General features: G+C 39.1%; 4 protein-coding genes across 9 annotated transcripts; 2 read left to right on the top strand and 2 right to left on the bottom strand.

The window, feature by feature from the left end:
• The first annotated feature begins 52,227 nt into the window (after positions 1 to 52,227).
• Positions 52,228 to 61,159, top strand: tor1 (torsin family 1). Of its 3 annotated transcripts, XM_034192765.1 has the most exons (6): positions 52,228 to 52,387; positions 52,424 to 52,499; positions 56,762 to 57,027; positions 57,103 to 57,278; positions 59,122 to 59,249; positions 60,283 to 60,527. In XM_034192765.1, exons 1-6 carry the CDS (start codon positions 52,301 to 52,303, stop codon positions 60,525 to 60,527), a joined length of 978 nt encoding a protein of 325 aa, XP_034048656.1. In that variant the 5' UTR covers positions 52,228 to 52,300. The 3 variants fall into 3 exon arrangements, with proteins under 3 accessions (XP_034048656.1, XP_034048654.1, XP_034048655.1); XM_034192763.1 differs by having other exon boundaries at positions 52,301 to 52,499; positions 60,283 to 61,159; XM_034192764.1 differs by lacking the exons at positions 52,228 to 52,387; positions 52,424 to 52,499 and adding an exon at positions 52,658 to 52,941.
• A 2,326-nt stretch (positions 61,160 to 63,485) lies between these two features.
• nsa2 (NSA2 ribosome biogenesis homolog (S. cerevisiae)) lies at positions 63,486 to 69,644 on the bottom strand. The gene is made up of 6 exons (XM_034192769.1): positions 69,485 to 69,644; positions 66,588 to 66,775; positions 66,359 to 66,509; positions 66,037 to 66,216; positions 65,744 to 65,936; positions 63,486 to 63,593 (listed from the first exon to the last, which is right to left on the bottom strand). Exons 1-6 carry the CDS (start codon positions 69,485 to 69,487, stop codon positions 63,526 to 63,528), a joined length of 783 nt encoding a protein of 260 aa, XP_034048660.1. The 5' UTR covers positions 69,488 to 69,644; the 3' UTR covers positions 63,486 to 63,525.
• Positions 69,645 to 71,155: 1,511 nt separating this feature from the next.
• gfm2 (GTP dependent ribosome recycling factor mitochondrial 2) lies at positions 71,156 to 97,615 on the top strand. 3 transcript variants are annotated; one of them, XM_034192699.1, is made up of 20 exons: positions 71,156 to 71,297; positions 71,531 to 71,615; positions 73,602 to 73,647; positions 74,638 to 74,735; positions 74,837 to 74,962; positions 75,033 to 75,121; positions 75,203 to 75,291; positions 75,360 to 75,420; positions 76,760 to 76,945; positions 77,022 to 77,102; positions 77,193 to 77,341; positions 89,643 to 89,783; positions 89,923 to 90,022; positions 90,099 to 90,285; positions 92,539 to 92,615; positions 92,700 to 92,838; positions 92,930 to 93,103; positions 93,204 to 93,319; positions 96,743 to 96,925; positions 97,250 to 97,615. In XM_034192699.1, the coding sequence occupies exons 1-20, from the start codon at positions 71,289 to 71,291 to the stop codon at positions 97,376 to 97,378; spliced, it is 2,265 nt and encodes a 754-aa protein (XP_034048590.1). In that variant the 5' UTR covers positions 71,156 to 71,288; the 3' UTR covers positions 97,379 to 97,615. The 3 variants fall into 3 exon arrangements, with proteins under 3 accessions (XP_034048590.1, XP_034048592.1, XP_034048591.1); XM_034192700.1 differs by lacking the exon at positions 73,602 to 73,647 and having other exon boundaries at positions 71,257 to 71,297; positions 97,250 to 97,614; XM_034192701.1 differs by lacking the exons at positions 92,930 to 93,103; positions 93,204 to 93,319; positions 96,743 to 96,925; positions 97,250 to 97,615 and having other exon boundaries at positions 90,099 to 90,281.
• Positions 97,616 to 101,967: 4,352 nt separating this feature from the next.
• On the bottom strand, positions 101,968 to 115,003 carry hexb (hexosaminidase B (beta polypeptide)). 2 transcript variants are annotated; one of them, XM_034192112.1, is made up of 14 exons: positions 114,710 to 115,003; positions 114,485 to 114,633; positions 110,375 to 110,440; positions 108,676 to 108,722; positions 108,401 to 108,511; positions 107,760 to 107,861; positions 107,543 to 107,675; positions 107,231 to 107,411; positions 107,066 to 107,152; positions 106,871 to 106,943; positions 106,609 to 106,783; positions 103,474 to 103,564; positions 103,298 to 103,402; positions 101,968 to 102,278 (listed from the first exon to the last, which is right to left on the bottom strand). In XM_034192112.1, exons 1-14 carry the CDS (start codon positions 114,961 to 114,963, stop codon positions 102,215 to 102,217), a joined length of 1,638 nt encoding a protein of 545 aa, XP_034048003.1. In that variant the 5' UTR covers positions 114,964 to 115,003; the 3' UTR covers positions 101,968 to 102,214. The 2 variants fall into 2 exon arrangements, with proteins under 2 accessions (XP_034048003.1, XP_034048002.1); XM_034192111.1 differs by lacking the exon at positions 106,609 to 106,783 and adding an exon at positions 103,946 to 104,126.
• Positions 115,004 to 122,032: the final 7,029 nt, after the last annotated feature.

The following is a 122,032-nucleotide window of genomic DNA, read 5'->3' as shown; positions in this document are numbered from 1 at the left end:
TTTCTGACTAAATTAATCTCTCTCATCTCATCCAGAGGTTAAAATTGTTTTAATAACTCATTTTAAGATTAAAGTATAACTAAATATCCCATCCCATAATTTAAAAAAATACTTTACCAAATAGCTAGCAGTGTAGCTAGCTACTTGGTAATAAATTCACTTTTTTCATGCTTTTCTGAAAAAATTAATCTCTCTTCTCATCCAGAGGTTAAAATAGTTTTAATAACTCATTTTAAGATTAAAGTATAACTAAATATCCCATCCCATGTTTTAAAAAGTACTTTACCAAGTAGATAGCAGTGTAGCTTCCTACTTGGTAATAAATTTACTTTTTTCATGCTTTTATGACCAAAATCAATCTCTCTTCTCATCCAGAGGTTAAAAATGTTTTAATAACACATTTATGGTTAAAATATAACTAAATAACCCATCCCATGATTTAAAAAGTACTTTACCAAATATCTAGCTACTTGGTAATAAATTTACTTTTTTCATGCTTTTCTGACCAAAATCAATCTCTCTTCTCATCCAGAGGTTAAAAATGTTTTAATAACACATTTATGGTTAAAGTATAACTAAATAACCCATCCCATGATTTTAAAAAATACATTGCCAAATAGCTAGCAGTGTAGCTAGCTACTTGGTAATAAATTTACTTTATTCATGCTTTTCTGACAAAATTAATCTTGCTTCTCATCCAGAGGTTAAAAATGTTTTAATAACTCATTTTAAGATTAAAGTATAACTAAATAACCCATCCCATGATTAAAAAAAAATACTTTACCAAATAGCTAGCAGTGTAGCTAGCTACTTGGTAATAAATTTACTTTTTTATTTTTTTTCTGACAAAATTCATCTCTCTTCTCATCCAGAGGTTAAAATTGTTTTAATAACTCATAACTCATCTTAAGATTAAAGTATAATGAGATAACCCATCCCATGATTTTAAAAAAGGACTTTACCAAATAACTAGCAGTGTAGCTAGCTGGTGAAAGAGGCTGTATTTTAATTTGATTTATTTATTTGGCCCGGTTGTCCACCAGATTTTGCCGTTATATTGTTTCGAGCATTTAGACACAGCAAACCATTTCCCAAACAAGTATTTTAGTAGATCAAGAGTTTCAAATCAGTGAACACGTTTTTCAAGTGATTGCTAGCTTTAGTGCACTGTTTCAAAATGGAAATTAGTTCTTCATGCATTTGAAAAGTGACAATTTCAGCAAGCAATTGGCTGATTTTGCATTTTGCACAGGCCCATTGTCTGAAGGATTTATTTGTTATTAATTATTGCTTCTTTATTATCTTGTGGGGAAAGTTGTTTTCTTGGAACCAATTGTTATCTTGTGGAAACAAGGTAATTTTCTTATGTGCACAAAGTTATCTTGTTTATGTGAGTTATTATCTTGTGTGTGGAAGTTATTATCTTGTGTAAACCATATAATTATCTTGTGCTGCAAGTTATCTTGTACAGCTATAAATCATATAATTATCTTGCACACACAGGTTATCTTGTACATGCAAGTTATTATCTTGTGTAAACCACATATTTATCTTGTGTGCACAATATATCTAGTTCATGAAAGTTATTATCTTGTGTAATCCATATAATTATCTTGTGCACACAGGTTATCTTGTGCATGCAAGTTATTGTCTTGTATAACTATAAATCATATATTTATCTTGTGCACACAGGTTATCTTGTGCATGCAAGTTATTATCTTGTACAACTATAAATCATGTATTTATCTTGTCCACACAGGTTATCTTGTGCATTCAAGTTATTATCTTGTGTACACCACATACATATCTTGTGTGCACAATATATCTTGTTTATGAAAGTTATTATCTTGTGTAATCCATATAATTATCTTGTGCTGCAAGTTATCTTGTACAGCTATGAATCATATAATTATCTTGCACACACAGGTTATCTTGTACATGCAAGTTATTATCTTGTGTAAACCACATATTTATCTTGTGTGCACATTATATCTAGTTCATGAAAGTTATTATCTTGTATAACTATAAATCATATATTTATCTTGTGCACACAGGTTATCTTGTGCATGCAAGTTATTATCTTGTACAACTATAAATCATATATTTATCTTGTCCACACAGGTTATCTTGTGCATTCAAGTTATTATCTTGTGTACACCACATACATATCTTGTGTGCACAATATATCTTGTTTATGAAAGTTATTATCTTGTGTAATCCATATAATTATCTTGTGCACTCAGGTTATCTTGTGCATGAAAGGTATTATCTTACACACGCAAGTTATTATCTTGTGGGAAAAATGTAATATTTTGTGTGCACAAGTTATTATCTTTTGCACACAAATTATTATTTTGCATGCTTAAGATAAATATATTGTTGGAACAGAATATCTTTTGAGCTCACGGTGACTTGGGGGAATTAGATAATTATCTTGTAGGAACAAATTATGATCTTGTGCACTCAAGTTATATTTTTCCTAAAAGTTATTATATTGTGTGAAAAAAAATTCTTTTTGCATGTCAGATGACAAAATTATTTCCATCTCCAAAATGTTGTTGCTGCAGTCTAGTGAGTGAATTTGTCACCAGAGGTCTGGTCCAGCAGCGTTACTGAGGGACGTGTGGTGATGCTGATGTCCACATGCACATCCAGGCTGTTGTCACTAAAGGATTCCTGACGGTTTCTGCACAGATATTTGAGAAGGAATGAACTGACTGTGGAAAGCTATTGAGCAAATGTCTGGAGCCTTTTACTGCCTATACATTCCATCCTCATGGAAAAATCTATCTTAATAGAAGACATTCCTCGTGTGCATAATTGACATTTCCCTCTACAGGGGCCGAATTCACATACAACATCAGCGGCTGTGTTATGGGAAGAGGACAAAGCTGGTGATGCATCCATCTGTCATTTTGCTTTTTAGCATCAGGTTGTAGACAGTTTTATATTTAGAATTTTGTATGTCATACACAAACCGCTCTTCAAACCTGCGCTCCATCCTGATCAAAGCGCCACAGAAGCGGCCACATGCAGTTTATCTGTGCACGCAAAGCCAGAAGACTTTCTCCAAACGCAGCCATCACAATGCTGACAGTGCTGAATTATAAATCAAGCTAAAGTATAAAATACTTTCAAATAGTGAAACAATAAAATGTGAGTTCCTAGATATAAGAAGTAAAAAAATATATATATAGGTTTTTCTCTTTATGTTTGCAAGAGCTGTATAATTGCGAATTAATAATAATTAAAAAACTAAACTTAAAAAAAGTGGTGCATGATCGACCCGGCTTGTAAGTTTACATTTAAATGTGCAATGAATAAACAAACAAACAAATAAACCAAAATTACACTCAGCACATATCTCACCAATGTCCAACAGTCCTCTGTTTGCTGCTCTGTTGACATTTTCCTTTTTATATCACGCTTTTTATTGTGAGAGGGTTATTTCTTTAATCTCTTCTCCAAATTTTTTAGATCTGATTGCTCACCTTTGATCCTATTCTTTGTTGCTGATCAATCAACCTGTGCTTGTTTGTCTTTGATCTTGAACTTTGATCCTGATTGCAGGATTTCAACCAGGATCACCAACCATTGCTTCTGGTTGCTGTTCTTTGACCCTGTTCATTATGATCGATCATCTTTAATTGCTGTCCTTTGATCATAGTTGCTGATCTTTGATCCAAATCCCTTATATTTGGCTAATCTTCAATCCTGGGCTTTGATCTTAAGGTTGTTAGCAGGTTATGTTTTTACCATCTGTCTGTCTGCTTTCATTGCTCTGTAATCAAGGAAATCACTGGAAATAGCAAGAGGAAAGATGGGAATAAAATGAATTTGGATCAAGGATCAAAGGCATAATCTGTCTCTTGATTCGGGTCAGAGGAGTCAGGATAGAAGATCAAATGTAGAATCAGGAGCAGAGTAAAACTAACCTCACCGCTAAATCTCACTGAAATCCATTTGTCACTCTGCATGCCAGCGAAGTGGCAAAGCTGGGTGTTGTTTTCACTGGTGTGTGTCTGTGTGTGTGGCTGGACGTATTTCCTTCAAACCTGGCAGGAATATTATATGGGTAGTTATATAGAGGTGATTAGATTTTGCAGTAGTTTGGTCAAAGGTTAAGCTGAAGAAACATGGTCTGAAAACACGTTTTTGTGTATATCTCAGCAACCAAGAAACCTCAATGAAAGAGCTGAAGTATATATTCCCTCGGCTCCCAAATGGGGGGGCTGGATCCTATCCCAGCAATTATAGGCTGTGAAGCAGAGTTCACCCTGGACAGGATGCCAGTCTATCCCAGAGCTAAAGTATATACTGATCAGCACAGTACTTGTGATTGATTGGTATGAATGACTTCAAATTGAAGCAATAATCCCATAATTTCCGGACTCTAATCCACTACTTTTTTCACACGCTTTGAACACTGTGGCTTAAACAATGATGCGGCTAATTTATAGATTTTTACAGGCTTTCTCCTCATGCAGCGTAAATTCACACGTCCTGAAGAAAACGACGTCTGAAAATACTTTAATTCCTTGTCGTGACTGCAGAAAAGTCCCTCTGGCACTTTGCGCTGCAATTGCTCTGTCAGATCAGTCAGCGGAGCCTTCTCTCCCCTTTCATGACGTCTGAAAATACTTTAATGCACTGGATGATGTGCTCGTCAGAAAAAGCATTTACGGTACGTAATTAATTCAAAGTTAAAAAATCTTTCTGTGTAAATATGTCATGTTACGTGGAAACCTGCAGCTTCTAGACAAGTGCGGTCTATTTATGTACATGTATTTTTATGTCTATTTATGTACTTCTTTTTTCTTTTTATAATTGGTGGGCGCGGCTTATATTCAGGTGCACTCTATAGTCTGGAAATTACGGTAGTCCAAAATTCTACTCCAGGCATATGTATACTTACTTGTACATTTATATTGTGATATATAGAGCATGCAGGCTGGACCTGATGCCTTTCATTTGATTTTTATCTGAGGCCAAAATATGGCCATTGGGTATTGCGAAGACTTTACGCCCATTTGTCTGTCCATCTGTCCATCTGTGCTCAACATAACTCCAGTCCTATTACTACCAGAGTATTCAAATTCACAGGGACCATTCTTGGAACACAGACCTTGGACAAGTTCAAAGATGGCTAAACCTGAACTATTTTAAGTGGTCAAAAAGTCACATTCTGTTAACTATTTTTAATGCTCATATGGCCGAGGGTATTTCAGCATTGTGTTATATTTTAGATATGTTGTTGATCATCTCCCTAAATAACAGACAAAGAAAAAGCCGTGAAAACAACTTCTTTGATGCACTGTAATTACTTCTTGTACTTGTTATGTACAGTGGAACGTTGGCTAACATCACCTGTATGTTGCATAAATGTAAATATAGTCACTAAAATGACAGATAAGGGAGTGACGGCAAGTGAACAAGAAAATAAATGTCTGTATTGATTCACATCTTTTCACAATGGTTCAGATTTTACCAAACAACAATAGCATGTACATTCTTTTTGTGTCAGTCTTTATAGGAATTTGCAGGGACTGCAGGGTTTGGCGTGTCTCTGGACCCCGGTCTGACACACAGACAACATGCACACACACACACACACCCGCACAAGAACAAGCCTGGCACAGGATGTGAGGAGGGTGTGGTGCTTGAGCGTTCTCATTCTCCCACAGCAACAAACAACACATGTTTAGAAACAGGTCAGTCATCATGGATTTCCCTCTTCAATTACAGAAAATCTAATTCCGTGGGGATTGTGTGAAATCCGTGTTTTCTACCAAGGATGCTTCTCCGGTGATTTGTCCATTCACAAACAAAAATAAATAAATAAATAAACTAGAGCACACCACGATCGTAGAACGCAAACCTCCGCCAACACTAGTTTCCAACTCCACTAATTTTTACCTTGGAAAAAGTTTTTATATCAAAGTCCTAGAAGTGGCTTTTCATACGCTGAATTAGTTGTGATCAAATGTCAGGAGTATGTATTTAGTTCATGCAGCACCGTCTGTCATAGCTAACAACATAGCCGTTTCTGTTTAAGTTAACGTTAATTAGACACTTGTTTACGTTTGTTGTTATATATATTGGTTGTTACAATCGTTATTGTTGGGTGTAGCAATACTATTGTGCTTTATAATCTAGTTATTTATTTAGCTGTTTTGGTTAGCAAGGTGTGCTGGGCTAGTTATAGGCTAAATTATGGCAGCTCATCTGGCTATAGTTAGCCAACTTTGGGAATTTATACTCTTTTGCATGATGTAGCTTTTTAATGGTTCTTCAGTTTAATGGGTTCTTTAGTAGATATCAGTAGATCGTATCTAAGTTTGGGGTTTCCATTAGAAAGCATGTAGAGTACAGAATTTGTCTTTCTATAGTAACTATCCATAACTTAGCTAGCAGGGTGAACTTTAGATAGGAATATAATACATATTATTTATCATATACCTATAAATGATACGCCAATATGACTGGATAAAACACTAAAGAATAAATAGCAATACACCCTTTTCACGGACGGGTAATATTTTTCATACCACCCGAGTAATCAGCCAATCTGGACAGCGGAGCGGCGCCACAACGAAGAGGTGCCATCAGAGGAACTGTGAAATACTGGTGAGTCACTTTTAATAATTTCTTATGTGTCCAACCTTGTAGGTTGATCGTTAAAATTAAATTTGTTAGTTCTATTTTTTTCTACTAAGGTTTGAACTTTGAGTGTTTACACAGGAGAGAAAAGTGAGAAAATGTTAATGCCTGTTTGAGAAAAGTGTATAAAGTGTGTAGTGAGGGGCTTTACAGCCTTAAAACATCTATAATAATTGTAAAAAATAATGCTGACTACTTCGCAGATTTCGCCTATCGCGGGTTATTCTTAGAATGTAACTCCCGCGAAAAAAAACGAGGGACCACTGTATATGATAAAATTATCAAGTTGTTCACCAATGAATATGGCTTTTTACACCCTTCAGAAAACCATACAACATTTATCATTTATAGGTATATGATAAAATCGTTATCAAGTTGTTTTACCAATGAATATGGCTTTATACATCCTGAAGAAAACCATACACCCTTATGGTTTTCTTCAGGGTGTATAAAGCCATATTCATTGGTGAACAACTTGATAACTGATAATATCATAGTTTTTGTTTCTATAATAACATAATCAGATTTATATCTTAGCCTACCAGCCATAACTTTGTTTTACAACATGTCTACAGACTAGGTAGATGTTTATTTCAATCTTTTTCTGTAGGAACATTTAGGTTTTCAGGTACTAACTTCTATAATATTATGTAGTTATGATATTTTTTGTAGATGTTGTTTACTGCCATGTTTGTGTAAATGACACTTATATACATGCTGTCCATATTCTTGAGCTGCTTGGGTGGGTAGGGAGAGTTTCCATGGGATAAAAAAGCTTTTAAACCTACCATCCCTGGTTCTCAAGACCAGACACCTAGGTGGCTCTGTCCCTTCTTCTTTCTTTCCTCTTTTTTAATATTTGAGAGTACCTTAATATACACAAGTAGAGTTCCACCTTAGATTTGGAATGTATAATCGAACATATGCACTTGAATCAATTTTTTTGTTGTTTGTTTTTTTTTTTTTTTTTTTGTGGTGTTGTCAGGGGTTCCCCCCCCCCCCCCCAATTTTTCAGTTTCTGAATTCTTTTTCAGATCATTTTCACAGAACACTAGTTATCTCTGCTGTGCACAATTTATCGTTGCTTTTTGGCACTCGGTTTCTGAGAGATAACTGGAACACAGACAAACAGGCATAAAACTGGATCTGAACTGAAGGGCCCGGACGGACTGTGAGGTGGAAGACCTGAGGCGGGTGATGCATGGTGCAGTCTTCAAGTGAAAGGCCCACTGATGTCGCGTGGATGATCCCTGCCTGTGGTGCTGACGCCTGTGCGGCTACATCCATGAGTGCAAACAAAGGTCAACTACGGCAGTTGCAAAACGGACTCTGCTCGAAGACTGGATTTGAAGACCCAATCCCCACCCACCTCCCCAACCAACTGGTGCTGTCCTGGACGTCTGCGTGGACTTAATAACTCTCAAAAAATTGATGTTCCTCTGTATTGTTAAAAATGTTTTTTATTAGCATAGCCCAAGCAGAGGGTCACCCCTTTAAGTCTGGTCTGCTTGAGGTTTCTTCCTCAAATCATCAGAGAGAGTTTTTCGTTACCACTGTTGCCTGTGTGTTTGCTCTGGGGATTGGTAAGGTTAAACCTTACTTGTGTGAAGCACCTTGGGCCAACTTGGTACTTTATAAATGAAATAAAATGAAATAAAATTGGACAGATGTGACATTTAGATCATCTGTTATGTGTCCACATGAACTGATGGTCCGTTTCAGCCTGTCAATGTGCGCGCTCTCCAGCCCGTCACAAGAGCGATATATGGTGCGTGTCCGTCAAAACACGGTACGTGTTCTGCAGCTGTGACGTCCAGCACCAGAGTTGTCAACGGCTCCTGCTGTTGAAATTGAGCAGCTGAAGCATGTGTAACCATATCGCGCAGCGCCTGCTATGCACGCAAAACATGCACACGTGTTGTGGGCGGGGAGCTGACACTCTGTCACACCACACGTGTACTCGGCAACTCCACAGTCGTGGGGGCATGACAAATTTCACTGCCAGCTCGAAAGCGATTGTCTGCTGACTATTTTCAGACTAACAGTGCGAATGGCCACACATTGGCCAAGCGAGCATGAGTCAGATGTTCAACTGTGTCACCTGGAATTTGACCGACACCTGCTCGAGAGCAATCAAATGGGCTCTCACAGCGCACACTCTGTCTTTCAGCTGCTGGTGTGTGCAAATAGTTGTAGCAACAAGTGTACAAGGGGTTAGAGACGGCTCCGATTTTACATGATTCCTGCTTCTATACTACCTACCCTACTCCTACCCCCGACCCTAACCTTAACCATAATCTAATCTTACTCCTTCCCCCCACCCTAACCAGAACCACCCCCTCCCCTCCACTTCACTTTTAATTTTGTACAGCCATCACGAAATTAATTAGAATGAATTTGTGCTGCTGTGACGAAAATGAGGCGCTTTTTGTCACAATATCACGAACCAATAGATTAATGCATATTTTGTGCTGCTGAATCACAACTTGCCGTGAGACCAGGTTGGATCTGCATCTGACCCCTATTGCGGATTTCGCGGCTATTTGGTTCTTTTTAACATTGAAAAACCGTTTTGATTTACATTTTGTTTTGTATTTTATTTTAGCTTATAAAAAGCCACTTCTAACAGGACTTTGACCTTGAAATTTTTTTTCAAAGTAAAAATTGGAAACTAGTGTTGGCGGAGGTTTGCGGTCTACGAGCGCGGTGCTCTAGTTTGTCTGTCTGTCTGTTTGTGAACAGCCTGGAACCCACAATTTTCATTCTGGCATTTTTACTAAAGATTCATATCCTGATAGGCAAGAACTGATTCAGTTTTCAAGGTCATAGGTCAAAGGATAAAGTCAGGAAAAATCTTTGGAAAATCAGAAAGAAAATTGGAAAAATCCCTATTTAAGAGCACCTACACACATAGTACAAATGTGGTCGAATTACGCGTGAAGCAGGAATCGGCGGGGGTAAAAATACGTGGACACGCCCAGTCTGTTCCCACCTCATCGCTGCCCTGCTCCGAGGTTAATGAACTTGTTTTGAATTCCTTCACCTCTTGACAGGAACTACATTCCGATCCATGAAAAAATAGCGGCTGAAACAAAGAGAGGAAGTGATGTGAGAGAACTTCCTCGCGACTCCCCTCTGAATTTATCTCAATCCTGCAGACCGACTCACCCGCGCCTCCTGCTCTGCCCCACCCTGACACCCGTTGAAGAACCTTAACGTTAGTTTTTCCCTTCTCATCCTCTGCGCGCTCACTCCACCAAACCAGCCTGGTTGCAATTACACGGCCAAACGTCAAATTCTCCTGCATTTCTTGATGTGAACGTAGATGTATTGGTGTTAAGAAGTGGAGGATACGTCTGTAACATGTGTCACGACATATTTTTTGTTTGATACAATGCAAACCTGCTGTGACCTATGACCTCTGACTCAAATGGCATTCCTGTGCAGAGGAGCTGCGGTTGGCGACGGCAGCAGGTTCGCCGTGCAGAAAAGCCCTTTAGAGAGTTTATTTTGTCATGTTTCATTTAAGCTGGAGACATTTTCATTATGCAAACAAGTTTTTTTTTTTTTTTTTTTTGGCCTGCAAACTTGAACTGCAAATATTAGTGTTCCGGCTGCAGGCACTTTGTGCACTTATGCGATCGGTAGATTTTCAGCGTAGGTTTTTTGCACGCAGCTCAAATGCATAGAAAGAAATTGCAGACACTATAGTCTCAGACTTTTAATGCTGATGTAATGGTTCTGAAGTCAACATGAGGAGACGAATCACGGGTGGGAGACAGGAAGCGTCATTTAGTTACTGGCTCAATCTCCAGAAGCAGATCTTCCGGTCGACGGGTGCTTCCCTGCGTTAGCGCTGCAATAATATATGACTCACAGCGTAGGATGATAGATGAGAAGATCAACAGGCGAGAAAGACAGCACATGACATGAATAAACCAAAAACCGTGCTGTGCTGCAGAAACGCAGTTAGGAATCTATGCATAATGTGGTAAAGAGGACGGTCATATTGCCTGGTGGTCTGTAACAGTGAGGAGGTGTATAATAGATACCTTCTGTTGGGTTTTCTGCAGGAGGCTTGCGTGTAGGAGTTGGTCACAGCACTTAAACTAGAAACGGAGATGATCGGAGCAACATCAGACAAACGACGCAAACACGCCAGTCTGCATTATTTTTTGAAAGTAACCCAAGAGAAATCAATTCAGTCTTTCGTCAACCACACTGAGTCGGACTGAGTTGTGTGTGAAGACACAAAACGAGCATAATGACTGGGTTTCCTGCTCCACTGAGACGTCCACATTTCTGTCCATTGGCAGCATCTGTATGAAATGTACTGTGAAAGAACAAAGTGGAAAAAGGTAATAAAACGCTGATAGCCCACATAAGACATGACCATGAATTCAGGTTTCCCCCTCAGAAACTACACAAATGCATGTAGTGGTTTTTGATGGGGGTTAAAGGCTGATAATGTGGAGGGTGATGACCCCCAGACACTCCGGCCAGATTGTTCGGGATTTTTTTTTATTTTTTTTTAAGTGAGTCTCTGCAGGCCATCTGTCTTTCTAGAAAGCCCATCAGTCTGTGCTAAACGATTTATCGGGCTGAAAAATGAACTGGGTTTCACATAAAAGCAGCGTGTGAGGCTGCCGTGCACAAAGAGGAGAAAGATTTTGCATGTCATTGACTTAGAACTCCATGTCTCCACTGAGTTACAGCAAAAGCCTTGTCTACACTTGTGCATAATAATAATAATAACAACAATAATAATAAAGGCACTAAAAAAAGCTAAACTTTTGTGTGTATTTGTGTGTTTCTGCTTGGTAGCCACACTAAACCACACTATAAATCAAAGAAATGAAGACAACACAAGTAATGCATTTTTTTTTTTTTTATGATAACCTTTTGTCAACAGATCACATTTAGAGAGGACGGCAATGAAGTTGCATCGAACTAGGGTCTGTAATTTCTTGCTAGCTCAAATTGTGGCTCAAAGTGTCACTCCTACTATGACGTAGCATTTCTCCAGCTACGTGAAACATAATTTGATGCTAGCTCAAACGATACTTTACGTAATGTCACTCCATGATGCTAGCTCAAGTTATACTTCATGCAGTGTCACTCCAGTTATCTGAAACATAATTTGATGCTAGCTCCAATGACACTTTACATAGCGTCACTCCTGCTTACATGAAACATAATTTGATGCTAGCTCAAACAATACTTTACATAGTGTCACTCCTGCTATCTGAAACATAATTTGATGCTAGCTCGAATTATACTTTACGTAGTGTCACTCCTGCTTCCTGAAACATAATTTGATGCTAGCTCAAATGACACTTTACATAGTGTCACTCCTGCTTACGTGAAACATAATTTGATTCTAGCTCAAACGATACTTCACGTAATGTCACTCCATGATGCTAGCTCATGTTATACTTCATGCAGTGTCACTCCAGTTATCTGAAACATAATTTGATGCTAGCTCAAATGACACTTTACATAGTGTCACTCCTGCTTACATGAAACATAATTTGATTCTAGCTCAAACGATACTTCACGTAGTGTCACTCCTGCTTCCTGAAACATAATTTGATGCTAGCTCAAATGACACTTTACATAGTGTCACTCCTGCTTCCTGAAACATAATTTGATGCTAGCTCAAATTATACTTTACATAGTGTCATTCCTGCTTCCTGAAACATAATTTGATGCTAGTTCAAATTATACTTTACGTAGTGTCACTCCTGCTTCCTGAAACATAATTTGATGCTAGCTCAAATGACACTTTACATAGTGTCATTCCTGCTTCCTGAAACATAATTTGATGCTAGCTCAAATTATACTTTACATAGTGTCATTCCTGCTTCCTGAAACATAATTTGATGCTAGTTCAAATTATACTTTACGTAGTGTCACTCCTCCTACCTAAAACATAATTTGATGCTAGTTCAAATTATACTTTATGTAGTGTCACTCCTGCTTCCTGAAACATAATTTGATGCTAGCTCAAATTATACTTTACATAGTGTCACTCCTCCTACCTGAAACATAATTTGATGCTAGTTCAAATTATACTTTATGTAGTGTCACTCCTGCCACATGTAGCATAATTTGATGCTAGCTTGAATTATACTTTACATAGTGTCACTCCTGCTACGTGAAACATAATTTGATGCTAGGTCAAATTATATTTTATGTAGTGTCACTCCTGCTATCTGAAACATGTGATGCTAACTTAAATAATACTTTACGTAGTGTCACTCCTGCTGTCTGAAACATAATTTGATGCTAGCTCAAATTATACTTTACGTAGTGTCACTCCTGCTAACTGAAACATAATTTCATGCTCAAATTATGCTGGTGCTCCTGGTACAGTGTAGTGTCACTTGTGCTACTTGTGCAATTTCATGCTAGCTCAAATTATGTTTAACATTGTGTCACTCCTACTATGGTGTAGCATCTCTAACGGTGCGTACTGGACATATTAGAGACCCAAGATGGACTCTACTTTAGTTTCAATTAAGAACTCTGTTTTTGTTGCTCTTCTGTTTGTAAAGAAATTCTTGTACAATCTGTAAAAATGTTGTAACTCTTAGAATGGCCTTAGCAGTGGGCCACCCCACTGAGTCTGGTTTGCTTGAGGTTTCTTCCTCATTATCACCAGAGGGAGTTTTTCTTTATCACTGTCACCTGTGTGCTTGTTCAGGGGGATTGGTAAGGTTAGATCATACTCATGTGAAGCACACTGGGGCAGCTTTGTTGTGATTTGGCGCTATACAAATAAAATAAATGGAATTGAATGGGATAAAACAACCACATTAATGATAATACACATTGACAAAACAAATACAATACAAATTGCTGAAATGAGGATGAAATGAGGCGTAAAAGTTAGTATGAAGACTTTTATTTCTTATCATGCCAAAAACGTGTTTCATTTTCTGTTTGTGACGGTTTTACACTAAGTTTTCACAAACGCAATCAAACTCATTTTGTGGATTGCTCACAAAATAAGTCTTAGTTAAACCCCAAGGCTCATTACTTCTGAGTCTTAACCCAGGTTCCACAGCATGAAGTGCATGAGAGTCTATGACTCCCACTGGACAGGATGCCGGTTCCATGCATGATTCTTCCCCAGCAAATGTCACTACCCATTTCGAGCTGAGTGGACTGGGACGATGTCTATGGACACAGACAGGTTGTGTGACCGGCAATTAGATCCATGAATACATAGGTAGCCCAGCCTTATCCCACTGAGCTATCTGCTTACAGACCTCAAGTTGAAAGTTTAACCTCTAAAGTTTTCTGAGCATGTTCTAGCAAATTGTTCATTTTTATTGGCAAACAGCATCAACACTAGTTTCCTAACCTCCTGAAATCAGCATTGGCAGACTTCAACATTGTGTTTCCAAACTTCAGCTGTGTTCCATTATTTTCCTCTGGATTTCTCACCTTTTACAGAGCAGTGATGACGTCTGAAATGAGCAGAAAATATGCCCCAGACACTAATCTGTACTGTCCATGAATATCTTTGTGACAAATAGTTAAATATTCACAAGACCTTAGAAGATTTACAAGGTACATCCAAGGTTAAAAAGTGCTTTGGCCTACAATGGTGACAGGACAAAATTCAAACAAAATCCCAACGGACATAATCCCAGCAGACATAATCCCAGTGGACAGAATCCCAACTCTTTATTATAAAAGTTGACAAAATCCCAGTCTCATGAATAAATATAAATATAAAATTTAATAGGATTAGGGTTAAGGTTAGGATTAGGGTTAGGGTACTACATTAATGTAGCTGACACCTCTTAACAACTATGGTGTCATCTCAACACAGTGCTCAGGCTTTGGCTCCTGATAATCTGAAAAATCTACTTTGAAAAATCTGAAACTCTTAACGAGTAAGATGGGACTTTGGAATTTTTGTAATTGACGGTTTTAGAGATCCCAGAATCCTTTGCGTGCTGGGGAGGGAGACTGGATAATAGCTCAGCTTAATGCTAACTTTAACATTGAAAATGCCATAGACATACTAATGCTTTAGCATCAGTCCCGTTTTGAAATTATAAAATACATCTATCAACTGTTTCAGAAGACCATAACAGGTCGGTTTAACATAAAAAAGGTAAATATTGCTCACAGACATATGCTCTTTAGGGTTTTAGCGGGGAAAAATTAAAATAAAGGGAAATAAAACAAAGAACCAACAAAGCAGCAGATCGAAGATTGAAGCACTGCTTCATTGGTTCAAGGTTCAAAGTAAAGCCACGCTGCAGAAACGGTTGATTATACAGACCCGCTGCAGGGTCTGTAATCAATGTAGAGAAATGATAATTTTCCTGACAAACACCCCCAAAAACAACGGCCACTCTGAAGGACCGATAAGGAAATCGTTAAGCAAAAAGGCGATTGATGTTGATGGATCAACTCATTTCTTAAGGATACCCGAAAAGAACTGGTTCCCGACACACAACCCTAACAGCAACATGTTTTTTGTTTTTTTGTTTTATAAAACTCACATTAAAGACTCACGATTATCTTAGTTAAACACCTAAATACATATTTTGGTTGAACTCACCTCCATAACGACGCAATATTGCAAACAAGTTGCCGTAAACACTTGTTTACACTGACAACGAAATCTCGGCCTCCCTAGTGAGAACATGATTACGCGCAAGATTTGACACCGTAAAAGCGTCTATAAGGAATTGGGATTCTGTCCCCTGGGATATTGTCCGTTCGTTGGGATTTTGTCCATTGAGATTTTGTCATGGAACTGCCTACAACAACCCCCAAAAATCCTGACATTGAGCAGTATCACAAAACTACGAAAGAACTATAATTGTCGCGTTTAACATCAAACCACATTTGGCTCTTCTATGAGTCAACTCATGGCTTGCCAGCTGCCCTTAAACTAAAAGAAGAGGACAAATACGACATTTGAAGGCAAACACAAATCAGACTACTTTGATAACCCCCATTTGTGTATGTACCCAATTCATGGCAATGAGGGGGATGGTCAAATTAGCCAATAAGAAAAGGTTTTAACACACATTTGTGCAGATTGTGCTTGAACATCGATCATCAACCTCACCAACACTTCTCTTATCAGCGTCTTGGTCCACTGTTTCTCAGTGTGGAGTCACTTTCACAATTCAGCCAGGGCTCTGCCTTTGTGGCTTCTGCTATCTTTAAATCCATTTGTTACCCCCGTTTGTCTTGTCCGTCTTTGTAAGAAGGAGCGGGGTCAAAGGGCAGAGGAGGGAGTGTGAATGAAAAGGATTCCGGGAGTGCGTGTTTCGGTTTTAGATGGCTTCAGCTACCTCGGATGCTTCATCTTCATCAAGTCAGAGAAGCTGCTTCTTATCACATACAGCTGAGCCTTTGGTATGTTCATTAATCCCTGTGACCTCTGTTGGATTTTGGTGGATTAAGAGCACCGTTGGACATAGTTCCTCAACCTGTGCAGAATCTGAAGAGTCTGTTTCTGATAATGAATGCAATGTTTCATTTTGGTGTTCATTTTTAATGTCACGTACAATACAGAAATAAGGTTCATGCATTAAGAGATTGGAAATGAAGCAAGATATGCTACAGGAGGAGACGTCACCTGGCAACACATCCATTATCTGTACCGTTTATCATGCTAAAAGTCACAAGGGGTTGGAGTCCATCTCAATGCATAATGTGTGAGTCAGGCAGCGTAATTTCATTATGACCATAGCCATGAAAAATACTACTTAAAATGATCCAGTAGAAACACGAGGTTCAAACATTGTGATGTTACATAAATCACATAAACAGAGTTCATACAAAGTAACATGCGACACTCCATCCATCTACCCTGAGGAACACCTATGATATAATTAAATGTAATAACTCCCAAAATCATTTGCAATTTAGTTCGTGCAACATCCCTAAAGGCACATAAGTAAAACACTCTTGCACTCTCTTTCTTTCAGTTTCTAGTGCAAAACAGATATTTTCTGGTAAATTAAAGACAGCATTTAGTTCTTGTACATCGTGTATTGAATATCACTTACAAGATCAACTTTATTTATCCCGAAGGAAATTATTTTGCCAGAGTACCAGAACAGTGACAGTAAAAGACATTTTCACAAGATGTTCGACAATATTTAACATAACTCTGAGTAACTGAATAACTCTGTTCATTATGTATTCATCCTACAGAAGAGGGAGGAGTTATATAGTCTGAATGCCACAGGTTGGAAAGACCTCCTGTGGCGTTCTGTGGTGCACCTCAGTGGTCTCAGTCTGTGGCTGAAGGCGCCCTGACAGGACATCAGTGTGACCTGCAGGGGGTGGGAGGTGCTGTCCAGGATGCTGAGCAGTTTCCTCAACATCCTCCTCTCTGATACCTCCACTACAGAGTCCACCAGCTCACAAGCAATGTACGTGCTACTGCACATACAGACCCTGTGCTCACTGTTGACCTTCATTCACTTGTGTTTTATTATGGTTCACCAGCAGAGGGGGCAAATCAAGTGGAATGTTTGGAAACATTCATTTTGAAATAGTTGATGGTGTAATGGGGCCGGTTTCGCACTCCACATGATGTCTTCCTTTGTATGCAATTTTCTGAAACATGGGTGTTGCAAAGGCTTAGAAATGTTTAGGAACAAAGCCTTGAGTTTGCCCAAATTAATTTGCAGTCCAGACAGAAAGGTTTCATATCATCCCCAGCCACACATGCTATCCATTTTCAAATTCCACTTTCGCTTTGTATATTTCATCCCACATCTAAACACATTTTGGGCATCATGTTTTTCCCTTTGTTTGCTTGCTTAACCTGTTAGCCAACAATTACATGAAGGCGGGCACTGGTGCCCATCAATGAGAACATGATGTTCCCAATGTTCAGCAGGTGGCAGACAAACTACATGTTAGTTTAGCTGCAGCCATTCCTAATTTTGTAATCGATCCAGGAGGTGGCAGACACTTGAATGGGATCATCGTCATCCTGGCTGTCCCTCGGTGGTGAGGAAGACAGTCTCTTGATCGATTCCCAGACAGGATGGTGGATTCGGAGATGACTGAACAAACCCAGTCTTGAAGTGCACTTTTTTCAGATGCTGCACACGGTTGCTGTGGGATCAATCATGCTGTTCATCAAGTTCGCGGACGACACCACCCTCATCGGACTCATTTCAGATGGGGATGAGTCTGCCTACAGGAGGGAGGTGGACCGGCTGGTGACCTGGTGCAGCAGCAACAACTTGGAGCTCAACGCCCAGAAAACAGTGGAGATGATCGTGGACTTCAGGAAAGCCACAGCCCCCCCGCCCTCCCTCGCCCTCACCAACAGCCCCATCACCACTGTGGTCTGTCACCGCTTCCTCGGCACCACCATCACCCAGGACCACAAGTGGGAGTCAACCATCAGCTCCCTCATCAAGAAGGCCCAGCAGAGGATGTACTTCCTGCGGCAGCTGAAGAAGGCCAAGCTGCCTGTCCAGCTGATGGTGCAGTTCTACACGGCCATCATCGAGTCCATCCTCTGCTCATACCATCACGGTGTGGTACGCCGGGGCCACAGCCAGGGACAGACACAGACAGCAGCGCATTGTGGCCTCTGCTGAGAAGGTGATCGGCTGTAGCCTTCCATCTCTCCACGACCTGCACGTCTCCAGGACTCTGGGCCGAGCAGGTCGGATCACAGCTGACCCTTCTCACCCTGCACACGGTCTATTCAAACCACTCCCCTCGGGCAGGAGGCTACGGTCCATCCGGACCAGAACCTCCCGCCATAAGAACAGTTTCTTCCCCTCTGCCGTTAGACTCATGAACACCTCATAATTCAGTCACCTTAAGCTTAACTCTGTCACTTTATCATTTTATCACGGGTCACTTTAGACAATGTACTTTGGTTTTTAATTGCACTCCTCCCACTGCACTGTTTTTTCTGTTTCTGTTTTTTTGTTGCACACAGCCTTTCATATTTCATATTTCTTTTTTTATTTTATATTTTACCTTATTTTGACACATATGTTATATTTTATCTTAGCATTTTATCTCTTCTTAATGTTGCACCATTGTACTGAAGCAAATTCCTAGTCTGTGAATCCTGTTCACTGGCAATGGCAATAAACTTCTTCTGATTCTGATTCTGATTCTGATGTTTCTGCCAGTCAAAATCTTGCTCTCTGTCTTTCTTCTTTCTCCTTTTCTCCTCTCTGTTGTTAGTTTGCATTTTTTTTTCAAAGACTTCCATTCCAGTGTGGATCACTGCTTGCCAGCTGGCTCGTTCCCTCGTGTGTTCTTCCCAGGTCTTCCAGTTGATGAAGCAGTTCTTGAGGTTGTGCTTCAGGAGGTCCTTGTAGCATTTCTTCTGCCCGCCTCTGGATAGTTTTCCTTCACTCATCTGGGATAGACGATCTGTTGGGAAGACAGCTATCATCCATCCTACCAATGTAACCACCAAAGCTGGTTCTTGATGATGACACACTTGATGCTTTGTTGCTTGGCTTCAACCAAGACGCTGATGTTGGTATGGTAGTTTTCCCACCTGATGTGGAGGATCTCCTCAGGCAACATTGGTGGAATTGCTTGAAGGTATTTGGGTAGCGGCGGTGGGTGGTCCAACGTCTCAGATCCATACATCAGGGTTGGAATGATGTCGGCTTTGGAGACAAGGAAATGGTAAATGGACTGCATTTATATAGCGCTTTTCCATCTGTATCAGACGCTCAAAGCGCATCACAAATAAAGCCTCACATTCATCACGATATGAGGGTCCTTCCATGCAAGGCGCTCACTACACACCGGGAGCAACTAGAGGATTAAGGAGCTTGCCGAAGGGCCCTTAGTGATTTTCCAGTCAGGCTGAACCGAGGATCTTCTGGTCTCAAGGCGAACACTTTAACCACTAGACCATCACCTCCCCCTCGTGTTGAAGATCTCTGATTCTGAAAACACATGTGTCAGCCAAAGGCAGTTCCTGCACATTTGAGTCAGTGTTAGATCTCATCACCGATGTCAGCGTTTGATGACACATGGCTGCCCAAGTATGGTCAGTGCATACCAGTCTCACGGCAGTTCGTGGGACTTGGTTACGTAAAGTACATTAATCTATGGGTTTGTGACGGGGGTATGAAAATGGGGCGTTTTTCGTAATGGGGAACAAATTCATTTTGCGATTGAGGGAAGTCTCGGGAGGTCATGGTTAACGTTTGGAGAGGGTACACTCTTACGCTATGGTTATGGTTAGAGTTAGGAGAAGGGGAAGATTATGAATAGCAATAGAAAAAAAAAGCGGGCACTTTTCGTGACATGGCACAAAAGAAAAGTGAGACCGGGCTGGGATAGTGAGTCATGTTTTCCATGACCTGTCTGTGCAGTTTCACAGTAGAGAGCTTTGGATTGACCATGTTGGGTGGAGGCTGGTACATGATTTGTGTCTTCTTCAGGTTGATGTGAAAACCAAGCTTGGTGTAGGCTTCATCAAAGATTTCAAATATTTTCTGAAGGCCTTCTTCTGTAAATGATGACACTGTTTTCATTGGCATACTGGACGTCCAAGAGCTAAGTGATGGTGATTTTCTTCCTGGCTCTCAGTCAGCTCAGTCTGAAGAGCTTTCCAACCATTCTATACAAAATGTCAGTTAATGGTGGCATTTTGTCCTTGATCAGGTGGAGGATTGCTGCCACAATGATGATCAAATCAAAATCAAATCAATTTTATTTATATAGCGCCAAATCACAACAAACAGTTGCCCCAAGGCACTTTATATTGTAAGGCAAAAGCCATACAATAATTACGGAAAAACCCCAACGGTCAAAACGACCCCCTGTGAGCAAGCACTTGGCGACAGTGGGAAGGAAAAACTCCCTTTTAACAGGAAGAAACCTCCAGCAGAACCAGGCTCAGGGAGGGGCAGTCCTCTGCCGGGACTGGTTGGGGCTGAGGGAGAGAACCAGGAAAAAGACATGCTGTGGAGCGGAGCAGAGATCAATCACTAATGATTAAATGCAGAGTGGTGCATACAGAGCAAAAAGAGAAAGAAACACTCAGTGCATCATGGGAACCCCCCAGCAGTCTAAGGAACTACAAGTAAGCCTGCAGTCTGAGAGCGAAGCGCTCTATTGGGGTGATATGGTACTATGAGGTCCATAAGATACGATGGGACCTGATTATTCAAAACCTTATAAGTAAGAAGAAGAATTTTAAATTCTATTCTAGAATTAACAGGAAGCCAATGAAGAGAGGCCAATATGGGTGAGATATGCTCTCTCCTTCTAGTCCCTGTCAGTACTGTAGCTGCAGCATTTTGAATTAACTGAAGGCTTTTCAGGGAACTTTTAGGACAACCTGATAATAATGAATTACAATAGTCCAGCCTAGAGGAAATAAATGCATGAATTAGTTTTTCAGCATCACTCTGAGACAAGACCTTTGTAATTTTAGAGATATTGCGCAAATGCAAAAAAGCAGTCCTACATATTTGTTTAATATGCGCAGTGAATGACATATCCTGATCAAAAATGACTCCAAGATTTCTCACAGTATTACTAGAGGTCAGGGTAATGCCATCCAGAGTAAGGATCTGGTTAGACACCATGTTTCTAAGATTTGTGGGGCCAAGTACAATAACTTCAGTTTGATCTGAGTTTAAAAGCAGGAAATTAGAGATCATCCATGTCTTTATGTCTGTAAGACAATCCTGCAGTTTAGCTAATTGGTGTGTGTCCTCTGGCTTCATGGATAGATAAAGCTGGGTATCATCTGCGTAACAATGAAAATTTAAGCAATGCTGTCTAATAATACTGCCTAAGGGAAACATGTATAAAGTGAATAAAATTGGTCCTAGCACAGAACCTTGTGGAACTCCATAATTAACCTTAGTCTGTGAAGAAGATTCCCCATTTACATGAACAAATTGTAATCTATTAGATAAATATGATTCAAACCAACGCAGTGCAGTGCCTTTAATACCTATGGCATGCTCTAATCTCTGTAATAAAATTTTATGGTCAACAGTATCAAAAGCAGCACTGAGGTCTAACAGAACAAGCACAGAGATGAGTCCACTGTCTGAGGCCATAAGAAGATCATTTGTAACCTTCACTAATGCTGTTTCTGTACTATGATGAATTCTAAAACCTGACTGAAACTCTTCAAATAGACCATTCCTCTGCAGATGATCAGTTAGCTGTTTTACAACTACCCTTTCAAGAATTTTTGAGAGAAAAGGAAGGTTGGAGATTGGCCTATAATTAGCTAAGATAGCTGGGTCAAGTGATGGCTTTTTAAGTAATGGTTTAATTACTGCCACCTTAAAAGCCTGTGGTACATAGCCAACTAATAAAGATAGACTGATCATATTTAAGATCGAAGCATTAATTAATGGTAGGGCTTCCTTGAGCAGCCTGGTAGGAATGGGGTCTAATAGACATGTTGATGGTTTGGAGGAAGTAACTAATGAAAATAACTCAGACAGAACAATCGGAGAGAAAGAGTCTAACCAAATACCGGCATCACTGAAAGCAGCCAAAGATAACGATATGTCTTTGGGATGGTTATGAGTAATTTTTTCTCTAATAGTTAAAATTTTATTAGCAAAGAAAGTCATGACGTCATTACTAGTTAAAGTTAAAGGAATACTCGGCTCACTAGAGCTCTGACTCTTTGTCAGCCTGGCTACAGTGCTGAAAAGAAACCTGGGGTTGTTCTTATTTCTTCAATTAGTGATGAGTAGTAAGATGTCCTAACTTTATGGAGGGCTTTTTTTTTTTATAGAGCAACAGACTCTTTTTCCAGGCTAAGTGAAGATCTTCTAAATTAGTGAGATGCCATTTCCTCTCCAACTTACGGGTTATCTGCTTTAAGCTGCGAGTTTGTGAGTTATACCACGGAGTCAGGCACTTCTGATTTAAGGCTCTCTTTTTCAGAGGAGCTACAGCATCCAAAGTTGTCTTCAATGAGGATGTAAAACTATTGACGAGATACTCTATCTCACTCACAGAGTTTAGGTAGCTACTCTGCACTGTGTTGGTATATGGCATGGGAGAACATAAAGAAGGAATCATACCCTTAAACCTTCTTACAGCGCTTTCTGAAAGACTTCTACTGTAATGAAACTTATTCCCCGCTGCTGGGTAGTCCATCAGAGTAAATGTAAATGTTATTAAGAAATAATCAGAGAGAAGGGAGTTTTCAGGGAATACTGTTAAGTCTTCAATTTCCATACCATAAGTGAGAACAAGATCTAAGATATGATTAAAGTGGTGGGTGGACTCATTTACATTTTGAGCAAAGCCAATTGAGTCTAATAATAGATTAAATGCAGTGTTGAGGCTGTCATTCTCAGCATCTGTGTGGATGTTAAAATCGCCCACTATAATTATCTTATCTGAGCTAAGCACTAAGTCAGACAAAAGGTCTGAAAATTCACAGAGAAACTCACAGTAACGACCAGGTGGACGATAGATAATAACAAATAAAACTGGTTTTTGGGACTTCCAATTTGGATGGACAAGACTAAGAGTCAAGCTTTCAAATGAATTAAAGCTCTGTCTGGGTTTTGGATTAATTAATAAGCTGGAATGGAAGATTGCTGCTAATCCTCCGCCTCGGCCCGTGCTACGAGCATTCTGGCAGTTAGTGTGACTCGGGGGTGTTGACTAATTTAAACTAACATAATTATCCTGCTGTAACCAGGTTTCTGTAAGGCAGAATAAATAAATATATTGATCAATTATTATATCATTTACTAACAGGGACTTAGAAGAGAGAGACCTAATGTTTAATAGACCACATTTAACTGTTTTAGTCTGTGGTGCAGTTGAAGGTGCTATATTATTTTTTCTTTTTGAATTTTTATGCTTAAATAGATTTTTACTGGTTGTTGGTGGTCTGGGAGCAGGCACCGTCTCTTCGGGGATGGGGTAATGAGGGGATGGCAGGGGGAGAGAAGCTGCAGAGAGGTGTGTAAGACTACAACTCTGCTTCCTGGTCCCAACCCTGGATAGTCACGGTTTGGAGGATTTAAGAAAATTGGCCAGATTTCTAGAAATGAGAGCTGCTCCATCCAAAGTGGGATGGATGCCGTCTCTCCTAACAAGACCAGGTTTTCCCCAGAAGCTTTGCCAATTATCTATGAAGCCCACCTCATTTTTTGGACACCACTCAGACAGCCAGCAATTCAAGGAGAACATGCGGCTAAACATGTCACTCCCGGTCCGATTGGGGAGGGGCCCAGAGAAAACTACAGAGTCCGACATTGTTTTTGCAAAGTTACACACCGATTCAATGTTAATTTTAGTGATGTCCGATTGGCGTAACCATGTGTCATTACTGCCGACGTGAATTACAATCTTACCAAATGATGATGAACAACATAGGGGCAATGGCGCAGCCCTGCTTTACTCCTGATTAAACACTGAAGGCTTCAGTTTTTGTTCCATGATTGTCACCATCTACAAGTGGAAAGGAGATAGGTCTGACTGTGGAAACCATCATGGAATCTCCTTGCTGTCTACAACGGGCAAGGTTCTTGCATGGATTTCCAACAACTTGCTGAGACCACTAGCAGAAAACACCACTAGCAGAATACATCCTTCCTGAAACTCAGAGTGGCTTTTGACCATCAAGAAGGACAACAGACATGATCTTCAATGTCCACCAGTGCCAAAAAAGTGTTGAGAGGAACACCAACCATTGAACCTTGCCTTCATTGACTTGACAAAGTTTGACAGTTGTGTCAAGCCTACTTCTGTGGAAGATTCTGAACAACACAGGCTGTCCAGAGAAATGAATCAAGATCCTGAGGCCTCTCCATGAATGTGATGTATCACCAGATGCGAAAGACTTTGTACTCAATTTATATTATTTTATTTTAGTGACTTACAATATGATTTTTGAGTTACTGCTTTCACAAGCAATAGGCTAACTCACCCAAACACTATGCTGTTACCAGAATAGGGGAAATCTAGTTTGTACTCTCTGGTCTACCTTTTTTCAGAAAGCCCCTAGTCCGAAGAGCTGGTGAGAAGGCCTGATTTAGGGTCATAGTTAGAGTTGGTTGTTAGGATTAGGGTTCATACATAGGGGTTAGAGTTGGGGGGTAGGGTTAGGGGTAGAGATTGTATACTAATTAAGAATTGGGATTAGGGTTTGGGGTAGATGTTAGGGTCTGGGTTAGTAGTTAGAGAGTAGGGTGATGAGTTAGTAGTTGGGCATCAATCAGGGTTAGGGTTTGCGGTAGTGTTAGGAGTAGAGTAGGGCTGAATAGTTAGGGATTAGGGTTGGGGGTTAGGTATGGGGTTGGGATAATGATTCAGGATTAGAGCTAGATTTTCTATCTGATTTTCTAGCTATCAGTATATCTGACTATCCAGCCTTCTCAAAATAAGGATGTCACCAGTTTGTTGTCCTTGTGTCTCCGTTGGTTTTCTCAGGACAGTCAGTCCAGTTTTCTCCCACATCAAGACAATGCATATTATGTTCATTTCCCAACAGTGGTCAGTGACAGAATTGGTACTCTACTAAAAAACTATTCAACCAATTTGAAACCAAACGAGGGTGGAGACATTACGCCATTGGGCACAGCCCAATGTCCACCTTATTTTGATATGACAGGATTGGCCGTATGATTATTTCCATCACATCCCAGTTGTCAGTCTCCTTCAGTAGCCGACAGAAGACGAACGGAAAAGCAGGTGTCCTCAAGACGAACGATGCTTTTGTTTGTTTCCCCACCACCACCTGTCGTCTCTTCCCCCTTTCATTTATTTTGGGTTTCCTCATTTCATCCTTTCATCATTTTACTGTCTAGGGTGTGTTGTTCCCAACCTCCTCTCCCAGCGGGGATTCACACATGGTAGATAGTTCACAGGTTTCTCACACTTCTCATCCAGGTTCAGCATGACCCCGTACATCTAGTCACACTGGTTGTAGCTCCATAAACCATCCTGAACTTTTGGATGTTCTGCTTTGACTGAAGTATTACAAGATATTTTTTTATTCTATATTTGCTTTTCAGCAGGACAGCAGAGTTCTCTGACACCTGCTTGAAGAATCCATGACCCCCAGGTCACTGTGTTTGTTTAGTTTTTAGCCCAGAAGGACAAACACGATGGGAAAAGGACCCGTTACCATCCACTTCCACAACAGGTGTGTTTGTCTGATCCATGTGCTTTCACTCTTTGTTTTTTTTTTTGGGGGGGGGGGGGGGGGGGGGGGTTTGCTCCAAAAAGCCCTTTAGTTTCAGGCTGTTAAACACTTAGCAGTGGCTGTTTATTTTGTAAAATTCACTCGTGAGTTCCAATGGCACCCCGTGGACTCGGCTTATTTCACACAGATCATCTATAATCTCTTTTCTACATTCACCCCCCTGTACAACCTTTAAAATGTCTGTTAGTCATATATTTTTCTAAGATTTTTTTCTACCTTTGTTCGATACATGGGTTCAAGTCAAATTTGTCATGTTTTCAGGCATATTTTAAAATAAATAAAACCACTGTTCAGCTTCAGCGCCTTTGCAAATCTACTGGAATTGTTTGGCTCATACAGCATTAAAGCACCAGGGGACCAAAGAGTAATTCATTTTTTTCCACAAACATGGAATTACAGCCCCAAAACTGTCCGACTTAGAAAAGTGTGTTTTGCTTTTCATTAAAGTTACCACTACTCTGGCACATAGATAGATAGATAGATAGATAGATAGATAGATAGATAGATAGATAGATAGATAGATAGATAGATAGATAGATAGATAGATAGATAGATAGATAGATAGATAGATAGATAGATAGATAGATAGATAGATAGATAGATAGATATTTGATTAACTGTGATATTGAAATTTAGGATAACAGTGGTTTCTGGATGTAATTTTTTATGTCAAAGATTTTTGTCAAAATTTTTTTTGAATTCTATTCAAATTATTCAAGTGAATTTTTTTTATTTATCAATTCATTTGAATGAATGAATGAATGAATTTATTCGGCACACACACACAGACTCAAAATAGCAAAGAAAACTCATGAAGAAAACAATTTAACAACATACCCATGTGTCCAAAATGGTGCAGGCAGAAGCAAAATCTTACAAACGCCTACCCCTTTAAAAAAAAAAAACAACAAAAAAAATGAAATTGTGTGTGTGTGTGTGTATGTATGTGTGTGTGTATATATATATATATATATATATATATATATATATATATATCATAAAATATCAGAGACATTTTAAAACATTAGAAAAACGTTTCTTTACCATTCATTTTTATCATTGAAGATCAAAAGTCTGGGTGTGGGACAAGCACAAAACGGCAATATTTGCATATAATGATGCTGAAAAAAGGTGAAAAAGTCATCATAGACTACTAGAACAAATTTCTTAACACACTTTCATTGTAAAGATATAAAAGTGTGAAATTTCCCCTTCATATAATATGATCAAAGGACATAATAAGTGCCCGTAGTCTAAGAATCACCCATATATATATATATATATACATAATAAGTGCCCGTAGTCTAAGAATCACCCATATATATATATATATATATATATATATATGGTGATTCTTAGACTACGGGCACTTATTATGTATATATATATATATATATGGGTGATTCTTAGACTACGGGCACTTATTATGTATATATATATATATATATATATATATATATATATATATATATATATATATATATATATATATATATATATATATATATATATATATATACACGAGGTCTGTCAATAAAGTATAGGTCCTTTTTATTTTTTTCAAAAACTATATGGATTTCATTCATATGTTTTTACGTCAGACATGCTTGAACCCTCGTGCGCATGCGTGAGTTTTTCCACGCCTGTCGGTGACGTCATTCGCCTGTGAGCACTCCTTGTGGGAGGAGTCGTTCAGCCCCTCGTCAGAATTCCTTTGTCTGAGAAGTTGCTGAGAGACTGGCGCTTTGTTTGATCAAAAATTTTTCTAAACCTGTGAGGCACATCGAAGTGGACACGGTTCGAAAAATGAAGCTGGTTTTCGGTGAAACTTTTAACGGCTGATAAGAGACTTTGAGGTGATACTGTCACTTTAAGGACTTCTCACGGTGCGAGACGTCGTGCAGCGCTCACAGGCGCCGTCGTCAGCCTATTTCAAGCTGAAAACCTCCACATTTCAGGCTCTATTGATCCAGGACGTCGTGAGAGAACAGAGAAGTTTCAGAAGAAGTTGGTTTCAGCATTTTATCCGGATATTCCACTGTTAAAGGAGATTTTTTTAATGAAAGACGTGCGGACTGTTCTGCGCGTCGGGACGCAGCCGGTGCGGTGCGGCGGCACAGGAAAAACACCTCCGTGTTGATAACCATTTGTAAAATCCAGGCGGCTTTTGATGGCTTTCAGTGGAGTGAGTATATGAGAAATTGTTTAACAGCTGGACATGTTCCAACTTGTCCTTAAGGCTTCCAACAGAGGTGTTTTTCCTGTGGCGGAGCGTCGCGGCGGCTGCGAGCTGACGCTGCAATCCATCCGCACGTCTTTCATTAAAAAAATCTCCTTTAACAGTGGAATATCCGGATAAAATGCTGAAACCGACTTCTTCTGAAACTTCTCTGTTCTCTCACGACGTCCTGGATCAATAGAGCCTGAAATGTGGAGGTTTTCAGCTTGAAACAGGCTGACGACGGCGCCTGGGAGCGCTGCGCGACGTCTCGCACCGTGGGAAGTCCTTAAAGCGACAGTATCACCTCAAAATCTCTCATCAGCCGTTAAAATTTTCACCGAAAACCAGCTTAATTTTTCGAACCGTGTCCACTTCGATGTGTCTCACAGGTTTAGAAAAAATTTTGATCAAACAAAGCGCCAGTCTCTCAGCAACTTCTCAGACAAAGGAATTCCGACGAGGGGTTGGACGACTCCTCCCACAAGGAGTGCTCACAGGCGAATGACGTCACCGACAGGCGTGGAAAAACTCACGCATGAGCACGAGGGTTCAAGCATGTCTGACGTAAAAACTTATGAATGAAATCCATATAGTTTTTGAAAAAAATAAAAAGGACCTATACTTTATTGACAGACCTCGTATATATATATATATATATATATATATATATATATATATATATATATATATATATATATATATATATATATATAAAAATATACCCATGATAAGAAATACAAAATATAAATTAATCACTGAACTAAAATTTCAAAAATGTTAGTTCTTAAAGTAGGCCTGCATTGAAATAAATGTGGTCAGATCTCAGGAAGAAATAGTTGATATGTATTTATAAGACCCTTATGAATGCAGTAAAGTAAATCTGCAAGCCCAAATTTGTAATTCAGCGGAGAAATCTTCGTTTAAAAATGACAAATTTGCAGCTAAAATTTAGCCCTCCGTGAAAACAGTTTGTACATCCGGGTCATTTCCATGACGTCGGGAAGAAGACGAAGCGCTTGCGCCTTCAGTCCGATCAAAAAAAAAAAAAGCCTTCAGTCCGATCCCGCATTGAAATTGATTTTATCTGTTAGCAATGTTACTGTTATACACATCCGGATTTCAGCATCCAAAAGTAAGCTGCAATGAATGTGAGATACAGCTCTGCATGCTCAGATCAGCGGCGACATCAACAGCGGGCGACGTTCTTCTCCGTTATTCTCCGTTCTTCTCTGTTTTGATGCAGAGCGGCCGGTGACACCTGTTGCCCGCAAGGACAGACTTCTTGCGGCAAAATCCGCAGCGCCGCACGGTCTCGGTAATCGGAGCCGCAGAGCTCCGTGGCCGCTGAGAGAGGTTTATATCTTTTTAATGACTTGAATTCTTTGCAGGTCCCGCATCCGTACCCCGCGACGGTAACACCGGAGGCTAAACACAGTACATTTTCAATGCGACACCACTCAATCAAATGGGCGTATGAAAAAAGTCCCCAAAAATCATTTTCAAGCAACAATAAAAGAAATGTGTACTCACCAAAGGTCTACTTTAAATAAATACTGTGACTAAAGAAACGTGAGATTGGGAGATTTTATATACTTTATTAATTTAATTTAATATATTTACGAATACATATCTATATATAGATAGATAGATAGATAGATAGATAGATAGATAGATAGATAGATAGATAGATAGATAGATAGATAGATAGATAGATAGATAGATAGATAGATAGATAGATAGATAGATAGATAGATAGATAGATAGATAGATAGATAGATAGATAGATAGATAGATAGAGATAAGTGTGAAGTATTTTTGTGTTGGGGAAATCTGTCTCGATTAGAATAGATTTATCTACGGGAGCTAGGCTATTAAAGGGTCAATTGTATTAGACTCATTTAAAGACAACAAGACTCCCTTAAAACAAAAGCATTTCCAGCAACACAACACTGCACTGCTTCATAATCGCCACATGTATAAATGCTCAGAAAACATGTCCCACAAGGTGATGGGACATTTTGTTCTGTGCATGATATTTTTCTCATTACTCATGCACTCTTTGCAACTATACACATGTGTGTCTGAATTCTGTTTTAATACAACACAACAAAGTTCTTGGGTTGTGGCTCAAGGTGAACTTTAATGCATCTTCACGTTTTTTTCCTAACTGTCAGTTGAGCATGAATGTCACGTCCGTCATGTCCCAGGTTCTTGGGAACAAGTTGTTCTAATGATGTCAGTGGAGATCCTTGATCGATGGGCCTGGTTCTGACATCATGGCCACCACTCCAAAGTAAACCCAAGATTAAAAATGGGTGGAAATAAAATTATTACTAACATCAGGTCAAGACGGGGAGCATGCACTGGTGCTGCATGTTTCCGCATGGACAACAATAAGGAACTGCCATGCTGGATCATGCTAAAGAGAAACACTCCACATGGCCAAAATATCGTAACTGGCATTACCTCAGAATGCAAGTGATACTCCTCATCTGGGTCTTTCTAAGTAACGATTTGTTTGACGCAAGGTCACTCCAGTGGTACCCATGGATCCTCCAAAGAGACCTCATACATCCAGTTGTCACAGGTTAGGATCCAAGTCTCACAACCAAATAGGAAGTGCCAGGACTCTAAAGACTTGGACCTCTATTTGGCATCAACAAACACCTGTGTCTGGTGACTTTATACCTCTATGAGCTCTTCTTTCCAGGCATTTCTTGATCTCACAAGTTGAGGACTCTGAGACAGGAATGTCACTGCTAAGAGTTTCTCAACATCTGAGCTAAATTTGACACAGAATTGTGGTCCATGCAGAATATAAAACATAAAATCCCAACCATATTTAACTGTAAAAAAGAAAAGAAATTTATTATTAGCAGATTTTGCATAGTATGATCCCTTAAAGCTTTTGTGTGTTCTTTGTAGGGCTGCAACCAATAATTATTTTCATTCTTGAGTCATCTTTTGATTATACATACATCTTCAACCACTTATCTGGGATCGGGTTGCGGGGCCATTGATTGTTTTCTTGATTAATCAATTACTGGTTTGTTCCATAGTATGTCAGGAAGTGGTTAAAAATGTTGACCAGTGCTTCTCAAAGCATCAAAAATGCCTTGTTTTGTCCAGAACCCAAAGATATCCACTTTACTGTCAGAGGGGAGTAAAACAAACAAACAAACAAACAAATCAGAAAATAATCATATTTAAAATGCTAAAAACAGGTCATTTGGATATTTCAAAAAGATTTATAACAATTCATCTATTGTAAAATAAGTGGTGATTAATTTAATAATTAATTATTCAAATAAAAACTATATCAGTTAGTTTTTGGCTTAAAATAAATCACTTGCTCCAACTTAGAACTAATTAATCTGATCATTTTTACCAGCCTTAATGTAAACCAGAATTTGACATTAAAGCTAGAACTTTAGATGTACCATGAGGCACAAAATAATTAAAACAATTCATTGAAATTAAATAAATACAAAGTTATAAATGTATGACAAATTTTCACCTTTAAAAATAGGTTATTTCTCATTTGGTAAATCTACCAGGATAATTTCATCTTATGTGGTTTCTTGTAATTTATTTTAAAATAAAACAGCTGTATTTACTCAGTTTGCTTAAAGCAATTTTATTCTTGAGAAATTTTCATTATGTCTTTGCTTTGTTATGGACTAGTAGCACAAAACCCATTTTATTGTTTTTGTTTTTATTTGAAAATGAGGCTTGTATGTTGTTAAATGTTTAGGTTTATTAATGATTTTAAAAAAATCATGTTAGACTTATTAATTTTAAACTGAAACAGGAATGTTTGGACATTTTACACTTGACTTTCTGATTATGTAATGATGAATAACAAAAAAGAAAGAAAGAAAGAAAGAAAGAAAGAAAGAAAGAAAGAAAGAAAGAAAGAAAGAAAGAAAGAAAGAAAGAAAGAAAGAAAGAAAGAAAGAAAGAAAGAAAGAAAGAAAAGTGAATAAATAAACTTTTAAAAAATACGGCAAGCAGGTCTTCAAATCAGATTTATTTTCTATTCAGTTCCTTCCCAGCAGAACCTATAATTCATCTTTTCCACTTTTGGGTTTTACCTTAATATTATGCCACAACTAACATGCTTGGCTATGCTGCACGTAGTTCAATTCTCTTTGCATGTTAGGCTGTCCATCAAACGACGATAAGTTGAAAAGATCAACATTTACAAAGTACATAGCACAAAATTTACCTCTTCTGGTTTGAAATAGGGAGAACACATCACATCTGACTTTAATCGCCTGTCACTGGTAAATTTCTCTCTGCCATTCAAACGCAGCAAATACAACATTGTTATCAAAATTCTGTGGTGTCTGAAACTTTTGCACAGTACCGTATGACATTCCCCAACTGACTTATAAGACGTAACAATAGACAGGTAGTTGATTATTTTGTGATTACATTGACAGAATGTTACACTGCACAAGCCACAGTGGCCTTATTGGCCACTAGGACCCAGAATTTAGCCACAATGCTTCATAAATCATATGCAAAGTAATGACCTACTTTTACCCTCTGGAGTCCAGTGTATAATTGGCCTTTTTTTTTTTTCTTTTTTTTTACTACTTTTGGTTTTACCTTCATGATTTACCTTAAACAACAGTTTACTTTACCTTGTTTGGTGTCATTTTTTTCAGCACAACCTCATTGTGTGACTTTACAGTTTTTCTTTCATTGTGACATACTGTATTAACACAATGAACCTAAATTCAAACATATAACATAAAATCTGAATAGAAAAAAAAAATTAGTGTGAAAACCACAAACATGTTTACCAAACCATTTTTATAACTTAGAATGCAAATATAATTTGTAAATTTCAAAAACATATGTACAAATGTAGCAAATGACAAAGTTATATACAACTATTTACATTAAAATGGAGAAAATGCTTCAGGCATTTTTTGTACAGCTATTTACAAAACAATAAGATGCCACACAAATTACTTGTGCCACTCAGAAAAACAATTCCTGTTCAACACAAGACCTCTATTTTGTGTTGGACATGTCACAGGCCTGAAACTTTGCCAGTCCTCCTGTTGTCCACCTAGAGGCAGCGTTGGCACCTTAGTTTGTTATTGGAGGCTTTTTTTCTCTCAGCAATACCTCCATGTGGGATGGTGATGGTGATTGGTCATTTTGATTGGTTTACGTTATGCATTTTTCCACCAATGATAAAGGGGAAGATATTTTTTCCCCCGGGCCAGAGAAGAGGAACAAGGAAGATGTTCGCATGCATGCTGAACGCAGCGCCTCCACAACCAAATAAGTGGTTGGTGATCATTTTTATTTGGCTTAGGTCATGCATTTTCCACCAAATGATAAAGGGAAAATCTTTTTTTTTCCTCTTGTAACTGCTTCAACCAGAGAGAAGGAAAGAGGGAGAGAACTCCCGTTTGTGTGTGTGCTGGACGAAGCACAGCACGAAGCTCCACACATTACCACAATATTCAGGACAAAGCCTGGTGAAAATTATTAATCATTATTCAAGTTTTTTCTGGGTCTATCAACAAACTTTTAAAACTGGCATGCAGGTTGAAAACGGCACTTTCAACACACATTCAAACAGAAAGTCAGAGTGTGAGAGATTGGATGATAGGACCGCTTAATTTGATTATGTGACTTTGATGCGTCTTCATGTGGAACGACTTCAGAGGGTTAAACATCCAGACATGCTCCACTGTAAAACTCAATGAGTTAGTTGAACTCAAACCATTTGAGGAAACCGACTGCCTTAAACCATTTGAGCTTGCCAACTTAAATAAAATAATTTTCAAAAATTTAATTGTTAAAGTTTTAGTAACTTAACCATTTATAGTTAATTAAACCTATGTAAATCTAGTTTATGGTTTTCAATAAAAAAAAAAGTGACAAATAAATTTCTGACTAAAAAATTTGCATTACATTTTGGAATAGATTTTTTGATGCATTCTTTGGGTTACTTGTTGACTCTGCCCATTTGCTCCCCTCGGGACTCGAACTCACAATCTCCGGCATGGAAGTTGGACTCTCTAACCAGAAGGCTAAAACCCAGGGCTCTGGCCTTGTGACCAGAGAATCCTTTGGAGCTGTTAGGAGTGAGGTTTACTAACTACATATGCACAGCGACACCTGCTGGCCTCCATTACATAAACTCAATTAAAATGAGTGAATGGAATGCACTTGAAATACATCACCAACACTTAAATGGCCCAAAACTTTAAATGCACTTAAAGGAAATGAGTTATTATGACAACAATTCACTTTTGAGTTAGTTTAATTAATCGAAATGAATGACTATAACTTTTTTCAAAGATTGAGTTACATTAACTTAATTATAGTGTTTGGTTTATCAGTGTACCCACATTCATACTGAAACAACTTTATACAAGAATATTGGCAAATTATTATGCTGGAAGATATTAACATCACCCAAAATTGTAGGTTCAGAGGTTTGTACCCTGTATCTATCAAAATACAAGACTTCAAAGCTGTTTGTTTTCATTGAGCTAGTGGCAGAAATTTTGCAGACTCACTCATGACTGACTCCTCTGTAACTATACTCATCCTGCCATTGACAGGGAGTTTTAAGTTAATTAAAACTATAGAAGGAGTTTTTTGCATTTAAAGAGAACTTTTAATGAAAATGATAAACACAAAGGAGTCGTAATGTTGCTTTATAGTGACACAAACAAACATTATGTCATAATTCAGTCAATAAATGTGGATGAATGTGTAATGGATTTAATTCCACATGTTCTGATTTGTCCAAACTCTTTGCCCAGACGTGTCTTCCTCTTCCCATTCTTGCTCTGTGGCTGTTCAGTACCTGAGAGACGACGATGGGCGGATGTTGAGTATGAGATCACGTCCTGATCAGGGTCTGAATATAGTCGTGGTGGGTTGCAGAGGGGATGTTTACACAGCCGACTTCAGGGACTCCGGTACAATGAGAGCGTGTTTGTCGGATGACAACAGACATTGTACCACATTCTCTTTGCTTATAAGTAGAGGTGTAGTTCGCCCTTTGTTGCTCTGCATTGTGTTGCTACATTCTGGGAAAAGCCAATGTGTTCCTATTTTGCCAAGCAATGTCCAAAAAAATCACCTGTGGAATTTCTCTTCGTGATCATCTCAGGATGGTACAAAAACCAAAGCAGGTTGTCGTCGCTCTTTACACATTCGACAGCTGGTGGAAATGTGACTTTTTCCTGCAGGCACAGAGCAGAAAACACTCTGAACTCACACATAGTTTAGTCAGTCATATTGACTACTCCGGCGTGACCCCAGTGCAGAGACAGATGAACCAGACATAGGGAATGAAGCCAGAGTTCTTTATTTGAATAAATCCAGATGACCAGGAACAGGAAGATGATGTCCATGATGTGACAGGTTGAACAACACCTCAGAATATCAGCAGGATCCAAAAACATAAGAGTTGAGTTCAGTACTGTGACAGTCTTACACAGGGAGGCAGCAGAGGGTTTTTCCAAAAGCAGGCTGAGCTACCAGTCACACAGATAGAAGACTTAATTTAGGAGAGTCAATGACAGCCTCCGTCGCAGCCCCTCAAGAATGGTTCCAGACTTTGGGGGGGCACATATACTCTTTTGTGAACAGCAGTGATGCATTTCCAGATGCATCAGATGATTGATCCATCCAGAGATGGGCGTGGTATCTGTTCTGGAAACCATCCTGTGCTACGGCAACTTTTCCTGTATGTTCGTTTGTGAATTTATGTCTGCAGCATGGTCCAAGCAGAGGGTCACCCTTTTGAGTCTGGTCTGCTTGAGGTTTCTTCCTCAGAGGGAGTTTTTCTTTACCACTGCTGCTCTGGGGTACACCTTTGGTATGAAGCGCCTTGATGCAAGCTTTTTGTGATTTGGCGATATATAAATGAAAAAAAAAATGCACACTTGCATGATGGTGGCAACATTGGTGTGTTACATGCCACATACACGAGTATGTGGCATGAATTTATAAGGCTGTTGTCCTTTTTTGCTGTCACTCCAACAGGAGATGTCTGTGGTACAGAACTGTGGTGCTTTTTGTCAAAGAGGAAAAAGGGCGTGTCTGCTGCAAAATGGGAATGTATGCGCTCAGCCGTGTATATATGTATATAGCAGGACACAGACACGATATGGCACCAAGACAACTAGACTACCGCGCTCGTAGAGCGCAAAGCTTCGCCAGCACTAGTTTCCAATTCCACAAATTTTTACCTTGGAAAAAAAATTCAAGGTCAAAGTCCTGTTAGAATCACTTTTTATAAGGTAAAATATGATACAAAAAATATAGATCAAAAGGACTTTTCAATGTTAAAAATAATCAAATATTCACCAATTCACAATACAGATCAGATGGAGATCAAACTATTCATTAAGAGTGCCAGTTTGTACCTCATTGTTACAAATGAGAGTGACTGAGACACTTTTGATTGAGATACAATGCAAAATGTACACAAAACAGGCTTTTCGATATTAAATTCAAATGTCCACACACACACACAATCTAGATCAGATCCGGATCAAACTTTGTCAGGTGATAAAGGATATTATATAACGGCTGAGTGTGATCCTTGTCATTTGATTGGTACTTTGTATGTCACGTGACATGGATTATTTGTCCCATTTGTGTTGCATTGCATTTAGAGTGAAATTTGGTTCCATTTGGTGTGCAAATTTGGCTCCGTACGTGTGGTACCATTGCACTCTGCACACATACATGTGCGCACACACACACACACACACAAAACAAATCCACTGCGCTTTAAGCCATCTGGAGGCATGAAGAGCTGTTAGGAAGAAGTTAGAATGAAAAGCTGGACTAATTGTCAATTTTTCCTCATTGAATGGTTTGTTCTAGCTTTCACCTCATGAAATATTCGTACCATTGAACTCATAAACATTCATTATTTGTATACCATCCTACATAACACTCTCAAATATGAAAGAATTTTGATCTTTTTTGACAGTTATGAATTTTTGAAAATGTGTTCAATGTTAAATGCTCAATGTTAGAGAGTTTTCCAATTTTCCAAGATTTTTCCTGACTTTGCCCTTTGACCCATGACCTTGAAAATGTAATCAATTCTTGCCTATCAGGATATGAATCTTCAGAAAAAAAAATCATAACAATATATGAAAAAATGTGGGCTCCAGGCTGTTCACAAAAAAAACATCAACAAACAAACAGTTGTGATAACATAACCTCAACTTTGTTGGCAGAGGTAATTAATCACTAGGGAGAATTAACCAGTTAAGAAGGAGACCAAATATCCATCCATTTTCAGCCTCAGCAGACTCACAACACATAAAACATATAAGCAGATGGTTTGAATTCTGAATGATAAAAGAGTTTCTAGAACATTATGGAGTTCTTTCACTATGGTTGTAAATGTTATTGCAGTATTATTGCCTGTGAATAACACAGCAAACACGACTAATGGAGTTAATCAGCAACATTTCCACAAGTAACTGCTTAACAACAACTGCTTTATATTCAGCTCTGAAGTCTTTCTGATAGATGAAGACCAATAAACCTCTTATTTTGAGCCAAGTTGGCATCTTTTAACAGGCACAATAACCACAATATCAAATACAGAATAGACACGACTGGTGGCCACAAGAGGCCACTGTTGCTTGTTACAATAGCAGGTGTGAATACACAACTAATTCAATAATTATACAGTAGTAGTTACGTTTGCTGTGCTTTCATGTCCGATATTGTAATAATTATAATTATTAGGAAATCTATTCATGTCTGACTAAATCTGGGAGCCTATATTGATGGAAAGAGGCAGTTGTTGAATTACAAAGATTTATTGCAATAGTAGTTGGCTTAAGTGTGTTTTTTTACTTGGTGATGTAATAGTTATTCAATATTGGTTGTAACATTTGTTGATAAATACACTCAGGTCCCTAAATAGTTGGATACCTTCTCAAAAAGATTCAAAGTTAAAGAGTCAAAATTAAACAATAAAATGTGCTTGTAGTGTACATTTTCAGCTTTAATTCAAGGGGTTTAACAAAATATTGCATAATCACAGTCACTTGTGGCTCCATTTTTGGAGTAAATGGACTCCCCAGGGTGTCCAACTCATATCCAGAGAAACACATTCTGCCACTTCCCAGCATCCAGGACTCTCAAACATCAACAGATACAGTCCACCCAAAAAGGAATCCACCTATCCATGTAGCAGCCACTTCTTGGCTCCTAGGAAGCTCCGTTGCACATGTAGAGGGTCCAATACATCTGGCCGGGGACATCTGCACAATCAAGCTGCTTCAGATGCCATCTTAAGAGCAGAACAGAAATTAATAATAAGAAAGGCATCAATTTAACATTTATTTCACATGCTAACATGCTTGTCAGCAGGAAAGTCCTATAAGCATTGCCTAAAAGTTGTAGTTAAATAAGATTGTGTCCGATGGTCTAATCACCCATGGGGAATGTTTCAAAGTGAGATTCCAACACCAGTCAGTGGATTTGAATATGAATGTGCTCAGTTTTATGCTGACAGTTGGCAACACAATCTTATTTTTGCTTTGAAGTGTAATGCTCTCCTTATTACTGGATGTAGCTTGCTCTCCTTGAGCAAAAACTCAATACTGTATAACAAACTAGATGGCCAACACACAATAATTCACCGGATCGGTTAGTCCAGATGGCAGCATTCCTTCAAAGGAAAACTGTTTTCATGCAACTTCACAATGCTCCAGTTACTACGTCTCAAGCATTAGCCTTACGTACCCATCCTTCGCATTGGCACATCCTCCCCATGGGTATAGCATAAGACTCTAAATTCCTGGGGAAGTCCTGGGATATCTTGAATGGAATATTGATTTCATCTGAATTTGGGTCAAGGATGAACACCGTGACAAAAGGAAAGTTGATAGGACAAATATGTTTTGAAGAAATTAGGGATATTAGCTAACAACTGCACAATGGACATTGACATTTAAATTCTGGACTCACATGCCATTCCAACAGGGGGCGGTAAATCATCTATATATTAAAAACCAAGTGGTCTCTGTGTACGTGTGTCTTGTATATTGTTTTGTTAATTGTTTTGTAATTTATGTCTGTAGCATGGCCCAAGCAGAGGGTCACCCCTTTGAGTCTGGTCTGCTTGAGGTTTCTTCCTCAGAGGGAGTTTTTCCTTACCACTGTTGCTCTGGGGGTTGGTAAGGTTAGACCTTACTTGTGTGAAGTGCCTTGAGGCAACTCTGTTGTGATTTGGCGCTATATAAATGAAAATAAATTGAAAATTGAACTGAAAATCTGACATCACACAACTGCAGTTGTTACATCTTAAACATTGATTTTATGGTAGTTGGTAATAGTCATATATGTTAGGACCATATAGATGACGCTGTATAACTGGTAATGCAAAATTCAAAACTTGCACCAGGCACAATTTCTCTAATGACCACCACAGAAATCTATAACTTCTTCAGAGTTGTCTGGGTGTCTTGGTGGCTTTCCTCACCTTTAATTTTTGAGAACTGTCCACTCCACATAGATTTACCATGCAGTACCACAATGTTTGTATTTCTTCATAATTAGTGCCAATAAAGTTCAAGATATATTTTGTGAATTGTAAATGTTCATGTGTCCATCCCCTGACCTGTCCAAAGAAAACTGGCTGTAAAAGTGATGATTTACTGTAAGTTAATCAAAGGGTGCTAATAATTGTGTCCAGCATACATTTTATATCAGGATTTTTGTTTCACTTTATGAAAGCATTTTGTTTTGTTCTTGTTGCCGAATAACTTTGGACATTTAAAATAATAATAATAATAATATAAATAATATATATAAATAATAATAATATATAATACACAATAATATATATAATAAATAATAATAATAATAATAGTAATAGTAGTAGTAGTAGTAATAATAATAATAATAATAATAATAATAATAATAATAATAATAATAATAATAATAATAATAATAATAATACATATTTTTTGATTAAATAAAATTGCTTTGTTTGCATTTATCTCTCAACGTATATTAAAATGTGCCCATAAATTTAGGGGTATCAGCTTTTTTTGTCCATGTGATTGCGTCTATGTCTATTGATCGATCGATAGATTAATCTTCATGGAGGATCTTGTCAACTGTTACACTCAAGAGCATCCTATGAATGCAGCGTGCTCTGTTTTAAAGGGAAACCAAGAAAGACGGCAAAACAGAGGGGAGGTTCTGCTGACAGACAAAATGAACTTCACATCACAGCCTTTTTATTATTTGAAAATAAAGCAGCAAATGCTTCTCTGACTTGTCAGTGTGTATGCAGTTGAGTCCCCTTGACAGCCCAGATTTGTGTCTGTTTTTATTTTTCCTTACCACAGAGGTCAAAGCTTACTGCAGTTACTGTAATTCAGTTGTGTGTGTATTCTGCATTTTCCAAAATGTTTCACTTTTTGCACCATGAAGAACAATCTGGATTGGCAAGAGAAAAAAAAAAAAAAAGCAGTGAGTACCTGCTACTGGTGGTAGAAGGTAATAATGTAATGCAAACTAAGAGATATTGCCTTTGTTTGCAGCACAGGAATGTGCTTTCTGCCTGGATTTTTTCTTTAGGTGGTCATCCACCCTGAGATTGGGGGTTCATGCAGGGGTTAGATAAAGTGAAAAGAGTGGGGAGTTAGGGTCACTCTGCAGTGGCACTGCCTCTTGTTTATAGTGAGATTAAAGGTGACCTGTCCCCTTATTTTCTCCATGAAAAACCTCAGACGCCTCCACAAGTGCCCCTTCAAGTCATTATCCCACAAACCGCAGAGCGAAGGAACTCCGGAGGTTTTAGTTTTTGGTGGGAAAGAATTCAAAGACGACTACATCAGTTGCTCCTCTCGGCCAAACCGTAGTCTCATTTGAGCATTTCCGGCCCGTCTCTTCTGGTGAGCTCGCAGATCCAATCAGACGTCAGGATGTGAGAATCTGGAAATAATGAAGACAACCGCAAGTAAAAATATTTTGCTTTGTCAGTCATCGAATCATTTTCCAACATCCACAGTGAGAAAAGCCGATGAACTCTGCTGACTGAGCCATTTCTTTGTGCTTGATGATTGCTGAGAAGATGCCCAGATTTCTCAGGGTGGGGAAGCAGTGGGAAAAGCAGGTTACGTAACTTGGCACTCATACTGAAACAACATAGGAGTGTGTAAATATCTTCAGTTAGAGTTGAAGAAGCTCCATTGTCAGGTGAGGATTTATGCTTGGGTTTGCTTGGGATGAAGACTAGAGCCCCCAAGTGTGACTTGGGCCACCCCAACCTACATGGGTTCACATGTGCTCACAACCCACTCACACAGCAGTCACACAGCAACACAAAATATTTATATATTAATAACCAAGTGGCCTTTGTGTAGGTTTGCGTGCATGTGTGCATGCGTGCGTGCGGCTTCGATCACGGAGAAACTGGGGAGAGCTGACATTTGCCGTTTGGTGTGCTTATGTACACTCAACAAAAATATAAACGCAACACTTTTGGTTTTGCTCCCATTTTGTATGAGATGAACTCAAAGATCTAAAACTTTTTCCACATACACAATATCACCATTTTCCTCAAATATTGTTCACAAACCAGTCTAAATCTGTGATAGTGAGCACTTCTCCTTTGCTGAGATAATCCATCCCACCTCACAGGTGTGCCATATCAAGATGCTGATTAGACACCATGATTAGTGCACAGGTGTGCCTTAGACTGCCCACAATAACAGGCCACTCTGAAAGATGCAGTTTTATCACACAGCACAATGCCACAGATGTCGCAAGATTTGAGGGAGCGTGCAATTGGCATGCTGACAGCAGGAATGTCAACCAGAGCTGTTGCTCGTGTATTGAATGTTCATTTCTCTACCATAAGCCGTCTCAGATAATTTGGCAGTACATCCAACCAGCCTCACAACCGCAGACCACGTGTAACCACACCAGCCCAGGACCTCCACATCCAGCATGTTCACCTCCAAGATCATCTGAGACCAGCCACTCGGACAGCTGCTGAAACAATCGGTTTGCATAACCAAAGAATTTCTGCACAAACTGTCTCAGGGAAGCTCATCTGCATGCTCATCGTCCTCATCGGGGTCTCGACCTGACTCCAGTTCATTGTCGTAACCGACTTGAGTGGGCAAATGCTCACATTCGCTGGCATTTGGCACATTGGAGAGGTGTTCTCTTCATGGATGAATCCCGGTTCACACTGTTCAGGGCAGATGGCAGACAGCGTGTGTGGCATCGTGTGGGTGAGCGGTTTACTGATGTCAATGTTGTGGATTGAGTGGCCCATGGTGGCGGTGGGGTTATGGTATGGGCAGGCGTCTGTTATGGACGAAGAACACAGGTGCATTTTATTGATGGCATTTTGAATGCACAGAGATACCGTGACGAGATCCAGAGGCCCATTGTTGTGCCATACATCCAAGAACATCACCTCATGTTGCAGCAGGATAATGCACGGCCCCATGTTGCAAGGATCTGTACACAATTCTTGGAAGCTGAAAATGTCCCAGTTCTTGCATGGCCGGCATACTCACCGGACATGTCACCCATTGAGCATGTTTGGGATGCTCTGGACCGGTGTATACGACAGCGTGTACCAGTTCCTGCCAATATCCAGCAGCTTCGCACAGCCATTGAAGAGGAGTGGACCAACATTCCACAGGCCACAATTGACAACCTGATCAACTCTATGTGAAGGAGATGTGTTGCACTGCATGAGGCAAATGGTGGTCACACCAGATACTGACTGGTATCCCCCCCCCAATAAAACAAAACTGCACCTTTCAGAGTGGCCTTTTATTGTGGGCAGTCTAAGGCACACCTGTGCACTAATCATGGTGTCTAATCAGCATCTTGATATGGCACACCTGTGAGGTGGGATGGATTATCTCAGCAAAGGAGAAGTGCTCACTATCACAGATTTAGACTGGTTTGTGAACAATATTTGAGGGAAATGGTGATATTGTGTATGTGGAAAAAGTTTTAGATCTTTGAGTTCATCTCATACAAAATGGGAGCAAAACCAAAAGTGTTGCGTTTATATTTTTGTTGAGTGTATTTTGGATCAAGGATGAACACTGTGACAAAAGGAAAGTTGATATGACAAATATTTTTGAAGAAATTAGGGATATTAGCTAACAACTGCACAATGGATGTTGATAATTAAATTCTAGACTCACATCCCAATACAGCAGGGGGCGGTAAATCATCTATATATTAAAAGCCAAGTGGTCTCTGTGTACGTGTATGCATGCGTGCATGATTTTTACCTCCGCCAAGGAGGTTATGTTTTCGGTCACGTTTGTTTGTTTGTCTGTCTGTTTGTCAGCAGGATAACTCAAAATGTTTTGAACGGATTTTGATGAAATTCTGTGGAGTGGTTGGAAATGAAAAGAGAAACAAGTGATTAAATTTTAGTGGTGATCCGGATCACGATCCGGATCCAGGAATTTTTTTAAAGGATTCTTCACCATGGCGGGATAGGGGGAATTTTGACATTCTAGTTTCTAACTCCACAAAACAAGGCAGAAAGGCTTGAAAAAAATTAGGGTGTAAGATAGTCAAATGTTCTATCAAACAACAAATTTTCTTGATGATCGGATCCGGATTCCGGATCTGGTGATCCAGAATATGCAAAAATATAGGAAAAATAGAAAATGTGTCAGTGTGAGGTGATAAATGAAGCTAGAGATGCACAACTAACACCCAATTGTAGCTGAATCTGTTCTGATTCAGTAAGGTGTCATCAGATTTGATGTAGCTTCAAATGTTGTGGAGCTAGATCCAGAAGAAAACCGCCATTACCGAAAAATCGTTTTTATACAATAACTTTTGAACTAATAAAGACATAAAAGTGATTCCAAGTTCTAGTGGTATGTTTTCATGGTCAAGGATGTCAAATATAAAGGAAAGAAAAGTGTATGTATCATAGTTTTGGTTGTAACACTGAATTGTTGAATAGATCACTGTGCCAAGGAGGGAATCTCTTTAGGGTCAGTGACCCTATGGCCTTGTTTAGAGAAGTGTTTCATAAATGTTAAAAAAAAAAATCATATATTTGCAGTTTAGTTGAATAATAAATTGAATTTTGTCTCTTATTTGTTTTTGTCTATAAGCACATGCAATATCAATATCAGTGCTCAGATGACAGTAGCTTCTGGGAAAGGTGCAAGTTGCAATAAACTGTGATGCCAAGTGCTAAGGATACATGCTATCCAGTCACAGCAGATGAAACTTTTTTTTTTACTACTGAGCAAACATCATTGTTAAACTTTTTTAGGTTCAATGATTCCACGGCGTGTAGATGTTATGGCGTCAGTGACCCCATGACCTTGGCGGAGGTTTGCACTCTCTGAGTGCTTCTAGTATTTAGTATGTTCAATGTTAGTACATGATATAATTGTAAACACATTAAAAATACATGGATGACAGAAGAAAGTGAAAACATTTATTTCCATTGTGGTCCATTTAAAATTCAAATGACAAAATAAAAGTAATAAAAAATTAAATAATAATAATAACAATAATACTGATAATAATAATGATGACGCTAATAATTTCATTTCAATTTATTTTCATTTATATCACACCAAATCACAACAAGGTTGCCTCAAGGCGCTTCACACAGGTAAGGTCTAACCTTACCAACCCCCAGAGCAACAGTGGTAAGGGAAAAACTCCCTCTGAGGAAGAAACCTCAAGCAGACCAGACTCAAAGGGGTGACCCTCTGCTTGGGTCTATAATAATAGGGTGTATACAATAACAAGAACCTAACAATTTATAAATACATTAAGACAGTAAATTAACATGAAAAAAAATTACATAATTATCATGAAATTAAAAGGGTTGATTTTTTCCTCTAAAAACTGTTGAGGTCTAATTTTCTTAAAACATTGTGAACTCACACTCCATTCCAAGTCATCTTTGCATAATTTATTACCACCCTTGAAAAATCTCAGCTACCTATTGTATAAACACTACCCAATCTAGAGCCCATAGTATAAAATATAACACAAAATAAAAACAACTCGTACTACCAAGAAATAATATTTTCCAATATTAACAGAACTACAACAAAAACTAACACACCTCATGATACTGTTTGTAAAGTAACACATGCTCAAATTAATGGCTGAGTTTTAGAAGATAAAACTCTGATTTATCATCTGATTTATGAACTCTGAAACTCTGATTCTCTCCCCTCAGCCCCAAACAGTCCCAGCAGAAGACTGCCCCTCCCTGATCCTGGTTCTGCTGGAGGTTTCTTCCTGTTAAAAGGGAGTTTTTCCTTCCCACTGTCGCCAAGTGCTTGCTCACAGGGGGTCGTTTTGACCGTTGGAGTGTTTCTGTAATTATTGTATGGCTTTTGCCTTACAATATAAAGCACCTTGGGGCAACTGTTTGTTGTGATTTGGCGCTATATAAATAAAATTGATTTGATTTGATTTGATAGATAAACAGACACTTTATTGATCACGAAGGAAATTAAATCTTACATGTCACATTTAGGTCAAAAACTTTACTTTTAAATGTTAATATTTCTTAATGGAAGAAGAGTTATTATTTTATGAACTGGGTTTCAAAAGAGTTCCTGCATGTGTATTTGTTCGTTTGTGTTTTCGCTAGACTTTAGCAACATATTTAAATATTTATCACTAAATCTTCAAGAAGAGAATAAGTACGTTTTTTAAGCCCTGAGACCAAGCTGGTGTCAGTGCTTATCTCACGATTTCGCAGTGTCATGAGAGTCTACGACTCCCCCCGGGTGGGACGCTAGTCTGACATAGGCTACTTCCTTAGCCTTAGCCAAAGCCAGGAAGTAACTCTCAATTCTTTTAAAAAAGCAATTATTTTGCTATTATATTTAATATTTATTTGTCTGTATAGTTACATATATTTAACTAAACAGTTAAGACACTATGTTTAAAGATGTAGTTAAATTTTTATTTAAACATTTCATTAAATATGCAGAAAACATTTTGGTAATATTTATCTACATGTTTGTTTTTATATATTTCATCTGAATATTTTTCAGTGAAGGCAGCCTGCTGAGGTAGTTCGGTCATCTGGCATTGATGCTCCCTAGTCATCTCACGAGGGAGGTCTTCCAGGCACATCCAACTGGGAGAAGGCCCAATATGCTAGAAGGATTATATTTCCCGATAATTTGGGAACACCACAAGATCACCCAGGAACAACTGAAGAACTTGTCCAAGGATAGGGAAGTGTGGGATGAGCTGCAATGTTTTTTTCAATTAGGACAGTGGCAGAAAAGAATGAATGAATGATTAAATTGTGAAATTTGATGTGTTAGATCAATTAAAAAACAATTTTATTGTACTTATGCAACATACCACAGAGCTGTCTACTATTTGCTGAACACTGCCATCTGCTGGACTTATCTGAGCATGTCGCAGGGAATACAGGTGGTCACCAAGGCCACGCCAATGCTTATTTATTAAAACAAAACATTTGAACATATTAGGGCTCTCCTTAAAATACTGTAAAATCAAAACAGGTATTTTCACTTTTAAGTACTGAAACCGATAGGCAGTGCGACATGCAACGTTTTAATCTGACAGTATTCACTTAAAAACTGGGATTTTTAAAGTGTTCACAGACAAGTGTTGACCGGTGACCAAAGGCCTCTTTAATCCACCCTTTGTGTTTAGGTGCCACCGCTCCAATATCCTCCCGCTTTTGTTAATGCAGCCAAGACATGAAAGCACTGATTTTTCCAAATCTCTGGAGTATTTGTGCCAATAACAGAAAACTGTTTTGTTGCAGTGACTGCGGAGTTTGAGTTGTGTCACTTTCAAGGTTCTCTTATACTTTCTTTGCACGGCTTTCTGCGTTATCAAAGGAAACTCAGACCCCTCCTCTCTTTATCGTGGCCTGTGAGGAGAGCTTGGTCTTCATTAGGAACCCCCCCCCCCCATAGTAGACCCCTGATGGTGGAACATCATCTGACCTCTTCCACACCAGGAAGGACACAGTGCCATAACAGGCTGGAAGAGAGGAAGGAAAAACATCAGCAGCAGCAGAAAATGAAGGTCATTTGTTTTCTTTGAGCCTCGTGAGGCCGTCCTTGTCGTCAGATTTATGTGCATCATCCTGAGCAGGAGTTAATGTCCGGAGGACTAGACAGGGATCTGGTTTGGCTGATCTGTATTTTTTCACTTGTTCCTAATGCAGTTTTAACCCTCAACTGCTTTTATCTTGTCTCTCTCTCTCCCAAACTCTTTTTTTAATTTTGTTTTTAAAATCTACATATTTTCCACTTTTTCAGATGCACAATTTTCTTCAGACTTGTTCTTGGTTACAGTAAATAACCCACCACAGCCTGCCAGGGCCCTGCAGAGGTCGTAAAGATGGTAAAATACTGGCAGAAACATTTGGTATCTATAAACTACGCTCTCTCCCGTAATAACTGAGCTTGATCCGGAGAGTGGAATCATAAACATTAAATAAAATTGTACATGGAGAGGACGACCTTATGACATGAAGGGAAAAAAAACAAAAGGCACAATAACTCAGATTGTCAAAAGAGCTATTGGCCATTTTAAGGCTGCTTTTACTAATAAATCAAGTCGTGTTGAGGTTATTGTTGGTCTAAACCAGAGACGGTGTCTCGATGGTATTTACAGACCCACAACAACAACGCCTCCTGATCCTTAAAGACAAGAAAAAAAAAAAACCCTCCTCAAATATAAACATACCGAAAATATCATGTGGGAAACATGATGATAAAGGCACCATAAAAAGGTCTTCCTTATACAAACTGGAAACTCCATTGTGAAGAGGATTTATATGCAGAAAAAAACCACACTGTTGTTCTATGGTTTTTCTTTAGTAGACCAACACACCAAATAAGCGGTGGATAAAAAATTTTATCCAACATTATACAGCACCTATTAAAAGTACTCACCCTCTTCTGTTTTTAAAGCTAGAGAAGGCAGGTTTCCATTACCTTTTATATTGTGGAATTTGAAACCCTAACCCTTACACGAGGTAGTTTTTTTAGGCAATGTTAAAAAGCCATGTTTCACAAAACTGTAATGTAATCACTTTTTCCTCTACTATAGGTTTTATGACGTACAGAAAGAGCCGCATGACTTCCTAAAATACGTGGCACAGTGTGTGTAGATGGAGAAATAGACCAAAAGCTTGTTAAATCTTATAAAAGATGATGTCATTGCAATATTGCACTCGAAAAAACAATGAAATGCCAGTACTTAGTAGGATTTACCAATAAATCACCATCCACTGTGAAAGGACAAAAAACTAGTCCTAATATTAGTTCACTCAGTGGAAACGCTGGCATTTTGCAATTAGGTTCTGTCAACATTCTGAAAATAATCGCTTAACTGTGCAAATCTGTAATGGAAACCCGTCTAGTCTGTATAGGTGTTCATTAACATTCTTAATTCATAACCATCTCTTCATTAGTGTACAATAATGTGCACAATGTCTCAATAAAGTCCCAAAATCAACCATACATGCACAAACCAGTCAGATAATTCAAAATCAGTAAAACTCATGTTTAACAATAGTTTCCTCCTCCATCCCAAACTTCAAATCAATTTCAATTTATTTTCATTTACATAGCGCCAAATCACAACAGAGTTGCCTCGAGGCACTTCACACATTAAGGTCTAACCTTACTAACCCCCAGAGGAGCAGTGGTAAGCAAAAACTCCCTTCGAGGAAGAAACCTCAAGCAGAGCAGACTGAAAGGGGTGACTCTCTGCTTGGGACAGACATAAATTACAGAACAATTCACAAAACAAATATACAGGAAATACTGTTGGTGCACAGGACAGGAGGGTCTTCAACTTCCAGTTGAAGTGTGATTATAGCTGTGTGAGGCCCTCAGGATGTTTCGTTAGTGATGGTTTGGAAAGGATAATACAGGCACAGGCGGTGCAGTCCTGACAAGTTAGGAGCTGATAACGGAGTACAGATAACTGAGAGGAAGGTTTTATTATTGCAGCCTCTTGGCCTTTGGGTGAAGTTTCCTGCTTCATTTAAATGCCTTTATTTCACCTGGTAGCAGTAAAGACACAGGTAAGAATGAAATGGGCATTGTGCACAACAATGGTTGTAAAATGATGTAATCAATGTCTTTAATGGAAGACTCTCAGCGCAAGGAGGAAAGTCCCAAAATAAAACTATTACACATATATTACATCTTATTCTCAGGGAGGCTGGAATTACTGCAAAGGAACAGAAATCAGTCTGCTCTTGTCCGCTTCAACCCGGGGACCAGGATGCCACAGGAGAAAGCAACTATTAAAATCTTGATCAACTGATTTCATTCAAAAGGTGCCCATCTGTATGCTGCAGTAAACAATTTGCATTCATTAAGTGGTAGCAGCGGCAGTTAAACCGGCTGCACACAGCATCATAATTCAATAGGAATACACGTTATAGCAGGTTCGTACAGCTGGACGTGCCATATTGCCAAGTGTATTTGTCATACTAGCAGAGGGATCTGGCTTCACCCTGATGAAGAATAAATCAGCTAATAATTAATAAGTGGAGATTAAATATTTCACTGTCAAATTTTGCAGAACCTTTGTGAATAATCTAAAGCGCACAGAAAGTGCTGATGTTTTTATAGCCTTGAAATTGCTTAAGTGTGTGCAAATTCACTCTCTGAGTGCTGTAGTTTTATTTTTTAATAGCTTCATGTTCTGTACTATATTAACTTAAAATAATTAACAGCATTATTGCACAAACTAATAGTTAAAAATATTCTCATTCTCATTATTGTTGTTGTTTCTGTGTGCAAAATGTATCTTTAAAATGTTTCAAAAGTGGACCTTTACTTTAACAAGAGGGCAGAGCACTGTCAGCTCTTCTCCTTGGATCAACATCTGTGTACTCTCTGTAAATGGGGGTTAGACAACAGCGAAGAAAAAAAATTGTCTACTTTTTGTAGAACTCGCGACATGACTGGCTGAGAGAATGTTCATATCACAACTTTAACTTCTGCACAAACTGTAATTGGCCACTGTCACGATTTTTTTCTGTTTTCACCTCATAACTCCACAACATTCACCCAGAGATAGTCCAAACTATACCTTTTAGGATTTGTTATGAGACAGTTAATATGGTATACTTTTTGAAACACTCAATGATTGTTGGTAACCATCTGATGACACAACCTCCTGGCTGAGAACTCTGGTCATTGTAAGATGACTGGAAGAGTTGCATCTTTGGATGTATGTTATCGCTGATCATTTTAAATAGAGACAAAAAGAAAAATCTAATCAATTGTACAATAACAAAATTAAAGTGATTCTTTAACATTAATTCTCTTTAAAAAGTACCTTATAGAGATTGAGAGTTTTATGACATTTGGAAGAGTCTATAAGCTTAATACTGCTTATATATTGTTCAAATTCAGCCAGACATCAGTGTAAATTGGGGTCCTTTTCCATACTCTGCATTTATGGATAGATGTATAATCAAGGATAATAGGGTTGATTGATTGATTGATTTTAATTTATATAACATGTGAACATGCATATAATAATACAAAAATGTATCAACTAAACACATAAATATATAAAATACAGGGTAACACAAAAAAGAATAAATAGAAAAATAATAATAATGCTTGTTTCTATTGTGGCCTAACAAAATATTCACAGGCAAATATACATTCATACATACATAAAACCCATAACAGTTAATAAAAAAAAAATATATATATATATATATATATATATATATATATATATATATATATATATATATATATATATATATATATATATATATATTTTTTTTTTTTTTTTCTCAATAATAAATTATCTTGTTGAGCCAAGGAAGAAAAACTGTTTGACCCAAGGGCGCAATTTAGAACTAGAAATTGGGGGGGACAAAGTGTGAAGCCCACAGGGCTGAAGCCCATAGGCCGGGGGTCTGGGGGCCGCTTTAGGCCCCCAGAAGCCAGCAGTTTCTAGATAAGCTCAGATGCATTCTGAGCATCCAGAACAGTAATTTTAATGTTTTGAGAAGACCATAAAGTGGACACCATTTGACTTATACAATTTGAAACTGTGGATATAAGAACTTTATTCTGAGAATAGCCAGCATTGATTTTATTAACATCCTGGTGTAAATAAGGTATCACCACATGTGTAGAACTCAAAAAGAATGATAGGTAGAGTTTTCATTAAAAAAAAAAAACAACTGCAATGTGATAAAATGTATTCATAAACATGAAAGAACAGGCTCTTAATAATTATTAACTATCACATACTGTATTTTTTTCCCTCAAGATCTGTTTTTGCATAAGTTTGAAAAAACAACAGATCATAAGTTTAGGATAAATTACTCATCATGAATTTAATTTTCGAAGTGGCGCTAATGACAACACTCATACTGAAAATAATTTTGCTTGCATAGACTGGTTTTGGAGATCAAGCAATAATTGCAGATGGGCTTTCTGAGGTCCCAGAGAGCTTTTCTCGTTTCCTTTTCTAACTTTCAGAATTTAGTAAATTAGCATATGGTCCACTGATACTTATGTGTAGACACTAGTCCCTAGAGGCAACTATTTTTGGTTTCAGATCTGGGCAAATGCAGTCCCAGAAAATTCTGAATGTGACAAATAAGAAACAGGTGTTGTGAACAAGCCAATGCTGCTAAAAATACAAACTTGCAGAAACAAAGATACTATTCCGACATAATTTGCACATAAAACTGGCATATCATGTTTCAAGTACACACATATATGTCAGAAGGTGGGGGGGGGGACATACCATATTCTGTCCGTCCTGGTTGAAAAGGTGGGGGGGACATGTCTCCCCTAATCCCCCACCAAATTGCGCCCATGGTTTGACCCTGTTTTTAAAAAGAGGCTTTGATTCAGATCAGCATGTCTGATTTTGGACAACATATACTTTTTTTTTTTCTAATAGACTGATTGCAATGACAGAATAAGTTTCAGATTAAACAAACCCTTTTTTATTAAACAAAACGTTGACCTTCTTCACCTTTGGACTCTGACGTCATGAAATGCTTCCGTTTCTAAATATAACCGCAGCGCCTCTAGTGGCCGCTGTGTGCTTTCTGTGTGGCGGCGTTGATCTCGGCAGTCGGTGTTTATTTTATTATTTATTCTTGTCCATCTCTTCCTGTCTGTGAAGTTGATGAATCGCGGCTTGGGTGCGAGATGAAGCCTGAGAAGCGGCACGTGTTGCTGTTGTGGATGTTATTCTGCTCCGGTTTGACGGAGGCCATCGAGCCGATCAGCACCAGCATCGCGGTTGGCATGGCAGCGGCGCTCACCGGCTTTTTAGCCACTTATCAGAACATCTTCGACTATTTCCACGAGTGTTGTCGACCCGAGTGGATTTCTTTCAATGCAACAGGTAACCTGAAAAATGCACATTTGTTTCCATCAGCACCTCTTTGCGCTTCCCCGTTGGGGCTCATCTCAACATTAAACGAAGGTAAATTACACAAAATTGTTTAACGGTTTTATTTATTGAAATATAGCTTTGTTCCGGTCGCGTCTTGATGACGTATTAGGAAGTTTCGCTTCTCGGCGTTAATGTCCGGTCTTCTTTTGTTTGTTTGCTGTTATGTTTTATTTGCCGCATAAAAAAACATAAAAGCTACGGTTTTTAACCATGAAGGTGACGTACATGTATGTGTTGTTGCACGTTATTTTAACGGAGAGTGTGCTGGTAAACGCGTTTGAGCCGTTCACGGCGGCGATAACTATCGGCATCGGCGCGGTTGTGACACGGACGATTTATAATTACTTCCATGAAAGCTGTGATCCAAACTGGATCGAGTTCAACGTCACAGGTGAGGGATTTGTAACGGGCCGTTTGTTCTGAGTGAAACCCAGCAGCAGGTCTGGACGTTAGTCGGTTTTTTTTTTTTTTTGTTGTTCCTCTGGACTACAGCTTTGCGCACTTCCGGAAATCTTGCGCGTCCGCTTTTGTTTTTCGTGCTCCACAGAACATGAATTTCAAACAGATTAATCCTTAAACCCTTACTGTTTCTAAAGAAAGTTGAAAGGAAACCTACAGGCTATTTATTTTATTTTTTTGTAGTTCCAGTGTTCTGACAATTTGTGCTACTTAAAAAAAAAAATCACATTTTACCATCTCTTGCTTGCAACATATTGTTGGTAATGGTCAGATCAGTGCCACTTAAAGCAAAAAATACTTTTTCGTAGAACTTTTTCAGAATGCCTTCATTAATGCTATTTTTTTTTTTTTTTATAATTTTGTAACACTTTAAACTTTTATATTAATGCATGGGGTATTATAGCACCTCTCGGCATTGTCCAGTGGACCGCATATTTACTGCAGTCTCTGACTTAGTGAATTTCCAAGTACCATTATTTATTACATTTATTATTGACACAACTTAGATCTATATTTAGAAGTTGGGTTTCAGTGGTTTTCATGAAGAATTAGAAAATGTCTATTAACAGTGTGGCCGTGGCTATTCTCACGGCGGCCGTGTCCATAACTCTCATTTGGCTATTTGCACGGCAAGACTCTGGTACGTATATTCGCACGGCAAGACTGGTGGCAAAACTTGTAACTGCTAAAACAAACATACTGCATTAAAAATGTCTCAACTCCTTTAATATTTTTCGATTTTGATGATTTTTTTTTTTATTCGGCCGTGTCCATAACTCCCATTTCAGTATTCGCATGGCAAGACTCTGGTGGCAAAAGGCCAACCCTATTCGAATGTCGGCCGTGTCCATAACTCTCATTTAATGCAGTATGTTTGTTTATACAAGCAGTTACAGGTTTTACTACCAGAGTCTTGCTGTGTGAATAGCCAAATGAGAGTTATGGACACGGTGACCGTGCGAATAGCCACTTCCTAACAATATTTAACTGAAAATACCACCTACAAACAAAGTATAGTTGTTTGACAATTTGGGGAATATGTTAGATGTACTTAAATCTGTGATCATTTGTGAACCTGATTATACACGCATTTTTTTATTTATTTATTTATTCAGTGAAGGGTATGAATTCAGCTGTGGATGCAAACATGATGGCAGAAGCCCATACTACATATTCAGCTTCTTCTGAAAGCTGTTCTAACCGTGCTCAAGATTTAGCAACAGAAAACTTAATGACCTACTTGCATGCAGTTAAAAAAAAAAAAAAAAAATCTGACTCCCAGTAGGCAATTGTTGACTTTTTGTTAGTAGATGATTCAAAGTTATTACAACCCCCACCCATAAAACACCTGGTCCTGTTTAACAATAAACTTTTGACATTATTGGTCTTGCTTTTGCAAAATTTCAGTAAGCCTATACATGTTAAAGTAGTTTGAAAAAAAGCAGATCACAGACATGACACAAAACTAAAGTCATTTCAAATGGCAACTTTTTGGCTTTAAGAAACACTATAAGAAATCAGGAAAAAAAATTGTGGCAGTCAGTAACGGTTACTTTTTTAGACCAAGCAGAGGGAAAACAATATGGAATCACTCAATTCTGAGGAAAAAATTATGGAATCATGAAAAACAAAAGAACGCTCCAACACATCACTAGTATTTTGTTGCACCACCTCTGGCTTTTATAACAGCTTGCAGTCTCTGAGGCATGGACTTAATGAGTGACAAACAGTACTCTTCATCAATCTGGCTCCAACTTTCTCTGATTGCTGTTGCCAGATCAGCTTTGCAGGTTGGAGCCTTGTCATGGACCATTTTCTTCAACTTCCACCAAAGATTTTCAATTGGATTAAGATCCGGACTATTTGCAGGCCATGACATTGACCCTATGTGTCTTTTTGCAAGGAATGTTTTCACAGTTTTTGCTCTATGGCAAGATGCATTATCATCTTGAAAAATGATTTCATCATCCCCAAACATCCTTTCAATTGATGGGATAAGAAAAGTGTCCAAAATATCAACGTAAACTTGTGCATTTATTGATGATGTAATGACAGCCATCTCCCCAGTGCCTTTACCTGACATGCAGCCCCATATCATCAATGACTGTGGAAATTTACATGTTCTCTTCAGGCAGTCATCTTTATAAATCTCATTGGAACAGCACCAAACAAAAGTTCCAGCATCATCACCTTGCCCAATGCAGATTCGAGATTCATCACTGAATATGACTTTCATCCAGTCATCCACAGTCCACGATTGCTTTTCCTTAGCCCATTGTAACCTTGTTTTTTTCTGTTTATGCGTTAATGATGGCTTTTGTTTAGATTTTCTGTATGTAAATACCATTTCCTTTAGGCGGTTTCTTACAGTTCGGTCACAGACGTTGACTCCAGTTTCCTCCCATTCGTTCCTCAGTTGTTTTGTTGTGCATTTTCGATTTTTGAGACATATTGCTTTAAGTTTTCTGTCTTGACGCTTTGATGTCTTCCTAGGTCTACCAGTATGTTTGCCTTTAACAACCTTCCCATGTTGTTTGTATTTGGTCCAGAGTTTAGACACAGCTGACTGTGAACCAACATCTTTTGCAACATTGCATGATGATTTACCCTCTTTTAAGAGTTTGATAATCCTCTCCTTTGTTTCAGTTGACATCTCTCGTGTTGGAGCCATGATTCATGTCAGTTCACTTGGTGCAACAGCTGTCCAAGGTGTGATCACTCCTTTTTAGATGCAGACTAACGAGCAGATCTGATTTGATGCAGGTGTTAGTTTTGGGGATGAAAATTTGCAGGGTGATTCCATAATTTTTTCCTCAGAATTGAGTGATTACATTTTTTTTTCCCTCTGCTTGGTCTAAAAAAGTAACCGTTACTGACTGCCACAGTTATTTTTCCTGATTTCTTATAGTGTTTCTTAAAGCCAGAAAGTTGCCATTTGAAATGACTTTAGTTTTGTGTCATGTCTGTGATCTGCTTTTTTTCTACAAAATTAAACAACTGAATGAACATCCTCCGAGGCTGGTGATTCCATAATTATTGCCAGGGGTTGTAGTGGCCCATAGGGCTGGGTGGTATGGCCTAAAACTTACATCATGGTATGATTTTTGAGAAATGGCTACTTTCTATGGTAACAGAATGTATTGTATGGGTTGTAAAATGTCAATCTAAATGCTTCTGAAAGATTAAAGCACTGCAGTGGGAACTACTGTACTCCAAGCTGTAGCACTGTTGTTGTGCAGAGCAGGTAACTCAAAGGGATTGGATTTGGACTACTGATATGAAGAGTTTGCTACCTGGTCATGCTCCCTGTCTGTGTCCATAGACAAAATACTTGATCTGCATTTTGCCAATCCACTAAATGAAACTGTGACGGTGACAATTACACAGTATTACACAGTTGCATGTGAACGGCAATGATATGTGCAGGCAGAGTGTATGTGAATGACTGTTGCACTCTTTGTACAGTACTAAGTAGTGCTGGCCTTCAGACTTGTATTTGGTGTTCTAAGGTGCAGATGTTTTCTGGTGACAGCTGTGAACGCATCAGCCATGCACTTGACCACACATTTTTCGACCGACACACACTTTATTTGGAGAATGTGAGCACAGGGTGTAAAATGACATCTGCGTCAGGTGGAAGGCAGCATTGATACTTGTGCTGGGCTTTGCGCCAGCTGTACTATTAGGCTGTTAGACTCTTTTAATTTCTTCATATGTGCATTCAGTTAGAATCTTGGCTTTGTTTTCACCAGGTCTCAAGGTTGATTTGGAGCGCAAACTGTTTGGCCAGCACATCGCATCACGCATAATCCTGAAAGCTGTGAATGGCTTTATGAGTAATAGCAACCCGAAGAAGCCCCTGGTGCTCTCTCTGCACGGATGGACGGGCACAGGGAAAAACTTTGTGAGTAAGCTGATTGCTGAAAACATTTTCAGGGAGGGCATGAACAGCAGCTTCGTCCACGTTTTCACATCAGAACTTCACTTCCCGCATAAAGGTGAAATCGAAACCTACAAGGTATGCATTAAAAATCCTTTTACTCGTCGTTCAGGCACTGTGATGTTTTCTTTGACGTTCACTATTTCTCCTCAGTCTCAGCTACAGCAGTGGGTCAAAGGGAATGTCACCAACTGTGCACATTCAATGTTTATCTTTGATGAGATGGACAAAATGCACCCGGGCTTGATTGACAGCATAAAGCCGTACCTGGATTATTATGACAAGCTGGATGGAGTTTCTTACCGAAAAGCAATGTTCATCTTCCTCAGGTGATAGCCTAGTACGAATTGGTTCAATGTGATGAATTGTTTTGTTTGTTGGTGAATAGAAGTGCACTGATCTAGGGAACAAAGTTCTTCTTGTTGGCATGTGGGTTTTTTTTTTTTAATAAATCACCCAAATTAACAGTTTATTATATCATAATCTGTAAAAATAGAAATTATCTTTTCAAATGTCTGATGGCACTTGAACAACTCATCTGTGCACTGAAAACATGTCAGGAAAAACAACTGATCCTAAAATTAAAATAGTGAAATTTCAGCAGAATCACTTTTTTCTGTCTCATTGAAAAATTCACTAAACGTAAACCGTTTGCTCTTAGTAGATCGTGTTGAAAACCAAAAGTTCTGCTCTCCACAGTACAACTGGAGCTTTAAATGGTTCATCTGAGACAGTCGAGTGACAAAAATTTCAAAAATTTGCAGTCTGAAGCAGAGAAAAGAGACACGTTGCATATACAGATAGATGATCTTTTTCCCGTGTTTTTGTAAAATTATTAGAGATGATGCTCTAGTGATTTATGACATAACTGTTACGCTGCACAAAAGGTGTTTTTGAGTTTTCCCTACTTGGTATAACATGATTTTGCCGTTTCCATAGAGGTACAAAACTTGCAGGTACAGTGAAAAATTAGCCCACAGTAAGTAAAAACACCAGGGTTAAAGAAGTAGTAGCTTTTAGTTAAAGTCAATTTTGAAACGCATATACACAGAATTTTTTTTCTTCATTTCTAAGGCCTTTTAGCAAATTTAATATGCTGACTGTTTATTTCTGTATTCATAAACTGATTCCAGTAAGTGAAGTTAAAGCTTCAGAAATATATATATATATATATATATATATATATATATATATATATATATATATATATATATTTAAACATTGACCCTCTCATGCATGCAGCAAAGTCTGCAGTTACTTGGCTTATAAATAATATTGATAACTGCAAGTTGTGCATTGCAGGTAATACTCTACATTACATAGAAGTTGCAACAGGGCAGGGTTCTCTCAGAATTTCAGAAATGTTTAAAAAACACACACATGCAAGCTGTCCATAAAGGAGTAAAGACAGAGAAGAAATAATAAAAATATAGGACTGTATGTCACATTTGTAATTGCAAGTACTCACATGTACAGTCGGCAGTTATTACCTGCACATGGTTCCTACAAGTTCTGGAAAAAAAAAAACCTGGAAATTGAGAAAGTAGTTTTCCAGTTATGGAAAGAACCTGAAAATTTATTTAAATGTCCAAATGTGCTGAAATAACTTATCATCGTGGAAATTGTAATTGTATTATAGCTCTCACTTAGATTGCCACATGTAACAGGTTGAGTGGGTTTCTGCAGAAGCCAGGATTTGCCTGGAAGGGTGAAGGCAAATCCAGCTGGCTGCTGCTTGTGAATAAATACTCACCCACTCATTGAGGTTTTTGTGAAACAGGCTGTATGAAATTATCCACACAGGGATGTTCTGCTGTTCTTTCATGTTCTTGAATGTAGGCTTAATAAAACTGTCAGCCTGTGTGTATTGAAAATGTACAGAATATACAATTCAGTTTTTAAATTTGTAGACTAAACACATATCAGTGCTGTTAACACTAACAAAAAGATTTCAGACAATCTCACTGGACAGTTAACAGTGATGGGTGGAGCCATCACCTATAATTAGTCTGAGACACTTCATCATCAACCCAAGAGAATCCCGAAATCAATAAATAAAAGGTTGTGTTTTTGCGTGTGTATGTGTGTGTTTTGTTAATGTGAATAAAGTGGTAACAGATGTTCATGAGATGTAAACCTTAAGAACTTTCCTGTTGCTCATTTTTCTCACAGCAATGCCGGAGGGGACGGCATCATAAAGACGGCTTTAGAGTTCTGGAAATTGGGACACAATCGAGAAGAAATCGGACTCAAAGACCTGGAAGACTCGTTGTCTGTGTCGGTGTTCAATGACAAGAACAGTGAGTCAGTTGTTAATGAACGTTTACAGAGACTTTAGAAAACCCAACGTGCACTCCCTCCAAAATGCAGTGAGTAAACAGATTAATGAATGAATGACTGAGTCCATCCACTTCTATTTAACGTAACGTAAAAACAGTAAATACTGTCTTCCTGGAACTCGCCAAAATAAAAGAACAGCAGTTACACCCATGTGTGTTGCTAGGTGACGTCACACTCGTGTTGCATTTTGACAGTTTTCACAGACGGGTCGAATGTGGTCGCCTGCTCTCTACTGTTGTACCAGGAGCGCGACTAGCCCTGCCTTTCTTAAGTGTGCACTGAGTGGTGTTAGATGTTCATGTGTTACACCTGGAATTTGTCTGAGACCTGCCGAGAGGGGGATACAATGAGTGCGTGCAGGGCATTCACTTTTTTCGGCTGCTTGTGTGCACGAATAGTTGTAGCGACAGGTGTACGAGGCATTTGAGGCGGCTCGAATGGCATGCGTTATGTGTGAAAGGGGGCCCTAAGGACAAACCCTTTCACATCTGGTGAACTTTGATGCACTGATAAATCAAAAAAACAAGTTTTGTTTTGCTTGTCTATCCAAAAGATGTCTGCCACCTGCTCCAGACATTTTGGAAAAATAACACTTAAATGATGAAAAATAAATCCAAGCATCCATTAATTTGAAAATCAATCATTTCAGTGCATGAGCACTGCAGTGCTGATATCCTTCAGTCCAACATCAATTTGAGTTACCAGTTGAAGGTGTCAGATTATGCAAGCTGTTGATGTCTTTGAAACGGCATCTCTATAACAATAACGATAACACCTGTTTCACACCACACAGCTGTGTTGCTGAAGGCAAATTATTATCTGGGGGGTTATAAAACATTGTGATTCGATCTGCTTGGTGGTGTCCTTGAACAGCAGCATCTTAAGTAGGCCGCTGCTAGCGACATTATTGTACACGCACATGCACACTTTATTTTTTTTAACTTTTTAAACTTTATTTTCTTTCTCTTAATGCATCTCAATTTTTTCCCGTAGGTGGCTTATGGCACACTAGCTTGATTGACAAGCACCTGGTGGACTACTTTGTCCCATTCCTACCCCTGGAGCACAAACACATCATCCAGTGTGTCTTGGCTGAGATGAAGGAGAAACGTTTGCAGCCGAATCTGGACATAGCACACCAAGTGGCCACAGATTTAGTCTACTTCCCCAAATTGGACAGAGTTTACGCCGTCAAAGGCTGTAAGACAATAGCGAGCAAGTTGGACTACTACCTGTGAGAAGGCGGTGTGTTGGATTGCACTGTGTGGGCACTTACTACAGATAGAGACAGAGGAAGGGCACCTGACTGAACTCTGAGACGTTTTTCTGCGTGGCGTCCATCACTGGAACACAGCCTCGTCCTTTTGGGGGAACTACAGCACATCACTGTTGTAGTAGCTTCATGTTTTATAAAATCTGATATTGACAAGACGGGTGGGTAAATCTGCCTTAATGCTATTCCCAGAATTTTTAGCTCTGCAGCATTACTTAGTGTTTACTTTTTAACTTTTTTTTTTTGTTGGAAGTGCACAATACACAATATGTGCACATTAGAGCAACACAGCTGTCGCATTTAAATACAGAAAGATAAAGAAAAAACATGTATGCACATTGCATCTACCCCCCTGCCACTGAAATGCCACATACTTTGTCGTAAAAATGGCTTTGAATTACTGAATTTGGCTAAAATACTAAAGCTGCATTCACATCTTTGTGGTGTGTGGTGACTGTACCTGCTGTCAGTTCAAAATGTCACTTTTTGTCTGCAGGAAAATGGAAAAAAAAAACAAAAATGACACCTAATCTTTAAATCAGGCAAACAGTTATAAGGACATGTTGGAGAGAAATTCAGCTTTAAAATATCAAATTTTGAGTTTTAAAGCAACGATCTGAGTATGTTTCTTATTTTAGTATAACATTGTACAAAACTGTAACACACTCAATTAAGCATATTACATATCTCAAAATAGCCACGCCACGTCATTTGCCTGTATGCTGCTGTAAATGACAGCAAGTCCAATATAATGACTAGTGTAACTGTAGAAAGACCGTCTGTGTGAATGCAGCATTAAAGTTCAGCCAATTTTGTGGAGATTCTTAAAAATTTGCTTTTCACCTGTGCAAGTAGTGTCAGCTGCAGTCAGGGATTGATTATGGTGGTGTGACGAAGTCTTTTTTGTTTGTTTTCAAAATTGGAAAATCTGAATTAGTTTTCAAATTTTTAATTGCACATCATAGCTACTGTTGGAATATCACAGAAATTTGCTTTGAAAGATGAGCCGGAATGGAGCCAAGATGTTTTTCAACTGACGTGTGTGTGTGTTGAACTGTCTTAAATGTAAAAAAATTTGGCACTCAGAAATATTTGTTTCAACATTGTTTAGATTTGTGTGGGGAAATGGTTTAAACAGACATGAAAACCACAGTTTCTTATTGACAGCTATTGATGGATGACTGACAGGGATTTTTTTTTTTTGTTTACTTTTTAAGGACAGTGATTAAAACCCATAAATCTTAATTTACTGAGTGTAGTTTGTGAGGAAAACCAGCCCAGAGTATTCTTACAGCTCTTGAGTAGGAACTCATACTTACTTTGGGACCTGGATCCCCATTTATCAAACTTTGTGTCAAAAAGGTTCTGGTGCTGCTGTCTAACCAATTTAGAATGTGAATCATTACCCCAAAAATATTTATCAAAGACACGCTTGTTGTACACGTTCTATGGGTACGCTCATGCACACCTCTTGTCATTTGAGAAATTCAGAAATGCCCTCATTTAACCTTATATGGCAAGAAAACATAGGTTTGCTGCTTGTGTTCCTAACCATAGCAAGAAGAAAACCAACTTTTGTGAAACAGAGATTGACTTTGAGTACAGCAATAAGACAAAAAAAAAAAAAAATGCAATGACTGACCTCTCCACCAATGTTTGCACTTGACCATTTGTTATGACCGTTCACTTATGGTGTCATTTTGCTTAAGTTAGATGTCAGAATCACTTATGAGCATAAGCTTTAAAAAGCTCAACACAACTAGCATAAAACATTTCAATTAAGACACTAAGTATCATTGCAGTTGTCCCAGAATCCTTTGTACTTCTGTGATGCCAGCAGACTGCTGTCTCTATTAATACAAAGTATATCCATGAAATTTTCATATAAAATTGCAGGAGGGAATCTGATTTATGCCTTGTAGGAACATGTGCACATTGAGGTGCTTGTTTTATTAAAATGAGGTCAAAAGCTGCTGTTTATTCCACAGGTACTTTGTAGTTTTTGACACCAATGAGGCTACACATCTTTTTCTAACTTGACAGTTACTAATTGTTCACAACTAAGCTTTGCTTGTCAAGACAAGTTATTGTCCTTCCTTCCATACGGCAAAACCTTCTGTATCCTAGAACTCAACATCTGTAAACCCTCAAAATTTTAAATTTTATGCATCAGTACTGGCAGGTTAAAGCAGCTTGCCAAAAACAAAAAAAAACCCCTGACATTTAGAAATGCCTGCTTTGCTGAATTTTGGGTTTCAAGTAGGAAATGTAACAGAAGCCCTGATATGCTCACATTGCCCACTAGATGGCGACAAACCACTCAAATATGGTGCAAGGTCTCAACTGCTTCTTTGAGAAGTTTTGATGAATATAAGATGGTTTGACAGGCAAAAATCTACTTACAGTTGTCTACTTATTCTTTGCAAGCTATTAATTATCTGCTTATCTATAGATAATGTGCGACCTGCACTTCCCCTGCAGGTTGCATGTTGCGACAGCTGCAGTGCTTTCTAGTTGTAGTTTCCCTGTTCTACCACTCAGATGCTTTGTGTACTCAGAGCTGAGTACGAGCTGGTAAATTCCACACAATTGTCATCAGAAATTTCCTTTTCAGTAAACTGAATTTTTCCTCATAAAATACAACTGTCAAAGGTGAATAAAGCACAGACAACCAACTTTAAATCTAAAGTTGTACAAGGTGAATTCTTGTACTGTTGTGATCTTCAACATCATAAAGATTCATCATAATGTGACACATTTGGTTTATTTAAATCAAATCTGACACATTAAAACACTCAGTTTGCTTCTCTTCCCGTGGGCACATCTGTTACAAATGCTGATGTGTTAAAGTTCATCCTCTGTGACGTTTCTCCTTCCGGCTTTTTGCACCTCTGTTTTCTTTATCATGTGGGGCGATCGTGTAAATCAGTTATTCTGCAAAGTCTATATAAAAGTCAACAGTCTCATACAAGCAGAACTGCATTAATGCAGCCGTCGTTCTCCGGGTTATTTGTCACCTGGGCGTATTTACCTGGAACAGAAAAACAGTTGACTTCCAACACATTCAAAGCAAACAGCAATGCAATGTTGACATTTAGGAAATTTCAGACAGAGGCTAATGATTGAACAAGAGGACTGAACTATTTCCGGCTTTCTTCAGCTAAAACATTCACATGTCTTCAGTGCATTTACTGTGCAAACCAGCAACTTTTAATACTGGAGCTGTGTTAAGTGTAGTGGAATTCATGGATGCTTAGGATGAGGGAAAAAAAAAAAAAAGACAGCAATCCAAAGTCTTGGTAAATTAAAAGACAGCAACTATTCGCGTCAAGCCTTAAAGCCTATTTTTATTCTCTTTCTTATGAAAAGTTTTTATTTTTTATCTGTTTTATTCTTTTACTTCTGTTTTTAATTATGCATTTTAAATTTTGGTAATTTTTATTTATTTTAATTTTTTATGTTGAACTGTTCTGTGAGGTGCCTTGAGGTGGCTTTTGTTGTGATTTGGCGCTTTATAAGCCGATTAAATTGAAATTGTATCGAACAACATTTTATTGAGTCTTAAAGTAAATAAATATGAAATTTGTCACTGGATCCTTAAACTTTGGACATAATAAACTCTACATGGTGGATCCTTGATCTCTGGACATGAACAGAAATAAACAATCTGTAGTTTTTGTCAAAAGCATTTCCTTTCAGACATTTTGACATGAATGTCTTTCCATATATCTGAACTGAGCTCTTACAGCTGGCTGTGCTGCATGTCAGCATCAGTTTAATTCATAAAGAACACAGGACATCTCATTTTGGGAAGAAAAAAAAAGTTTTAGTCGACTGTAGTTTATTTTCTGTATTACAGCGTTTGGAAAGAGGTGTCATTTTATTTAAAGCAGCAATTTTGTGTCAACGGAACGGAGGACGATTCTCGTTAACTACAACATGACAAGAGTCCCAGTTAGTGACTTTAATCCACACAAAAGCGACTCACGATATTTTAATGGCTTTGAGAGGACTTAAGAAGCAGACTTACCGCTTCTGAAGAGCAGCGATTCAAAGAACCACGAGCCAGTGGTTCGAAGCATTGCTTCAATGGTTCACGCATCAAAGTGGAGTCGCGCTGCAGAAACGGTTGATTACAGAGCTGCTGCAGACCAAACCCTGAATATCCGTAAGACTTTATTTGTACGTCCATATGACTCTGAAACTCGGAAAAATCTGTATAATTTACGGACAATCCGTATAGGTTGACATGTATGGATTTGAGGAAATAAAAATTAATGTTTTGCTTGTTCTTTTAGATGGCAAGACGGAAAGCCGTCCAAAGACGGCGAATAAGCATCCATGGGAATTGTACAGATTTGCACAGAAACGAGGTTTCGTATGAGTTCACTGGTTAAAAAGTGGTGATCTGCTCACATGTATTTAAAACTAAAGTAAAACCAGTTTAGAGCCACTCTCCTGTACATAATCTTAAAGTTTACTAGATCTAAGGGCAAGGATGAGTTTGAAAAAGAAAGCGTGAATGATTAATAGCTGATTGTGAAAGCTACAGTCTGTGGGATTCAGTGTCATCTAGTGGTGAGGTTGCAAACTGCATTATGACGTTGCCAGTCATTATGTATCAATTTACATTTTTGCTTCTTTGGTGACAAGAATTCATGTTCTTTTTCTGTGATCAGCAATATGTATGATCCTCTATTTCACAAAATTGAGCGTTCTCAAAGTTGTTAACATGCACTAGCAAACCAGTAGCCATTGTTTAGGGGAGCAACCACTGGTTCCTCTTTTTTTTCTGCAGTCTTCTGGTCATGCTGAAAAATGTAAAAGATTGAGTAGGTATGTCCACTTTGGTTTACTTTACCAACATGGCAGCCTCCATGAAGGAGCCCGCTCAGCTTATGAAAACATTAATTCACTGTTAGAAGTAATTATATGCTAATAAACATGTTTATGATTACTACATTCCATTTCTACTTATAAACAGCCATGAATTTTGCATTGTAGCTTTAAAGTCCAACAATCAAGAGGAAAATGCCCCACTTCAATGACGTCAGCATCACTTAACCTGGCAAATACAAGTTTAACAATGTTTCAGAATAATACCAAACTCACAGAGAATGAACCGATTATTCCAGTGTATGTAAATGCCTTCAATCAGTTCATGATGACCTGAGCACTCACCCCAGATGACCCTTCCTCCTTGTGTGACCAAACCCAACTCGCTGACATTGACCTCTATGACCGTTCCCTTGGTGATGACCCCCAAAGATGTGTACAGAGGTGATGATGGATTCTTCTTCACACCAAGGATGGGCAGACAAAATGTGGCCTTCAGCTCTGGGTGTGTGACGTGCGCCTTCTTAAAACGCAGGCCCTAAAATCACGAGAGGAGACAATGTGTCATTTATACCACGAGACACTTTTGCCTGTGTTGTATTAACTCCAAAGATGTTGCAAACGTAGTGGGATCTTACCATGGGTCTGATGAAACGCTCATATTTTGGAGGTTTACGGGTGAAGCCGTCACCTACAAAGCAGACTTTGGTGACCATTCTCTTCCATGCCTTCTTTTGCCTCTTCCCTGTTTTGATGACTTTGAGCACTTCTGTCTCTCCCTGAGCTCTGACCTTTGGAAGGGGCACCTCCCATTTACCCTACAGACAGAAACCGAAATGAGACATGAGGTGTAACATGTTCCTGTCAGTGTTTTCCGCACATCTGTGTCACAACAATAAAGTCAGAATAAAACAATCTTCATGCCACTGAAAGCAGCCTCAGAAGTGTAAAGAAACTCACAGCCTTCTCTTTCCTCTTCTGCTTGATCATGTTGGACAGAACCTTGGCTCGAGACTGTCCCTCTCTGTCCAACAGGTAGGCCGGCACGGCACCCTGTGGCGTCTTATCATCGTTCTTCTGCTTGGTCTTCCTCTGTTCATGCATTTTGATGCTGCGAAGGTACAAGTCACAATTGTTTGTTTGTCTGACAAAGTGTTTAACTTTCAATGATAATGGCGTCTGTACTCACGTCTTCTTCATTTGAATCTTCTCCGCATGTCTCTGTTTGTGGTACAGTTTGGCCTTCAGTCCAATCATCTTCCGGGCTTTGTGGGACCGCTCGTGAGCCTCACGGCCCTCCTTCTTCCTTTTCTTTTCATGGTAGTCCAGGCGGTAGCCATGCCGCTTGCGGTGCAGCTCAATGTGCTCGTTCTGAGGCTAAAAAGAAGAAGAAACACAGGAGTCTTTTTTTCGTTCTTCTCACTCGTATTTAATGTAGAAATGTACTGTTTCTATTCTCATTGGTATTACTGTATTTTTAGCCACTTAGCTCTGTGTGCCATTGTTGGTTTTGTTTCACATGATTCAGCTGATGCTGTGAGCATTCCAAACAGTGCCATTCATTCAGTCACACAATGAAATTAATATTAAAATGTCAGATCCAAGATCCAAGATGTAGATTCTTGGATCTGCATGTTGATTTGGCACAAGTTTTACACTGGATGCCCTTCCTGACACAACTCCACATTACATGGAGAAATGTGGCAGGGGTGGGTTTTGAACTGGGACCCTTCCACACTGAAACCAAGTGCACTAATCATTTGGCCACCACCCCTGCCGCATTTTCACTTATGTTGTAGATTATGGGCCCAATATAAAAAAAAAATAGTGGGTTCATACTCAAAATAGGTTTCCTTCCAGAATGGTCCCAAAATGGCACGTGACACTTTTTCTTTTGGCACAGATGCTTATTTTCTTGCAATCTTTAAATGGTCATATCCCCCACCCACCCTCCCAGGGGTTTTTTCACCTGTACTTATTGTCCATTTTAAACCTAATAAACACATAGATGGTTACATAGATTTTAATTTATGGATGTTCAAAGAATAGGGCTTTTAAACCAAAAATCTAGTTTCCTAGTCCCCTGCCTAAAAACAAACAAACGTGGTTTAGAGTATCCTGTGACTACACTATTTTAAAGCAGAAATAGGTATCCTAAATTATTTAGAACATAAAATTTGGCTTAATGTGGGTTCCGCCTCCAAAATGCCCTTATTCTGTGCGATTTGGGGTCAGGAGGGCTTCTGATTTTTTCCCCCTTGTTGGCATCTATACATTTGGGCAAAAAGAAAAAAATAATAATTTCCAATATGAACCTGAGCCTATATCTACAAAATATGTGAAAATCAAGCAAATGTGAGAATATAAACTGGGAACCACTTGTTGATTTTCTACGCAATGAGCAGCTCACCAACATTATGTACAACCCCTGGCAAAAATGATGGAATCACCAGCCTCGGAGGATGTTCATTCAGTTGTTTAATTTTGTAAAAGTAGTTTGAAAAAAAGCAGATCACAGACATGACACAAAACTAAAGTCATTTCAAATGGCAACTTTTTGGCTTTAAGAAACACTATAACACCACCTCTGGCTTTTATAACAGCTTGCAGTCTCTGAGGCATGGACTTAATAAGAAAAGTGTCCAAAATATCAATGTAAACTTGTGCATTTATTGATGATGTAATGACAGCCATCTCCCCAGTGCCTTTACCTGACATGCAGCCCCATATCATCAATGACTTTGGAAATTTACATGTTCTCTTCAGGCAGTCATCTTTATAAATCTCATTGGAATGGCACCAAACAAAAGTTCCAGCATCATCACCTTGCCCAATGCAGATTCGAGATTCATCACTGAATATGACTTTCATCCAGTCATCCACAGTCCACGATTGCTTTTTCTTAGCCCATTGTAACCTTGTTTTTTTCTGTTTAGGTGTTAATGATGGCTTTTGTTTAGCTTTTCTGTATGTAAATCCCATTTCCTTTAGGCGGTTTCTTACAGTTCGGTCACAGACGTTGACTCCAGTTTCCTCCCATTCATTCCTCATTTGTTTTGTTGTGCATTTTTGAGACATATTGCTTTAAGTTTTCTGTCTTGACACTTTGATGTCTTCCTTGGTCTACCAGTATGTTTGCCTTTAACAACCTTCCCATGTTGTTTGTATTTGGTCCAGAGTTTAGACACAGCTGACTGAACAACCAACATCTTTTGCAACATTGCGTGATGATTTACCCTCTTTTAAGAGTTTGATAATCATCTCCTTTGTTTCAATTGACAGCTCTCGTGTTGGAGCCATGATTCATGTCAGTCCACTTGGTGCAACAGCTCTCCAAGGTGTGATCACTCCTTTTTAGATGCAGACTAACGAGCAGATCAGATTTGATGCAAGGGTTAGTTTTGGGGATGAAAATTTACAGGGTGATTCCATAATTTATTCCTCAGAATTGAGTGAGTCCATATTTTTTTCCCTCTGCTTGGTCTAAAAAAGTAACCGTTACTGACTGCCACAATTTTTTTTCTTCATTTCTTATAGTGTTTCTTAAAGCCAGAAAGTTGCCATTTGAAATGACTTTAGTTTTGTGTCATGTCTGTGATCTGCTTTTTTTCTACAAAATTAAACAACTGAATGAACATCCTCCCAGGCCAGTGATTCCATAATTTTTGCCAGGGGTTGTATTATCCATCAACCAGAAGGACAGTGAAGAGCGAGTGAAGTCACCCCACTCCAGCTATCTATGTTTTTTCTTTAATAATTAAAAATGACTAGCTTAAAGTTAGGGAACTGCCAGAACTGGGCAGTGCTCCCTGCTTCTGACCTTAAAACATCATCTCACTAACAAAACTTGAGTAAGAACCGAGTATTATGCCACTAGTGTGTATAAATAATTTAATACATGAACATATCAGAATTGAAATATTGTGTTACTAGAGTGGGTTGATTTCACTATGAACCGGATGTGCACAAGTTTAAAACGAGACTAAACAGCTAAAGTAAAGCCACATGTGAGCTAATGCTAACGCTAACGAGGTAAACTGCCCAATAAAAGTCGAATAATACAGAGGCGACGGACTTTCACCTTACCATTTTATCTTTTTCGGGTTACGTATTCCAGTAGTGACTTGGCAGAGTGAAACTGTTACACAGACGAAGAGAAACTGATGTTTTATTTGAGGCTCGGGTCCTTTTGCTGTAGTTCCTCACGTAGCCGACTTTGAGGAAATACGTCACTCAGACACGACGACTTGTCCGTCAGTAAAACAGAACCACCTGCACAAAATACATAAATATATTTATCGATTTTTAGGCTTAAAACAAAGTTTGATCAAAATAATAAATTACAATAATAATAATAAAACAAAACTGAAAAATTCTGTAAACGAACAGCAACAATGTTCTTTAAAAAAATTAATCGAAAAATTTGTGGTTTTTATTGCGTTTGTCATCATTATTTAATAGCTTTGATTTACTTTTTGTCACTGTTCGTTCCATTGTTGTCACTGTTTATTCCATTTTCCCATTGTTTATTCCGTTTTTTGTCACTGTTTATTCCATTTTTTGCCACTCAATTGAATTTTTGTCACTGTTTATTCTATTTTTGTCAATTTATTACAATTTATTACATTTTTTTTGCCACTGCTACTGTTCATTTCATTTTTAGCACTGCTTATTCCATTGTTGCCACTGTTTATTACATTTTTTATTATTATAATTTATTAATTATTATATTTTATTATTATAATTATAATTATAATATAATAATAATTATTATTATAATTTATTATTATAACCTAATCCGATGTTGTCACTGTGTATTACGGTATTACGGTTTTGTCCCCGGTTATTCACATATATATATATATATATATATATATATATATATATATATATATATATATATATATATATATATATATATATATATATATATATATATATATATATATATATATATTTGTCAATGTTTATTAAATTTTTACCACTCCTTATTCCATTGTTTTCACTGTTTATTATTATTATTATTATTATTATTATTATTATTATCATTATTATTATTATTATTATTATTATTATTATTTTGCCACTGCCTATTCTGATGTTGTCACTGTGTATTACACTTTTGTCCCCGGTTATTCAATTTTTTGTCAATGTTTATTAAATTTTAGCCAGTGCTTATTCCATTTTTTGTTACTGATTATTACATTGTTGCCACTGTTTATTTTTTTATTCTTGTTTTGATCATATATCCCCATTCTCAAGCACCACAATGGTAAATAAGTGCTTGCACTTTATTGTGTTTATCCTTTTATTATCATGCTACTATATATGTTTTATACAGTGCCAAATAATAATGACTCGTATCAAATCAAATACTGTGCAATTACTGCACAACATTAAATAATGTGCAATATACAGTACCATTCAAAAGTTTTGACTGGCACTGTGCGAATACTATGTGTAAAACTGTGTAATCTTATGTACTAAGGTACCCACAATATTATACAATTTACAGCTATTACAGTGTATATATGATTTTGCACCAGGGGGCATTTTACAATTCTATGTTATCAGATTCAAATACATGTTACAACAAGGCTTTAAAATAAAAAATGTCTTCACAACAATAAAATACTAAACACTGTGTCTTCTCATGTGTTTTCATTAATTTGGTCAACGTGGAAAAGCTTCATATCCGGAACCAAAAAAAGAAAGTCTTACACGCTGTTTCTAGGGGAAGCATTTTCGCGTCGTGCCCACTGACGGCGTGTGCAGTTTATTTTTGTAGCTTGATTGTAAACTAAATTTCGGTGTCATTCTTTTGTTTATGATTGTGTTTTATTTGGTAGTTCGTGTGTAAATAATTGGATCTTGTAGGACTTTTATCAGGATGATTCGGGTAAGAAATCATTAGTTTAATTAAGTTCCTACAGCTGCTCCCTTGTTTTTCCACTCGAGGTCGCCACAGCAGATACAAGGTGGATCTGCATGGTGATTTGGCACAGGTTTTACGCCGGATGCCCTTCCTGACACAACTCCACATTACATGGAGCAACGTGGCAGGGGTGGGATTTGAACCAACGTTTTGATTCAGTGATACTAAATGATGAGTCATGTTCTGTTATTCCACAGAGCCGCTTGTTATTAACTGCTGGGCTCCAGAGCTGGAGGTGTTTTCTCATCTATCATGGAAAAAGATTTTACCGCTTTCTGCCAGGTGAGCTGCTTTTCTTCCCAGAAAATGTAATTTTGTTTAATGCGGCTGTGATTATTCAAAATGTTTTGCCATGATAAAAATGTCTAGTATTTAGGTATTTGGTCAGATACACTGTTTCCACCCGAGGCCAAAATATGGCCATCGGTATTCTCAAGGTGTGCGCCACATCACTTTGGCGAAGTGGCCAATCTGAAGGCGAGAATTCGTACTTTTGCGACTGGCCGCCCAATGAAAACACACTTGGGCTGTATGCTGTTCTGTTGAAATCAGCTGATTTGGTTTTGTCTCTAACTTGCTTCTGTCAGCCAGTTGCCTGGAATGGTGAGATTTAAACACCACACCTGAAATAAAGCATTGTACATTAAATTGTCTTTATTGATGAGTCTGACCCCTTTGAAAAGTGACCAAATTACATGTATTTGTACCGAGTTCGGTGATGTTTTCACATACAAAAAAAACGGCCACTAGAGGGTGTTGGGATAATGCCTGACCTCAGAATTAGTGAAGATTTTGCATTTGTCTCTCTGTCTGTGCGCAGCATAACTCCATTCCTATGACTGTCAGGGTCTTCAAATTCACAGGGAGCGTTCTTGGGACAGAGACCTTGGACAAGTTCAAAGATGGCTAACCTTGACATATTTTAATGGGTCAAAAGGTCACATTCTGTTTCCTATTTTTTTTATGCTCATACGGCTGAGGGTAATTTAGCATTGCATTATAGTTTTTGCTTTTTCCTTCTGTACACCACCACAGTGGATTTAAACTGAAATAATCAAGCTGCGATTGTAGTGTAGAGTTTCAGCTTTAATTCAAGGCATTTATCAGAAATATCATGTTAACTATTGAGGACTTAGACATTTTTCTACACAGTCCCTCCATTTTCAGAGGCCATAATTAATCAGAAAAATCATCATTATTGTTATTATTATTATTATTATTATTAGACATGTCAGCAGTTGGATACATGAACATTTTCAAGTTACTCGGTATGTGTTGGACTTCATTTACATTAATTGTTAAGAAATACAAACACAATAGTACCGTATGATAAATCTGTCAGGAGTAGGCTATTCTCAAAATCTGGGTGACTGTGCAAGAAGAAATCCTCTGAGAACTCTGAAGATAGAGTGAAATCCATGAAGAATGTGCTGATATTTCTCAAATTTAGTAACTCCTTGTTGGATGGTTGGGATTCATGAGTAACACCCTAAACTCTCTTATTTTTGTTCATGTCCTCTTAATTAGTGAGATACGTTCAGCTAACACACCTTCATTACTGTAAATGCCCATCTTCTTCAGAGGATGTAGCAGCTAAAGAGCTGAGGAATTTGTGATGGAAAGTCCAAAGCATAACCTCTAGAGCAGGCGTGCACATAACTGGTGCTCATGGTGCTCCTGCAGTAGAAAGCACGAGGGGGCGGGGGCAGTGTTGTAGGAAATATTATATCCCTTCATGTTTTCTGCTGCACATCATTTATTTTTTGCACATATGATCACCAGTTATGTGCATGCTTCCTCCAGAGATCATTTTGTTTTGATGCTAAGTTGAAAATGGAAGTATATCCACCCTAACCAGTGTTCCTAATGGCAATTTTCAAGTAAAGCTGATACATGCTTATAGCGTAGAGGTTGTCAGAGGGCCCATCACAATATGTGCCATTCCATCGTGAAGCTGTAACTGGCGATGCAACACACAAAAGTTGGACTATGCACGGTTTCTCCAATCACTGCTACAGAAGAAAGCAAAAACACTGAGGACACGTTCTCTTTAACGGTTCTCAGAGAGAAAGGCACTTCATGCAAGTAGACATATTTTCATAATCAATGTTCCAATCCTAGTAAAGAGAATACCATTAAAACAGCAGATATACAAAGTATGGAACTTTATTTTTCCTTCATAAATTACTGTAACAATGATTTGATGATTAAAATATTTGAGGAATGAATGTCTGTTTCATTGGTTGTTACTGTACTCCATGTTCATAGATGATGTCAAGTCCCTGCGGACTGTGGTCAACCCAGATATCTCTAAGTGAGTCACTTCTTTCACACTATGTTGACCTAATTTTCAAGTTAACGTTTTGTTTTTTTTTTTATCCTGGGATCATTTTCAGTTTTCATTTCAGTTGCTGGTGTGATTATTTTAAATAATCTTCTGTTAGATTTTAAATATCTGAACAGTTTCCATGCTTTGGTAACAGCATGGATTTCTGACAGCAAAGCTGTACATGAGTGGGTTAAGTCCATCCCAGCCAGCTTGTGAAAACAGTGAATACTGTCATCTTGTAGTTCACCAGATTAAAAAGCACATAATAAGCAGTAGTTGGCACTGCTAACCAAAAAGTTAGCTTCGATAACCGCTAATCAGCTAACGTAAAAGTTAGCTTTTATAACGCCTAACCAATAAACCACCAAAAAAATTTAGCGGAAGCTACAGCTAACCACTAACTTTCAGTATTGCTTCCGGTACACTCTCAGTTACTGACAATCTGGTTCAGTGCTTCTGATTAGAATCAAAGACGATGACAAACCCAACAAAGCCAATGAGCCAGTGCTTCAGTCTTTGTGCACTCTGCCCGCTGCTGTAAGAAAGAGTCATTTTCCATTCACAGCATACAGCGGTCCAGCTGTGAGGCAGACGTCCTGAAAAGGAGAGCATGTTTGATTTATGGTTTTGATTTATAAACCAAATTAATCCAGGCAGTTTAACTACATTAATATCAAGTCTGACATTTGTATAAAGTGAAAATATAACACATATCTTTTAATTTTAAAATAATGCACTAATTCTAAAGTTTTGAACATTAACACACACAGATGCCAAATGCGTTATGGGTAAACTGAGCCTCTGCTCATCACTGATTGGTTGATTCATTATATGTAAAAACCAACACACAAGTTAACCTGTGTGTTGCTTTTTACATATAATGAATTTGTATTGTATTTGCCTGTTTTTTTACAAATGAAAAAATTACATATTTTACAAATCCACATTTATTTGTAAATTGTGCTTTGTCTGTAGGATCCGAAACATCGGCATCATGGCACACATTGATGCAGGAAAGACAACCACCACAGAGAGGATGCTTTATTATTCTGGCTACACACGGGCACTCGGAGGTGTTTGATAATAAAAACACCATTATTTTCTTAGCTTTTCCAGACATGACCTGTTTGCATTTGTCAGTCACTTTACTTCTCTGTCACGCTCTTGCATGTAGATGTAGATGATGGGGACACGGTGACCGATTTTATGGCTCAGGAGAGAGAACGTGGCATCACCATCCAATCAGCAGCAGTCACCTTTGATTGGAAAAGTCACCGAATAAACCTTATCGACACCCCAGGTAGAAAAGCATTGCCCTTGTAAAAAATAAAACTCCCATTGAAAACTGAAGCCTGTCTTTGTGTTTGCAGGACACGTGGACTTCACTCTGGAGGTGGAGCGAGCGCTTCGTGTTCTGGATGGGGCGATTGCAGTGTTTGATGCCTCTGCCGGTGTTGAGGTAAATCTTAGTCCACTGGCGTTCAAACTGCTGCAACTCAACATATTTTGTGATCTCACTGAAGTCATGTCAAACTTACAGGCTCAGACTCTGACGGTGTGGAGACAAGCGGAGAAGCACGGTGTCCCCTGTGTGTGTTTTCTGAATAAGATGGACAAACCTACAGCAAAGTGAGTGATGTAACAGTCAAGATGTGGTAACTATTAGGATGAATAATACAAAACTTTGTTTCCCTTAGTTTTGGTTTTTCCATCGAGAGCATACGAGAGAAGTTGAAAGCCAATCCTATGCTGGTCCAGGTGTGCCCCACACACACACACACACACACACACACACACACACACACACACACACACACGACGCTTACTCGAAACACCGTTTTGAAATATTTTGAACATTTTGTGTATTCAAACTTGCACTCAAGTTGAGACAAGATGAGATGCGCAAATATCTTTGCGGGTCTTTGAGAAGAGCCACTGCTTCTTCGCATTGAAAGAAGCTATCTGAAATGGTTCGGGCCTCTGGTTGGGAAGATCCAGGACACGCTGGAACAATTATATTTGTCCACTGGCTTGCGATCCACCAGGAAGAGTTAGAGGACCTGGTCAAGGATAGGGAAGTTCAGGATGAGCTGCTTGTTCTACTGCCAGATAAGCATCAGAAATTGAATGAGTGACTATATAGTACTGTGCAAATGTTTTAGGCATGCCAGAGTTATAATAGAAGTAGCCTTTGATGCCTCCTTTTTTTTATTGGCATGTCAACATGAAATCAGTTCCAACAAAAGTGAATATGTGAGCTATATCATTTTTATTCAATAATAACATTCACAGAGTTGTCCTGAAGCCACACCTTTGATATCTTGGCTGTGTGCTTAGGGTCATTGTCCTGCTGAAAGATGAACTGTCACCCCAGTCTGAGGTCAAGAGCGCTCTAGAGCAGGTTTTCATCCAGCATGTCTCTGTACATTGCTGCATTCATCTTTCCCTCAATCCTGACTAGTCTCCCAGTTCCTAAAAAACATCTCCACAGCATGATGCTGCCACCACCATGCTTCATTATAGGGATGGTGCCTGGTTTCTTCCAAACATGTCGCCTGGCATTCACACCAAAGAGTTCAATCCTTGTTTGATCAGACCAGAGAATTTTGTTTCACATGGTCTGAGAGTCCTTCACGTGCCTTTTAGCAGACGTGTAACTGATCGCCATCGAGTGCTGAGTAGGTTGAGATGGTGGGGTGGGGGCAGACTTGGAGTAGAACTGCTACTATTTTGCATTGAAAGAAGCCAGTTGAGGTGGTTCCAGGTACATGCAACCAAAAGGAGGCTCCAGGGGAAGACCCAGGACACGCTGGAGAGATTATATTTCCCAGCTGGCTTGGGAACGCTTTGGGATCTCCCAGGAAGAGTTACAGGACTTGGTTGAGGATAGGGAAGTGCGGGATGAGCTGCTTGCTCTGCTGTCACCGCAACCCGGAGCCGGATAAGCAGCTGAAAATGAATGAATTAGACAAATGCACTGATGCAGAAACGTGTCTTTATTAGCAGAGGAATTAAATTTAAAGTCAATAAAATAAAAGTGAATGAAAGCCACCGTTGGTGTCATCATTTAATCAAGCAGACCGCTTCTGTTTTACAGATTCCTGTTGGCAGTGGCAAAAACTTTACTGGTATGGTTGACTTGTTAACCAATCAGAAGCTGATATGGAAACTAAAATCCAAAGAAGATGATGGACGCGTATATGAAATGAAAAGTCTTGGAACGTCAGACAGTCCTGACCTCTTGCAGGAGGTCAAAGAGGCCAGAACAGCTTTAATTGAGCAGGTATATAACATTTTCACAAATACTAAAGTCTTGGAGCTAATTGTGCTGGTGTTTCAAATTTTGTTTTCACTCACAGGTTGCTGATCTGGACGATGAGTTTGCTGAACTGTTGCTGAATGAGTTTAGTGACAATTTTGATGCTGTTCCCTCAGGCAAAGTAACAGTCATTTAAATTAAGCAAAGCATTGATTTATGAAGGAATGAACCAATCTGAAAGCATTCTAAACAGTGCTGTGTGTGTGCTCAGCTCCAGGAGGCTGTGCGGCGGCTGACTCTGTCCCGTAAAGGAGTGCCAGTGCTGTGTGGAAGTTCTTTGAAAAACAAAGGTGTTCAGCCCCTTTTAGATGCCGTTACCTCCTACCTGCCCGCACCCAGTGAGAGGAACCACCACCTGATGTGAGTGATTAAAGGATAACGCACAAGACGACCTTAAATCCACTTCATGGTTTTGTTCCGATTGAGTAGGCCTGTCATGATTATTACTACATCAACTTATTGTATGATATAAGAACACGATCTCAGGGTGTTTTCCATCACTGCATCTGAGCTAAATGAACATTATACTGTAAATTTTATCCATCGTGCTACTATTGCTGTTTCCACTGTCCACACACAGAGAGTGACAGTGAAGCAGGTGAAGTGAAGATAAATAGTTATTTGACACTCATGGGTGTTTTTCCTCAATTGCTGCATAATTCCACACAGATAGCTTGGAGGAATAAGTCCAAAGGAACTTGGTTTCAAAGTTGCACTCCACAGCTGTGCCCCTGTGAGAACATTTTAGGTTTTTGCTAAATGAAGAGGAGCGAATCAACATGAATGATTCTGTTTAAAGCCCCTTTGTTTATTTGTGATTTTTTTTTGTTTTGTTTTTTATGTGTTTATTCTTTTAATTTATATTTAAAATATAAAATAAGTATTTGAACACCCTGCAGTTTTGCAAGTTCACCCACTTAGAAATCATGGAGGGGTCTGACATTTTCATCTTACGTGCATGTCCACTGTGAGAGACATAATCTAAAAAAAAAAAAAAAATCTGGAAATCACAATGTATGCTTTTTTTAAAAAAAATAATTTATTTGTATGTTACTGCTGCAAATAAGTATTTGAACACCTACCAACCAGCAAGAATTCTGGCTCTCACAGATGTGTTATTTTTTCTTTAAGAAGCCCTCTTATTCTGCACTCTTTACCTGTATTAATTGCACCTGTTTGAATTTGTTACCTGTATAAAAGACACCTGTTCACACACTCAATCAATCACACTCCAACCTGTCCACCATAGCCAAGACCAAAGAGCTGTCTAAGGACACCAGGGACAAAACTGTAGCCCTGCACAAGGCTGGGATGGACTACAGGACAACAGGCAAGCAGCTTGGTAGAAGACAACAACTGTTATGATTATTTATTAGAAAGTGGAAGAAACACAAGATGACTCAATCTCCCTCGGTCTGGGATTCCATGCAAGATCTCACTTTGTGGGGTAAGGATGATTCTGAGAAAGCTCAGAACTACACAGGAGGACCTGGTCAATGACCTGAAGAGAGCTGGGACCACAGTCACAAAGATTACATTAGTAACACATGATGCTGTCATGGTTTAAAATCCTGCAGGGCAGCAAGGTCCCCCTGCTCAAGCCAGCACATGTCCAGACCCATTTGAAGTTCACCAGTGACCATCTGGATGATCCAGAGGAGGCATGGGAGAAGGTCATGTGGTCAGATGAGACCAGAATAGAGCTTTTTGGAATCAACTGCACTTACCATGTTTAGAGGATGAGAACAACCCCAAGAAAACCATCCCAACCGTGAAGCATGGGGGTGGAAACATACTCTGGGGGTGCTCTTCTGCAAAGGGGACAGGACGACTGCACCTTACTGAAGGGAGGATGGATGGGGTCATGTATTGTGAGATTTTGGCAAACAACCTCCTTCCTTCAGTAAGAGCATTGAAGATGAGTCATGGCTGGGTCTTCCAGCATGACAATGACCCCAAACACACAGCCAGGGCAACTAAGGAGGGGCTGCAGTGTGTGAAAACCTGGTGGAAAAACTACAGTAAAACAGAAAAACCTCTGTAATTGCAAACAAAGGCTACTGTACCAAATATTAACACTGATTTTCACAGGTGTTCAAATACTTATTATAAAAAAATCATACATTGTGATTTCCAGTTTTTTTTTTTTTTTTGATTATGTCTCTCACAGTGGACATGCACCTAAGATGAAAATGTCAGACCCCTCCATGATTTCTAAGTGGGTGAACTTGACACTCACTGTGTGTGTGTGTGTGTGTGTGTGTGTGTGTGTGTGTGTGTGTGTACGTGGTGTGTACACATACAGGGTGGGCCAATAAAATGTTACCACTTTTTTAATTTGTACAATTTCCAAAATAACAAAGATTTCTTTTTGATTTTCAGGAATATCAATTCCTGAAAATCGAAAAAGAAATTTGGAGAATCCCTCTTGTGATGTGTGGCAATGTCATCACAAACTTGAATATGCGTGTTGCAGCTGTAATGCAAAGAAGAGTGTGGATTGAACATGTCATCAATTATTGAACTGTGAGGAAAACAAGAGACAAAGTGGGAAACCTTTGGTATCAAATGTTAATTTGATGCTTCTGTTACAAGTCTGTAAATAAATTTTTCGAATAAGTTCTCATTTCAGAAACTTGTGTACGATCAAAAAGTGGTAACATTTTATTGGCCCACTATACATACATACAGTAGTGTTCAGAATAATAGTAGTGCTACGTGAGTAAAATATTAATCCAGGTTTTGAGTATATTTCTTATTGTTACATGGGAAACAAGGTACCAGTAGATTCAGTAGATTCTCACAAATCCAACAAGACCAAGCATTCATGATATGCACACTCTTAAGGCTATGAAATTGGGCTGTTAATAAAAAAAAAAAGTAGAAAGGGGGTGTTCACAATAATAGTAGTGTGGCATTCAGTCAGTGAGTTCGGCAATTTTGTGGAACAAACAGGTGTGAATCAGGTGTCCCCTATTTAAGGATGAAGCCAGCACCTGTTGAACATGCTTTTCTCTTTGAAAGCCTGAGGAAAATGGGACGTTCAAGACATTGTTCAGAAGAACAGCGTAGTTTGATTAAAACAGTGGTGGGCACACTTCCGATAATCCGATAACAGATAATTACCGAAGATAATGTTTTCTTTATCGGATTATCTTTTTAGATAACTTTAAAAACCATTATCTGACCAATTATCTTCCGATTAATCTTTGTCCCGATAAACAAAATAAACAAAGCTGAACAGCAACAAGCATTTTTAAAATTAGTTTAGCACTCACCTGTTAAAAATTTTGTAACAGACACACAGCTATAACCTTTGCTAACAAAAGAAAGCAGCTAGTATAAAAAGCATCTCAGTCATCTGCAAACAAAAGAGAAACAGCCCCAAAAGAAAAAAAAAAAATTTCTTTTAACACCATACCAATAGGTTGCTGATATCACCTAAGTCATCCAGAGGCATACGTTTTTAACTTATGGTTCAAATTTTAACCAAGCAAATTTTGGACAAGTTATTTAAAATTACTGTCATGTCTGAAGTTTTATTAAGTGAAAATATCAGATATAGGTTTTAGTTTTAAAGTAATGTGCTAATTTTTAAGGTTTTGTGAGCACATCCTGTGACCCGCAATGCATTTTGGGTAGGATGATGTAATCTCAGTACATCACGACAGGAAAAATGCATTTCAGACACTCTGTTCAGGCTCCACAGACAACAGCATTAAACTCTAGTGCCTAAAACTCTCTTGAATATATTCTCTGCGTTTATAGATGTTGGTTTTATTTGCGTTTGTTAAATTCCACGCATTTTAAATGTAGCAGACAGGGATTACTGTATCTGGAATTTTGTTTTCAAGGCCTCTACTGCCATCTACTGGTCAGTAGTGTTCACTAAGCGTGTGGGAACCAGTAGATAGCAGTGTTCTATTTATTTTGACCCCGGTTATGTCAGATGATTGTCAAATCAACTTTTTGGCTTTGCAAATGGCTTTTTTTGTGTGCAGTGAATGTATACATTATACAAGTTTCACTTTTTTAATGGAATTACAACCTTATTTCTTTTTCAAATTCTCCCATTTTTTGCATCCAGCCTTATCTCCTTTAGAAATTTCCTTGACAAATAATATCAGTCTATTAGGACGTCAGGTTATGTGTTACACATATACATGTCAATCAATCAATCAATCAATTTTTTTTTATATAGCGCCAAATCACAACAAACAGTTGCCCCAAGGCGCTTTATATTGTAAGGCAAGGCCATACAATAATGATGTAAAACCCCAACGGTCAAAACGACCCCCTGTGAGCAAGCACTTGGCTACAGTGGGAAGGAAAAACTCCCTTTTAACAGGAAGAAACCTCCAGCAGAACCAGGCTCAGGGAGGGGCAGTCTTCTGCTGGGACTGGTTGGGGCTGAGGGAGAGAACCAGGAAAAAGACATGCTGTGGAGGGGAGCAGAGATCGATCACTAATGATTAAATGCAGAGTGGTGCATACAGAGCAAAAAGAGAAAGAAACAGTGCATCATGGGAACCCCCCAGCAGTCTACGTCTATAGCAGCATAACTAAGGGATGGTTCAGGGTCACCTGATCCAGCCCTAACTATAAGCTTTAGCAAAAAGGAAAGTTTTAAGCCTAATCTTAAAAGTAGAGAGGGTGTCTGTCTCCCTGATCTGAATTGGGAGCTGGTTCCACAGGAGAGGAGCCTGAAAGCTGAAGGCTCTGCCTCCCATTCTACTCTTACAAACCCTAGGAACTACAAGTAAGCCTGCAGTCTGAGAGCGAAGCGCTCTATTGGGGTGATATGGTACTACGAGGTCCCTAAGATAAGATGGGACCTGATTATTCAAAACCTTATAAGTAAGAAGAAGAATTTTAAATTCTATTCTAGAATTAACAGGAAGCCAATGAAGAGAGGCCAATATGGGTGAGATATGCTCTCTCCTTCTAGTCCCCGTCAGCACTCTAGCTGCAGCATTTTGAATTAACTGAAGGCTTTTTAGGGAACTTTTAGGACAACCTGATAATAATGAATTACAATAGTCCAGCCTAGAGGAAATAAATGCATGAATTAGTTTTTCAGCATCACTCTGAGACAAGACCTTTCTGATTTTAGAGATATTGCGTAAATGTAAAAAAGCAGTCCTACATATTTGTTTAATATGCGCTTTGAATGACATATCCTGATCAAAAATGACTCCAAGATTTCTCACAGTATTACTAGAGGTCAGGGTAATGCCATCCAGAGTAAGGATCTGGTTAGACACCATGTTTCTAAGATTTGTGGGGCCAAGTACAATAACTTCAGTTTTATCTGAGTTAAAAGCAGGAAATTAGAGGTCATCCATGTCTTTATGTCTGTAAGACAATCCTGCAGTTTAGCTAATTGGTGTGTGTCCTCTGGCTTCATGGATAGATAAAGCTGGGTATCATCTGCGTAACAATGAAAATTTAAGCAATACCGTCTAATAATACTGCCTAAGGGAAGCATATATAAAGTGAATAAAATTGGTCCTAGCACAGAACCTTGTGGAACTCCATAATTAACTTTAGTCTGTGAAGAAGATTCCCCATTTACATGAACAAATTGTAATCTATTAGACAAATATGATTCAAACCACCGCAGCGCAGTGCCTTTAATACCTATGGCATGCTCTAATCTCTGTAATAAAATTTTATGGTCAACAGTATCAAAAGCAGCACTGAGGTCTAACAGAACAAGCACAGAGATGAGACCACTGTCCGAGGCCATAAGAAGATCATTTGTAACCTTCACTAATGCTGTTTCTGTACTATGATGAATTCTAAAACCTGACTGAAACTCTTCAAATAGACCATTCCTCTGCAGATGATCAGTTAGCTGTTTTACAACTACCCTTTCAAGAATTTTTGAGAGAAAAGGAAGGTTGGAGATTGGCCTATAATTAGCTAAGATAGCTGGGTCAAGTGATGGCTTTTTAAGTAATGGTTTAATTACTGCCACCTTAAAAGCCTGTGGTACATAGCCAACTAACAAAGATAGATTGATCATATTTAAGATCGAAGCATTAAATAATGGTAGGGCTTCCTTGAGCAGCCTGGTAGGAATGGGGTCTAATAAACATGTTGATGGTTTGGATGAAGTAACTAATGAAAATAACTCAGACAGAACAATCGGAGAGAAAGAGTCTAACCAAATACCGGCATCACTGAAAGCAGCCAAAGATAACGATACGTCTTTGGGATGGTTATGAGTAATTTTTTCTCTAATAGTTAAAATTTTGTTAGCAAAGAAAGTCATGAACTCATTACTAGTTAAAGATAATGGAATACTCAGCTCAATAGAGCTCTGACTCTTTGTCAGCCTGGCTACAGTGCTGAAAAGAAACCTGGGGTTGTTCTTATTTTCTTCAATTAGTGATGAGTAGAAAGATGTCCTAGCTTTACGGAGGGCTTTTTTATAGAGCAACAGACTCTTTTTCCAGGCTAAGTGAAGATCTTCTAAATTAGTGAGACGCCATTTCCTCTCCAACTTACGGGTTATCTGCTTTAAGCTACGAGTTTGAGAGTTATACCATGGAGTCAGACACTTCTGATTTAAAGCTCTCTTTTTCAGAGGAGCTACAGCATCCAAAGTTGTCTTCAATGAGGATGTAAAACTATTGACGAGATACTCTATCTCCCTTACAGAGTTTAGGTAGCTACTCTGCACTGTGTTGTTATATGGCATTAGAGAACATAAAGAAGGAATCATATCCTTAAACCTAGTTACAGCGCTTTCTGAAAGACTTCTAGTGTAATGAAACTTATTCCCTACTGCTGGGTAGTCCATCAGAGTAAATGTAAATGTTATTAAAAAATGATCAGACAGAAGGGAGTTTTCAGGGAATACTGTTAAGTCTTCTATTTCCATACCATAAGTCAGAACAAGATCTAAGATATGATTAAAGTGGTGGGTGGACTCATTTACTTTTTGAGCAAAGCCAATAGAGTCTAATAATAGATTAAATGCAGTGTTGAGGCTGTCATTCTCAGCATCTGTGTGGATGTTAAAATCGCCCACTATAATTATCTTATCTGAGCTAAGCACTAAGTCAGACAAAAGGTCTGAAAATTCACAGAGAAACTCACAGTAACGACCAGGTGGACGATAGATAATAACAAATAAAACTGTTTTTTGAGACTTCCAATTTGGATGGACAAGACTAAGAGACAAGCTTTCAAATGAATTAAAGCTCTGTCTGGGTTTTTGATTAATTAATAAGCTGGAATGGAAGATTGCTGCTAATCCACCGCCCCGGCCCGTGCTACGAGCATTCTGACAGTTAGTGTGACTCGGGGGTGTTGACTCATTTAAACTAACATATTCATCCTGCTGTAACCAGGTTTCTGTTAGGCAGAATAAATCAATATGTTGATCAATTATTATATCATTTACCAACAGGGACTTAGAAGAGAGAGACCTAATGTTTAATAGACCACATTTAACTGTTTTAGTCTGTGGTGCAGTTGAAGGTGCTATATTATTTTTTCTTTTTGAATTTTTATGCTTAAATAGATTTTTGCTGGTTATTGGTAGTCTGGGAGCAGGCACCGTCTCTACGGGGACGGGGTAATGAGGGGATGGCAGGGGGAGAGAAGCTGCAGAGAGGTGTGTAAGACTAGGGACAAGGGACATGTGTGTGTATATATTTTCCAACTTATTCCCATTGATGAAACTTTTCATTTTCTGCCTGAAAGCTTATTAGATGAGTGTGTTCAGGGATCAATCAATCAATCAACTTTTTTCTTGTATAGCGCCAAATCACAACAAACAGTTGCCCCAAGGCGCTCCACATTGCAAGGCCATACAATAATTATGAAACACAGTCTACGTCTAAAGCAACATAACCAAGGGATGGTCCAGGGTCACCCGATCCAGCCCTAACTATAAGCCTTAGCGAAAAGGAAAGTTTTAAGCCTAATCTTAAAAGTAGAGAGGGTATCTGTCTCCCTGATCTGAATTGGGAGCTGGTTCCACAGGAGAGGAGCCTGAAAGCTGAAGGCTCTGCCTCCCATTCTACTCTTACAAACCCTAGGAACTACAAGTAAGCCCGCAGTCTGAGAGCGAAGCGCTCTAATGGGGTAATATGGTACTATGAGGTCCCTAAGATAAGATGGGACCTGATTATTCAAAACCTTATAAGTAAGAAGAAGAATTTTAAATTCTATTCTAGCATTAACAGGAAGCCAATGAAGGGAGGCCAACACGGGTGAGATATGCTCTCTCCTGCTAGTCCCCGTCAGTACTCTAGCTGCAGCATTCTGAACCAACTGAAGGCTTTTTAGGGAACTTTTAGGACAACCTGATAATAATGAATTACAATAGTCCAGCCTAGAGGAAACAAATGCATGAATTAGTTTTTCAGCATCACTCTGAGACAAGACCTTTCTGATTTTAGAGATATTGCGTAAATGCAAAAAGGCAGTCCTACATATTTGTTTAATATGCGCTTTGAATGACATATCCTGATCAAAAATGACTCCAAGATTTCTCACAGTATTACTAGAGATCAGGGAAATGCCATCCAGAGTAACGATCTGGTTAGACACCATGCTTCTAAGATTTGTGGGGCCAAGTACAATAACTTCAGTTTTATCTGAGTTTAAAAGCAGGAAATTAGAGGTCATCCATGTCCTTATGTCTGTAAGACAATCCTGCAGTTTAGCTAATTGGTGCGTATCCTCTGGCTTCATGGATAGATAAAGCTGGGTATCATCTGCGTAACAATGAAAATTTAAGCAATACCGTCTAATAATACTGCCCAAGGGAAGCATGTATAAAGTGAATAAAATTGGTCCTAGCACAGAACCCTGTGGAACTCCATAATTAACTTTAGTCTGTGAAGAAGATTCCCCATTTACATGAACAAACTGTAATCTATTAGACAAATATGATTCAAACCACCGCAGCGCAATGCCTTTAATACCTATGACATGCTCTAATCTCTGTAATAAAATTTTATGGTCAACAGTATCAAAAGCAGCACTGAGGTCCAACAGAACAAGCACAGAGATAAGTCCACTGTCCGAAGCCATAAGAAGATCATTTGTAACCTTCACTAATGCTGTTTCTGTACTATGATGAGTTCTAAAACCTGACTGAAACTCTTCAAATAGACCATTCCTCTGCAGGTGATCAGTTAGCTGTTTTACAACTACCCTCTCAAGAATCTTTGAGAGAAAAGGAAGGTTGGAGATTGGCCTATAATTAGCTAAGATAGCTGGGTCAAGTGATGGCTTTTTAAGTAATGGTTTAATTACTGCCACCTTAAAGGCCTGTGGGATCAGGGTGTTTATTTACAAAATACACACACGTTACAGACTTTGAAATCCAACAGCAGGGATTGATATTATCCAAAGATTTATGAACATACAAATTAACGTGCTTACACTTTATCATGATTTTCTCCGTTGTGATATATAAAAGTGTCTTATCGTAGAATTCGTGTGTATGTGCATTATAACGCAGCGCACGGGCGACGTTACGATATTCTTCAGAACGACAACATATGCAACATGCATCCAGCAGCAGACACGCTGCTGTCATAGACAACTGCCTGTAAAGTTTTTTGGCAAGTTATAACTTTCTAAACAGCGTAATTTGTAATGAAAGCCGCTTCATTTGTGCGGCTCTTTCGGCGCCATGTTTGTTTGTTTTTTCAGAGACAGCAGTAAGCTCCTCCTACCCCTCCAAACAGAGGGATTTGTAGCCCTTCGCCTTCCCCTCCGCCTCGCTCCAAAAAGAGGCACTTTTACCCAGAATCCTTTGCGATCTGTTTGTTACAAAACCTCATAATTAGTGCATTACTCAACATTAAAAGATATATGTTATATTTTAACTTTGTACAAATGACATAATTGACATTAATGGAGTTATTCTATCGGTATTAATGTTATTTATAATCAAAACCATAAGTCAGCATGACTTTATTTTTCAAGACCTGCGCCTGACCGGAGCATCGTAATTGATAGAGAATTGGCTTTATGGCTGCTCTTGGAGTGTCTCTGTATTGGGAGCTCTGTAGTAAACAAGAGCTTCCAGCAGGGGCAGAATGTTGAAAGAAAAGTGTGGTCTGTTTTTATTTTTATTATTATAAGCTATTAAATTTGTTCTACTACTAGTTGTAGATGTGTCAGAAGCAGTGTTGCCAGTTATTTTGAAAAAGTAATCCAATTACTGATTACTCCTTGAAAAAGTAACTTAGTTACTTTACTGATTACTCAATTGTAAAAGTAACTAAGTTAGATTACTAGTTACTTTTTTAGTTACTTTTCCCAGCTGCCAAAAACAACCCTCTGCCACCTCAACATGACAATGATACCTGTTTTGCCAAAACTCACTTTATAGTCACCCTTTCTTGACTTCAATGAAAATAAATACTTGTTCTATAAAAAGTAAAATAAAGACCTCTTTCTTGACCTCATATTTAACTGTTGACAGCACTGCAACAGTAAAACTTGCAATTTCGAACCTACATTGTTTATAAATGTAACTATTAAATTCTAACATTTTTCTAACATTTAAATTCTCTATAAACATTTTTCTTGTCGAAATTATTATTATTTTAAGCAATATTAGTAGTTGTAGTAAAAAACGGCTTCAAAACTGGACCTTTAATCTAGGGGTGTTGTGGGGGAGGGGGCACATCCTTGCCCCACGCCCCCATTCCATCTGGATTCGCCCCTGCTTTGGTGTTTGAGCACAAAGAATGGATAACATTTATTTATGCAGAAAACATGACCAGATTTACAGGTAAGAAAGTTTTATTGCGTTTTCACATCATGTGGTCCTCAGAAAGAGTGTTTAGGTGCATTTGAGTGGAAAATAGTGTTAGTTGTTGACGCGTCGCGGAGGATCAGCTGTTTTTAACGAGACGATACAGAGTGGCTCAGCTCACAATTCTAAATAAAGGAGGAAAAACAGTATAAAAATGTCTTTGTAAAGCGCAGTGCAGGTGTGCTGATCACCGTGCTTTAGGAGGTGACGACGAGTCGAGCAGCTGCAAAAAAACACGGATGAAAAGCTCACAGCTCGCTTAAAGTGGGCAGTTCAGTCGAACCCCGACCTCCTGCCCACAGACCAAGTTTAATGCTGCTATCGACCCACAATGAAAAATAATAGTAACGCACAGTGACATGGAGAAGTAACTTTAATCTGATTACTGATTTGGAAAGATTAACGCGTTAGATTACTCGTTACTAAAAAAAGTGGTCAGATTAGAGTAACGCGTTACTAAGTAACGCGTTACTGGCATCACTGGTCAGAAGTAATATTGGAATTTATCTGTTATCGGTTATCTGTAACTTCTGATACATTTTTGGGTGGTTTATTGTTTTATCTTTATCAAAGATAACTTTTCAGTTATCTGATTATCTGTTATCGAAGATAATTTTTTGGTTATCTGTGCCCACCACTGGATTAAAAAGTTGATTGGAGAGGGGAAAACTTATACACAGGTGCAAAAAATTATAGGCTGTTCATCTACAATGATACAGTTCAGCCTGGCATATATTAATATTTCATTAAAGGTACAGTGAAAATAAATCTCTATAACATGATGTGAACTGAATTTAAATTATTAATTTAATTAATAATGGAATGCCTAAGTATGGGCACCCTTTAGTAGTATCACAATAATATTAAGGTAATAATAATAATACTTACAGGGCACCATGGTGGTTTCATCCTTAGCATTGTTGCTTCACAGCAAGAACGTCCCAGGTTTGCTTCGACCTGGTCCTTTTTGTGTGGAGTTTGCATGTTCTCCCCGTGTTCACGTAGGTTCCTGCTGAGGGCTCTGACCTCATCCCACTTTCAGAGTCACACAGGTTTGTTAAACTGGTGACTCTCAATTAACAATAGGTGTGAACGAATGTGTGAAGGTGTTTTTCAGTCTATATGTGTCTGTCCTACAATAGACGGGCAGCCTGTCCAGGGTGTGCGCTGCCTTTCGTCCCATGACCATTGGGATAGGTTGACCTCCCCATGACCTTTAACTGGAATGAGCCGCTTTAGAAAATAGATGAATGAATAATATTTGGAGTCAATTTTCTTTCAGCAAGTGAAGGGATGGATACATGAGTATTTCCAGGTCACTGAATATGTCTTGGATGTTATTGCCGTCAGTCATTATAAAATACAGATTGTGTGGAAAATCTGTTTGGAGTAAACAGGTCCCCCCAAAAATAAGCAACAGTGCAAGAAGGAGACTCATGAGGGAAGCCTCCAAGACACCCATGACAACCCTGGAGAAGTTGGAGGGATCTGTGACTGATTGGAAAAACTGTGCCTGGTGCATCTTTTGTCTGTTGCATCAGTGGTTTTCCTGCTTCATGGTGGAGTGGAACAGAGGCAGACTTTACAAGAAAATGGACCAAATCTAGGTTCGAGTCTTCCATGGCCTTTCCGGCGAACTGTAACTTCAACTTCAAGGCATCCTGTTATTGTGTGTTCCACTCCACCGTGAAGTTGTGTAATGGTCTCTGTGATGACATGGATGTAATTGTGTCGTTGAGGGGCACGGTCGAAACTGTTGGATTAAATATTGATATCGTGACATTGCAGCCCTGAAAACAACAGAAATCAGTTTGTGGGGATGTTTCAAAGTTGGCGGTGCTTCATCTGCTTCCTTTCTTTTTTCAGGCAATGGTACAAAGATGACTTATGTGCTCTGGCCTTCAAGGTTGTCCACGACAAGCACCGCGGCCCTCTGGTGTTTCTTCGGATCTACGCTGGTACTCTGAAACCACAGACGGCCGTCCACAACATCAATAGAAACAACACGTACGTGGGATTCAAGCGACTACTTCTGCATTTATGAAAGCAGGACTTTGTCCATAAATGATATTGTTTTTTTGTTTTTCACTTTATACTTGTCTATTTTTGGCTCAAACCTCAGTTCTTTTGTTTCTGATTTCTGCAGTGAAAGAATAAGCCGGCTGCTGGTGCCCTTTGCTGATCAGCATGTGGAAATTCCCTCGCTGTCAGCGGGAAACATCGCTCTGACTGTTGGACTCAAGCAGGTGCACAATCTTAGATTTTATTTGAAATTTTCTGTTGTGACGTTATTTGAAGTCATGTGTTTTTCTTTCGGTCCAGGCAGTCACAGGCGACACCATCGTTTGTTCCAAGGCTTCAGCAGCAGCTGCGGCTCGCCGAGCCCAAAGTGATGATGTCACTGAGAGAAGACGTGGGGAGCGTGCTGATGTGGTCCTGTCAGGGGTGGAGGTCCCTGATCCCGTCTTCTTCTGCACTATAGAACCACCCACCATTTCCAAACAGGCTGGTCAGTGATCGTTATTATTTACACCTGCGCTGACAGTGACATAGCTCACTGAGGTTAGCTGTGGGAGTTCAGTTGTTTATTCAGTCTAAAGAACAGGTATCAACTGTTTTTATTGCTGATCTGTAGGTGGGTGATATGACCAAAAATTAATATCACAATATTTTTCACTTTGTGTGCAGTGAGCGTATTATATCACAACATTACTGGTTTTGCACGATATCACTCCTTTATTATTATCTGTCTTATCATACTTGAATGTACTTGGACTGTTTTCTAGAGCTCGACCGATATATCGGCCGGCTGATATTATCAGCCGGTATAAGCCCTTTTCAAAGTACTCACTATCGGCCAAAATTTTAGCCGATAATTTCTCATAAACAGAACAGTTACTGAAATAATGTTTGTGTCGGCAATGTAAAATGTCCTTGCACCGTTTGTCCAGTAGATGGAGCGCTGACTCCATTCAAATGAGAGCTGCTTACACCCCTGCTTAATTGTGTTCATCACCGGCCCCTGTAGTTTGCTGTCACATTGCACTGATCGGCTGACAAAAGCATACAAGTAAGTTTATAAGGATGTTGTTTGTAATAACTTTGCGATTACATTCACCCCACATTTCTCCCGTTTCAGTTCAACTCAGTTTAATTAACTCAGTTTATGTAGTAATGTGTCAAATGTGCTTCATTGCGTCGGTCACGCTTTTCATTAAGCCCACGTTGTGTAGACCTTATTTCTAGCATGAAAAACTTTCGTTTACTGCTAAGAGGTTGAAACATTCAGATTCACTGGTCGTCAGGAAGGGTTCTGGGATTTACTGCCGTTCGCCATTAACCCTCTGGGGCTGACACCATCGTATACGACGGCTGGGACCAAGCTTAACTAAATTGTAAATAACTTTTTAATGATATGAGATAGAAACTTACTTTTTTTTATTTATTTTTTTTGCTGAAAAGTTAACTCCGCGGACTTTCGATCCACCGTCAGCCATCTTGGTACTCCTCATAGAAGATGTATGATGACGTGCGCAATGTGAGTGTCCAATCAGAATTGGTTCTCCGTCACATGGTTTTCCAAAATCCAATCGTAGGGCAGATTTACCTCACGTGATATGGCAAAGATCGTTTTCAGGAGTGATGTCTTACTAGTTGGCCCGTTTGAATAGCCCCCTAACTGCTCCAGTTGCATTTTTGAATTTTTTGAACTTGAAAATTCTTCTCTGTTATAAAGTTAATCAATATGAGGACAAAGCTTCAGCTTTTAGCTCATACCTTCTTTTGTTAAGGTCAATCAGAGTGTTTTTTCAGATGCTGTTTAGATATTTATGGAGTACGTTCATGTCCAACTTCATTGATTTTAGCTTCCTGGTTTGTAATGAAAATGCGCATTGTGGACCGATTGTCATGGAAACCGGTCCGGACATGGGAGAATATCAGACTGGTAATCAGCCAATCAGAGCGGCCGCAGCGTCGCAGCCATATAATAATGCATTTTATTTAAACGTTTTGAGATTCATCTGTATGACACTGGTGTGCCACCCACCCCTAAATTGACCGAATGGAATTATACTGTGATTAGTTTTATTCAGGTTCAAATCATCATCACCTGGTTGTAAACTATTGTAAGAAGAGGATATATTCAATCAAAGTCATTTTAAAATGTTCTAACTTATAAACCTGATAACGTTTTTTTTGTTTGTTTGTTTTTAACTATCATACCATAAAATTGGAAAATTTTATACTGGACTTAAGATGGAATTTTTTTCTTTTTTTTTTTTTTACTTAAAGTTTATTTGGGGGAAAAAATGAAGGTCAACAGATTTGAGGTTAAATGTGAAGATGAGTCTGCTGACTCCAGGAAGCCAATTAACTTTATTACTAACTTTAACTTTTTTAATGTACAGTTTTCTGGCATTGAATGAGTTCATTTAAAAAAAAAAAAAATTGACAGATCAATCTATAGAGTTTTTAGTTGCTGTCCTACTCCAAACGTCTGTGTCCTTGGACAAGACAGTTTCATCTCTGTTGTCCCAGTCCACCCAGCTGCATATGGGTACCAGACTTGGACTTGTGTCCCATCCAGGAGAAGATGTAGACTCTCACCCACTTCCTGCTACAGTAGCCCAGGATAAGCACCAGCACTGGTGGGTCTGAATGACCTATACAGGACTTCCTGTTTTTAAAACTTTTACTACTTCCTGCGGTCTTGTAGCCAGTGCCATCTTGTATAATATATATATGTATTATTTCCTGATAGATCTGGAAAATGCACTGGATTGTCTTCAGAGAGAAGACCCCAGCCTCAAAGTAAAAATTGATCCCGACTCTGGACAGGTAATGGCGTCATTGGATAATCCAGAACAGACTCGTAGAAGTTTTAGAATCGGCTCAGATAAGTCTGTCGCTCTGTATGTGTAGACCATTCTGTGTGGGATGGGAGAGCTGCACATCGATATCATCCATGACCGTATCAAAAGAGAGTATGGCATTGAGACGCACCTCGGACCGCTGCAGGTGGCTTACAGGGAGACTATCCTCAATCACGCCTCGGCGACAGGTACAACAAAAACACGCAGAGTTGACCTTCCCACTGCAGTCCTTCATTTGTTTGGTCCTGTATGGATTGTTGGAGTTTGCGTGTGATGTAGATACACTGGACAGAACAATTGGGGAGAGGAGACACGTTGTGAGAGTGGACCTGGCCGTCAGTCCAAGCGTGGACAGATCATGTGACATAGCTTTTAAAGAGGACCTGGAGAAGCTTCTCTCACCAGAAATAAAAGAAGCAGTGGAGAACGGCGCACACACCTCCTTTCTTCAAGGTAACACGGACCAAGTTATTGTCTTTGTTCATGTTGTCTTGCTCACATTGTAGCATCTGATTTTAATGTTAAAGAAGAAAACATCTTTTTGTGTCGTCAGGTCCGTTGCTAGGTCACCCTTTACAGGGTGTTTTGGTGCTGGTCCATACAGTCAGTGTGGCGCCAGGAACATCCGCAGCCATGGTATCCGCCTGTGTGTCTCGCTGCATGCAGAAGGTAAAAAAATTTTTGTTACCTCTACCGAGGAGGTTATGGTTTGAGTGTTGTCTGTTAGCAGGATTAAGCAGGTTTTCTTGAACGCTGGTGAAAACGTGGGATGTAGATCCAGGATACCCCCTCCCAAAAAACAAATGGGCATAAGAGTGCCAATATCTGGTAAGACCAGGTGAGATTTGGTGATGAACCAGATAACAATCCAGATTTCCTAGATCAAAATATGCATTTGTAGGGGGTTGTCTTTATTTATTTCTGATATGGTAAACCAACAAAAACTAAATGTGTAGCTAAAATCATGTGGAATCACTAGCGAGTGAAGAGTTTTCAGGAGGTGATGGTCTAATGGTTAAGCATTGGACTTGAGACCACCAGAGGATCCTCGATTCAAACCTCCTCCAGTCCGGAAACCCACTAAGGGCGCTTGGGCATCATCCTTAATCCCGCAGTTCTTCCCAGTGTATAGTTGAGCGCCTTACATGGCAGCAACCTGACATTGGTGTGGGAGTATGTGTGTGAATGGGTGAATGTGCGGCATCATTGTAAAGTGCTTTGAGCTTCTGATTCAGATGGAGAAGCACTATATAAAAAAATGCAGTCCATCTACGACTATAAGCAACAGGTTCGTCATCATGCTCCATAGCAGCCTATACTCAAGGTTCTTGAAATGGAGCAGTATCTACACCTAGTGGACATTTACCATTAATGCATGTACAACAGTTTCGCCAAGAGCTCTAGTCACTAATATTTACAAAAGCAGCTACATATAAGAGAGCTGAATCCAGGATTCATTTTTTTTTTCTGATTTAAAAAAAAAAACAAAGGCACAAGAGAACAGGGTGCTGTTGTGTCAACCTCTCATTGCTGATTTTTAGCATATTTTTGGTAGGGGGAGGGGATTGTTTACCCAATGGGGGCCTTAAATCCAGTCTCATCTGTGGTAAAAGTAGTGCTGCAGAACACTGTGAGCAATTGAGAAAGTCTTAAACAAGTTAAAAAATTTGATATCTGGACATCATGATCCACAAAATGTGAATAATTGTATGTAATGTGTGCATATAGGGGTTAATATGTGTCTGCTACTTAGATTTTACATATTACTTTGGTTTTTATTTTGTTAATGCATCTTGAAACAAATCATTTCTGTGTGATTGTGGATTTGGCTGCTCAGTTATTTTGATGCCAGGGTACAGTTTAAGCTAAAATTACATTTCTTTGCAGATTGTTGTCTATTTTGGAATGAGCAGTGAGGATTTTACTATAGGGTTTTACTATGCTTTTGTGCTCTACTGTAGTCAGGAATATTAGTAGGGAACACAAACTTTACCTGCTGTTTTCATAAATCGAACCAGATTTCCTCATTTTTGGAATCAGGATGGAAATTGGGGCCAAAAATCTGCAATGGGAGCCTGGATTTAAAACATTTCATCTCTCGGCTGAGGTTTACACTTTCTGAGTGCTGGTCTGATTTTATTGGTGTGATAAAGCAGCAGTGGCCTTGGTGGCCACCGTACCTAGGCAGTGAAAATGAAGGAAACACATACAAGCTACAGTAGTGTTCAGAATAATAGTAGTAGCTATGTGACTAAAAAGATTAATCCAGGTTTTGAGTATATTTCTTATTGTTACATGGGAAACAAGGTACCAGTAGATTCAGTAGATTCTCACAAATCCAACAAGACCAAGCATTCATGATATGCACACTCTTAAGGCTATGAAATTAGGCTATTAGTAAAAAATAGTAGAAAAAGGGGGTGTTCACAATAACAGTAGCATCTGCTGTTGACGCTACAAACTCAAAACTGTTATGTTCAAACTGCTTTTTTAGCAATCCTGTGAATCACTAAACTAGTATTTAGTTGTATAACCACAGTTTTTCATGATTTCTTCACATCTGCGAGGCATTAATTTTGTTGGTTTGGAACCAAGATTTTGCTCGTTTACTAGTGTGCTTGGGGGTCATTGTCTTGTTGAAACACCCATTTCAAGGGCATGTCCTCTTCAGCATAAGTCAACATGACCTCTTCAAGCATTTTGACATATCCAAACTGATCCATGATACCTGGTATGCGATATATAGGCCCAACACCATAGTAGGAGAAACATGCCCATATCATGATGCTTGCACCACCATGCTTCACTGTCTTCACTGTGAACTGTGGCTTGAATTCAGAGTTTGGGGGTCATCTCACAAACTGTCTGTGGCCCTTGGACCCAAAAAGAACAATTTTACTCTCATCAGTCTACAAAATATTCCTCCATTTCTCTTTAGGCCAGTTGATGTGTTCTTTGGCAAATTGTAACCTCTTCTGCACGTCTTTTATTTAACAGAGGGACTTTCTGGGGGATTCTTGCAAATAAATTAGCTTCACACAGGCGTCTTCTAACTGTCACAGCACTTACAGGTAACTCCAGACTGTCTTTGATCATCCTGGAGCTGATCAATGGGTGAGCCTTTGCCATTCTGGTTATTCTTCTCTCCATTTTGATGGTTGTTTTCTGTTTTCTTCCACGCATCTGTTTTTTTTTTTTTTTTTTTTTTGTCCATTTTAAAGCATTGGAGATCATTGTAGATGAACAGCCTATAATTTTTTTGCACCTGCATATAAGTTTCCCCCTCTCCAATCAACTTTTTAATCAAACTACGCTGTTCTTCTGAACAATGTCTTGAACGTCCCATTTTCCTCAGGCTTTCAAAGAGAAAAGCATGTTCAACAGGTGTTGGCTTCATCCTTAAATAGGGGACACCTGATTCACACCTGTTTGTTCCACAAAATTGACGAACTCACTGACTGAATGCCACACTACTGTTATTGTGAACACCCCCTTTTCTCCTGTTTTTACTAATAGCACAATTTCATAGCCTTAAGAGTGTGCATATCATGAATGCTTGGTCTTGTTGGATTTGTGAGAATCTACTGAATCTACTGGTACCTTGTTTCCCATGTAACAATAAGAAATGTACTCAAAACCTGGATTAATCTTTTTAGTCACATAGCACTACTATTATTCTGAACACTACTGTATATGTAGCTTCAAAATGACACATGCTTGATAAAATAAATCCTGCTCCTAATTTCCATGATGCATGTGATGAGATTATTCTCTGAAACATGTCCAGACAGCAGACAGGTGTGTGTGGTGTATTAAATAAGCACAATCAGCTTGCTTTCTGTATAGATCTGGTATCAACATTAACAAAATTTTAATCACTTTATCCTCATTCTGTGCCCTTTTCAGGTTGAAGACTACAAGACAATAGCATTTGTTGTTTTTGTTCTATCGTGTTAACATCCTGAAGCGGATGGACTCATTTATCTGTTCATTCAGTCAGTGCATTTTACAGGATACATCCTTCAGCTTTTGCCTAAACCGAAAAAGAAATCACACTGATTATCTGAATTGGTACCCCTCCTTTGGATTCAGGCCCTGAAGCTAGCAGGAGGACAGGTCCTGGAGCCCGTCATGTCCCTGGAGGTGACAGTGGGAGAGGAACACCTTGGCTCTGTCCTAGGGAATTTAGCCCAGAGACGAGGAACTGTCCGAGACATTCAAAGTCGCCACGACAACAAGGTGCTGATGGGAACGGTGCCACTGGCTGAGATGATGGTGAGTTTAATGTGACGTTTTCTGATTCTCCATGTGCATGTGACAACTTTCAGACATGTTGGATGGGCATTAATGCATCCACTGGGTGGCAGCAGCAGTGCACTTTTGTGTGAATGACCAGCATTAGGTCCTGTGACATTCACCAACTTTTTACCCTTCTACCCCATGAGTGAATTACCTAGAACACCTACACTGGGCCAGAAACGTTTTTTGAGTTCGCATACCCTGAATCTAGACTCAGCCTTAAGTCAAACATTTAAAAGCTTTATTCTGTATTTAATTCATTTCTTCCAGTTTACCATTCAGCCGTGTTTCTTTTTGCAGGGCTACTCCACAGTTCTGCGAACTCTAACCTCTGGTAACGCCACCTTCTCCCTGGAGCTGGACACCTACCAGGCCATGACCCCTCAGGACCAGAACACCCTCCTGAAAAGACTGGGCGGGCTTCTTTGACCTCTGGTACCAACATCACGTTAACTGGTCAGAAACTAAACCACCGTGCACTGAATCTAAAAGTCAGACTGCTTTGAACTGAATACAAAGTAAAATGTTGAATTAAACACCATCCAGGATGTTGGAATTTTCCAGTCACAGCACCGTCATCACTAGGGATGGGTATTGATAAGGTTTTATCGATATCGATACCATTATCGATTCTGCTTATCGATCCGATTCCTTATTGATACCTCGTGATTTTGTACTAAAAGTAGGCTTTACAGGTTTTCTATGTATTTCCTTGAGTCTTAAAGTAAATAAATATGAAATTAGTCACTGTATCCTTGATCTCTGGACATAAATAAAAATAAACAAAACTGTGTTTCACTTTGAAGTTATTAATTCAGACTGAATTCTATCGTTCTGTCTTGACTTGTCAGAGAGCCGCGCAACGTTTGGAGCTGTGTGAACAGAACGGAGGATGATTCTCGTTTCTTTCTCGCAACAAGACAGGAGTCCCAGTTAGTAACTTTATTCCGCACAAAAATGAATCACAACTCATATTCAGGGATGAAAGTGGTGAAAAACAAAAAAAGCTGAAACCCCAAATTACCCCCCAACACCACCTGCACGAAAATGTTTGAGTTCTAGAAGCTCTAAAATGCAATCTGGGACAATTCCAGACAATAAACTGGAGTGAGTGCTGAATCCATTTAGGTGAGAAAAAAAAAATACAACTTTCCTTATTCAAGGGTGATTCTTTAACTACGGGCACTATTGGCCTTGTAAATGTAATTTCCACCACACCATTACCTTACAATATAAAGCGCCTTGGGGCAACTGTTTGTTGTGATTTGGCGCTATATACATGTGCTCTGATGTCACTGTTTATCTCCATAGAAACTTCCCAAACAGTCTTTCATACAAACTGTTTAAAGGGACATTATGTGTTGTGGTGGAAATTACAGCAATAGTGTGGGACAACTACATTTTGTTTAAAAAAATCACAACAGTTGTATGACATTGAATACCCCAATTATGTTTTGATTATTTTACTGATATTTTATTCAGATATTTTAAAACATTAGAAAAAAAAAACACGTTTCTTTACCATTCATTTTTATCATTGAAGATCAAACGTCTGGGGTGGGACAAGCACAAAACGGCAATATTTGCATCTAATAATGCTGAAAAAAGGTGAAAAAGTCATCATAGACTACTAGAACAAATTTCTTAACACACTTTCATTGTAAAGATAACTATAAAAGTGTGAAATTTCCCCTTTTTTTTCTGTTTTTCATACAATATGATCAAAAGACATAAGTGCCCGTAGTCTAAGAATCACCCTCAAATTCATTCCAGTAGTATTCTGCTCTTACTAGGATGCAGCAGTTTGGCAGATAGTTCTGGAGGAAATCACTGAAGAAATTAACAAACTGAAAATATGGTTTGACCGAAACAAACTGTCATTAAACTTAAATAAGACAGGGATGAAATGGAGGTGTGAGAGTCACTAGGTGTTCACAGGAAACATTTATTTCTGTATGTATGTATTTATTTATTTATGTTAGTTGCTATTATATATTTTCTGTTGTTTCTCTTCAGGTTCTTTTTGTCTCTTTCTCGAAAATTGTATATAATCATTAGATTATTAATATATAAGCAAAAATAAATTTAAGGAATATTACAATTTGAAAACAAATGCACCCGAACGTGATGACAGCTGCAATTGCTAAATGCTAACTTTTAACATTGAAAATGCCATAGACATGCTAACGCGTTAGCATCGCTCCCGTTTTTAAGTTATAAAATACATCAACTGTTTCAGAAGACCATAACAGGTCGGTTTAACATAGAAAAGGTAAATAATACTCACAGACGTATGCTCTTTAGGGTTTTAGCGGGGGAAAATTAAGAGAAAGAAAGAAATAAACGAAGCAATCGACCGAAGCATTGCTTCAATCTGCGAACCACGCTTCGATTGGTTCAAGGTTCAAAGCAAAGCCGCGCTGCAGAAAAGTTGATTAAGGACCCGCTGCAGGGTCTGTAATCAATGTAGAGAAATGATAATTTTCCTGACAAACACCCGCCAAAACAACAGCCACTCTGAAGGACCGATAACAGAATCGTTAAGCACAAAGCTTAAGCATAAAGCATTAATTTAGTTTTGAGTACTATTTTTGCTAAAAGAAACACATCTTACCCTCAACCACTAGCATTTTTTTAGCAGTCAAAACAATTCGTATTGCCTGCTATTTTTTATCCATTTACCAATACATACAAATAATCAATTATTGTGTAACACACCCAAGTACTGTGTTTTCCAGTGTATGTTGTCTTTTTTTTTTTTACTACTTTGGGAGGTCCTGCAACTTATACACTGAAAAATCACACATTAGTTATTATTAATAATAATGACTTTATATCGAAATTTCCCAGAAATCAAAGTACTAAACAAAACAGGTACAACTTATACTCCAGAAAATACATATGCCTCATGTTACATGATTGCTTTTTGCTACTACCTCATTTTTCCCACTTTTCAAAAAAAAAAAAGCCAGAATGTCTCCATTATCATCTGAAAACTGTCTTCCGTTGAAGAGCATGACATCATTTTTGTGGGTTTCAGAAGGAAGCTTCTGTTCAGAGAAAAATTGGTCCCAAATACTGCATCGTTTACCCCCGTTACACTTCCACCTACTTTTACACAAGTGTACCCCTGGTCTGCAGTAATTACATCTGATTCCCATTTTGTGGATCACAATTTATCCCAACATCAGTGTTTTAAACATGTTTAAAACTTTCCCAATGCTCACAGAGTTACGGAGTGGTACCTTTAGCACCCATTACACCCAATTTCAGACCCCAATTGGGTATCTGATTTTATTCATTTATTTATTTTTTGTGCCAAATGCAAACAAAATGCATAGGTAATGAGGATGCTGTAAGTCAACTCTTCCACCATGTTGAATTAGTTTGAAACTGAGTTATGAGTTTGATTTTTCGAGGTCACCAAATGTCAAAGGTCACATTCCCAACAGAAAGGTGTTCTGACTTAATGTTAGTGCTTAACACTAACCAGTTCCTTAAAATCACTATTGTGTCACCTTGGCATGTGACCTTAATTTTTAATGAATTCTTCTCAAAATGACATCACTTTGTCCTTGACGGATCCTCACTCATTCTACCAAGTTTTCCAAAACAAAATGCTTTTTGTGCACAGGCACACCCTGCGTGCACTACCGCTGCGTGCTAGTGTAATACATAACTGCAGGACAAACACATTATCTGTACAAATGCTTAGTCATAGTTTGATCGCTGTGTGTGTGTTCACTGAGATTTGACTGTACAGACCCTCAGGGCAGCTTACAGAAGTGGAGTTAAAATGCAGGAACAGTGCACACTTTTGCAGCTACAACACCACAACTTAAAAACTACATCGCTTGAGTGTGCTGTCATGTTGATAGACTGCTGAGCCGGATGGACGACTTTCTTTATAATTTATTTCTGTTCTGATGATGCACATGAGTAAAGATCATTCCATTTGTCTACAATGTTTTTTTTTGGGGGGGGGTAAACTTCTGTCTTTCACCCTTGCAGCCCCTCTCACATCTTAACAGATGGGACTAAATTTGCATTCAGATCACGGTGAATTCAGCTCAAATCTGGATAGCAAACAATCCAACTTAAATGCAATTTGCGGTGATCAGATTCAGAAAAAACCTATTTGGCTCCAGGCGAATTTCAAACCCCGGTCTGAACAGGGTCTAAGAAGCAAGGAAAGGATGAAAATAAAATGTTTGGAAAACACAAACAACTTTTGACCAGGAGTGGTCAGTCTTTGACCATGGATCACCAATACACTGAAATTTTCCATCTACCTTAAAGCTACAGTGTGTAGGATTTAGTGTCATTTCGTGCTGAGGCTTCATACTAAACTATACCATCGCTGGTCACGATATAAACATTTTCACTTCTTTTGGTGACAGGGATTCACACACCCTTGCTTTCTCTTGTGACAAGGAACCTGTGTGATCCTCAGTTTCGCAAAATAGTTAGGGTTTTTGAAACATGTTCGCCTGCTCTAGCAAGCAGTTTGACAGTGTGTAGGGGAGCAACCGCTGATTCCTCTACTTTTTTTCATCAGTCTTCCGGATGTTCTGCAAATGCAAAAGGTGGACTATAGATGTCCCTTTAAACTGCTGTATCAACATGGAGGTGAAACATGGTAGCCTACATTCCATTTTTGCTAATAAATGCCCCTAAATCTTACACACTGTAGCTTTAAGGAAGAAGAGTCATCAGGAGATAACGTCCCCTCGGTCTCCACAAATCAGTAATACAAAATGTCAGAGGTTCACCCAAGTACACACTTATGTTAAATATGAATGAAAGCGGTCAACTGGTTCTTGATCACACTAACAAGTGAAAACGGACAGATGGACGGACATGCTGATTGTATTTTATACGGGGGTGATAAGTGGCACCGCCTGCTGAGGTCACTGGTTAGAACATAAACTGGCAAATAATTAACTCTCTTTGTTAAATAATTGGACATCCAGGGCTTATGTATTGTAAACTGCAGATGTTCTGACCAACCAACCAGATTAAACATACCAAACATTTTTAATCCAATCAATAATACAAAATTCGATCATCAAAACATTCATTTAAAAACACTTTCCTTTCTAGATTCATCATGTTTGATATAAGATTTTTTTTTTTTTTTTTTGGAACAGATTTTTAAAAACAAGACTTAAAAATGTCTCAGTGCATCAATATTTAAACTGAGTTTGACAATAAACTGAGTTTGACAAACATGGAGATGTAATTTCTCTGCTGCCGTCGATGTCTTCAGATACCTTTGAACTCACGGGGACAGGAGCTGGTAAACAATGGCTGAGCAGGGAATCCACGCCTAAGATAAAACACAGACCAACAACATGTTGTCGAACACGTGACTTTTACACAGTCAGGTTCACAGCTATTTGGACAGTGACCATTTTTAATAGTTTTGCCTCTATGTCACCACGGTGGTGTTGAAATGAAAGAATCAAGATGTTTTTTTTTTCCTCGTAGACTTTCTGCTGCAATTCAAAAGATTTATCAAATTCCCCATTAAGTAATTATAGCCATTTTTCTACAAGGTCCCTGCATTTTTAGAGCCCATAAGTAAGTGGACAAATTAAACATAAGTTTTTGTGAATACAAATCATTACTTTTACAGACAGTTTTCTTTAGACATGTCAGAGGATGGATACATGAACCAAGTTACCAAGTTCCAAGTTACTGAATACTGTATGTCTTGGACTTCATGGACATCAAGCATTAAGATATACAAACAGTATGGTACTGGAAAATAAATCCGAAGAAGGCAGTTGTCACAAACTGAGTGAACATGGAAGAGGAAGACTGGCGATGAAAGCGATCAAGAAGAAGATGGTGATTGCCACTAGTTTGATCATGATCACTACTCTGATGCTCACCACCCCCACCAGTCTGTTCCTTGTATGGTGCCTACTTCAGACAGATTTACCACACAGTACCATACTCTTTGTATTCACACTGACTGATGTATGTGTAGTCCAAGACATAGTCAGTGACTTTAAAATGTTTATGCATCCACCTCCTGACTTACTGAAATAAAACTGCCCGTGAAAGTGATGATTTGCATTAACAATAATCCTAATGTGTGATTCATAAATGGCTGTGGTATTTTTGTTGAACCCCTTGAATTAAAGCTGAAAGTCAGCACTGGATTGTTTCATTCCATCTCCGCTGTGTTGGGATAAGAGGGGAGGGTGTGCTTACTGTCCAAATATTTATGGACCTCCCACATATGTCTGTCAAGTAAAACACGGCTGTGTCACCTCAACGTCATGACACATTTAAAAGCTCGTCCAGCGTTTGTGACTCCCTGCACATGCAAGTACTTACTGAACCATGCGGCAGCGGTGAGCTGACAGTCGGACGTAAGCGTCACCGATGTCCATCACTGACTTGTCGCTCCACAGCCGTTCTCCTACAGCGCTGGCTCGAGGCCTAAACAGACAGTCAGGTGTCAAAAGTGCACTCCGGGACCGGCGCTTACGCAAAAATCACCTGAGTCATACCAGAGTCTGGGTGTCACGTTGGTGGAGTCCACAAACTCGCCCCATAAACAAGCTTCCCCACCAATCACAAGCTTCTTTTGCGCATCAGTTCCTGTTGTGAAATCATGTTCAATATTGGCTGTGATTAGGCAACACAAATAGTGCCTTCAAACTCCAGCGGAATTCATCAATAAGCAAAATCCTCCGTACAACTGAACTACACTGATTTGTCATTGACAGAACTTGTGTTTTTGCTCATTCAACAGGCTTACACAAATACGCACAGAAGAGGAACAACACAACAGTTAGCGTCTGTGCCACAAGTCCAGAAAGCAGCTAACGAGATCTGAGTATTAACAACAAAAATAATCGAGTGAGGGGAGTTGAAAGCTCCAATTTTTACATGCACAGCAAACGTTCTGTCCGTATTTGTTAGGGTAGAAAGAAAGGGGGTGGGGCGTGGGGGGCAAACATCAACCATGCAGACACCAACCCTTGAAGTCCTGAGGGTCGGCCTTGTAATACCCCTGCCAGTCTTGAGAATAGGAGATACGGTTCAGGTACCAGGGAGTGGACAGCAAGGCATGGTACCCTGAGGACGTAATACTCGCCATCTCATTCTGGTATTGCTGCTGGCTTCCTTTCCAAACATGGATAACAGTGTCTGGTTTCAGCTACACAGCAAACACATACAAATGTTGAGTATCAGGAACAGGAAGCTTAAACTGGACATGAAGAGCAAAGACGAGAAGAAGAATCCATTCTCCACCAAGGCCCAAAACAACCTCAACATAAAACTACGTTTACATGCCCTCATCATGGACATGAATGTCGTGGTCATTTGGGGCTTTTAATGATGTCTTTGAAGTGTTCTTCTGCCAGAGTGGAATGCTTGTACAGCATACATCATTACTGACTTTTAAAAAAACAAAAGTTGGGTGCACAAGTCTGAATTTATTTTGGATCTTCTCTAAGCCCCACAGAGTCAAAATTGCATGCATGGCACTGCAAATCTTTGCTTCAGTCTGGAAGATGGGTATCATCCCTACAGATGGGAAGAAAGGACTTCTACTCTGAAAAGAAAAAGGTGATTGTCTGGATTTCAACAACTACAGGGCTGTAACACTGCTTCTGTACTGGAAAAATTCCTTCTAGGGTTAAATCTCTGGAGGATTCATTTCATCCAGTCATTTGCAAATCAGCAACCAGTGCAATTGGGCTCCACAACCAAGAACTCAGCCATGGACCACATCCGAACTATGTGATTACGCACTGAATGCAGTCACGCAGTTGATTCAGTTGACCGGGCTGCTCTCTGGGACACCCTGATGATTCGCAGTATCCTAACAAGTTGCTGGACATCACAGCCAGCATATACAAAGGTACTACTGAGTGTCATGCAGAGACTTTTTCCCAGTGACTTCTGGCAGCCGTTGGGGATGTGTGCTGGTTCCCATATGGTTGATGCTTGAATGGACCAGGTTTTAGGTAGGATTGTGAAGACCTGCATCTTTCGTGTTTTTGACAGCAACTAAAAGTTTACCGACCTTGACTTGATGTTATCTTGGTAGAATCAATAATTGAATCAAGAGTTGTTTATGTCAGCAGTAATATTTGTGTCTCTGGGTCCTCAGCCTTTGAGATCAAGATATGACTAGAAAGAGCTTGTAAAATAATGGCTCCTATGCAGAGATGTTTGGCAATGTGGACATCTCTGCAGGAGAAGGAAAGTCTGGGTTTTTAGGGTCCTGGTACTTCTTCTCTTACTGATACCAACCAGTAACATAAAGCAACAAGATGCCTTTAGTACCCTGTCTCTGGTGGATCATTGGGTACCAATGGGATGACACTGTGCCAAATGTACTGTTACTTAAGAAGACTCAGATGAGAAGTTTTACTTGCATTGTGAGGGAATGTCACCTACGGCATTTTTGCCATGTGGTGTGTTTCTTGGTGCACAGGTGCCTCAGTGCTGAGGATTTGTTGGGCGGTTGGAGAAGACCAAGGAGATGCCCATGTTTCAACTTGTTGCAGCAGAGAGATAGTTACTTTCAAGAGACGGGGTTGGACGGGTTTTCTGCCTGGTCGGCTGCCATTCAGGGCCCAAAGTGATTCCACTGTGTGACTGATGCGGCAACAAATGCCTCCAGTAAATGCTCCCACACCTGGCCACCTATCAAATTCTATCCAGAGTCCGTAACAGTACTGACGCATCTGAAACTTAAGTTAATTCTGTTCAGTGAGGTGCAGAATGTCCTACATTTTGAACACATCCATGTTTATGGAGAACTAATCCTGACTCAGACGCCTCAAGTGATGAGTGTTTCTTTGATTTTTAACTACTTAAAAATACTACTTGCGTAATATATTTGTCTTTACAAATTACTAAGATGACCTACACTTAAGAATAAAAAAGTTAAACCCATGAACATGTTGCTCATTCCAGTACTAGTTTTCCCGTGTAAGCCTGTTGAACTACATCTAGAATTCTTTTAATTTTCTTTAAGTAAACCCTTTATGCAGGATGACGTCCGCTGAGCATCCCTTGTGCATCCAGGACACAGAAGGGGTGAAAAACATGTTTCTGTGTAAATGCTCTAGCATCCTTTAGTGGTTGTTTCTGCATTTTTAAAATGTAATTTTGGGTCAATTTTTTTGACGTTCTATGACCGACCTATACGTCCACAGAGCTTACTCTGTGAGTCCATCGATGACTTTCAGCTCTCTTGGTGATCCTTCTGCAGCTCCTGCATGACCATCGGTGACCAAACTGTGCATGAAAATTAAAGCAAACGACCCCGATCATTGTGCGTCCATGAGCAAGAATGACCTAGGCATTCCGTGCCTTCCCTGTGCCTTCTTTGAAGGTCCTTCACCCTTGGCATCCGCTGAGCGTTTGTTTTGAACATCCTCAATAATTCATGATGACCATAGCCTTCTCTGTGCGTTCATCCAGCGCCCCGTGAATGACCTGGGCATCCCTTGAGCTTCCAACAGCATCCTCGCACATTTGGTGGATGCACAAGGGAAGCACAATGAACTTCATCCTGCGTAAAGGGGGTTTTATGCCTTGAATGATTTAAATACTGACTAAACCCAAATTAGATTTTGTCACTAACCAGTTGGACAGAAGGTACTGTTCTAATGGAAACTGACCATTGAAGTTCAGTGGCTCAGACTTGTAGTAGTTCTTCCAGTCTTGGCCGGTGCTAATGTAATCTAGGTACCATGGGGCGGAGAGGATGGTGGTGAAGCCTGCCGCTGTCACTTTCCGCAACTCGTCCGCCATGCCGCTGCTCTTCCACACATGCACTACTGTGTTTGGCTTGAGCTGCAGTCGTCACAGGCCAAGCTACTGCACTTAAACACTGCATCAGGCGGGTCAAATGTGAAAAATGGAAATGGCTTCTTAACATACCTTAACACCATTGTCAAAGACCTCCTGCCAGATCATGTAGCCCCTCCTGGTAGTCGTGACGATATCCAGGAGTCTAGCCAATTAAAATATAAATAAAAATTCTACACAAAACATGACTGAATCTTACAAACTTTGAGGTTTCTCTACAAAGTGATACTGATGAAGCAGTGTATTCTGACTCAATAAATAGCATACTTTTGGATATAAAATGATTCCAGCTTGCTGTAGTCCTGTCCAAAGCCCTGCTTAGCCATGAAGGCCTGAATGTCCGGGTTGGACTTCCTGTGTGACAGAATAAAATTAATCTGTTGGCTTGTGTTAACATCTGCACATACTGTGAGGAGCACTTTCTGAGATTACCAGCAGGAGAAGTCCACCTCATCACCTCCCAGGTGCACATAACTGTCGTGGAAGACCGCGCTGACTTCGTTGAAGAACTGCGTCATGAAATCATAAGTGGTGTTCAGGATGGGATTGACGGGTCCGTAAGTGCCGGAACGAGTGGTGCCGGAGTAACAGGGTGTGAGCAGATCTTTCTGACCTGACAGTTGAAAAGTGGACAGATACACAGTTTATCTTTAAATGTTGGTCAAAACCCACAATCAAGGTTTAGAGGAGTTGACGTTTTTTAACATTTTGGTACCTCACCCAATACTTCTCTCCAAAACTCACCTTTACCCCAGGACTGCGTGTGTCCCGGAGTGTCGAACTCTGGAATGACACGGATGCCTCGCATACGCGCAAACTCAATCACCATCTGTACTGCGGCTGGCGTGTACACGTGCGTGTACGGGTGATAAGCTCCCTGCAAATGTGGTTAGATTAAAAATTAATTTAAAACTTTTAAATTTAGAGAGAATTGCCAACAAAAAATCTAAATGAGACAGACCTGCTGGCTCAGCTGGGGAAATGTGCTGCTCATGTAAGGGAAGGACGGGTCGTCCACAATGTGCCAATGGAAGACATTAAATTTGTTCATTGCCATCAGTTCCTGGACAAAAGAAAGAAAAAAAGGCATCAGAGGGTTCACATACACCCTGCGCACTCTACACACCACGATAGAAATGTACCAGTCAATATACATCTGGTGTATAGTGTTGACTTGCATGAGTATATTGATTTTGTGTGTACATTTGGTGAATATAATTCATTCCATTTTTCCTTTATGACCAAAGTACTCCTAAATCTAATCACTTCTAGATATCCATCCAAGTAATATTCCCACCAAGTTTGAGCCATCTAGGCTTCTTCGTTTTTGAAATATCCCCCAAAAAATAAAATGTTTTTCATACTATGTTGTCCTTGACCAATGATCTTTGACCAAACTACTCCAAAATTTAATCACATCATTCTAGATATCTATCCAAGTAATATTACCACCAAGTTGAAAGGAAATTCGTCCAGCCATTATGAATTATTTTGTCGACAGACACACGCCAGTGAAAAAAAATATCTTGCTTCGCCCACACAGGGTAAAAAGGAAATGAGTTCAGAGATCAGAGAAAAACAAAGTACTGCTGAGTGACATACCAGATTAACCAAGATGGCTTTGATGGACAAATAGTGTCGAGAGGTGTCCAGGAGAACACCTCGGTGTGCAAATCTGGGAAAGTCAGTAATCACTGTTGAGTTGATAGTTTTCTGAAAAAAGAAAAGAAAAAGAAACAAGAAGTGTGGGTAATTTTTATTGGTCACTTATTGTGGAAATCAAAAGTGGATAAATGCAAAATGAGACAAACATCACTTCGAAACTAGATTATAAAGTTCATCGTGATGATTTCAGGGTTAGGTGGTGATTTACTCACAGCTCCGTATTGGTCCTCATAGACCAACTGGCTGAATGTTTCCAGACCTAAATGAAACGCAAAGAAACAAAGTTCTTCAATCTACTTATCATATAAAAGTTACAAAGCTCCTACAATTAGATATGAAGAAAACTGTGAGCTTCAGGTGCAGGGACCAACAGAGTGTGTGCAGAAGTGTAACATAAATTATGAGATTCAGTATCAGACTTGAGCTGAGATATGGTACAACACGGCCGTAATGGAACGCATCGACTTAATGCAGCAGCATTTAATAGAAAAACATCATGGACACTATAATTTTATGTTTAATTTAACCAGGTTAGTCTCACTGAGATCGAGATCTCTTTTGCAACGGAGACCTGGACAATTCTAAAGTTTCCAAATCACCTAACCTGCATGTCTTTAAATGTGGGAGGAAACCCACACAAACACAGGGCGAACTTGCAAACTCCACACAGAAAGGCCACAGGTGGGAATTGATCCCATGACCTTCTTGATGTGAGGCAACAGTGCTAACCACTAATCCACCGTGCTGCCCAAACACATGACTGATTATGATGACAGTCTGCTCCTTGGAGCAAAGGAGGGCAGCACAGGTTGATGTGGAGGCCACCTTAAGGTGTGTTTGCAATTGAGAGATGTTTGGGAAGAGCTTTTAGAGAGTCATTTGGTGATGCCTTTGTTGGAGAACAAAGGTCCTCGTCTTCAGAGTCCTGGTACTTCCTGGTACCTGGATGCTCACGAGACCTAAATTGATGACTGGATGTCTTTGGTACTAGGTCTCTTCTGAGCCTCTTTGGGTATCGCTAACATGGGTTTGTGACAAATGAGTGATTATTTAGGGAAACACAAATGGGGAGTACCATATTTTTGTATAAGATGAGTTTGGAAGGTCTTTCATTCGTCTGGGTTTGATCCAGCACACAGGTTCCTCAGTGTTGAGGTCTCCAGCAACTGGAAAAGTCCGATGGGGCGTCTGTGTCCTGTAACACCCAGCTAAGGCGCATAGATACCGTAGTTACTTTCAGGAGGTGCGGACAGCCCTGATGTCTCTGTGGGTGGTTGCCAACTAGGACCCAAGGTGGATCCTGATGCCACAGTGTGCTTCCAGGTGTAAGTATACCATCGAGCATACAGCCCTGTCTCACTAACATACACACTAGGGATGGGAATCGAGAACCGGTTGAAGTTGAGAACTGATTATACATTTTCAGTTCATCAGAATCGCATGCCTCAGATGCTATCAATTCCTCTGATCAATGCCTACATGTTTTCTGATGATTCCACATTGCAAAAACCCAGGCAAATCTCATGTGTGATGTCACATCTGATGTCATGATGCCAAACTCTACATGCAGCAACAAGGAAAACAACAAGCAAAACTGATCAGGCATTGATTAGGGAATCAACAAAGAACTTGACGGGTAAGTACAATCAATAATGGCATTGATATGAATAAAAAATAATCTCAATTCTCATCTTGAATGCACACTGGAATTGTGCGTTTTTGCATAATTTTACCACAACACAAATCCCTGTTGCCAAGGGTGTGTCATGTGTGGCCGGCTTTAGATGTACGATGAAACCTTTAGAATCCAGTTGCTACACAAAAAAATGCACACTTAATTACTTGTGTATGAAAGCTGTGGTCATGTGCGTGATCATGTTTGCTAATAATACAGCAGGCAGAACATCCTACCGTGCAGCGCTCCCCAGACTGTGGGCGCTTTCAGGACAGCATATGGCTGAACCACTGACAGTTCATCTGTAAAAAATAAATAAATAAATAAATAAATAAAACAGAGTTGGAGAAGAAAAAGGAACAAGAAGAAAAATGTCACAATTTAGCATTACGTCAGCACAATATCAGAAGCTGTTTCCCAATTTGGGGGCTGAATCCTGTGAAATCCATAGTTCTCGACCGATTACAACTTAAAAAAGTTTGAGGGTCTGTTCTCTTCAAAGTAATGAGTAGATATAACCTTAATTTGTCGAAATTTAAAAACTAGCAGCTGTCAGCTATGGACTCAATAAAAATAATCAGTTAATCTTAGACAACAGTTTTCCCCTTCAGGCTTCCTGTTTCTCAGCATAATTACAAGGCAGCTGAATGGTAATTTGTTTTATCAAACTTATTGTTGACCTGAAGTTGTATTACAGGAATGTCTTCATTGCACCACTTCACGCAGAGCCTTCCACTGCAAAAACAGCTAAAATATGCACATTAGAAAAAAAAAACCACCCTGTACAATCACACTGTTCGGTCACATTGTTGACACCTTATAAGACTGTTTCAAATACCAGAATGTTGATTTTCATGTTGAACAAGAACGAGCACCAAGGAACTTACACACTGAACAAAAACATAAAAGCAAAACTTTTGTTTTTGCTCCCACTTTTCATGAGCTGAACTCAAAGATCTAAAACATTATCTATATATAGAAAAGACCCGTTTCTCTCAAATATTGTTCACAAATCTGTCTAAATTTGTGTTAGTGCTGAGATAATCCATCTCACCTCACAGGTGTGGCATATCAAGATGCTGATTAGACAGCATGATTATTGCACAGGTGTGCCTTAGGCTGGCCACAATAAAAGGCCACTCTGAAATGTGCAGTTTTGCTTTATTTTGGGGGGTCAGAAACCAGTTAGTATCTGGTGTGACACCATTTGCCTCACGCAGTGCAACACATCTTTGCATAGAGTTGATTAGCAGCCAGACGCCAACAAATGTGAACATTTGCCCACTCAATTGTATATTTTTTTGTTCAGTGGAATTTGTCAAATTAAAAGAGAAAATAAGCAGATGCTGTAATTACACTTTTACGCGCTACATTCATTTAAAAAAGCAGCTTTTTTCCCTAATGTTCCATAGATGTGTCTGCAGCTGCCTTCTGCCGTGTTCACACCGGGCGCGATCAGACGACGCGCCTCCTTCGCCCAGTGTGTCGCTCTGCTTTTGCTGCAAAAATTCGCCCCGGTGCGTCATCAAATAGGAGGAACTTCCATTCCACTCGCCGGCTCCGGGTTTCAGTCAAGTTAACATGACGGCCCTTGATCACACGGAGCGAGTTCTTGTGGAAAGCTCCCAATACATGGAGTATCATTATTTGCTGCAGGCGCTGTGTCTGGATGATGGCCGCTTTCAGTGGTCCTTCCACCTCTGCGGGACCCAGTTTGAGGACCTCAAATATTTATTTATTATACATCTGTGTAGTTAATTAATAAAATATTCTCCACAGATTCGCTCGCGCGCACACGTAAAAGAAAGAAAAGGAAAAAACTCCGCTCCCCCTGCTGCAGGGCTGCTGCTCGCTCCAAAAATTCTGTCATAATTGTGTTTAGAAACCAGTCACCATTTGTTTTATTATACATCTGTGTAGTTAATAAGTAAAATAATCTCCACGGACAATTTGCTCACGCACGTAAAATAAAAACTCCGCTCCGCTGCTGCTGGCTCCAAAAACTCTGTCATAATTGTGAAATAAAGGACAAAAGAGACACAAGTCCTGCTCACAGGCTGCTGCCAGATATAGGACATGTTCACATCTTCAGTCAAACTCCAGACATCTCCACATCACTACATATTCAGTCCCTGATAGGTCATCGCAGCGCGACGAGACAAAAAAGTTCCGATTTTTCAACTTGAGGAGGAGGGCAACGCGACGTGATGCGACGCAATATCGCGCCACAAACGCACCAGTCACTCAAAATCGCTTCACTCGCGTCGCTTCATTCATGTCCATCACGTCGCGCTGCGTGACTTGGTGCCAAAACACGTCGTTCCATAGGGATTACATGGCAACCTGTCGCTGCTGTCGCTTGCGTCGCGCCCGGTGAGAAGGCAGTATTCAACTTACCCTCGGCTACTAAATTAAGCTACAACTGCAACATGACAAGTTTTGCCACTGATTATGTTGTTACAACTACTTTGCATGGCCTTATAACCATATCTGATAACAATGTGAAAATGTTCATCTTACAACAGTTTTGTATGGTGTTACGACATAACATTACCTGATTACAACATAAAAATTTGCACATTACACAAAATACTTTTTTACATGTTTTTTAATATCATCTTAGCCGTGTGTCAGATGTCCTGAGTTTTAGTTATTCACATACCACTTTAATTTAGTCATGTTTTAGTCAACTAAAAGTCTGCTATATTTTAGTCTTGTTTTGGTCAAAAAGAGAACTGCATGTATTTTAGCCTCTTTTCAGTTGAGACATTCTAATCTTTTTTTATAAAATGTATCAAAGTTTATAACTTTGTATGCTGTTATAACATGACAATACTGGATTACAACGTGAAAAGTTTCATGTTATGTGATACGGATTGTCACGTTACAATTTTGAATGGTATAACATGGCCATACCTGATAATAACATGAAAAGTTTCATGATACACTTGTCATATCAAAATTATTTATTTTTGCCTTACAGAGAGCCTGCCTAAAACTTTTGCATCTAAACTCTGTATTAAAAATGCCTCCATGTAACCTTGCAGCTGGAAAAATGTACAGTCTCTGCCCAGTGTCCTCCCTTGTTCCTAATAAAATTCATTGTTCAGTGAGCGTTTTCATGAGAAAAGCTGAAATGTATTCATGTGTGTGCTTGCTGTGCCCCACCTTTCTCTGAATGTACAAAAAGAACACCTTTACAACTGCTGAGTGCACACACTTATTCAAAATTCTGCTGTCCTGATTTTAGACTTTGCGTGTGTCTGCGAGGGCTGGAATTAAAAGCTTGTTATTTAATCTGTCCATTTCTTGACTTTTAATTTCCACAAACAGCCTTAGACAGTCAAAAGTCCTTTTTTGTCTCAACACACAATACTGATTGTTGCATTACAACAACTTTGTGTGGTGTTATAACATGACTATACCTGATTATAACATGAAAGGTTTCATGTTACAACAGTTATGTATGCTGTTATCATACAATACCTGGTTATAACATGAAAAGTTTCACATTACGTGATACTGAATGTATCATGTTACAACAGTTATGTATGCTGTTATAACACAACAATACCTGATCATAACGTGAAAAGTTTCACATTACTTGATCCTGAATATATCATGTTACAACAGTTATGTATGCTGTTGTAACAGGACAATACCTGATCATAACATGAAAACTTTCACATTACGTGATCCTGAATATATCATGTTACAACAGTTATGTATGTTGTTATAATACAATACCTGGTTATAACATGAAAAGTTTCACATTACGTGATACTGAATGTATCATGTTACAACAGTTATGTATGCTGTTATAACACAACAATACCTGATCATAACGTGAAAAGTTTCACATTACTTGATCCTGAATATATCATGTTACAACAGTTATGTATGCTGTTGTAACAGGACAATACCTGATCATAACATGAAAAGTTTCACATTACATGATCCTGAATATATCATGTTACAACAGTTATGTTGTTATAATACAATACCTGATTATAACATGAAAGGTTTCATGTTACAACAGTTATATATGTTGTTATAATATGACTATACCTGATTATAACATGAAAGGTTTCATGTTACAACAGTTATGTATGTTGTTATAATACAATACCTGATTATAACATGAAAGGTTTCATGTTACAACAGTTATGTATGATGTTATAATACAATACCTGATTATAACATGAAAGGTTTCATGTTACAACATTTATGTATGATGTTATAACAGGACAATACCTGATCATAACATGAAAAGTTTTACATTACGTGATACTGAACTGAAAACAACCCAAACGTGCGCTGAGTGACGAGGAAGTGACGTGACTCACATGACTCGTCAGATGTCAGACTGGGGTACGAGTCGCATTCGGAGTCACGTGATGTGATCCACACCTGCAGCTGTGTGAGTTCGGGGTCTGCTGCTGCTGCGTTTGCGCCGCGGTGCTTTTTAGCGCCGTCAAATATGTACTCATAATACCTGAGAGAGACAAAGAGACGGACTGTGAGGGGCCACAGGTAAACAGTTTGACGTCAGGAGGTCACAGCTCTCTCACCTGTGGTAGGCGCTTTGCAGCAGTTTGCAGCTGGTGCCCGCCGTCGACTCTTTGGCGTCAACGATTTGAAAGCTTCCACTTAACTTGAACGAACTCTGCGAAATCTGCACTTTCTGAGGCAGAGGCCACAGAGAACCGAATTTGGAAGAGTCGGCGACGTTTTTCAGCTCGTCGTCGACGTCGCGGTACCGTATCCCGCAACAAGCGCCGAAAACCAGCAACAGCAGCACGGCGAGGTTCAGCAGCGTTACCATGGTGAAGGAAAAGAGTCCCCGAGTGTGAAGCGCTGAACAGCCACCAGCGCATTTTATTCGCTGGAGGCGGGGCTTGGAACACGGAAGTTAGTGTGCACCCTGCTCAGTGTGTCGCTCTCATTGGACCACTGAACTATACGTGGTGTAGAGTTCAATGCATTGGACCGACCGCTTTTAGCTTGCCATAGGCTAAGCTAGTGGCGCTCGTGAGTAGAGGTGGGCGACACCGGGAATTTTGGTATTCTTCGATACCAAATAAATACAGGCCCAGTATCGCCGATATCGATACCGATACCGATACTGAAACTCTTTCATATTTAAGCTTCATATATCCAAAGGATCCAAATGACCTAGCATAGAATTTCGCCAAACACTGTACGTGACAACAAAATACTTTATTATCACAATAAACATTTTTGTTTTAAAAAAAAAATATCACTCAACACAACTTAAAACAAAATCTCCTGAGGTAGAGTGCTGACAAACCACAATGTAAAAAAGTAACACACCACAACAAATACTGTAAACAGTTTCAAACGTATTCTGTTTTTCAAGTCAAACAATACAAAAAAAAATCATACAAAAAATAAGGAATTTCTTCCCTTCAATACACTTCTCTATGTTGTTTCTTAACCCCATAACGCCTGACCCATGATATGTATGTATCAAAAGTGATACATATGGCATTATAGGGTTAAATAAAGTGTACAAAAATAGAACTTCAAGCAAATTAAAACAATCTTCTGAGGTTAGAGAGCTGACAAACCACAATAGAAAAAACTAACACACCACAACAAATATTGTAAACAGTTTCAAACTTGTTCTTTTTTTTTCCAAGTCGAACAATACAAGAAAATAATACAAAGAATAAGGAATTTCCTCCCTTCAGTGCACTTCTGGCTTTAAACAAAATAAAAACAATAAGTGAAAATTAAATAAAGTATAAATAAAGAAAGAATATGTTAAGGGCCCACATTGTAGCTGTGGGGCCTGTGCCCCTGCTGAGAACAAAGGATTAGAGGTTTTTATAAGGGAACAGTATCATGTTCACAGTGTCACATGTTGACTCAAGGAGAGCGCTGAGTGGGCGGGCCAGGCTGAGCCTACCTGCATGGCTGTTGGCTGGCACCGCTGAGCCACATGATGGCGCAACAACAAAAGACCAGAGGGGGGAGGGTGCGCTGCTCTGTGTTGTGTGACACAACGCAGCACTGCTCTTACAGACAGAGAGTAGACTTTGATGAATCTGCTTGAGCAGCAATCGTGCATGAGGGAGAGAAAAAAACCTTGAGTATCGATCTTTTTACACGAGGATCGTTCAATATCAATACCAGCGTTGGTATCGATATTATCGATATTAGGATCGATCTGCCCACCTCTACAAGTTAGTGTGCCGCTCTCATTGGACCGACCACTTTTAGTTTGCCATACGCTAAGCTAGTGGCCCTCGTGAGTAGAGGTGGGTGATACCGGGAATTTTGGTATTGATCCGATACCAAGTAAATACAGGCCCAGTATTGCCGATACCGATACTAATACTTTTTCATATTTAAGCTTCATATATCCAAAGGATCCAAAAGACCTAGGATAGAATTTCGCCAAACATTGTACGTGACAACAAAATACTTTACTATCACAATCGACATTTTTGTTTAAAAAATATCACTCAACACAACTTAAAACAAAATCTCCTGAGGGCTGACAAACAACAGTACAAGGGTGCGCTGCTCCGTGTTGTGTGACACAGTGCAGCGCTGCTCTTACAGACAGAGAGTAGACTTTGATGAATCTGCGTGCGCAGCAGTCAGTGCGTGCGGGAGAGGAAAAAAGCTTGAGTATCGATCTTTTTACACGAGGATTGTTCAATATCAATACCAGCGTTGGTATCGATATTAGGTTCAATCCGCCCACCTCTACTCCTGAGAGTGTGGTTAGTGTGGTGTTGGTATTAAAAGGTGAAACATCAGCAAATGTTGGAAAAGTCAATGTCCTGATGTTCTTTGTGTCCAGTTAAAGCAATAGCATGTATTATTTAGCGCCATCCAGGGGTGAGGTTGCAACTTGCATTATCTCATCACAGGTTATGATTTTCAATTGATTTTTATTTATATACTGCCAGAACACAACAGAGTTGCCTCAAGGCACTTCACACATAAGGGCTAACCTTACCAACCCCCAGAACAACAGTGGTAAGGAAAAACTCCCTCTGAGGAAGAAACCTCAAGCAGACCAGAATCAAAGGGGTGACCCTCTGCTTGGGCCATGCTACACACATAAAGTACAGAACAATTCACAAAACAAATATACAGGAAATGCTGTTGGTGCACAACACAGGAGGGTCTCCGGCACAATTTCCACACTCATCTCTGGATGGAGCTGCACCTTAAACAGAGAGAAAAAAACAGAATCAGGCATCAGAAAGACAAGAAATACAGTATAACTTGTCAGCATTAAACAACAAGAAAAACAGGAAATACTAAGGTGATCGCCGGCCACTATCCCTAAGGTAACTAGGCCTTCACTAAAAGACCCAGAATTTAGGTAAAGTTGTGGCTGCGGCACGCTCCGTTTCCCAATAAAATTAATTAAAAGTGTAAAAAGCATAGAACTATATGATGCCAGTATGCTAGCCATACGAAAAGGGAAAATAAGTGTGTCTTAAGTCTGGACTGTTTTATTGCTGCTGGGAGACCATTCCACAGAACAGGGTCACGATAAGAGAAAGCTCTATGACCCGCAGACTTCTTATTCACCTTAGGGACACAAAGTAGTCCTGCACCCTGAGAACGCAAAGCCTGGGCCGTACGTAGGGTTTAATTAGGTCAGCTAGGTAGGGAGGTGCCAGTCCGTGAACAATTTTATAGACTAGTAGCAAAACCTTAAAATCTGATCTCACTGGGACAATCTTGTTTAGGGAAAATTTTGTTTGTTGTATTAAAGAAATAATCCTTGTATCTATTTTGTTCAATTATTTATGGTGCTGAAAATGGAATGGCAGTCTATAGGTGCCTTGACACTTGCACAGACTTGATCCCCACACATGCACAACTCGTCATTCCAATGCGACCCGCGCTGGACGCCGCACTTTGTCCTGTTGGACGCCACGTTATATAACATAATCATTCCGTAGCAGATGACGCATTTGCTCTCAGAATTTGGCTGATGAAACCATCTCTCGTCACTCCCAGAATCACAGAGAAATGATCTACAGCTACAGGTTGTCTCATGCGTTGTGAGGTGGAGAACACATTTGGAATCTTGACTTAAAGGGAATTATCATATTTATATTGTAATGGATTGGTAAAACAGTTGCATTTTCATTCCTTTTTATGAGTTGGATGTAAAATTCTGTTCATTATAGAAGTAACATCTTGTCATAATCGTTCAGATGCTCTGCACGCAATGAAACGTATTGACACTGTTTTCAAATAGGTTGCGCAACATTTGTGATTAGTTCACGAAATTAATGTGTGCCAGAAGTTTTGAACATTTCAAAATTTTCTTTGTGCGCTGGCACAAAGCGAGTTTACTCGCTGGCATGCATAAAGTACTATCCTACTGCTGATTGTGGACATGTTGCAGCAATATTTTTAGGTATGAAATATTGTCTACAATGTTGTGTATGAACTGGTGTTGATATTTTCTAGCCTAGTAGAAGTTGCTAACAACAGTGGTTGTCTACACCTCCCTATAAACTGAGCAGTAACTTTGTACTGAGCACTTTGTACTGGAACTCGATTAAAATTATTATTATTTTTTGCATGGGGGGGGGGCCGTTATATTATACAGATATATCTGCAATATATGGCACTGAGTCCCAATGTTTCATTGTCAAACCCTTATGACTAACAAATGCAATTGAGGCTTGATGTTTTATAGTTTTAACATAACTTTATTATATATAATAATAATATAATTATATATTAAATAGTTGTAAATGTAACCTACAACCAACCAGTGTACATAATGATGTCTTAAATGGGATTGACAGTCACCACATCACATTGGTCAGCATTTGTATAAAGTAGACTTCTCATTAATTTTGGCCCCGTCTGGCCAACGGCATAGTGAACACACACTGTAAAACGCACTCTGAATGAAAATGAACAGCAGCTGGTCGCTTTGCCTCTGTCTCTTTAACCCCCTCCTACCCGGCGCATTTTGTCTTGTCAGTATCTTACAAATAAAAAATGAAATTTCCCATCGATGGGATATACGGGCTTAGAAGGGGTTAAACTAATGTGACCAAGGTCTGATCCCCCCACCCCACCCCCGTAAACTCAAGTTTCCAACAGATAGTGTTGTTCTGCATTGTTTATTTGGTAAAATTAAAGTTTTTATTTCAGAAATGTAACGCTGATACCGATATGTTTGTGAAAGACTCATATTGGTCGATATCATTGCCAACTGATATATCAATCGGGCTCTATTCTATACACCAAAATCTTGGATTTACTGTGAATGTGTTTGTTTCTCGGTGTGTCAGCCCTGTGATAGAATGACAGCTTGTCCAGAGTGTACCCCCATCGCCCAGTGGCCACTAGGATAGTCTCCAGCCCCGTTACCCTTAGCAGGAGTATACGGGTTTAGAAAATGAATGAATATGGTCGTTCATTATGGTCATCTCATGCAGAGGCAAAAAAAAAATAATAATAATTGTGTCACTGTCCAAATACTTATGGACCTTAACTGCATGTTTGCAACCCTCACTGGTTCTTGAGGGTTCTGGTTCTGGTTCTGAGGGGAGCCCAGAAGGGTATTTGAATCAGATTTGATTCTACTTCATGTCAACAGAAAACAATTTAAAGCTACAGTCTGTAGGATTTAATATCGACTAGTGGTGAAGTTGAGCATTACATTATGTTGTCATGGGTTATGATTTTGTTCATTTTCATATTTTCCCATCTTTGGTGATGGGAATTCATAGTGTCTTGCCTTATTTTGTAACAAACAATATGTATGGTTCTTCATTCCACACACGCAAAATAAAAGGGGTTCTCAAACTTATTAGCCTGCACAAAGGGATCCCTTCATACCTTCATGGGGGGCCCACTCCCATGAAGGTATGAAGGGCTCATTCTGCCCATGAAAACACATTGATTCGTTGTTGCAGGTAAATAAACACAAATGAAAGATGGCTATGAATACAATATTCCATTTATGCTAATAAACGCCCCTAAATCCTACACACTCCAGCTTTAACTAGTCTCGTCAAATTAGCATTAGCGTAAAGGTTTATGTGTCCTGAGGCCTGGTAAATTCATAAAAGAAATACAAATTCATAAAAATTCTGTTGTGCTTGTTTTGATTTTTATCATAATTCTCACCCTGACCTTTGTCCCTGGTTGACACGGCCTTAACCTGAAATCTGTGGCCGAAAAGTTTCATGAAGTTTTCATACTGTAATTTTTGAGAGACTGATCTCTTTGTTCCTCATTTTCATGGTGAGAGGATGAAAAGTTGTAGAGTCATCTTGCTATCAGACAGAGAACCTGATCACATGATCTCTTACTTGACATGAAGAACGCCTGTTTCCACGTTGATCAGACTTGGCGGGTGCAGTACAGTGGGCCTGCAGACAGGAACAAGTGACTTGCTTTTGGTTGGGGCCCAGTCAGTAATCAAGGTCAAAGTTCGCAGTCAGATTTCTGATTTTGTGGAAATAAGTTCAGATATTTTATGATACGTGAACTTGACTTTTTATATGCTCATTTAACATTTTCTCTTTATGCATGATACTTTGGAATGATCTAGTCTTTTAGTCCGGCGGCTAAGGGACAAATTTTAGGGGAATCATGCACTTTTATACAAAAGTGCCAAAACTTTATCAGAGGTACTTTATAGTGTCCTGAAGTATATAAGATTGGGAGACATTGAATCCATAAACATCTACACTCTAAAAACTTGGGTTTAAGAGAATAACCATTTTCAGCCTTCTACAGCATATAATTCATGACAAACTCTTATCCAAATGTCTTTTTAAGTTCATAATATAAACTTGAAGGTTATGAAAAATGTATTAAGGCTAAGCAGGGATGCTTTGAATGTACTTAATTGCGCTTACACTCTTAGGAAAAGCGTTAATCTAGGGAAAGTGACTAAATATTGTCTAACTCGTGAATATCAATACACCTATGCAATATAGCTGTTTGCGAGCCATAGGGCAAAGGAAAGCTGCTACTCATGCACTCTAACATATTTACACTCTAAAATAACAACAGTGTTTGAACAGAAAGAAATGCTTTTTTATTAATTACAAGAAATCAATTTTGTTTTTATGGCCATAACCATTATTACTATTATCATTGTTGTTGTTGTTATCATTATTATTTTATGTTATTGGTATTAAGATGATTATCACCATATTTTTTTAACTGAAAACATTGTAAATACCTGCTTGGCACAAATGTTTCATGAATATTTTTAATGAACTACTCTCTACAGCTTTCATGCTAGGAAGATCACAGTGACCTAATTTTATGTCTCAGAGGTAGAGGCCTGTTAAAGATCCCTACAGGCCTGAAATGAGTCCTGTACCTCTTTCCATTTTGAAACATACCACCCTGCTAATGTATAAGGATGTACGACGACATATGACGTCGCACGACGGGCGATACATGATCACATAGGCTCAGTATAGCTTTGCACTAGTTGCAGTAGCCATTCTCTACAGCTTAACAATGGCCAATCTTGATCACTGGCCCCCTACATAATAACCATATGATCATATTGTCATATGAATAGCAAAATATACACTGTATTATAACCATGCAAACACCCTTTAAAAAAAAGCAGGATACAGGGCTAAAATCAAATGTCTCCCGCTTTGACATGACTTAATATAACGTAAGAGTCCCTGGACAAAGTTTGGCGCTTTTGTAAAAAAGTGCACGATTCTATCCCTTAACTGCTGGACTATTTTGCAAACTTGATGTAACTCAATGTATAAATGAAAACATTTTGTTTTGAAACACCAGAGAGCTGTTCTTCCTGGTTCGGGACAGCTGAGGCGCATGTGACCACATGACAGGTTAAACCAGATTTTCAGGAACGTTTTCTCTGTCTTTCT

The sequence above is a fragment of the Thalassophryne amazonica genome, chromosome 17 (assembly GCF_902500255.1).
Source record: "Thalassophryne amazonica chromosome 17, fThaAma1.1, whole genome shotgun sequence".
In the NCBI taxonomy this organism is placed as follows: Eukaryota; Metazoa; Chordata; class Actinopteri; order Batrachoidiformes; family Batrachoididae; genus Thalassophryne; species Thalassophryne amazonica.
Note: the sequence above shows the minus strand (reverse complement) of the source record. Positions and strands in the feature narration are given on the sequence as shown.

Bases quoted from the DNA above. Each gene is read 5' to 3' on its own strand.
- gfm2 (XM_034192699.1), top strand. The intron at 77,103-77,192 runs GTAACAGTCATT...GTGTGTGCTCAG, and splicing joins ATGCTGTTCCCTCAGGCAAA to CTCCAGGAGGCTGTGCGGCG. The intron at 90,023-90,098 runs GTGCACAATCTT...CTTTCGGTCCAG, and splicing joins TGACTGTTGGACTCAAGCAG to GCAGTCACAGGCGACACCAT.
- nsa2 (XM_034192769.1), bottom strand. The intron at 66,510-66,587 runs GTGAGTACAGAC...GTACCTTCGCAG, and splicing joins AAGATTCAAATGAAGAAGAC to CATCAAAATGCATGAACAGA. The intron at 66,217-66,358 runs GTGAGTTTCTTT...TTCTGTCTGTAG, and splicing joins AGAAGAGGAAAGAGAAGGCT to GGTAAATGGGAGGTGCCCCT.
- tor1 (XM_034192763.1), top strand. From the start codon at position 52,301: ATGAAGCCTGAGAAGCGGCACGTGTTGCTGTTGTGGATGTTATTCTGC. The intron at 52,500-56,761 runs GTAACCTGAAAA...TGTTTTCACCAG, and splicing joins GATTTCTTTCAATGCAACAG to GTCTCAAGGTTGATTTGGAG. The intron at 59,250-60,282 runs GTGAGTCAGTTG...TTTTTCCCGTAG, and splicing joins GGTGTTCAATGACAAGAACA to GTGGCTTATGGCACACTAGC.
- hexb (XM_034192111.1), bottom strand. From the start codon at position 114,963: ATGGTAACGCTGCTGAACCTCGCCGTGCTGCTGTTGCTGGTTTTCGGC. The intron at 107,676-107,759 runs GTCTGTCTCATT...CCACATTTGCAG, and splicing joins TTCCCCAGCTGAGCCAGCAG to GGAGCTTATCACCCGTACAC. The intron at 103,565-103,945 runs GTTGGTGTCTGC...ATTTCACAACAG, and splicing joins CGACCCTCAGGACTTCAAGG to GAACTGATGCGCAAAAGAAG.